The 141,580-nt window shown below is 43.8% G+C and overlaps 8 protein-coding genes and 1 long non-coding RNA gene across 20 annotated transcripts in view; 3 read left to right on the plus strand and 6 right to left on the minus strand.

Moving 5' to 3' along the window:
- Positions 1-403: 403 nt before the first annotated feature.
- On the minus strand, positions 404-1,716 carry LOC115252219 (uncharacterized). The gene is made up of 3 exons (XR_003890634.1): positions 1,510-1,716; positions 589-649; positions 404-498 (listed from the first exon to the last, which is right to left on the minus strand). It is a non-coding gene; the product is annotated as an uncharacterized lncRNA (long non-coding RNA).
- Positions 1,717-12,934: 11,218 nt separating this feature from the next.
- Positions 12,935-30,914, minus strand: parp6a (poly (ADP-ribose) polymerase family, member 6a). 3 transcript variants are annotated; one of them, XM_029845768.1, is made up of 23 exons: positions 30,891-30,914; positions 26,366-26,461; positions 24,525-24,602; positions 23,391-23,485; positions 23,191-23,251; positions 22,919-23,009; positions 22,757-22,823; positions 22,542-22,691; positions 22,018-22,168; positions 21,290-21,421; positions 20,999-21,094; positions 19,971-20,063; positions 19,648-19,773; positions 19,452-19,517; positions 19,267-19,334; positions 19,115-19,163; positions 18,885-18,997; positions 18,100-18,172; positions 16,751-16,820; positions 16,143-16,222; positions 15,808-15,871; positions 15,446-15,530; positions 12,935-14,892 (listed from the first exon to the last, which is right to left on the minus strand). In XM_029845768.1, the coding sequence occupies exons 1-23, from the start codon at positions 30,897-30,899 to the stop codon at positions 14,790-14,792; spliced, it is 2,016 nt and encodes a 671-aa protein (XP_029701628.1). In that variant the 5' UTR covers positions 30,900-30,914; the 3' UTR covers positions 12,935-14,789. The 3 variants fall into 3 exon arrangements, with proteins under 3 accessions (XP_029701628.1, XP_029701629.1, XP_029701630.1); XM_029845769.1 differs by lacking the exon at positions 30,891-30,914 and adding an exon at positions 25,033-25,102 and having other exon boundaries at positions 26,366-26,619; XM_029845770.1 differs by lacking the exon at positions 30,891-30,914 and adding an exon at positions 25,033-25,161 and having other exon boundaries at positions 26,366-26,619.
- pkma (pyruvate kinase M1/2a) lies at positions 28,462-38,703 on the plus strand. 4 transcript variants are annotated; one of them, XM_011609668.2, is made up of 11 exons: positions 28,462-28,611; positions 31,696-31,874; positions 32,105-32,196; positions 33,427-33,558; positions 33,652-33,838; positions 33,956-34,226; positions 34,307-34,457; positions 34,574-34,726; positions 35,875-36,041; positions 37,374-37,555; positions 37,666-38,703. In XM_011609668.2, the coding sequence occupies exons 2-11, from the start codon at positions 31,721-31,723 to the stop codon at positions 37,770-37,772; spliced, it is 1,596 nt and encodes a 531-aa protein (XP_011607970.1). In that variant the 5' UTR covers positions 28,462-28,611; positions 31,696-31,720; the 3' UTR covers positions 37,773-38,703.
- A 3-nt stretch (positions 38,704-38,706) lies between these two features.
- dhdh.2 (dihydrodiol dehydrogenase, tandem duplicate 2) lies at positions 38,707-41,423 on the minus strand. The gene is made up of 7 exons (XM_003969536.3): positions 41,281-41,423; positions 40,305-40,416; positions 40,003-40,166; positions 39,621-39,873; positions 39,410-39,534; positions 39,160-39,310; positions 38,707-39,014 (listed from the first exon to the last, which is right to left on the minus strand). Exons 1-7 carry the CDS (start codon positions 41,368-41,370, stop codon positions 38,905-38,907), a joined length of 1,005 nt encoding a protein of 334 aa, XP_003969585.1. The 5' UTR covers positions 41,371-41,423; the 3' UTR covers positions 38,707-38,904.
- A 1,625-nt stretch (positions 41,424-43,048) lies between these two features.
- On the minus strand, positions 43,049-46,236 carry LOC101068704 (trans-1,2-dihydrobenzene-1,2-diol dehydrogenase-like). 3 transcript variants are annotated; one of them, XM_029846802.1, is made up of 7 exons: positions 45,899-46,230; positions 45,701-45,758; positions 45,464-45,627; positions 44,499-44,751; positions 43,931-44,055; positions 43,584-43,734; positions 43,049-43,284 (listed from the first exon to the last, which is right to left on the minus strand). In XM_029846802.1, exons 1-7 carry the CDS (start codon positions 45,986-45,988, stop codon positions 43,175-43,177), a joined length of 951 nt encoding a protein of 316 aa, XP_029702662.1. In that variant the 5' UTR covers positions 45,989-46,230; the 3' UTR covers positions 43,049-43,174. The 3 variants fall into 3 exon arrangements, 2 of the variants coding, with proteins under 2 accessions (XP_029702662.1, XP_029702661.1); XM_029846801.1 differs by having other exon boundaries at positions 45,701-45,812; positions 45,899-46,229; XR_003890641.1 differs by having other exon boundaries at positions 43,147-43,284; positions 43,441-43,734; positions 45,701-45,812; positions 45,899-46,236.
- A 17,947-nt stretch (positions 46,237-64,183) lies between these two features.
- On the minus strand, positions 64,184-110,832 carry hcn4 (hyperpolarization activated cyclic nucleotide-gated potassium channel 4). Its single transcript, XM_029846663.1, has 8 exons — positions 109,371-110,832; positions 97,437-97,860; positions 88,364-88,525; positions 85,154-85,372; positions 77,203-77,349; positions 76,861-77,101; positions 68,421-68,585; positions 64,184-66,739 (listed from the first exon to the last, which is right to left on the minus strand). Exons 1-8 carry the CDS (start codon positions 110,048-110,050, stop codon positions 64,455-64,457), a joined length of 4,323 nt encoding a protein of 1,440 aa, XP_029702523.1. The 5' UTR covers positions 110,051-110,832; the 3' UTR covers positions 64,184-64,454.
- Positions 110,833-113,784: 2,952 nt separating this feature from the next.
- On the plus strand, positions 113,785-133,033 carry rec114 (REC114 meiotic recombination protein). 3 transcript variants are annotated; one of them, XM_029846172.1, is made up of 7 exons: positions 113,805-114,172; positions 114,751-114,840; positions 116,604-116,687; positions 116,914-117,084; positions 117,773-117,847; positions 117,982-118,176; positions 132,922-133,033. In XM_029846172.1, exons 1-6 carry the CDS (start codon positions 114,089-114,091, stop codon positions 118,144-118,146), a joined length of 669 nt encoding a protein of 222 aa, XP_029702032.1. In that variant the 5' UTR covers positions 113,805-114,088; the 3' UTR covers positions 118,147-118,176; positions 132,922-133,033. The 3 variants fall into 3 exon arrangements, with proteins under 3 accessions (XP_029702033.1, XP_029702032.1, XP_029702031.1); XM_029846171.1 differs by lacking the exon at positions 132,922-133,033 and having other exon boundaries at positions 113,807-114,172; positions 117,982-118,312; XM_029846173.1 differs by lacking the exons at positions 117,773-117,847; positions 132,922-133,033 and having other exon boundaries at positions 113,785-114,172; positions 117,982-118,312.
- On the minus strand, positions 118,340-139,238 carry nptnb (neuroplastin b). Of its 3 annotated transcripts, none has more exons than XM_029846169.1 (9): positions 138,612-139,238; positions 130,342-130,689; positions 126,524-126,695; positions 125,375-125,469; positions 123,099-123,232; positions 122,711-122,984; positions 119,711-119,732; positions 119,535-119,591; positions 118,340-119,431 (listed from the first exon to the last, which is right to left on the minus strand). In XM_029846169.1, exons 1-9 carry the CDS (start codon positions 138,685-138,687, stop codon positions 119,428-119,430), a joined length of 1,182 nt encoding a protein of 393 aa, XP_029702029.1. In that variant the 5' UTR covers positions 138,688-139,238; the 3' UTR covers positions 118,340-119,427. The 3 variants fall into 3 exon arrangements, with proteins under 3 accessions (XP_029702029.1, XP_011616676.1, XP_029702030.1); XM_011618374.2 differs by having other exon boundaries at positions 119,518-119,591; positions 138,612-139,235; XM_029846170.1 differs by lacking the exon at positions 138,612-139,238 and adding an exon at positions 135,850-136,180 and having other exon boundaries at positions 119,518-119,591.
- An 869-nt stretch (positions 139,239-140,107) lies between these two features.
- Positions 140,108-141,580, plus strand: part of LOC115252009 (calcium homeostasis modulator protein 6-like) — a 1,839-nt gene continuing 366 nt past the window's right edge. Inside the window, exons 1-3 of the mRNA XM_029846174.1 lie at positions 140,108-140,786; positions 140,884-141,088; positions 141,175-141,580. The exon at positions 141,175-141,580 is cut by the window's right edge and continues 366 nt beyond it. Of these exons, the coding sequence (XP_029702034.1) occupies positions 140,322-140,786; positions 140,884-141,036 (618 nt within the window). The 5' untranslated portion in view covers positions 140,108-140,321 and the 3' untranslated portion in view covers positions 141,037-141,088; positions 141,175-141,580. The remainder of the gene's footprint in view (positions 140,787-140,883; positions 141,089-141,174) is intronic.

Below are 141,580 nucleotides of genomic sequence, written 5' to 3' on the forward strand. Positions count from 1 at the left end.
TGTTAGCATGTTAACAGTAGTTTGTGAAAATCGATCTCCTTCCATGCTGATGTGTTCCTTCCTTTGTGTGACATTTTTCATAACAGGGGGCCCAGACATCAAGCCCAGACATCTGAAAGGCCCTTAGAGTAGCCTCACTGCTCCTCTACAGCAACAGGTGCCTTATAAAGGCATCTGGTGTGGAGCGCTTGCTACACATCTCTCCAGGAAAGTGATCCAGGTGAGTGGAGACCTGGAGGGTTCCATCTCCAAACCAAACCAGGTTTTTCTGGAGGAGCTGCAGGAAGTATCATTAATGCCACAATAAAGAGGACAGATACCCACGATAACACATCATGCATTGGACAACAGAGGATTTTCCACGAGCTGATCATTTATAAGGCCTTTTCTGTCTTTCACATCAGCCGTTTTAGGCAGAACTCTGCAATACGATTCAATCCGCCACTATCAGCAACCGAGCAAACACACATGCAGGAAGGAGAACAGTCGAAAAGCCACCTGAGGTCGATGAGGACAAACAGACACGCATTAAAACCAGGCATATAAACAAGATAAATTTGCACATGTACGCACACAAAGCACACTTACCTGTGCCAGTGAAATAGTTGAACATACTCCAGAGGATATTCCTGATCTAGAAAATGGCAATCTAAAACAAAAAAGGTAAAATTTTTCATTTCAATAGTGAAATTACATCTTATTTTGTTTATTTGGACATTACAATGGCGTCATATGAAAACACCAAGATCGCTAGATGAAATCATCACTTTCTACAGCCTGTAGTGTTGAATGTCATTGATGCACTTTAAGCACCGTAATTTGGCAGCGTTTCAGATGGATGAGATTACAGGTTATCAAGTTGCCACCATGAAAATTTAAGCAGCAACAAACCTTGCAGAACAATTCAGAGACTGTCGGAAAAAAATCGATGATAATGTGCAAAACAAAGTCGATCCCCAAAGTAAGTGTAGTCGTCGGCTAAGATTACCATTGATATCAACACAATAAGAGATTTATGGTAATTGCACAGTTTTGCTAATATGAAACCACAACTATTGTGTATTTGACTCTCTCTCCCTCTTCATAGCTGAAATACCACATTTGCATGGTGCATGTATTTATGCAGGCCAGCATTAGACATCAAAATGGTAGATGACAATTTGGACATCTGGAGGCAGGAAGGTAACAAGGAGGGTAAGTTAGGAGTTACAGTGACATCTGTTTGGCTTCCCTTCCTTTTCCAGCCTCTCAGAGCAGGATCTCTCCTGCTTTTTTTTCTGGCATCTTAGCCATGAGAGACAAATGGATTTTGCTTCTCCCTGGATAAACGCTCAATCAAACACATACTCTAATACCTGTGCATGCATGTATTAAACACACACACACACACAGACATATATATATATATATATATATATATATATATATATATATATACATATATATATATATATATATATATATATATATATATAAAGTGATACATGAACAAAAGCATAAGTAACTTACGGAGAGAAGGCTTGGTGCATTGGACAAACAACTAGGCTCCAGTGGCCACTCACACACTCAGCATTTGAGAGACGGACAGCTGCGTAAATATGCCCGGCCCTCATTTCCGGGATCTGTAAACACAACAGCAAATATTTCCCCTGCTGTCATCTTCTCTATTTTCTTTACCTTACTCATCTCAAACGTGCCGGAGGAAGAGGAGAGGGGGTTTGGAGCCGCATCAGAGTGCGTCCAGGAAGTGCCACGTCCCTCGTGTACCTTCAGGAGCCAAATGCTGATTGAGGGGAAATGCGGTGGCAGGGTGGGACGCTACCTGTCCCCTGGGGAAAATGAAATGTAAATTTTGCAACGTGGGCTCATTTGCTGCAGTCTGGAACTGTCTGATACGACTTGACTGGAGGCTTATTTGATTAGCTTAATTCCAGCCTCGTATGGACCACCATAGCAATATTCCTGGAACATTTGTTAGAGCATTAGGCCCACAGTTAATGAACAATTTGTTCCGTTGAGCAACGGACCACAAGAGCCATGGTGAGCCATCCACACACTGCGAATAGGTTTTCATAGTCTTGACACCTGCTTAAGAAATTAGACTGGAGAACTTTCCACTGTAGGAGCATGGCCTCATTCATTTTTCTGCATTCACTTAATGAGAAAAAATCTGATTTCATAAGTTGCCAGTGCTCGGGTGGTCCTAACGGGGACAGTTGAACCAAAAAATACCAAAATTATTTTTGTCTCTCATTTTAACTGTAAGGCTTTCCTAGTCATTTGTAACACATTACAGTAATACAACCAGATTACTTCTTCTACTTAAGAAGTATTTAAATTATGAGATATTTCCACGAGTTGGCATTTATCAGGTTGAATAAATGCAAATTGGGTGAAGTCAATGTTGAGATGAGTCCTCTGCAGCTATAGAGGATAGCTAGAGCCAGAAATGCTAATGCCAGAAATACATTAGTAACTCTCTATAGCACTGTTAATTCACAGATATTCACATGAACAGTTTTCTTTCCATATCACTGCACCAGTCTCTCATGGAAGAGATAACATTGCAGCACAGCCAGAGACAACACATTAGTGTTTGCATATTTCTCTGTGATGAGCCTCTCATCCATGGTGCACATTTTCCTCCATGACACATTGCTGTTAAAGAAAGAAAGAAAGAAATGAAAACATCGTCTGATTTCTGGAGAGAGGTTTTCAAATGTGGGAGGCATAAAATGTACATTTGACTTTGAGGTCATCTGTACCTTTAACGTAACGCTCTGTGTGGGTCCCATCTTATCTGGTGTCCACTGTGAATGTTGTTAACAAACTAGTGTCCGTGGAGCTGCTGTGACCTTACACACCTACTTTTAATGCCGTGTTGTTCACACTCTCTCCATATGTTGCACTCTAGCAAATCTTTCCTTGTGTTGAACAGCATGGTGTAAGCAGTGTCATGACACATATAGTTAAACGTAGACTAAATTAAATCACTGCGATATATAACACAGCGGTGTGTTGATTGCACACCTGACTGCTAAACGGTGTCTACCTGATCATCTGTAGATAAAGCAAATAAAGCTTTTCCTATGCTTAGATCAGGTAACTTCGTTCCAACTACAGACGACTAATGCAACTATTTGACCTCGATGCTTTTTTATTGCTATCAAATAGTTTAAACATTTCACAGTCACACCGTTAGCAAGACATGATGTAATCAGCACAAGTAATAAGCGGTGGGGCAAATCGGAACGTAAATGTCACCGTTGGTGTGTGTTGTTCTACGGCCACTCTCGATGTACAGGATTTGTTTTTATTTTTCTATGTTTATGCTGCTCGCTGTTTCCCTCCCCGTACTTCATCAGAGGAAGCAGCTTTATGATACCCTTACACCATTAAATAGGATGTATTTTTAACAATTTTATAGCTCATTTGAAGCGCTTCGTCTTATTTATCCTTCTTATATATTAACATAGGATGTAGTATTAAAAAGGCATTTTTTTCTCTCCCCTCCCTTCGACATCTTTTTTCTCTCCATCCCTCTGCCCTTCTTCCTCCAGCTTGCCACGCTCTCATTTGTCACATTTACAATGGAAACATCCAAATTTACAGATGCTATCAATTAATCACCTCCGCTCTAATTACAATCCAATTAACCCCTGTATCCACATGCCATGCTGCAGGACTCACCCCCCTCCCCCTCCCCACCCCCACTGTCATCAAGCCACTCTGAGAGAGAGAGATAGAGGGATGAAGGAGGAGGGGAAATGGGAAGCAGAGTCAGATTTAATAGAAGAAAACCTGGAAGGTAGAACGCTAGAAAGCATTCATTTTAATTAAGTGGGGTGTTCATACGTTACATCAATAACTGCTGTTTGGCAGCCGTTTAGGAAACCAGGCTGCAAAGTTGGACTGGATGAACATCGGTGGTGAGTTTCATAATCCTGCATGTGGGGGGAAAAAAACACAACATGATAGGTGAGCTCAGTCTCAGTGGAGGATCACAGGTGAGCCGAGCTGTGACAAAATAAGGAAAAGAGAGCGACAGAGTAAGACAGAAAGAAAGGGGAAGACGGGGTGGGCGAGGGCTGAAGGACTGGAGCTGCTGTTGTCACGAGGATTCAAGAAAGACGAGAGAATGTGCCCATAAATGACAAGAATGTTCTTTGTTTGGGAGAGTCTCACAGGTGTGTGCGTGTGTGTGTGTGTGTGTGTGTGTGCGTGTGTGTAGACGGTTATTCTCGCATATTTTGTTACCATGGCCTGTATTTGCATCTTTCTGATTGTTAACAACAAGACAGACAACAACTGACCTTGAGTTGAGGTTTTTACCATCTAAAAAGGAATTCCTTTCTTCAGCACTATGGCTCCTGAGGGAATGTTGGCTCTTCAGTGACCCAAAAAAATTGATAAATGTTTTCTACACCAACTCCACTTAAGTTTAATGAAACTTTGAAAGCAAACTGAAAAAAGCACACAATTCACAAAGACACTGCAAATGAATGTATTTTTTCTGATTCAGTCCAGGTTGTCATCCACAGTTTGCAAACCTGGATGAAATAAATAGATAAATACAGTTTCAAATCTAGTACTTAATCTCTTATTCAACATGCAGGAAAAACAAAGCAGGACATTAAAGATGTAGTTCACATGTGCAAATTAAGATTCACACCAGATAGGCAGCACCCATTTGTATTGTAGACGTGTGCACTTGAGAGAAAGCCCTCTCTCACACACATACACACACCAGCACAGATGGATATACCACCACTATTAGCAGCACTGGATTTACAGTGGCCCATAAGACTTCAGCCTTTAATGCCACGTGGGGCCTGTTTTACAGCGCTACCCTCGGGCCCCAATCGGCTTTCAATTAGCAGGTGAGCTGCAGCCATGTTCCCAATCAATAGCCCAGCACAGGCAGGCTACAGGCACCCTGGGGCCCAGGCCAGAAGGGAGGAGAGAATGGGGAGGGGTAGCTGGCAAGAGAAGCTGAGGCAGAAGCCTGCCATGCCACCATTGCAGGGGGTTGTTTGAAAGGGTTGGAGTTGACACTTTCTCTGCTTCTTTACACACTGCAAATGCCCTATTGTGCAATTTGTCTTGAAGTGAAGCCACATTTTTTTTCCTTTTATAAAAGTCTTGTAAAATTGAACTACCAAGAAGAAGAGTTAATGATCTGTTGGCAACCTTAGAGGCAGAAGCTGCTCTCATATCCAGCCAGGAAATAAAAGGTGTGCTGCTATAAACGAGGAAATTAGAATAAGAAAAAGAACACACAACTCAGGGCAATTTGCATAAAATTACTAATGTGTTCATTTAATACAACCATTTTCAGAAAATACCAGTTCAAAGATGAATGCAATTTACTGGGTTTTCGCGTCTGTATCTTGGGTCATTGGGATTAGAACTGTCGACCACAACACAACTCAATGTTCCATTTTAGCATTGGACCAGTTCTTTGGTTTTTTAACAGCCCATCTCACAGCTGGTGCAAACGTAGTGCATCTGAATAATAAATCCAACTGAAACAGAGACACAGATGGAGGTAAGGACAAAACAAAAGCATCGGCTCTGCGTATGTGTTAGGAGCCCAAATCATTTCAGTTTTAGAGTAACCTAATCCTGACCAACATCCAAACGTGTGTGGAGAAATAACAAACGTGCCAATGCAGGAGCAGAGCAAAACCTGTCAGTGTATCTTGGATTAGCGCTGTTGATGTTCGATCAGCTTTGGGTTGATCTGAAACACTTTTTCCAACTTTATACGCAATAGGGTGAAGCATGTCAAATTCCTGTGAATGGCATGCAGCCTGGCGATGGCGGTTCGAATGTTACAGCCACTGATAAGACGTAAGAAGCCATCATTAATAACATCTGAGTGTTTAGCTCTCCTCCCTGTTCCACAGAAACAAAGGTTAAAGACTCTTCTTTTCATGCTGCTCTAGTGCTTCCCAAGCTCTGCTGGTGGCGCATATAAAATGTTCCACCAGATGCCAACAGAGCTGTGTTTCCCATCACACATTATCTATCGCGGAAGACCAGATTGCCTCCTGAAATCGCACCACGGGACCACAATGTTGTCCACTGGTTTTTGCAATAGTGGTGGGGAGATCAGGACAGACTGAGCTTCCCAGCAGGATTGTACAATGTATTTCACTCCAAATTCAGACATTTTAAATTCATCGTCATGGTTTCTGGACTTTTTGATTTCAATCTTTTTTTCTTCCCAGTGCAAAAGACTTATTAAATAGGCTTTTACAATTGTGGTTGGATATATCTTTGCTCAAGAAAAAGCCTCATGCAGACAGGACCAAATGGCATGTCATAAGATAAAATAATGTGGCATTGATGTCCTTTCCATGAACATCAATGACAGGAGTCAAGTCAAATTCATCATTCAAACAGCCCGACATGAACACAAATGCTGCCCTTTGTGTTCAGGACATTTTAATGCTCCCGTACTGGAAGTTAAATAACTGACGCCTATAGGACTAACTGAAGATTAAGTGACTTATTAAAATAGCATACACACGCACACACGGGCCGATATGCATCCACATGCACTCACAGCTGTCAATTCTACAGCTCTCATCAAGGATAAGCTCAGTCCGACTCCACAGAGAGGACGAAGAGCACGAAACAAAATTTAGTGTTTCAATTCTCATCCACCTCTCGGAGACGCTGTTGCAAGGCAATATAGCCAACTCATTTTAATTAGACTCACAGAGCACCACATGCTTTGGTCTTTACCTCCAAAACATGAAAAAGAAAAATCCCTTTCCCCATAGTGACAGCAGAAAGAGGGGAGGGGGTGGGGGGGTCTGCCAAAGCAGGCAGTTTGGCACAGAACTGACGATCAGTAAAAAACAGAACAGAGTAGCACTTTTACATCACGTTATATTGACTGTCAGAATAGAAACACACTCCCATCAAGCAGTTTCCTGTCTCTGTGCCTTTTTTTCTTAATTTACCTCTGATTTTGTAACAAAGCATGCATGGAGGAGAGGTTATAAAAGATCGGAAGAAGTTGGGGAAAGAAAAGGAGAAGTGGAGCTCCAGGGTGACTAAAGTGGCATGGGTGTCTTTGAAGGCACCGCAGCAGGAGGAAGGTTGGCAAGAGAGGAGAGGGAAGAGGTGGGAAAGATAACCGGGCCACCTCCAACACCCTCTGTCTCCCTCCCAGCGCCAGTTTTATCAGAGGGGGTGCAATGAGGCTTTGAAGGCATTCCAGCAGGAGGTGCGTGATTGTGTGCATGCGCCTTTTAACATACGCACAGAGTCACGTGTGCAGAAATCCGGCGCAGATTCAAACGCAGGGTGTTCGCACGTTCCGTTCATGTATCCGTGCAAGTGATGGGAGAGCAGGCTGCTACATTACATCTCACTCTAAGTGGTGGAGACGCAGAGTTAGAGCTGCTGGAAGGCAGGGAGACAGGCAGCTCTTCCCTCCACACATCTCTGTTCAAAGGCACCATCAAAGTCTGGCAGAAATGTCAGTGCTGCAGGCAGGGGACCGGCCTCTGAATGTCAGTCCTTCTCAGGTCAACATCCAGACCCAGCCTGCCTCGCAGACAGAAATGGGTGGAGATGGGGGCAGGGAGTAGATGAAGATAATAAGAGAAAACATGGGGACAGTGATTAGGGGATGTGATAAAGTGATAGAGAAAGAGAAAGTTGTGAGAGGGGAAAAAAAGTGGGCGTGATAAGGACAGGGAGACAGATTGAAGGGCAAAATAACAACAGAGGGGAGAACAAAATGTTGGCTTTGGCTGCTTGTAGCAAGACTTTCATTCTGTCAGTGTGTGTTTCTGTGGGTGCAGCAGGATGTCAAGTGACTTCAGGCCAGAGATCAAGGAGAGAGAGGAGAGACTGAGTGAAAGAAGTAATAAGGGAGAAACGGAAAAGCAAAGCAGACAATACATAAAACACCCTCTGCTTCTGTGCACATCTGAAATGCAGTAGTACACTTGCAGATAATAATGTAATATAAACCAGAGAGACACAGAGCAAAGAAAAAAGATACACACACACATGCACAAAATGAAGCCTGTCAGATTAAAGGAGGGTATTGAATGGTGAGCGAGCAGACAACACATCTAGCAGGGCTGGACTCCAGAGGCAAGCACCACCATACCAAAGCTCAGGGGAAATTCAGAGTCCACTTAATAGTGAATTGGTGATGGGACATTGCGTGTGTCTGGGCACAAGTTCATGCATTAATGTTAGCAAGGTGTGCTGGACGAAGAAGAGCACCCATGATAGCTAAATAAGAAATAAATAAAGAGGGGGGGGGGGGAAGAAAAATACCGCACTTGATGTAGGAAGAAAACTCCAGAAAAACACCACCCCCCAAAAAAAAACCTAAAAAGAGTCACAAAGCTGAAACACAAAGATCAGGAAATGAAGAGAGATGTTCAAAGACAGCAAGAGTAGAGAAACAAGCGTATACGGCGGCAGGGATAAAGGCACAATGAGGCTGCTGAAGAGAGGGTATTGAAAAGCAGAGTTAGAAAATAACATGGAAATGGACAGAGGGACAGAGATGGCAACCAGGAGTGAGAAAGAGTGGTGAAATAGAAAGGAGCTATAAATAAGGGTGAAACAGGGCTGCTATACAATGAGCCTAAGAGTCCATCTGCCAGCAAACATCTCTAATGGCAGAGGAAATTGACGGGTGAGTGCTGTGAAGGAGCCAAAGAAAAGCACTGCAGAGCCCAACATAAAGCGGGGAAATACAAGTGACAAATTAATGTTTTGTTATTTTTTTTTCCTGTGGCCCCATAATGACTAAAAAAAGGCTGTCATTTTCTTCCCATTGATAACACAAAGGTCGTCACGTTGGCTCTAGAGAGCCTACCAGGCAGGATGTGCAGTTGGGCTGCACTGACTGTGTTCGGAGAGTCGCTTCATCAAAATAGGGACATATACGTGCACACGAAGTGCACGTGTGGAATTATAGTGACCAGAGTTTTTACACTGTAGCAGGAAACACACACCGATCAAGCGGACCAGTCACAGCTGTTACGGTCTTTGTCGTCATGGTCTGTAGTTACATTTTTGAAGAGGTGCCCGTCATGCTATGGAGTAGGGCTCCAGTTGTGTGTATGTGAGTGTGTGTGCGTATGTGTGTGTGAGTGTGTGTCTGTGTGTGCCAGCCAACGTCTGCCGGGTGCTTGCCTGCCTCTATAGATGGAGGCTCAGCTGGGCAGGAACTAACAAGTAACTTCAAGATGGAGTAAGGAGTGAAAGAAATGGAGAGCGAGAGAGAGAGAGAGAGAGAGACTGAGATGGTGTGTTTAAGGGAGAGTGAACGAGAGATGAGAGAGACAGGAAGCAAGAAGAGGAAACAAAAAGGTCTGCTGGGTGTAAAGTTTCCCCTGGATATGATATGTGGATATGGGGATGTCATGAAGTCTGTGAAGTGGAAATAATAAAGAATTAGGATTGTCTCTGTAGACAGGAGAATTAATCCAAAATGAATTATGGAGTGGGGGAAAGGAGGAGAGGAGAAAAAGAAAATCAACATCAGCTATTTCCTTTTCCTATGCTTCAAGGCAGATGGGGGTGGTTTGTGCAAGTACTGTGAACCCCATAAAAATTAAATTAATAACAAAGGGAAAACACACAAAGCGGGAGGGGGGGATTGATACGGGGGTGGGGAGCAATAGTCGTACGGAGAGCAAGGTTACAGATGAAAAAAAAAAGACAAGCGAGATTTGAGGGAACTGAGGGTGTGCCAGATTGCATTGCTCTTTTGTTCCCCCCTCGTCTCTCTGGAAAGGCTGCCGGTGTTAAAGAGGAGATGCCGCCGAGGCCATTGTAATAAATGCCAATTGTAAATTGCGGAGTGGAATTATACGGCGTGCAGATGGATCCATACGCCTGAGCAAAATGTGGCCAAAAAAACTGGAAGCGATAATTAAGACTTAGGGGGTGAATGACAGAGCCATTTGTGACGACAGAATATGGCGTCTCCGAGCTCTCTGGGAAACAGAAGGGCTCGGAGAGACTCGGTGTCACAAAACATTACCCACACAGCTGTTGGCTTTATGAGCAGCAATAGTGTTAAGTCCCTTCCTCCCTCCCTCTCATCCCCTATCTCCTTCTACCCACTTCTTCGACGACCCCCCCTCCTCCTCCTCCTCACCTCACCCGTCTCTCCTCGGTCACCACTCAGCACTGCTGTTCTTTTTCCCCCGTTTGTGCCGTTTCAAAAAACGACCACCTGCCTCCTCCCCCAAAAACACCGCCTCCCGTCGCCTTTGTGACCTCGCGCCACCATCCTTGCTACCACTGAGGGATGAGACAAGGGCTTGTGCTCCATCATTCATATCGTACTATTTTCATAGAGGAGGCACATAAATATAGAGGAACATTCAGGCTGAAAATTCAATAAAACGCTCTCACACCGACTGTGCTTGCTACTGCTTTGAATGGGAGTTTGGGCTCACTGGGCTCTCTGCGGACTGTAAAGTAGGAAAATCGAATTCTGATGTTTTTGCTTTTGCTTTGTCGGATAAAGAAAAGGGGGGAAAAATAGGTTTGTGTATGCCACACCTGTTCTCAGCATGTCCCCACGTCCATGCCTGATGCACTGCATGTAAGGATCAAGAACAATATGGGTGCTTTGTTCTGGCAAACTTTAAGTATTCCTTTCTTCTCCAAAAAATCACCTAAATATGGGTTCTTTCACCCGACACGTGGACTGACTGCAACTTTGATGTACCTAATGCTGCTTTTCCAGCTCGCGGTACCTTTGTTGTAGTGGCGATGTCGGGGGGGAACCGCTGTGATGAGACACCGTGTGCGACAAACACAACAATGGAGAATATGGTGGGGATTATGTTGTTGTTTGTTGGTCTGTGGTTGCTGCAGAAAAGAAAAACTTTGCTTTGAGAAAAGGCTGAACTGAGAGCGATAACAGCCTGCTGAAACAGGAGAGGGCGTGATAACTTCGCAATAGTTGCACAACGCTAGATAAATGTTTATTTGTCCCGCTAAAACAAACATGAAATGGTAGCCTGACTGAAATCACACTAAATTGAAATTGTCATAGTTGTAATGAGACTCCCACTGCAAGGGAAAGTGTAATCGAAGGGGATCTACAACACGCTAGTTAAAGAACCACACATTTTGGACCAATAAGGACATCCAATTTATGATGTGTCAGCTCGAGTTTCCGCTCAATATGCTACCGGTTTGCCACTGGCTAACTTCTTTGTTGGTTGTTAGTCGGTCTGTGACTTAAAAGGTCAATTAGGAAAGGTCCGATACTAACAAGCTGAAAGCAGGCATATGATGACCTATTCTAGTGGAGTCTGACATAATTCTGTCAATCAATTGATTCCAGAAGTCCAATTAAATGGCCATGTGGAGGAATAATAACACAACAGGGCATTGTAGCATTAATACAGCATTGTTGTTTTCTACAAACTACAAGCTGATGCTGCCAGCTAATGAAATTTGCGATGCCATTATGTGTGTATGATATATGTATTTGAAATTGCACACATGTAAATTCTGTCTGTCTGGTTGGCTTTCTCTCCTGGTCTCAACTTCCTCTTTGTCTCTGTCCCGGTGGCCTTTGTGGCGTACGGAGTACCCTGGAAAGTCTTAACTCAAATGAGACCCCCTTTCGCACCCTGTTAAACCACTGACCTTCTCTGTCACTCAGGTGCCCGCTGCTGCCGACGACAGGGGCCTGAGCTGCAAGCTAAGAGACTCTAAGCTCAATAAATGTGTGGGTGATTAAACAACTCGCTGTAATTGCTCCTTTTGTGAAGAAATCAAACGGTAACACTTATTATGGAGGCTGGGAGGAAGGGATGGGGAGAAGTCGCTTCCTCTGTGACCCTCTGCCCTTCCGTCACCACCAAACACCCATTGTGCATGTTTACCTGCGAGTGTGTGGTAATGTGCTTTGCAAATGTGCCACAGTGTGTGTGGTCACCAATGCAAACAAAGAAAGCAAATTAGAGCAACACCAGAGCTCCCCTCTGTGGTAGAGGGCTGAACTGCAGGGAAAAAATAGGCCGTTGTGTTGGGGGCCTGAGCCAAAAGAGGGGGTCGTGTCCAACATGAGGACTGGGTTTCAGGGAGCATGTGAACACTACACACCATTTGCTACTCTCTCTCACACAGATATGCAGATATTATTGTGAAGGTCCGGCCACTCGATCTCTCCCACTGGCCTGCTGACAACAGTCGGGGACTCGACTGGCAGAGAAGTGTCCAGTTTGCAGGGAAAGTGATTTCCGTGGTTAGAGGCCAAGCAGATTTTAGAGATGTTTTTCTCTTAGAGGCGAGCATACGGACTGCAATGTGTAACACGGCTAGAAAAAAATCAATGTAGGCAAAAGATGAAAGTGGTCTCATGTTTAGTATTGCACCCATCCACCCAGAAAGATGCATGTTACACACTAAATTATCATTCTATTACTGAATCTATTTCTAGTTTTGTTTTTCAGCTGGTAAGCCTACTTGCACACTGAACTGGAACACAGTATCTATTCATAAAATCTCCATTTGCCCAGTATTCCGAATGTACGCAGCAGTGTTGACATTTAGTTTGGTCAGCAATTTGTTTTCATTATTCACCCACTTCCACTGCAATATCAAATCATAAGCGTGTGTCAGAGCCGAGCAGATCTTTAGCACCCATTTCACAGCATGATTAAGTAAATGTTAAAAAATTAAAGGATGCATTGTGTTGTGAGCTGAAGTTCTGATGGTAGTTTCTCATTGTGTCTGCTTGAATATAAAAGCTGTGTTGAAAATGAAAACGGGAAAGAGTATCGAGGAGGTGGTCTTTGTGCCTGCTGGTGGAGTAACGGTGCCCCCTTCTGCTCAAATTTATCAAACAAAGTATCAGCAAAAAAGGAAGATTGTACTGTTATTTTTCGGTCTGGACATCAAAGAAAAGGAGACCGTGTAAAACTGTGCAAAATCAGGCTTTATTCTTTCCTCCTGCATCATCACCTTTCATCATCGTAATCACCATCATTGTCGTCAACATCATTGTTGAACACATTACTCACCAGAGACAGACGGCCAGAGAACAGATTTTCAAAGACACTCGCAGCTCAGATCTCAGAAAAACCAGACATCAGTTATCATAGTCCCGCCACATGGGGAAAAAGTAAGCTGTACACGACTGCAAAACTTTTCAACAAGGTCTCCAACGTCCTTATTTACATTTCCATCTCTTTTGGCGCCTCGAGTCCATTCGGTAGTCAGTATAATTTAGTTCTAGCTTCTGAGGACAGTGAAAGGCCGTCTCCGTGGTTACGATGTTGGATATTATAGTCTTGCTGACTCCATAAATTTTCTTTTTTTCCTTCTGCTCTACTCTGTCCAAAGCAGGCCCGAGGCGAGTCCTTTTCTCCAGGTCAGGCAAATGATGAATAAGTGCAATGTCTAATTTAATGTCAATAAAATACAAACTCACACGTACATACATAGATACATACATACATACATACGGTACATGAATAACCGATAAAAATTGATTCGCTGTACAAGGTTGGCATTCTCCAACGGGACGACGGAGGATGCGCCATATCGTAAGAGTTCAGCCCGACTTTTATCTGTACAGATGAAATCGTAGCTTCTGCAATGTAAATTCAAAAGATGGACTCCATAATGTGACGGACTTAAGAAAAAGCAACCATCACACATGAGGCTTTGTGGTTGTTGGGCACAGGAACAGATAGTGTGGCAGGAGTAGTGGCAGGATCGGCTTATATATACGTATATATATATATATATATATATTCTTATTAACAGTATATTGACATTCAGCGGTTGAGGCCTTTCTAATATATTCTCCATACAGCCGTTTTGGGATGTTTGCCTTTGACACAAATGTTGATGCCATCTTCTTCAAGCTGCGTAACCTCATGAAGGCCAGGGGGAAAAAAGCAGTTAATCTCCAAAAGCCTTTATAAAAGGGCACAAAGCTGCCGGACACCAGTGCTGTAATAATGCCAGTAAATATAATGTATGCTGCTGTAAGCTGCTCTCCTGCCACACTGATTAACTTTCTAGTCTGAGATGCAGAGTGCATTAAGACTCAAACTCACTTACTGTTGTTGTAAACAAATAACACGTAATCCTGTTAATGGCTGGTTTTAGATGCCATGCAAAAAAGAAAAAAAAGTGCTGACAGTATGCACCGAGCCCAGAACTGCTTTGGCTGCCCCTCATGTCCACATACCCTGATCCTCAATATACATAATTAATTAAAGACTATGAAGCAAACAGAAGACACGATGCCTTTGCAAAGACAAAAAAAGAACATGTTTAGGAATGTAAACTCATCACATTTTTGCAACAATGGGATCTGTGTCAGTAGGAATGTCTTTTCTTTATGGATATTCACATAAAGAAATTATATGGAGAGATAATTAGTACCGAGGATCAGCAAAAGTGCAACAGTAATTATCAAGGAGAAAAGCCCATTCAGCCCTCAGGTTTGAGCGTGTGCACACATTTCAATAGTGATATGCTTTTGATGGAAAGTGAGTGAGGAAAGTAGACAGACTTTAACTTAAAGGAAGGTTAAATGAACAATGTGCTGCTTAAGCATGCTGAGATGAAGGGGCGGAGAGAGAGAAAGGTGAGAAATGAGACAATCAGAGGAAAACGACTTCAGAAATAATGTGCTCAAGAGCTCCCCCGGCCTCCGCTACCTGGCCTGAGGTCAGCTCCACCAAACATTCACTGTCTGCCTGTCTGTGTACCTCCATGAGAGAGAGAGGGAGGGAAAGAGAGATGGAGAACCTCTATTAGCTGGAGTAGATCTGGGTCCCAATCACACGCATGATCTCCTTCTGCACTTTGGGCTCCTGGGTGTTGATGTTGGCATCTCCTACTTGGCCATCCTCGTACCTGCACGTACCCAAGAACGTGCCCACACTTGTTATATATTTCCTCATTAAAAGGCATCATAGCCATTTATATTTAAATGCGCCTCTATCAGCTGTTCCTGTCTCAGAGGGAAATCAATTACAACGTCTTTTGAGGTAGAACCCACTGATATTATTCCTTGTTTTTATTCTACCCACATCAATTCCTTCAAGGGGAAAAAAAACAATCCACGCAGCTCAAAAGGAGAACCGGAGCCCTGGTTTGAATTTGACACAGTGCCATCTCAAATTGAATTCCCAATCCAGGAAATAGCAGTGGATATAATAATAATAGACCTGCCATCTGGTAAATGTGTGCCTAAAATGTGGACTGACCATCAGGGGCCATGTTGTGTTTGTTCAACACTAAAATGCACAGTTTGAAACATGGATGCGGCCAGCAGCACCACAAAATCACTGCTGAGTTTAACTGAACAATTGAGGTCTATGTCTTTAGCCAAGTATTTAATGGCGGACGATGCCGTGCAAGACTTGTATTTCTATCGCAGTGACTCATCAATAGCAGCGCAACTTACACAAAAAAGAAGCGAGTGCAGACATGGTCGGAAACTGGACACACCCAGATGTTACCGTGTTTCTGTAAGTCCTTGGATGTTATCACTGTTTCAAAAAAAGAGAATAAAGAATTATTGTCAGGCACCCGGTGTCGTGACTCCAGAAATAGTAACTGTTAAAATACGTGTTGCGTAGTATGACTCACGTTACAAAGGCTTAAATTCAACTGTAGACAGTATGCTGCAGTAGAGCTATTCATGCTTCGATGTGTTCTTTTGACTGCACAGATATTTAGCTTTCCAAACAGAATAAAATCAAGGGATCGAATACTTCTCTCTTCTTATCATTTTCCCCCTGTACGCTACCTGCTGCTTGTTATTACCTTCGCACAGAGCGATGCAGTTCAGATTTCGGCTCTGAAGGAACCTCGATTGTATGGGACGGCTCTGTTAAAGGAAAGAGACAGGAGACAATGGTAATGTCCCACCAGCAGAGCTGATCAATATTTATGGAGATCTTTTCTAAATTCACTCACTGAAGCAAAACCCAAGGATTGTAGCAAACATACAGAGGTGATGTGCAATAGCATAAATAGGATAATATTTTGTATCCTCTAATGAATTAGCCCCATTTTATGAACAAGTCTTTCCTTTAAATGAGAACCAGTGAAGATTTCTTTTAAATGATTGTATTTATCCAGTGATTTTAGCAAAGCACCTGTGGTATGGTGTTCATTCGGTTGTAGCGCTGCACCAGCTCATCTTTGGTGGGCATACGGTGCTGTCCTTTCCCCATTCCTGCAAGATGCAACACACAGACAGTTGCCAGGAGTTAGAGTGTCCTCAACCAGAGTCACTTATGCTGCGTAAAACCTTCCGCTGGTGGTTTCATTGTTCAGACCAGTGATTACTTGCTAACTTTCACAAAGGTTTCGGCTATAACTGTCTCAAATTCCCACTTAACGTTTCAATGATATTTGATATTGATATTTTCTTCTGCATATCTTAAGAAAATCATAACAAACAACTCTCGATAACTGGAGCTGATGATGAAGGTCCACCCTTGCACAGTCAAGACTGTGATTAAACACAAACAAAAGAATAAACACACACAAAGTTGCCTTGACAATCGCGTTCATTATAAAACCACAACATGATTTATGGATGGTACAGGAGGTGATACTCAACAGGAAGTGAGACATTAGGGTAGCATGGAAAATCTCCCACATGTAAAAGTGTCCCGGGACAACCAGGACATAGACTGCACTCAGTGAATATGGTGAGACCAGAGGGATGCAGGGTGATGGAGCGATGAGCTGTTCCTACCTGAGTATCCAAAAGATATGCTGGAGATGGGGCTCAGATAGATGCCCTTTCCATACGCTGCCCCATGCAGCTTGGGTTTAAAAGAAAGCAGGAAGGAAGGAGGAATCATTGAGCTGTTGCAGCAACACACACCTGCACACACACGCTCATACACACATAACTACCGCAGGTTCCTCAAGTTTTCCTGTGACAGGAGTAATTACCTACAGTATCCTATAGATCAACAATTCGGAATTACACAAAGATCACACGAAGATCCAGTGGTAGTGGAGAGTAAATCACCAAACAAATGTGAGCGGCTGGTTAGAGAAAACTGAAAACATTGGCACTGTTTCTCCTTTATGCACTGATGACAAGTGGTGATGATGTCCACCCAAACAGGGCTGTCCACTTTAGGACAACAAAGGGATTCATGGAGGTTGATGTGCTCTAAATAACAGTGAAACCAGAGAAGAAGCAAACGGAAGAACAAAAATGGACTTTGAAAAGTTGTAGGTCAGGCCGGGGAACATCTGGAGGAAATCAAAAAGGAGAAAAAGACAAGAGTTTTCTAATGGAGGCCACTCTGCCATCCAATGACTGTGAAGCCCAATGACAGTGGAGGACGGCAAGCATGTGTGTGAGTGTGTGCGTGTATGTGTGTTCGGGGGGGAGGTGGGGGGGGGGGGTCAATGCTCAAGGTGAAGATGAGAGGACAGAAAGAGGAGGCAGACGAGTGCCGAGGCGAGATCAGAGATGGCAGAGTTCAAAAAGCTTGAGAACAAAGACGGCATAAATGAGACAGGCAGACATGATGGAGCACTCATGGGTGGGATGACACTTTCAAAGATCCTTCAGATTTCTTTTCTTTTTTTTTAATTGCATCTAATCTACTTTCCAGACGTGTGTGTAGTGCAAAGCAGGCAAAGTCACTGTCTGGCTTTCTTGGTGGTCCGGCATTCACAGTTTTGTCATTTATCCTTGAATAGAACGTAAGCATCTTTGTGAGAACGCTTACTACCAAAAACAGATATATAAGTAAAAGATGAATATTAAATATTTGATATTTATACTCTATACTCAGGTCTACACTCTTGATCTAAACTGCTCTGTGGTCTAGGGGGTTAACCCTCACAGCCAGCCTCCTGACAGCTGACATCACAGCCCCACCCACCTTCCTCCTTAACAGGAGGAGACATGTCCGGCCTCAAAAAAAAAAATCTCTCTACGTGCACAGCTCTGTGAAATGCCAAGAGCAAGGCTGACAAGAGCGAAGCTGTCGTCCATTCACTGCAAAAAATGATTCGGCCAGGAGCGAGCGCGCACTCTCTTTTGCAGCAGGTTCACCGTCCGTGGCTGAAACTACGTACCTGCAGCTTGGTATAAGAGGCATTGACGAGTCCATTTCTCAGAACGGAGTGCCAGTTCTCAATGTGGGAACCACTGAGAGAAGAAAAAAGAATAAAGATCTGATGCTATCCCAGTTGTTTCATCCACCTATACAAAGTGTATGGATGTAAATTTTGTTGGATTGGCCATTTCTTTTTAAAATGAATATAATGTAATGCTGAAAGATAAAATGAATTATAATATCCTATTGTAGGTATGTGGGCTGTCTTGAAAATTGGATCTTTCCATTTACAGGAGTAAGGTACATACTGTACATATGGGCATTTTCCTATCCTGCATTGAGCGTAATTTAGCGGTCTATCTGAAATATTCATCCAAGCTCCATTTGCTCCATCTGACAGTAGGAGCTGGCTCCATGTGCTGGCTCTCAATCCAAAATAATTCTGTCCTTTTTGTTGTTACGACAAAAATCTGCTCAAATGGTTCCGACATTCAAATCATAAAGACCAGGTGTTACAAGGAGACACTTTAGTGTTTGCCAGGGTGTGCTGCAGTAATGCTAAATTATGCATGCATTTTAGCCACAGTGCTTGATTTGAGAGTAATTACCCGCATAATATTTACCCGACAGCAATAAGGGCGGAAATGTTTTATATAATATCACATATGCAGCATGAATTATTTCCCAAAACATTTTTACCTGCCTGAATGATTTGAAGCACTTGAAGTTACAGGATGCAAAAGTAGCCCTTAAACAAACACCAAAAAACGTTGGACGTCTCCCGAGTAAACAAATCTGACTCACTGGAAGGCGAAGGTGCTACCGTACAGCTTCTTGGCAGTGCGAAAACGGGCCTCTTTGGCTGGGGGGCTGCTGAGCAGCAGGAACTGGTGGGAGGTGTGCATGAATTTGAGTTGCTGTGATAATCATTGGGGAGGGGCGAGAGAGACACAGACAGAGAATAAGTTCATGCCACCTAAATGCACAATGAAACATTCATGAAGTGATGTATGAGTGATGTCAGGCATCCTCACCCTGCTCAGAGGCAGCTTAACGATATGTGATCTGTTGCTGGAAATGATCCTGCAGGGAGGCAGAAACATGAATGTGATACAACTGCTTTATTTCCCAAATTAAAATTACCCCTAGTTAACACACGTGGGGAACAAACACATGTATTACTCACCACTGCAGTAGGGGATGGGCCAGAGGGTCCAGCTTGTCCATCTGTTTCTTGATTTCTAAATACGAACCCTGGAAAAATACCGGGTTGAAGAGCAGCCAAGTGTCAACCATGACAGGATAAAGAACACAGAGGCTACTCCTTTAATATCCCCCTTCCCTCATCTCCCTTCCTCCTCATTCTTGTACCTGAGTCATCTCCCGAATGGACATGACACTGTCCAACGCTTTCTGCAGTCTCTCATAATTCTTCTTCTGTAGTTGAGCCGCACAGCCATCACAGGTAAGAGAGACAGAGCATGCTGACATCTTTAATCATATTCGTAAGTATGAACTGCATGCATTGACTTTATTATCTTATTACATTGCTGGAGAGAGTGCTGACCTTTGGGTTGAAGGCCAGTGTCTTAGGATCATTGGGGTCAACAACTGATGGGTAAGGCTCAAAGATGATGCTCTTACGAGGAGACTCAAGAGCAGCTCGACACATAGCCACAAGCAGGTCCACCACCTGAGAAGACGTGGATTACATGTTTTATTTCATTCTTTCATCATTGTTACAATATGTATGTATGTATTTTGTACTTTATGTATGCTGCTTTTCTTGCACACTGTACACATTGTATCCTATCTGGCCTAAAGAAATTATAACCAGGAGAAAATACAAAACTTGTAAATAGCATTTTATATGATTTATTGCATCGTTACCTCAGCCCCAGTGGCCACTTCCTCTGCAGCTCCGGACATCACACCCAGTGTGTAGAAGGAGAACACGCACAGCTCCCTGGTGCACACAGCCGGCTGTATAAAAGATTATACACGTAGATGATGAGGGATTAACGCTCTCAGTTCAGTTTGTTTGGTCATCGACTGTTTTCATCATGCCCCTTCACACCAGTTAACCCATCTGATGCTTCATTTTTTAAAAAAATAAATCTTTATTTGGGAATAAGACACAAGAATGAGTTGCTACTTCATAAACGATTCCTTGATATTGGCAACACAAAAAAAGATGTTAATAATAATCTAAACAACTGCATTAGGTTCATTTTTGCTCTGTTTTAGATTTCATTGAAGGCATTATTGGTTGATTTTGGCAGCACTAGATGAGTAATTGTGAGGCTCAGCTTATCTTTTAGGTGCCAGAACTTCTGTCAGGGTTTCTTTGGCTCTCTCTCTCTTTCTCTCTCTCCTGACAGGAGCTGCATGATGACTTGCGGTGCAGAGCTGTACGCCTGGACCTCGTCATCGCTCACCAACTCGGCTGCTTTAAAGGAGTGATCATGCCTCCAGTTGTTGCCAGATGAGTGTGAACCACTGGTACCCGGTAGCAAATCATTTCTCTGTTCATTCCTTTTGTGAATTTCTGCCTCTCCTTGCTTTTCCTCTCTCGCGCTTAACCCTCGCTTGGTTGCTGCTCCCTCTGCCGCCCTTTCCTGTGATTTCCTCTGTTTGGACTCGGAAATTGCGGTTTTGTGAATTGTGCTTTCTCTTTTTTTCCCCAGTGGAGGAATAAAGACCTCCGTGAGTAATTTTTACCAGCATTTTGGGGTTTCACTAAAGTCACAATTTCAATATCAATCAGCACATAAATGCTGCTAGACTTTTAGGAAATTACTGTAGCTGGCGATAGTATCATCATTTTGTATATAACTATGAAAAACATCTAACATGTGCTGCTGTCTAATATGCTGTCATATAGTGTAATATGCCGATTCACTCATCTTTCTCATTACCTTCAACATGGATCCATTTTGAAAGACGTGCTGCTCGTCACAGACCACGCAGTACTCATTTAGTGTGGGGATCCTCTGCTCTGAGTACTTCATTATCTGTTAGAAGGAAATCGCAGCGGTGTTTCTGGTTAACACTCCTCCATGACAGGAAGGAGGTAGAATTGCGATAAAACCTGATTCACGCTGTGATTACATACAGCTGTGTCATGTTTTGGACAACACAAGAGGCTCTCGCTGGGTCTGGTGCGTAAGTGCAGCAGTAATTACTCTCATAAGTCACTGATGTCTGACCTGTACTAGAAAGCCATACTCCAGTGTTGGGATGTTCTTGCAGTGACCACCCGCCTGGGACGAGAAAAACAATTCAATCAGCTGCCTCGTGGTAATCTGCGCTGGGGCCCTTGCCGCTGGGACAGCCACAGTCTGATGGGTCAAGTGAAGACAAAGGATTATGGGAAACAGCACAACGGCCATGGCATGATAGGGGTAAGTAACACACTCAGGTAGAAACAGTTCATGCGTCGGATATCCGAGAAGAACAAATCCCAGAAGATAGAGTACAATGCCTTGGAAATCATGTGCTTTGGCACTGAGAACGATTATAGTTTAATTTGCCCAAATATGTCTGCAAACTGCCAGTGGTTCTATGGCAATCAGTGGAGTCAGATTCAAATAAATAAAGAAATAGAGCATCTATGTGTTGTACCTCTGCTGCAGCATTCAAATCCTTTTATAAATATTCATGGAAACGATCATAACACAGACAGAAAAGCTTTTATCACCCAAGCAAGCATCTTGTTCTGTGTGATCGACCTCTGACAACGACTCGTGCCGATTAAACAGCGTGTCAGCAATTCGCTGCTACGAACAAACACTGCTGCATGTACAGATGATGGCCACTACTTGGCCAGTCTCTCAGGCCAATTGATAAGTGGGGCGGTTGAGTAATTAATCACACTAATTGGAATTTAATCAAAAGGATCTGACTCTGGAGGGTGATTTTCCAGAATGGCACTGACCTGGCTATTTGGAGGATAGCTGAAGAGCTCTCCTTTAGGGTTTTTCATTGTGCATGAAATAGAGCGATTCATCAGGCGGGTCACCCTCAGTTCAGGGACACTCAGCTTCCCTTTTAAAACTGTGTCTTGGATCAAAGGAAGACTTGGTGACCTAAAATGAAAGAACAGCAATTCTCAGCTGATTGCATGATTCATTAGTATGTAAAACTGCAATGTTTTAGGTTGTAACTATGTTGGTAATTTTGAAGCAAGACTGACAGAATAAATACCAACTCTGCTCTATTTCAACTTCAACCAACATACTCCAGCACAAGTGACTAAACTTAAACCAAAGATTTGTGCTCAAACAGTGTTGCCAGGATACAAGTTGTGCAGAGGTTAGGACCTCTGTTGAGTATGCTAGGTTTAAATCTCCGGATTAAGAATGTCAGAGATTCAGAAATAAACACTTATTTATCACAGATGATGACCAGTCTCTAAAAGTGCACTCACAGGAGGATATTTAAAATATACAATAAGCCTACTTGGGTATGGGGGAAAAGATGCTAAGTCCAGCACGAAACTTCTTGATGGTTCCTCCGGCTTTAAACCAGCTGTGCCTCTTCTCCTGCTGGGCCTTGAGGAACTCATTACTGAGATGTTTCCACTGCTGCGAGGTGAACGTGCTCAGGATCCTGCCACGTTGGAGAATCAGATTTAGATGAAATCTATCCATCTAAATCTAACAAATATTTCTTACTTTTTAAGCTGCAGGCCCAGGCTAAAGCCTTCTTTATTGGATGGCTGGAACACTTCCACTGATGGTTCTGTGTAAGGAGGACAAACAATATTACAAAGTGCTCAGCTACTGGCACAAAGACCTAAAGCCCCTCTCAGGACGCCATCCCCCACACTGACTCACCAGGTCCGTCGAGGTACTGAGACAGAGAAAAGCGCAGTCTCACAATAATGGGCTCTGTTCTGATAACTTTCCAAGCTGTCGCAACCTCCTCCTGAGACGCACGCACGCAAACACAGTTATCATCCTAATTAGTGCCATTCCTCACCATGTAAATAAGTTATGAGCACACAATGCATTATAAATGGTGTATTACTTTGTAAAATGTCAACCTTAGAATGCTGAATGTAATGACGAGGAGGTGTGAGCAGAAATAGGAAGGACTGCTGACTCACGTCTAAGAAACCAATGTTAATGTGAAGATCAATGTCCACATCGTCGATGGTTCCATATTCCCTGTGCAGACGCACACATCAATTGCAGTTAACGACTAAGGTGAAGCAGATTATATCCTAAAGCTTTTAATGGAGGATAAGCTTTACACACAAATCATGCAGTGACTAAAATTAAATAAATTAAAAAACACATGCTGTACCTAACAGACACGGCACTGTCCGTGTAGATGTCTTTTACTGCCTCGATATCTGCATCGAGTTGCGGGTGGCGGTACAGGTCAGCAGCGCAACTCCCCTGTAATGACACGTATGTTAGAGCTGGCTACACATACACACACGCGGCTTGACATGATTGTGGATCGATGGCAGCGCAGTGAGATGATTACTGCATTGACAAATGCTAACTGAATTGTACTGTCTTTGTCCTCGATGTGTTATTTGCTTTTATATGTGGACGGACATCGAGAAAGACACAGTGTGGTGTTGAGTTACTGCATATGTCTGAGGTGGAGTCAGTTAGTTCCTTATATGACACTTCTTACATCTTTATACATGATGTTGGGTGTATTAATTTCATTTATCTGTGAAACAATCTTCCTTCAGATGCCGTGTTGTGTCATATTGATACAGTTTTAGACATGAAGGTGTCATATGGGATAGGCTCAGGCTCACACACACACCTTCCATGAATATCATTTAAGGCGTTAAGATTTTAGCTCAAGTTTGGGCATTTGGCTGGTGTCTAGACTTTTAGTTGAACTGCCATCCCCTCCTCGCTGCCTGAGTAGAACAGATCCCCCTCTTTCATCCTTATCCGCACTATGCTGCTTTCATGCTCCCCCGTCTGCATAGAAATGAGCTTTAAGTCCCAAACTGGATTTACATTTCAATCACAAGACTTGGAAGATAACAGCAAGGGAAAAAAGGATAACTAACAGATTAAGATCTCACGAAGCGCTGAACTTTACCAGATGAGATGCTGCGCGAAACAGCTGCCACAGAAATGGAGTAGCCCAGGATTAATGGAGCTGAGTCTGTCATATTTACTCTCATCACATTTGCACAAAACATTTTTACAGGAAGTTCTGTTTCACTTCAACCTGGAACTATCAGGCAGTCTGATCTTTCTCTTCTGCACTCACTGCTGATGATAAAACATTCATATTTACTAAAGACTGACTCCAAATCATTTCAGATTGTGCCAGAATTGCTCTTAAACAACGCTTTGCATCAAATTCATCTGCAGGAAACTCTGCTCACATGATTGGACGCCATTATTGAGACAACAATAATAAAAAAATATATAATTAGAAATTATAAAACAGCCGGTTTACCTGGATACCATACAGGAACTGTTCTGACTCATTCTCCCCATCTGACTCCTCGTCAGTCCAACACTGGCCTTTGATGTCCTGTGGGTGAAAGCATTGTAAAAAAAAAAAAGAAAAAAGGCCATTATAGTGGAGATGTGCTACCTCTTTCTGTCATCCCTTCATTTCTCATCCTTTCTCACATCTCCCTATTTAGAACCCTCCTAAGGCTTCAAAACACAGCTTAATATAGCATCTCAAAGCATTATTCTTTGCAAGAGAAAGGGCTCGCTGTGATTCAACCCTCAGATGTGTACTCGATGCATTTGTAAAAATATCCATGGTTTTGACAAAAATAACCCTTTTTTTTTTTCTTATTTTATTTTTACCAGCAAGGCTTAAATTCTGGAGATCTTGTGACATCATAGAAGCTGATAATTGAGTTGAGCATTCAAAGCAACACTGAGGATTAAATAAAAATTATACAATGCACAAATTATTGCATTACACTATGGAAACACATCTGTCTCACCATTAGATCTGATGTTCATAAGGCTCACTCAAACAGGTCTAGTCCTTTGGATAGAGTCAAACATTGCAGCCTGTTTCCAGGAAGGAAGGACAAGAGAAAACTGCAGAAGTTGGTCTGATCACCTCAGAACTGCAACAACAGTACAGATAGCAAAAAGAAGTCGAGCAGAAGGAAAACATGGAACAAAGAGATGATCTCCAGTGATGCCATGCTTTGTAAGTGGTGCCCTCCTCCCCTTTTCTTTAAATGGTCCGCACTTCACCTTGCCATGTAACCTAGCAACAGCCATCTCTGCCTCTTTTCAGAGTGGCATTAATCACTGTGGAGAGAATGTGTGGGAGATGCTGTATGCGCTGTGGTACACTGAGTACCAGAATGGCTCCGTTTCTTTTGTTTGCTTTCCCAAGACCTTCATCTCTTAATATCATAGTGAATGCTGACGCATGTTTACACACGTGTGCGCGCACGCACACATGCGCTTCTTCATCCAGCTTTTCTGATTTTCCAGGATATATTTGTTTTTAAATATCATGACAATTTTGTGTTTCAGCATAACCCGTATACATTGATACTGTCAATGATACAGAACATTGTGAAAACATTACACATTACATGGCTGTCTTTGGATAGGCAGTGAAAATGCATAAAACAGACTTGTTTTTAAAAATGCGCGAATTAACAGCATCACTGACATTAAAGGGCGTTTATAGCAACCTATTAATTTATTTTACATTGTATCTTTGGAAAGACATACTCTGCAGATGCAAATATGCATATTTCAAACTTGAGCATCAGAATAAAGATTATAAAGATTTTTTTGCGTTCATCCTGAGACTGGAACCAAAAAAAAAAAAAAATCCTCAGGCATGAATGCCTCCATGTTGTTTCTAGGTCAGTAAAATTAAAAGAACCCATTATTAATTTCCTTTGTTTGCGGTCTTCATATTAGACCCGCCTTGGACTGGTAGAGAGGCCCATTGACTTAATGTGTACATAAAATGATCATGATATTTCATTAATATGTTTCTAATTATGGAATTCTACTATTTATCTCTTTCTAATAAACCTTCCAGACATCATCTGCACCAGATTTTGCAAGGCTCCTTTGTTAAATAGCATGTATTCGGCTCCCTTTGCTTTTCTTTATGTCTCTTCTACCCGGTTCTGTCCTCAAGACCCCCACCAGCACCAACCTCGACGACTCACATACCAACACAAACATGCCCCCCCTCCCAACCCCACCACAGCACAAACACAGATGCAATCAGACGAATTTGTCTCCATTTTCCGTCCGTCCTTTCTCCCATCCAACAATCCATCCATCCAGACTTACCTCCGAAGAGGATGGAGCCTCGGATGCTGCCCTTGCCTCAGCTGCTCCCCCTCTTAAAGGGCACACCTGCTCCCTTCCTTGGGCGGCTGTTTTCCACTGAAACGACAGATGACATTAAAATAAAATAATAGAAAAGAGACGACAGAACTGTCGTCCTGCCAGTGCGCTCGACTGTGTGTTTATCTATTGCAGATCTCCGCTCCTGCTGCCGTCTATATATTTTGCCTGACAACACTGAGTCCCGCGCGCATGCGCAGTGACAGCGAACGGTCTGTCACGTGACCCGCAGCTGACTGCACTGCTGCTGACTGAGAAGACAAGAAAATAGAAATAATATGGCTCTGACAGTTTGAACGCCTCAGTCTCTCTGTGTTTGTGTGTCTGTTGAGTGCAGTGGTGTACAGTCAGTCAGTTCTCATGCTTCAAAATATTCTCTTGCAATTTTGTTACAAGGGAATTGTAATCCTGAAGCATACTCCAAAAAAGTAAACCTTCAGCCTCTCAGGGTTAAAAAAGGAAATATATCACATCTGCGTGAATCTGTGGTAATGTCTTTAGAGCTCATCATTCTTTAACCCAATTATTTCAATTATCTCTTTTAGGAGTTTACCTTAAGAATGGAGATGACTGGATAATGTGTGGGCTTAAAGGAACTAATTACTTAAAACAATGTTACACACCTAAGATGAATGCATAATACATTCAAGTGTCTTCATGTTTTGCATGCCAAGCTCAGGCATTACACTGCATTTGCAGTGGAATTTCATCTCCAGTCTGAACATGTAAATTTTTTTTTTTTCATCTGACATGCAACATTAATCAACTTGTAATCCTTCACACCCTCCATTCCAAAACATGTGAATTCATTTTACAGAGAGATGATGCAGCAATTGTGCCTTCTTTTGACATTTGATTTCAAATATTTCTATCCACTTTTACTGTATGTGATTGGGGGGGGGGTTGGACAGATGGTTGTTGAGGATTTCTGTATGTATCTTGGCTTTATCAAGCTGCTCCTTAAATCCTATGGTGGGATTTGGTGAGCAGTTCCAGTGCAGTGGTAGTAGTGATACACTCAGAAGCATTAGGCTGTCTCATTTGTCCTGTATTATCACAGTGTCTTAATGTGCCTCGTGGCCCAGGTGTCAGCAGGCATTAATACTGACTGACAGCCACAGACTTTTGCAGGCTGACAGGACAGCAGAACTGTCCCTTACCTGCGCAGGTGTGTTTCTGTTTGCCTGAGGTGGTTGTGTGGATCACTGAAAGAGTAACATGGGCAGTGGAAGCAGCAGTGCTGATGTCACACCTATAAACAGGTCAGTGCGAACAAAAAGGATTAAATGTTAAAATGAATTTCATAACATAAGCTCTCTTGCAAGGATTTATTGTCTTCTGCATGTCAGAGCTGATTATCATAATTAAGCACCTTGTAGGAAGGTCTGTGGAACATTGTGACATGCATGCAGGCATAGACGAAAAAGTTCATCATGGCAATATATAATTGAGAATAGTTTTAACATAACAATTGTATACCTTGACACAGCAACATTTGTTCTTTACTTATGCAGCCGCTATAGTTCTACCGAACCGTGATATCATGTGTCACCATTAGGTGGCGGTATTGCACGACAAACCATGCTTAGCAGCGATCAGTGGTCACGTTACATTTGTTACTTTAACATTCGTTTTGACTGCCTATAGGTCAATTGTATTGCCTGCTAAAATCACTTAACCTTAAAGGCACAATTACTGTACGTTGGTCAAACATTACGATAATAGAATAACGATTACTAGTTTCAAACGTACTGGACAAGCACGATGACTGTACATTTGCGTTATTCAGGAAACTCCACTAACTACGCCATCCCCAGTCACATGGTCACGTGGTCAGACACCGCCGTTCTCCAATATATTCAAGCATTCCTATTGGCTCAGCAGCTATACCAAGCACTTCCACCGCCTTATTCTGTAACCTTCCGCTTTCTGATGTTATAAGCATCTAATCGAAATGATATATTATTTTAAACAATAAAACACACGAGAGAGTGACGTGTGATGCTTTTAGTTGATATTGCCGAGTCAAAACGGCGCATCCACTGTACATTTAGTGTTATAACCTCGGATTGATACGTCTCAGCATCCCTGTAAAGTAGTACGGTAGCGTATAGGAGCACAGAGATCACCTTGGGCTGGCCACAGTCGCGGTGGTTGCATCTGTGCAGACGGTCGCCTAGCGTGTTAAGGTGTGTATTTGCAACATGGAAGGAGATTAAAACTTTAGCGACACTCGTTCTGTCACGTTTCTATCTTTTACTTGACGCTTAGGTCACATCTTGCGAGCTGACAAGTCCTCTAACATATAAGCTGCTAGCTGCTACCGGTCGTTTAATATTTATCACGTTGTTACTCAGAGTATTCAAGAGCCAGCACGTGTGAGCGGTCTTACGCTTAGCTAAAAACTGCGTTTTACCTGCGTAGGCGGTGTTTAGCGGGCAACGTTTATGAAAGTTCATATCATAGAAGATGGAAATCGAGGACATTTTTCTGTTGTTTCACGCCTTTTATGATGATGCTTTTACGCGATATCGTTCAACGAAATCTTAGCACTAAAAATTATATTTTCGAATGTGATGTTTGAGGAAAACGAATGTCAAAAGAATCGCTTCCTGTTGCCTCCTGAAGTGGGTGTGGCCGTGTGGTATTGTGGCCTTTCATTGGCTGGCTGCTCACGTCTACTCAGGAAAATGTGACGCAGGATGAGAACGTGGCCTGCAGCGCATCGCCTCTGCAGCAATCCACTATAGTTCACTTCACCGTGTATTTTCAGAAAAAAAATCACTCATTTTAGATTTATTAAATCGACATGCTGGTTCAGCCACTTCTTCTTTCGAGAGAGCGGCCCATCAGGAGAAGATTTCAACATTTCGTTATACACGTCAATTAACAGTCACGGTGTATATGTTCGTCCCGTTATGTAATATTGTCATGGAAATCGGGCTCTTGTTTTAGAGGTAAATTAGCTGAAGTCGATACCCTTGTGTGGCGAGTGTCGGTGCAGCTTTACTGCAGTAGCTGCTGCAGCGGTGCCTTGTTGACACAAAATACGTTGAGAGGAACGATTTTGTCCCCATTCCACAGGATTTGACATTTAGTCGTTTGTCAACCGATCCTTCATATCGGTGAGGAATTAATGATTTTAATTGAAACACCCTGACTAGATAAGCCTCAAAATGTACATTTTTGTGCCATGGCAGGGTAGATGTTGCATCAGCACATGCTGCAGGATGTACCTCTGCAGACACCATGATTTCTAAAACCTTGGCTACTGGGTTTCCGTGATTCACGTGATTCTTTGGGTAATGACTGGTACAGTAGCCATAAAGTAGCAGTTGCAGCTGAGCTAGGCCTTAAAGTGATTAAAGCAGGTGCTTTACAGCTGCCACAGTGTTGTTTGTATCTTGGATGTGGGCACTTTGTTCCTTTGGCATTACAGATGCATATCATATGTCAACGCCGATATTAAATTGTTTCAATATGTGCCATTAACAAACTGAATCCCAGTTGTGTTTTGGGATTGACATAGTGGAAGTGCCATAGTACATTCTGAGTATTGGATGTCTAAACAGACATGTCCCATACTATTAATAGTCCAGGGTATCTTGTGACCTAAACAGTTTAGGTCAGACCAATATTCACCACGGTGGTGGCTCACAGGCTATACATGTGTGGTGCTGGAAGTCTCCTCTTATGTATGGCCGCTACATCGGGTCATGGCGAATGCTTTGTCACAGCAGGTATTCTCTGCAGCCTTTATCCCTTTGGAAGGGATTTACTCCTGAGCTGCTGAAAGTGTTGTGCGTTGGCGCACACACGGCACCGGGCCAGTCTGCCAGTAGTTCTGTTGGAGGGAGAAAATGGCTCCTTGACATTGGAAGCTCCCGCGCCCTGGGTTTGTTGCAGAGGTCATTGGCTGTAACAGTCCTCTTTGTGTCAAGGAGGAACAGAAGAATCTACCGGGGGTATGCCTTTCAGCCTTCCTGTGCTCGACTGATTACTTGTTTTAGCCAATTTAGATTAGCCAGTTGCTATGTCAGGTCCATAAATGGATGACGCTAAATGCTAAGTCACCTGATAGCAGCTTGTTTTGCTGATAAGGATCATACAGGTGAGTTTTATGCTATACTACAATAGGAGTAGGGTAGACAGAGGAGAGAGGGATTGGAGGAGATTAGCATTGGCAGCCAACTCTAAACTTAGCCTTGCATTTGGTTGAAGGTTACTGTGGCTGCTGTTGGCCTTTGGTTGCTCACTGGCTGTTTGGGGATCAGAAAACCTGAACAACAGTTACTCCACTTATTCCTAATCAGGTTCACAGTGAGTGCAGGGTAGGTTAGAAGAGGCAGGATGTAACCAGCAAATGTCACGTTTTTCAAATGCATTGCATTGCGTTGTCTTGACTTTAGAATGAGCATTGTCGAGAGGCTGCTTTATGTAATTGTTTGCCGTGTGAAAACGGTCTCACCTCTGCCATATTTCTTTGCCTTCGTGCTTTACATGTCTGCCTCCAGCCCTTGTGTGTGTTGGATCTGTGAGATGTGACTGTGCGCACGTACAGCGCTGGTCTGGTCTGCCCCACACTTCTTATGTCATCAGCAGACATGAATGTGTCGGTGGGGCTCTGGCCCCCATCCTAAACGTCCATTGGAACATAACAAATAAGAGGAAATTGCCAACTCATGATTGCTGTTTTTAGAGACTAGCCCACCGTAAATGTTGCTTTTATGTTCTTGAGTTTCTCTTGTTCAGTTTCAAGGCAGCACATTGCAAGACAATGAATCTAGTATTATGATGAAAGTTGAGCACTTCCTGTACTGTGTATTCATGGCAGTGTCGTTGCCACAGTGACTCACTGGGAACCTAAAGAGGAACAGTATAAAGTAGCATCGTAGGAAAGTTTTAGTCCTACTTCTGAATTGAATCAATGATTGTTCTTTTAGTTCTGAGCTACGGTGAATTGTATCAACAATGGAATCATACATTCACCACTTTGTGGCAAATGGTTGCACAATCTGTTTTGTGCCAAGTGGCTTACAAAGGTCTTTATTTAAATAGGATGTTTTTGGGAACATTTCTGAAGCCTAATGTTTAGAATATTTCTTTTAATAAAATGAATTGATTTAATAAAGGCTATCTATTCAATAAAACATGTAGTTTATGGTTTTAATACAATAAAATTCAAGCTTGCTGCTTAATAAATATGATCAGCTGTAGAAATCTCTCCTCTGCCCATTATAGATCTCTTCTTATTTTTATTTTTTATTTTGCAGGACTAATAAGGTATCATCCAACACAATGCCCCAGCCAAAGTCTGACATGGGCTCTGCCTTCATCCAGACGCAGCAGCTCAATGCTGCCATGGCCGACACCTTCCTGGAGCACATGTGTCTGCTGGACATCGACTCAGTGCCCACTACTGCTCGCAACACTGGCATCATCTGTACCATTGGTTAGTCAAAACTACAATTTAATACCAACTGTTGAATCACATTTGATCTTGTTACTTGGAACAGTTGCACATTTATGGCTAAATTGTTAAAAGTATTTTTTTTTAACCAGTTCTTGAGTTTTTGTAATCAGAAAGCAGCCTGATTTTGATAAGAGGCAAATGTAACTAATCATGTTTTACTTACTTGAAATACTTTGTCATAAAGGGATGTATTCACACATTTTGTGCAGGACCGGCCTCCCGTTCTGTGGAGATGCTGAAGGAGATGATCAAGTCTGGAATGAACATTGCTCGCTTGAACTTCTCCCATGGCACACACGAGGTAGGTATTGCACAACTGTATCCGGAGGTCACTTTTAAAAGTCACGTCTTTATTGTTTATCTCTTGTGAAACATGGTTATGTGCTTTATCGCAGATTTGTAGGTTTGGGGATGTCACGTCCTAATCTTATTCAAGGTTATTTTAAGAAACCCTGAAAAGGTTTTTGCTCAATAAAGATGTCTGGAACGGCCAAGATAGTATTAAGAATGAACTACTTTTAGCTGAGAAAGATAAAGAGCAGGTTAGACATTTGTGACCTGAGAAATAAGCAGGGCACCTTACTTTGTGTTTAAATTGTAGTAGCATCCAAAAGAGGCAGATTAAAGTGTTGAGAGTAAATAGGCAGCGACAGAAGAGCTGAGACTCATGGGAAGTTGATTTTATACATTTAATTCTCTCTAGAATTACACTTAACGCTAAGCTCTCAATTTATTTAAATCTCTAGTAAATGGGGAAAAAAGTAACCTAAACAACACATTTTAACATTGCCAAGTGTAATATCTTGGAAGTCCTTCACAATTAATGGCAGCAATGAAAAAAGGTTCATTATTGTGGAATTGGAGAACTGCAAAGAGAAAGCTTTGTCGATACTAAAGTGCACCACGTGTAGCTTCTTTGCCGTCATGTCCCAGGGTGTGAGGGCAGGTGCAACGCAACAAGGTCAGGTCTACTGTCAACAGCAGAGTCAAAATATGTTAGCGAATGCTATTTATTTCGTTTTGATTTCACATTAATCGCTTTTACATTTTACTCAAGGCGGGTTGAGTTAAAGGAGATTTAATTTAAAATGACCAGGCCAAGATAAAGGTACATATTTTGGTTGAAATTTTAGTTGTTTTTTTCCATGAAGCTTCGTTTACGGCGTTGATGAAACTCATTATTCAGCAACATGCAGTTGCTAACGTGACACTTCTGATTGCACTGTCAAACACACCTTAGGTCAGTTTTACCTTTTATAAAGCTATAAATCTGAATCAGCTTCCACTTTCTTTCCATTTGAATGTACTTTACAGTTATAGTATATACTTTATAGCAGACAACTACGTTTAAATTTACTATATGTATAATTTAAAAAAAATCCCTGATTATTCTGGCATTAAGTAAGTATAATATTGGCATTCCTAGCTGACTGAAATCAGGAAAGATTTAGTCTGACTTTTGATGTGAAAAGATTGTTATCTTTTTGTGTGTGTGTGTATTATACCAGGTGTTTCTGTTTCTCCTCTGTAGTACCATGCAGAGACAATCAAGAATGTACGTGAGGCATGCGAAAGCTTTGAGCCTGGAAGTATCCAATACCGTCCTATTGGCATCGCCTTGGACACCAAGGGCCCAGAGATCAGGACTGGCCTCATCCGCGGAGTGAGTTTAGCACCACTCATTCCAAGATTTTACACGCAAGCCAAAAAAAAAAGAAATTAAATGGAAAAAAAACTTGATGCAATACTATGACAGAGCGGTACAGCTGAAGTGGAACTGAAGAAGGGCAACATGATTAAGATCACCTTGGACGATGCGTACATTGAGAAATGCAGTGAGGAGATCCTCTGGCTTGATTACAAGAACATCACCAAAGTGGTGGACGTAGGAAGCAAGATCTACATCGATGATGGACTCATATCCCTGCAGGTCAAAGAAATAGGTAAATGTAGGAGGGGCTTATGAAGAATCAAGTTGGCCCCAAAAACCGCCTTTGATCTGAAGTGTCAATCATAGAGCCCTTCTCTCTTTGCTCCTCTATATTTTCTTATATCTTCAGGTTCTGATTACTTGATGTGTGAAATTGAGAATGGTGGCACCCTGGGCAGCAAGAAAGGCGTAAACCTCCCTGGTGCTGCTGTAGACCTGCCTGCTGTTTCAGACAAAGATGTGGAGGACCTTCAGTTTGGTGTGGAGCACGGAGTCGACATGGTGTTCGCCTCCTTCATCCGCAAAGCTGCAGATGTCCACGCCGTCAGAGCAGTGCTGGGAGAAAAGGGCAAAGATATTAAGATCATCAGTAAACTTGAAAACCACGAGGGTGTGCGCAGGTGTGCTTTACTCTGCTTTCTTTAATGTCCAGTCTCAAGTAAAACAGATGGTTGTTACTCTGATTTTATACTCTGCTTAGATTTGATGAAATCATGGAGGCCAGCGACGGCATCATGGTCGCCCGCGGTGATCTGGGTATTGAGATCCCCACAGAAAAGGTCTTCCTCGCCCAGAAGATGATGATTGGACGCTGCAACAGAGCTGGCAAGCCCATCACATGTGCCACACAGGTTAGGATGCAGCAAACGTTATCTAGTTAATGTCTGATTCCTCTATGCCGCGTGTTTGTTTTTGTCATTTGGAGGCCTCTTAAGCTCTGATAGTTAGCCGCTTCATTTGAATTCAGATGTTGGAGAGCATGATCAAGAAACCCAGACCCACCCGCGCCGAGGGCAGCGACGTCGCCAACGCTGTGTTGGATGGTGCTGACTGCATTATGCTGAGTGGTGAGACCGCTAAAGGAGACTATCCTCTTGAGGCAGTCCGCACGCAGCATATGGTGAGTTATTATACTTCAAATGTAGCAGTGGAAATGAATAATGATCAGCTGTGTGTGTATACTATTTTCCATTTAAATAACACTTAATGTGAGCACGTCTTGCATGTTATTCAGTTGCAACACTGCATGTTTTCCTCCTTGGCCAAAAAGCTGCTTAACTGCTTAACTGATTTGAGTTTAGTCAGAGCTAATTCTGTGGAAAACAAAAAAAATAACCAACTGCATATTTACAAATATGTGGAAAATGTTAGCAAAATTGCAACAAAGCCTTAAAAATATTGCCATCCTTACAGATGAGACAGTTGAGACAAAGTGACACGGTTAAAAAGAATACCTTCCTAAACCGAGCTTCTGTTGGAAAACTGTATTCCTGTAATGGTCTTTTATTTGTAGCAGTTTTTCAAGTCAGGGACAGACTATAAAAACACCTAATAAAGGCTGTAACTGAAGCCTCACCTTCACATCACATGGAATATGATGTGGTTGCTTCCTGCTTGTCTTTCTCTGGTCAGACCCAGCCTGGTTCATTCCCTCTGTATGACACGGATAACCTGCATGTGTTCAGCTAGAATCTTTTTTGCATTGCTGTGCAGAAGCAAGAGCCACTGAGCAGTGCTGCAGCTCCATAGCCCCCCACCCCATTTTGAGGTTGCATGTCTTGCAAGTCTAGGCTCTAACCTGTGTTTAACATACTCTTTCTGTCTCACTGATCTATTGTCTCGTACTTTTTCCCCTTAACCATGCCTTCATAACCTTGCCTGTACTACAGCACTATCACATCTCAAGCTCTCATTTTACAATTTTAATTAACACTTAAGCTGCGTCTACTGTTTTATGATAGCATTTTATAGTCTTAAAATGACATTGTGTCTGGGTGTTGTTGGGTTATCTAACATGAGATATCTCATTCATTGTGAAGACTTAACTTTGTATCCTCGCACTAAATCCACACAAATTCTTCTACTTTGTCCTTCTGCCTTTTTCTTATGTGTCTTTGTATTCTATTTTCTTTTGTCCTTGTAATACGTCTGTCCATTCCTGTGTTCTTGTTCCTTTTTTCCATCTCACCCATTTTCCTCTCTTAACATCTGCATCTGCCTGGTGTGGGATTGGCCTGGCTTCATGTGTATTGCCCTCACCTACGCCAGATTGCCCGGGAAGCCGAGGCAGCCATGTTCCACCGGCAGGTGTTTGAGGACCTGCGCCGCTCCACGCCGCACTGCAAAGACCCAACTGAGGCTATTGCAATCGGCGCCGTCGAGGCCTCCTTTAAGAGTTTAGCCTCTGGCATCATTGTGCTCACTGGCTCTGGAAGGTAGGCAGGTTCCCTGTTCCTGCCAACTCGAGGCATAAAACACCTCAGCCCCTCAGATTCCTAAACCAGAGAGAGCAGGGTCAGTCAGGGACAGACTGGAGAAGTCACTGGGAGAGGCTGACACGTACCTGACATGGCTGCCTTTTACTCAAATACAGTAATATATTCACCATATAGTGGTCCACATGAGTAATATCTTCCCATTGCTCAATTTGTGTATTTGTTAAATGTGTCAGGGATTATTCCTCTGTTATAAATTCAGTTGCTTTGTGTAACCAGGGGACTAGCTGCTCAGTTGTGTCAGCCTCTCCTAGCAGAGTGAATGGATGTGTAGAAGCACTTGCTGGGTGTGACTGAAAGTAAAGCCCTACCCTTCCCCTCATGGTCACTCCGGACTCAGATAGCACGAGAGGCCGAGGCGGCTACCTTCCACAGGCAGCTGTTTGAGGGGCTGAGAAGACACACGCAACTGACTAGAGACCCTTCAGAGGCGGTAGCTGTCGGTGCAGTGGAAGCATCCTTCAAATGCTGCGCTAGCGCCATCATTGTCCTCACCAAAACTGGGAGGTAAGAAAGAGAAAGACATGATGCCAGCGCAGGAGGTAAGACCAACTCGGTTCTCCCTCTACCGACTGTGTAACAAAAGCCCTCCCCTTTTGATTTGTGTGTGTGTGCTTGTGTCGAGTGTGCTGCAGAGGGTATTTTTTGAGCCACAAATAGAATAATAAATGCAATTTATTGGTCTAATTCCAAAGTCTTTTTTCCAGACTTTATTAAATCTAATCTGAATACCGTAATGAATGCTTCCACCCAAAACATTCACATAGTGAGAACTTAATTTAGTCATTTTTTATTATTCTGAGTTTTAGTATTTTATTGTCAGTCAGTCAGAAGGCGACAACGCGCTGAAGTCTGGAAGGGGACGTTTGGATTCTGCCACTGTTTGTGTCTTTGCCTGTAATGAGTAATTTTGGGTGATTAGACTTCTAATTGGATTAGGGTTCAACTCCGGTCAACTCGATAAACAAGTTTGGTTTTTGGGAGAGGGGGGTTGTTTTTTAATTTAGTGATATTTAATTCGGTGGTAATACAAATGTGACTATGTAAAGTGCTAGGTTTAGGAAGCATTTTAACTAACAAGTTTAATTACATTAATGTTTTGCCATTTGTTTTGTCTAATTAATTTTTGTCAGCTATATTAAGATTTGGAAATACTCACACCGAAATGGTCAATCCTGCCTGCATTTACAAGCACGACCCATTTTTGCAATAAGCTAGAGATAATTTTAAATATTTTTTCTTTTCCATTCACTGCTGTTTGTATATCTGCAGGTCCGCACACCTGATCTCCAGGTACAGGCCCCGTGCTCCCATCCTCGCCGTGACCCGCAACGCCCAGACGGCACGCCAGGCCCACCTGTACCGCGGCATCTTTCCGGTCCTGTACACCAAACCATCCAATGACGTGTGGGCAGAGGACGTTGACATGCGCGTTAACTTTGCCATGGAAATGGGTACGTGTGTGGCCAGGTTCTTGTGCGGCTGTAACTGGATCAGTGCAGGATGTTTCTACACTAGATATCAGATTGAATGTTTCTAAAAATGTTTTTGGTTTCATTTCCAGGCAAGGTCAGAGGCTTCTTCAAGGAGGGCGATGTTGTCATCATCTTGACTGGCTGGCGTCCCGGCTCCGGTTACACCAACACCATGCGTGTGGTTCTGGTGGCTTGAACCGCCACAGGGGCTGATTTCTCCCTTCACTTTCATTTATCTTTCATAGGTCTCCACTCCACAGTCCCCTGAAGCTCGCAGTGCTCACCTGACACCAGACATACAGTCAGCCCACTGAACAATAGTGCAGATCAATGACATATGTCACTTTTAAGCTGAAGAGCTGCCCTGGGATCGAGCGGAGGCCTGTTCCTTTTCACGTCCTCATTCCTATCACAGTTTTCTTTTCTCAGTTACGCCAGTTAGCAGGGCCGCCGATTTAGTACCCACTGAGCAGCAACTATGGTATTTATTCACTGAAATGATCAACTGATATTGAGAACCTTCATTTTAAAATACAAAGCAAAAAGCTTACCAACTACACTCCTGCTGATATGACGAACAAAATAAACATTTCATTCTCCATTACGGGCCCCGAAAGCCCAGCCTTCGCTCCTCCATTCCACCCAAGCAGCTCCCACTGTAGTGCTGTGTGTAAAGTGTCTTTCATGCCAGCTTCCATTGTGATTGAAGTTTCCAAGTGTTGCACTCCAGATCTCCTCTGTTACATTCAATATTATACTTGACTTTTGTGAATGGTAAAGTTTTGTCTTGGGGACATCCAATACTACTTATATTTTGTCTGACCATAGAGAAATGTTAGTTTTGGATGTCTACTACAAGTGTTTGCCCTAGTTAATGTATCGTTAGATGTATCACACAGCCTTTGGATCATGTCTAAGTTGCCTCTTGACAGTAAAGAATAAGCACTTTGAGGGTGGTTTTCAGAGGTGATGAACTTTGTTTTTCTCCATTTAGTGACTCACTATAGCTGGCTTCTCATGTCTAACAAGCTTTGATTGTTACAAAGTGTAAGTACTAACTAATTAAAGTTTAACTGGTGTGCTTAGATGTACTTTAAGGCTGGATTTCCACCATTAAAGAGGAGCACTTATTCTGTGTGGCAATTCTTTTAATTTCTTTTCAGTCATTTTCATTTTGCAGTCTAATCACATGAAACAAAATACTTGGTATAATTGTACATATGAGTGAATACTGATTCAAATACTAAGGGTGTAATCAAATTAAACAATACTAATTAACACTCAAAGGTGCTGTGAAATTATAACGGTGAAAGAAGGTATTTCTTCATTTACTGGGAGTCCTGGCTGTACACCACCCCCACCTGCCTGCGGACTTCATCCTCCAGCTCTGCCAGCAGCAGAGAATCAGCATGGCTCATAGTTGTACTCTCCTTCAGCCCTAAAGTAAGAGAGAGAGCCATACTATAAGAAAACAGTAGCTTTTCTAATTAAATCTATGCTCGTTTAGCCAGCGCCAGCATCTCTGGCGCCACCTAGCGGGGTGTTTATATACACCCACCTCCATAGTCAGAGGTTTCAAGTACCTTTGAGGAGACACTGTCGGACCTCCTCTGCTTCATAACGCATCCCTGTGCTGTTCGGGAAGTTAAGAGGTAAATAAGGTTCTGGCAGAGGGTATTCGGTCACCTTGCCATTCACCTCTAAGGCTGTTGGGCACCACATGTGTTCTGGAATCTGTTTGAAAAAGCATACATGTTACATCCATGATACATAAAGCTCAGTCAATTCCTCCTAGCGTAGCTGTACCGATCGCAAGATGGCGTGATGACCTACCCTGATGACACCCTTTGTACCCACGACGATGGCCTCGTTGGTCAGTTTTAAAGCTGAAGAGAAAGTCAGCACAGCCATCCTGTTGTTGGAGAACTTTAGAGTGACGACTGTGGTTTCATCGGCTCCTGTGGTGGCAAAAGCAGTATTTTAGTGCAGCGTAGAGCTCCAGACAACAGTTCCGCTCTTTTTAAAAAATGAATCGTTTTGTCACCTGTCTCATAACACGTCCCCATGGCCTGGATGCACTCTGGCTTCTCTCCATTAAACACCATGCACATGAACTGCAGGCAGTAGATGCCAAGATCGAGGGTCGCTCCTCCACCCAGGGTCTTGTCCACTGATCTCCTCACATTGACCACCGGAACACAAAAGTCTGCCCTCACCATCTTCACCTCACCCACTTCCCCCTGGGCCAATAGTCGTCTTATCTCCACTGAAGCCGGGAAGAATCTGGACCAGACAGCCTTTTAAAAGTGGACAGGATGGCCATTTCATATTAAGCTGCAGCTCAACAAGGATCGCTAATTACAGGCTATCCCTAGTTTTGATCCATTTGAATTGTAATGTAATGTTTTTGGTGGGACCATCCTCACCTCCATTAAAAAGACGTCATTCTTCTTTGCAGATTCCAGGATCTCCCGCACCTCCTTGGTGTTCATGGCCAGTGGTTTCTCACAGAGGACATTTTTCTTGGCATTGGTGAAGAGTAGACTAGTGCTCAGATGGTAGGGGTGGATAACTCCAATATACACCACGTCTGCACAAATAAATAAACAATGGAGCAGTTTTCTACATCGCATCCCAGGATCAAATAGTGGAAACTTTAGGGAATACTAGAAATCAGAGGATTGTTTGCTCATTTTTCTTCAAATAAAACACTCTCACAAAATCTCACCAATGTCCGGATCCCTTGCCAGCTCCTCATAACTGCCATAAGCTTGTGGAATGTTGTGCCTTTTGGCAAACTCTTGTGCATCTTCCAATTTACGAGCAGCTACAGCCACAACCTGACAACACAATTTCAAAGTTTGAATTAGTTCAATTTATTTTTTGTTTTTAAAAACTGTTACAATTAATTAAGATTTGCCAGGAGCTACCAGTAAAAAAAGGATTTGTTGTTGTAGAAGTCACTACTACCACAAACTACAAATGACTACATTACCCACAATGACAGCGAGGCCTCTGATTAGTTGAGACTACTCACAAGATTACCACCACCTGACCACTCTATTGCTGATATTAATCCAACTTTTCTATTTATTGCGTAAAATATTTTTTTTTCTTTTCAATGAACTCCGTTTGTATTAATGACAAGTGTGTTTCTGGTTAAATGCTGAACTTGTCGTATACTTCAAGGCACTGGTTTCGCGAACAGCTTGTTTATATAAGCTATGAATTGTGGGAGACGTAGTTCATTCACTCCCGGAAATAATAAAGTATTGGTTTTCCAGTGAATACTCCTTTTATATAGCCGTATGAAACATTTTAAGGTCACAAGTATTTGCTAAGCCTGCTGTCCTAATCCCAGACTTAATAAGTATTTTCTTCAACACTAATGCAGGTTTTAAATTAAGAAATACAGCAACGATATTAAGCTTCTATTTTACCAACACGTTTCCGAATGGGTGTTATCCATTAAAATTTGTTTGAGTGCAACGACTGAAAACATATCACATTTACTGGCATTCAATACGATTAAACGTAGCTCGCAGAAACGTTCGATAGTCAATTTATAACATTTTCGAGACGGCGTGAACTTCTAAATCAACAGTTCGTTTCTAACGCTCACAGCACTTGACCCATCACGCAGCAGTATAAATCAAGCAGAGCCAAGACTTGCTTGATTTATGAGTTTATGTCATATTTAATACCTGGTGGTCTTCTGGGAGAAGAGTTTTCAGGGCCACTGTGAAGTCATGACTGATTTTTCCTGCGCTGCAGATTCCCCACTTGGTTGCCATGTTGAAGAGTAGGACGTTTCTCGGTGGCTGCAGTTCAAAAGGAGCACCACCAGGGGGAGACACGGGATCTATCTATCTATCTATCTATCTATCTATCTATCTATCTATCTATCTATCTATCTATCTATCTATCTATCTATCTATCTATCTATCTATCTATCTATCTATCATATAATCATGTTTTGTCCTAATTAATGAAATTATATAATTTTGTCTGAATTATGTTTTTTTTTCTTTTCATTGGGGAATGACAACATACACTTATGTTAACCTGAACATGTACTATTTATATTTGTATGTATTTTATATGCTTTTTAAATCATACTTTGGGCTGCTGTGTGCTTGATTGACTTTTAATCCGGAACATAAATCTGTAATTTCGTGTGGGCTAGCATGACCATAAAAGTCCTTGAATCTTGAGAATAACTGACAATAGGCGGATACAGTGACATCTCAGGGGTGTGTTTTTTTTTTTGTCTTAATTTGGTCTTAAGGGCTGTTTTTAAACTGAATTCTTGTTACTGGAAAGGGAAAGGTTTTTCCAAGAAACAACATAGATTACATTTTTAAAAAATAAAGATTTTTTTTAACCTTTTAGCAGTATTCAATACAAACTAGTCCTACAGTAATTGAATATGCACAAAATGTTCACACTTTTATCCAACAGTCACAATGTACATACAGATATATGTAAAATAGACTGATCAAATGAACTCCGACCTCTAAAAATTCATTCTTTAGATGTTTTCATTTGTGTCTGTTAAAAGCTCACAACTCCGTCACAGGCAAGCTTGAGATATCATGAATGAACAACAGGACAGACTTTATTGTGTTATCCCCTTAATATGTTCTTGAAATTATTGAAATGGTTGATTGATTCAAGCTCATGGTTTCAGGAGAGTTCTGGGATGAACGTGCTTTCCAGGTGAGACGGTAACCCTAACCCTGCAGAAGCAACAAAAAAACATCCACCTTGGAAGTGGTTTTCAAAGTTTTGCTCCACAACAAATCAGTAACTAACGCTGAGAGGAGGCGCGCGTTAATGACTCACTGGGCCGTGGACTTGATCAGAAAATCCTGTTGGAAGTGCTCAGGCGTGAGCCTCATTTTCAAAAGTGAAGAGTAAAAAACAGACTCACGTACACATTCGTGCATCTCTCGTCACCATCCTCATCCTCATCACCTCTGCTGTGTTCTTTTGTTCTCAACACACCTCTAGAGAAGTGGGATACATTCAGGGTGTTTTTTTTCTGCACTTCACACTGTGTCTGCAGCATGTTTTGAAAGTGGCTCACCCTAAACTGTTCAAAGAAATTACATAATAAAGAGTTTCACACTTCATGAGCCTCAATCTGAACAGATTCCCCATTTATGGCAAAAAAATGAAATAAAAATCAATGTGCAAATAAAGGAAATATGCTTTGGATCAAGAAACTCTTCCTTTTGTTGTATTTAGGGCTTCTGTTGTTGTCATTCTCTTAAGTGGCGGACATTTTAAATGCAATGGGGCCTCTTTTCAAAGCAGATCTTTACCAGATTCATCAATCACATCGACGGCTGCGCTCGTCTTCAAAGAGCAAAGACTTAATGGTTACACGTGGTCGCTCTGTTGCGCGCTGCCTTATCTGGTTAAGGATGTGGAAGGAGAAACACTAATAAACGGGAGACAAGGGTTCCGATAATGTGCAGAGCTTTATTTAAATGCTGCCGGAGCAGCAAACACACGACGCCTGCCCTCAGCGCCTGCCCCTGCTCCATCTAAGCGGGTTTGGCTTAGGCGACGCAGACCAGCTTTGGAGTGATGTCACTGGCTGTCCTGGCTGAAGGCGACTCCCACCTGCTTCCTGATTTCATCCATGATCTCCATCAGTAGGACAGACTGAGCCAGAGGCATCCGTTGGCTTTCCTTAAGTCCTGAGAATGCAGAAGAGTTTCATGGAGGACCCATCCCGACTGACAAGACAGGTTTGTTTACCAGCAGATAATTCACACTCATTTCCACAATAGGGCATAAATTATTTATACGCAAGCCGGGATGTAAAGATTATGTAAATGAATTGCAAAACCAACCGGAGTGAGAAGCTCTGAAAGCTAGAGGACGACTCAAGGACTTTCATCCTGATGAGCGTTCGCACACTCCTCACGAGGCTGCGGACAAGCGTCTCTCTCCCTGAACGCTGCTTTTGGGCCGCCTCGATCTCATGGCGACCTACCTTTGAGCAGGCACTGCCTCACTTCCTCTGCCTCGTAGCGAAGCCCGGTGCTGTTGGTGAAATTCAGGGGCAGACTGGGTTCAGGAAGGGGGTACTTCATCTCCTTGTCATTCACCACCAGCGTGGTGGGGCAGTGCATGTGGTCAAGGACCTGGAGGGCGAGGAAGAAACACACACACACACACACACACACACACAAAGAGTCGCTCTGCTCCTAAATCACCTGACGCAGCAGTTCTTTGTCTGAACGCTTCATTTTAATTTGGGAATTAGCTCTCTACGTGGTTTTGCACGTCTCGGTTTTAATTAAGGTAAACCTGCTCTTGCAGCAACCCGACACCACGTACTTTAATGCAGCCGCCGGTGCCGCAGATTACAGCATCGTTTGGGAGCCGGGTGGCGATCGAAAAGGCACAGAGGGCCACCCGGTTCCTGGAGAACTTCATTGCCACGACCACGGACTCATCTACCCCTGGAAAACACATTGAAAAAGGAGGCATCCAGTGAAAACTGATGATCATATAATCAATAATTAAACTTTAAAAGCATAGCTTTTCTTTCCCAAAAGGCTTTGTTCAGTTAAATGTGCTCAATGATGTGATGGCGTTTATTAAAGTTTCTGGCTGTAAGACACCCAGTTACATAGTCCCCTGTCACATTTTTACTGTATTACTGTATTCTCCGGGGATTTGGATTAGTCTGACATTTTTAAGATAAGTCTGGGATTTTCAGTGTGAATAATTCCCTCCTGAGGTGTTTACTTTGGACAGTTTATGAAAAAAGAAAAAAGGTTCCCCCTCCTCCTTTTCTGATTTATGATCATAGCAGCTGTTTTACTAGCTGGTTTATAAGCTCCAGTTCACTCTCTGTGTTTAATGATTCGACTCTGCGTCCGGCACCTGTGCTGAATCCCACCTGAGTCTAGCAGTGCCCCTGTGGCCTGAATGGATGCTGGTTTTTCCCCGTCGAACACCATCAGGACAAACTGCAGGCAGTACACCCCGATGTCCAGCAGTGCGCCTCCTCCCAGCTCCTTCCTCACCGAACGGGGGATGTGGAGCTGAGGGGAGCCGAAGTAGGCCTTGACAAGTTTCACCTCCCCAACGGCCTCCTCCGCGAGCAGCCTGCGCACCTCAGCGTACACGGGGAAGCAGCGAGACCAGATGGCCTGAGAGGGGAAGAGCAGAGCGCCCACTGCAACACAACCTCCAATATTTGATGGTGGAGTTCCACCCGAGCAGCCCTTCAGGTCCAGATCCCCCTGGTTCTGCATGTTCCATCAAATTCAGCTGCCTGATTCCAAATGTTCCTCATATTTTACCATCTATTTAAGGATTCATTTAGCTTGATGAATTTGTAAGGCTGCTGCTGCTTCTTTAGGACCCACGTTACACATGATTCTGACCAAATTTCCAATTACTCATACAGGAGCAACGTGTGTTTCGGAATAAGCCAGCTGTTGTAGTGGGACGTACACCGGAATACAGGTAAATCGGGTGTACTGACAGTGGCCCTAGACTTTGAATAAAGTCAAATGTACTCAATCCTCAGCAGAAACAACCGCACCAACTGGAATGTAGATATGAAAGCATTTAAAAGAGGGAGAAGTATTGTTAATAAGCTGATCTGGAATAAATATCCGCAGATTGATATAATATCCAGATGTCATAGCATAGACATATGTTTAAACAGATTCTAAAACTGGGGTATTTTAATGCCAGGAATAAAGGAGAACTGATATTTTAAGTGTCTCTGTCATAGGCAGGTTTTGGTTTTTGAGTAGCTGCATTGATTTTAAACTATTGAAGTTTGAGTTCCCCTAAAATGACGTTGAACAGCAGGTAAGGTTCACCCAAAGGGCTGCATCCCTTCATCTTTACCTCCATCAGGAAGACATTGTTCTTCTTGGCGGCGGCCACGAGTTCCTTCACTTGTCTGGAGTTCATTGCGAACAGTTTCTCACACAACACATTCTTCCCCGCCTCGAGAAACAGCAGACCGACTTTCCAGTGCTCTGTGTGGAGCACCCCCAGGTACACCACGTCTGTCGGAAAACCGAGAGCTCAGCCAGCTTCGGTCGTCGTGCCGCTCGCACCCAAGACGCTCGTGGGCCTTACCAACGTCCGGGTTGCCGGCCAGCTCTGCATAGCTGCCATAAGCTGTAGGAATGCCGTGCTTCTTGGCGAAGTCCTTGGCGCGCTCCAAGCTCTGTGATGCGATGGCTGCTATCTGTACATAGAGGAGGACAGGAATCGACGTGCGCTCGTCACAGAGCTGCTCGGTTGGTGGCAGCGAGAACGTGCCTATTTGAGTACCTGGTGATGTTCGGGCGCCAGGGTCTTCATGGCCACGCTGAAATCATGGCTGATCTTTCCAGCCCCGCAGAGGCCCCACCTGGTCGCCATGTTCAGCTGGATGGTCGGTGACAAATGAGACAGTTGGTGCTTTAGTAATGATCCAAGCTGCTGGTGAGTCGCGACCTTGAAAAAGGTCGCACGCGCCGCTGGAGAAAAGTACTACTGTCCAGCCGTACAGCCGGTGTCGCTCGACTGAGGAGAGTCTTGCATTTATATTCTGAGGATGCAGGAAGTGTCACCTTCCTCTCCGCTCCCACCCTGAGGTACAGGCTGCAGCATACACAGAAATCACGCGCACACCTGCCTTGCTGTCCTGCTGACGGAGGCCTTTCTGGGCTGAGGTGGTTTGTACTGGTCGGTTCTAATAATTGGAGACGAGGTCTTTAATGACAGGGCAGAAATCACTTTGCGCCTTTGAGAAAGTGCCGTTGCACAGCTGAACAGCTGAACCAGGGACTGCTGAGAAAGACAGTGGCTAATGATTAAAGAGGACGCTTGTAGTCGCTCTGATATTCACTAACCAGTTCACAGCAGGTCGGTTTAATGACCGGCAAGCTGAGCCGAGACCGGCTGAGGAAAAGTATCAACTCTGTTGCCCTTGAGCTAAATATTATCCATTTGTTGTTAGTGTGGACTTTCTGCCACATGCTGCCAGTAGAGGACACTGTGTTGTCAGCACAGTTTGCTCGGTCACAGTCCGGGAATCAGCCGCGGCTCCTGGGGAGGCGTGAGAGGGGTTGGATAAAATCCCGATGCAGGACGATGGTTGGATTTTCCAAAGTACAGTACGTGGGTATGGCACAAGAAGTTGTTGATCACTTGTAAAAAAAACAAAACAAAACTTTGCACTAAAACATGATTAATAACAATCGGATTGTGAAATCAATGTGGCTTGTATTTAAAATCAATGTCTAAAATAGAGGTTAGAGCAAAGTAACATAGAAAAACTTTATCGACAACTCTTCATCCTATTGTATTTTACTTCCAAATGAATTCTGGGAGCCGTGTGCCGTCGTCATAACAACAAGGTGCCAGCTGGGCAATTTGTATGCAAATGGAATTGGGCTTGGCCCCAATGTCCCAGCCTATACCACAGGACCTGGTTGCCATGGAAATGACCAACTCTTCTTCAAATAATTTTTCCCTTTTTCTACGACGGGGCTAAAGGGCGACACCGCCACATGTGTTAAGAAAAGAGCTAAAATTGCCGAAGAGGAGGAGGTGACACCTGAGAGAGAAAGCGGGGCTGGAGTTCTGGAACTGGCGCGAGGTGAAGATTGTCTTCTGCGCAGGTTCCAGCAGGGGTGGACGTCGCAGAGGCTCAGGTGGTGAGAGGAGTGGTGAGACAGGACCTGGACCCAGTTACCTGACAGCCGTGCAGGGGGATCTCTCCTCCCTCCTCTGGACGTCCCTCTTCCAGTGGAGGCTGAATTTTGCTGCCCTGTCCTTCATGAGCTGAGCGTGTAATGCAAATTTGGGTCGCAGTGGTGTTTATTATTCATGTCTTGCCTTTTGTGACAGCTTGAATGAGGTTGGGTCGGTCCCCACGTGTTTGGGCCCTTTGATTCAGACCCTGGTCTTTGCTTTGCTCCTCCACTCATTTGTTGCTCTTAGTGTCAACTTTTATCTCACAATTATCTTTTGAAGTGAATTGAATTGAATTGAATCAGGTTTATTGCCATTGTTCATGTAATACACAGTATTACACAAGCTAGGAATTTGTCTTGGTGTGACGCTGCGACATTCAACATAAAGAACACAACACTAGAATAAGATAAATAAAATAAAATAAGACATATATACAGTATATACATAAATGGTAAGAAATAGTGCAGGTCAATGCAGGAGTAATGTGATGTTCATGAGTCCGACTGGCTGCTGTACATGGTGCTTAAGTGATAAGTCACTTGGTGTTCAGCAGCCTGATGGCAGAGGGGAAGAAGCTGTTCATGTAGCGGGAGGTTTTGGTCCGAATGGACCGTAGTCTCCTGCCTGAGGGGAGGGGGGAAAACAGTCCGTGACCAGGGTGGGAAGGGTCGGCCGTGATCCGACCTGCACGCCTCCGGGTCCTGGAGATATACAGGTCCTGGATGGATGGAAGCCTGCAGCCGATCACCTTCTCGGCAGCGCGCTTGACGCGCTGCAGCCTGACACAACATACTGCAGCAACCTTTTATTAATCATTCTTCTAGTCTTAGACAGATTCCAAACCTCAAATAAGACATCATACAAGACTGAATAGGGGGAGCTGAATGACATTTTATCACTTAATAAATGATAAAATAATGAGAAAAAACCATCCACCATTTAAATACACTATTCCAAGTTTCAGAGATGGATGTTAACTTGTGCCCTCTCTGCATTTACCCACCAAAATCCCCCTCTCTGAAATGTTGCCCCATCATTCACCAGTCTCTGCCCACTGGTATTTTCAAAAGGACACCACTGCTCCTTGTTTAAAGCAGCCTGCTGAATTTTAATCCGCCTTGACCTCCCCTCAGCTTTTGACAGGGTGAACTGTGCTGTTTGAATTACTGCCTGAAACATCTGAAAACTAGAGCTGCTATCTTTTTTCCCCCCTCTGTGGTCTTGGAGAAGATGTCATCCTCATCAACAGCCCTTTCTTTTGAGGTCACCTAGGGGTCAATTCCGGGTCCTCACTTTTTGACAGTATTGTGCCCTTTGGTTTCCATCTTCTGAGACCAGTTGACCACAGTGTTACAGTCTTTCAGTGCTACAGTTCTCTTGTACAAGCTAACAAAAAAAATCTCAGAATTCAAGTCATTCGTTACTCTAGGTTGAAGGAAAAAGTATGTCCTTTCAATTGCCGCAGGTTTGATTTAATTCTTGTTTTAAATAAACAACAAAACGCCAGAATTCACGTGAGTTTCAGGCGGGGGTGCTGCTTCCTTTGAAACCTCTTTTGAAAATTTGACACGTGACCTTCTGTGCAGGTTTAATTTTTCGTTTCAACTTCCATGATGGTTGCTGTTTTTGTATCCGCCCCTCCCAGATTTCTATAAAGAGGCTCTTTCTAGTTTTATCTCAGATTTGAACTTGAAATCTGGGAGGTTATCATAGCTCTAAAATCAATGGTTTTCCGTGAAGTCACCCTAAAATATACTGCACTACATCAGACCCTGACTTTTCCAGCATGGCCAGGAGGATTTCCCCTTGTCTTTATAATAATCCATGCATCATCTCTGCACCCACTGCCTTCCAGGATGTGGATGTATGGCATTAGATGAGTCATGTGACTGGTCATTTTTGCAGAGGGGTGGATAATTTTAGTAGTCTGATCAAAGCAGACAGTTTTTTCCACACACTGTCACGCCCTGTCATGTGTGCATCTTGCTGTCAGCGGGACTCTAACTCCAACGACACCCACCTAGCCCACCCCCCCAGCTGTCTTCCGCATGGGATGCAGTTGCAATAACACTTCCAGATCTCGATTGTGAATGACACCTTTACAAAAACATGACACCTGAGAGTTACAGCATGCAATGCTGCGAAGGTTTTACCCTATTTGTTGTAAATAGATTGTCTTTTAGCAAAGGAATCACAGAAGATCGAAAGAGTCCTTTATTTACCAGTTTTGCATTTTATCTGCAGCCTCAAGTTAATGGGAAATAGAAGGGACCAGTGAGAGACACTCTAATCCCATTTTGATTGATGTGGATAAGCAGAGCCCGCCTTCCCGCCCCAGCCCCCTGACTGTCAGTGTTAATGAGAGCCGTCTCGCCACTTTTTTATTTTTATTTTGTGGGGGTAGAGGAACTATATTGCGGCAGTTATTGAGGCACAATCGCTCCTTCATCTTTGTCTCAAGGTCACTGCAGAGGAAGGGTGTCAGGCTCGACAAGCGCCAGGAGGTGCCAGCCATTTTGAGGGAGGCTGGGGGAGCTCGATGCATCTAGGGAAGGGGAAGAAAGAGTGCTTCGAGGAGCAAAATGTCATTTTGTCAAAGCTGCCTCATGTTCTGATGTGAGGACTTTTTTTCTTTCCCAGTGATTGAGAATAAGTGCGACTGAAGGAGAGTAAGAGGAGCCTTTGAGCTTCCCAGCATTATGCCGGCCCTGTGAGAGTCCTATCTTAGTCTGCAGCTCACACACAGAATGCCTGAGCCATAGAGCACAAGCAAGTTCGACCGGAACTGTCAGAGCACCCCTCATCTGGATGTTAGCGCTGATGTGGGGGGTAGCTCATGTAGAGACAATATGGCCACATATAGTTCCATTACATCATATTGTTTAGATTCTATGGACACTTATTAAATCAAATATTTTGGGATATTTCTGTAAATTAGATTTTTTTTTTTTTAAACATTTCTCATGGAGGTCAGGATGACTGCTTATCAATTGTGTAATAACAAACACACTTTAATTAGGATGTATGATGGTAGAATGTTTAACCCTTTCCATTTTATTAATGCTTAAGCCTGATCAGGGTCGTGGTAGGTCTGTACCAGCAGTTCCTGGGTGAGTGGCAGAAATTCTCCCTGGAGAGGTCACGAGTCCATCGCATGACACACACCACCCGCTCACACACTTCAGTGTTGGAGACCTGTGAAAGGCCCCGTGGCCGAGGCTCCAGCCAACACTGCAAGCATCGTGGGGTCAAAGGTCAGAAGGGCTATGCCATCACAAGTACAGTGGGACTGTCTTACGAACGTCTCTACATGCAAAATTTTCAGTTTACGAAATGTCGCATCGGGAAAATATTTCCTCTTGTTATGAAAGAAATTTCAGGATACGAAAGGCAAAAATACGCTACCGCTGCTACTCGCAGCTCGCGGAGTTTAGCGAACGCAAAAATGCTTGTAGTTGTTCTGCCATTGGCTATCGCCTAGCATCTTCCTGTAATCCCATTGGCTAGGAGCTACGTCAATATGTACAAGTTTGTGTGTATCCCAGCGTCCTCTTCGGGATTTATTGTGGGTGTTCCTATGTTTGTCCTTAAGATGGCGGTGTTTCCACAAGTGTTAACGTTCATTGCTAGTAATTACGGCTAATGTAAGATTAGCCTGTAATAAAGTTCATTTTGTTCCTGGAGAAGCCCTGCACTGAATTCCTACATTTATTGTGCAGTAATCTTATTGTAACATGTATTTGTTACATGTTTTGATGCATTTTTATGAGTTCCAAGGTAGTTTTCTCTGTCAACTGGACTGGGTTTCTTCTCTTGAAGACGTTTCGCCTTCTATCCAGAAGGCTTCTTCAGTTCTGAGAAAACTACCTTGGATACAATGACCTGGATGACTGAGAATTTACACAGACATTTTTATGAGTTATTAAAAAAATTATGTCCGAATTTTTGGGGGTTTGGAACGGATTAGGGCATTTATATGGAAAACGCCTCTCTACTTACGTAATTTTCAGGTTATGAAACAACTTCCGGAACCAATTAATTTTGTAAGTAGATGTCCCACTTTAAAAGGATCTCTTTTATCTCTTAAAGTATAGCAAAGAACATCAGTTACGATGCAGAAGAAAAGTAGATGTGAGCTTTAGATGAAAATATGAAAGGACACATCGCTACAGATTTTTTTTTTAATTGCCATTCAAGACATTATTTGCATTGGGATACCCTTCTAGACCCAAATCGTCCCTAAAAACATAGTTCAAAGGTCATTGGGGCCCTCATTCCAGGGAGGAGAGTCAAATAATTGTTGCGGATAAGAGGGAATGTGAGAAAAGACTCCCAAAGTGGGGACAGATGGTTAATCTGGAATACTTTCTGCTGGTTGTCTTGTTTACCTGAAGGTAAAAAGTTCATGTGGTGGGTGCAGACTATGTGCAGGAGAATGTTTTTCAGCCGGGCAGATAAATCCCTGTGGTGAGTGTTTATTTTTGTTGAGTGTTAAACAAGGAGTGTGCTGCTGTTCCACTGGAGTAAGAACTATCTGTCTCCATTAACAGCAGCTTCAATCCTGGTATCACGGGACGGACAACATCACTTCTTTTTGTGCCCGTATCGCTCACGCACACTGAAACAAAGCCATAAAAAGCAATTGTTTCCCTCTAAGCCCGCGCCGGCGCCGCCTTGTATCGCTTCAATGAGATTGTGTGCGGCGATATGGAGACATCACAGAGCCCTTCGTTGAGGTGACAGTGACACGCCAGGAGCCAAGACGTGGACCGACACCACCAAATAACTATCAGCCAGCTGATAATCTGCCTTGGTTGTGCGAGGAGTGTCCATTAAAGGGTGAGGTCCCGAGCAGCTGTGGCGTTATGACATCCATGTGCACCAGGAATGCAGCTGACGTCTGTCCTCTCTGTGATGGTACGCGTCATGACCTAGCCTGAGCATCATTGTCAACACACATCGTCAAGGCGACCTGTCAACCTCCGCAGAACCACAAGAGCAGGAAAAAGGAAAAAGACCCAGAAGAGAAGTAACTGAGGTGGAACAGGAGCTAAACGGCAGACAGTCATTGAAAAAGCTCCAGAATGCATTTCAGTGGATCAAAAGCTTGTTTGGCATAGCATTCAGGTGGTAGTTTATTTTTATTATCATTACTTGTTCTAAGATTGCACAGGCTTGTCGATACAGCAACGTAGCCGTCAGTACATTATTGATGAAGGAATTGTAATTGTAATTGTTGGTGCTTGTCCCCTCAGCTGACATCTTATCCATCCTTGTGTGGAGTGACTGTATTAAACAAGAGTGTAGACAAAGCCTTCATCTTACCAACGTTCGAACCGCTTCAATGTGTGTTTTGTCATAACTTATCTTGGTGCTGCATGTTTTGCTAACAGGCGACATCAGCTTGTTGACCCTTTTGGAATTAGATGACCAGATTTGTGCCATGGCTTGACAACCATGTGAATGATGGATAACTTGTTGCTTCAGGGTTCGGGCACAACGTGAGTTCGGCTGTTAGCGTCATCGATTTTAAACCTCTGTTTTTTCCATCCGCATCAAGCCGGCATTCCCTATGATTCAACTCTGGGACCGTCCCTGCAAACATTCCACCAGTGTATGCCGTGTGGTCTGCCTGTGCACCCATCCTGTTGCTGCTTCAACATCCCCCCTCCGTCTGGGGTCACCTTGGTTCCCCTGTGGGGGAGCTGAGGGTATTAAACAGACAACACATGCTGCCATGTAACTCCTTGTTTAATTGCCTTATAGGACTTTTTATTTTTATCAGCCGTCCAAATGCAGATAACAGCTAAGAGCGAATACGCGCGCGCGCGTGTGTCTTCACGTGTCATGCCTCGGTACGCCTCTGACGGGAGGACTGCCTGCTTCCTGCAGGAGTCCCTGCGCTTGTGTGCACCTGTATATCAAACTGTGACCTAGTCAGTCAGTCATAACAGGGCGCAGAGCATCCATACCTAAATTCAGCTTTGGCACTGGAGGCTCATCATCACTGCTCAGAGGATTATACAGACACACACGCACACACGCACGTGCACACACAAATGCGTACACTGACATGTTTGTCCATCTGCTTATCAGGGGCTGCTGGCTGTGAAGTACAGCGGATGAATGTATAACCAATAGCTGGTATTGTATCATTTATGGGGTTGTTCCGTGCAGCCAGACTGTAAGCTACAACATGCAGGTCACTCACACACACACACACACACACACACACACACACACACGCACACACACATACACACACACACACACACACACACACACACACACACACACACACACACAGGGCAACAGCAGCAGTTTCAGGTGCCTCCTGTTGGGTTTATTAACTGGATGCTTGTCCACCGTCAAAGTGATTTAGGGCTTTGGTGGGAGGTAAAGGGAGGAAGAGGTGTCAGTGGTGGGGCAGAGAGAGCGAGAGACAGAGAGAGAGAGTAGGATGCTTATTTGAGCTAACTGCCAACCAACACAAAACCAGGGGAAAACCAATTTCCTTTTCTTTTTTTGCTGGCTGAGTTTTTGGCAGGGGATTAGGAAGTGGATTTCACCTCTCTGAGATCGCTTTGAGTGCAAGCTCTGTTTTATGTTTGGAATTATTGAATTCGTTCAGCAACTCCCCGCGCGCAGTTTAAAACATTTCGCTGCAGTCCCTCCACGCACTGATTGGATCCAGCCAGTTAGTCACGCTGTCTCACCAAGCAAGCAAATCTCTCCCCAAAATAGGGTCTGTATAAACCCTGAACCCAGGAATAGAAATACAGCATTACATGTCCATGAACCATCGTTTTTAGGTCCTGATTTATGTTTTTGGGTGGAAATAATAACAAACACTCGCTCATATTTAATGTATCCCTTTTTTCTATTGAGTCTTCCAGATGGATAAAATATGGATCCTCATCGTGTCCCAAGTCTTCAGAAGAGGCGGCTGGTCTGAGTCGCCAGCAGCATCACTATTTTAATGGTGGACAAATGAGACTCAACATCTGAACAAAATTGCTCCATTAATATTTAAATTAACTGCTAGATCCATCCTCAATCCAATCAGCTCAGATGTGTAATCTGTTACTTTACGCTATGCAAATCTAGCCACTGTATCATAAATGAATTGCTGCCGGGCAAGAAATAAACACTTTGCTTTTTATGTCCAGCCCACTTTTGCTTCTGGGAGCCTTAAATGGGAGTACGCCAGCAATGTTGCATGAAGCATCGAAATTTTGAAAACTGTCCACGAGACGCTGAAATCATGAAACATTCAGACTTTGACTGTTTCCTTTAATCCCAGTGGCATGGCCCGGATTAGAGGGGGAATGACATCACCACCTCTTCGGCGTGGCTCTTCCTTCCTCACCGTGCTCTGAAACACAAGCGCAGCATGCGTTCCCGGCCACAGACACACTCCGCTGCTCACCCATCACCTCACAGGGCTTTTCCTCACACCCCCCTTCCCATTCCTACACTGTGCTGTGGGCTCCCTCCTTCAACCCTCCTCCCACACACTTTTACACCTCCTGACATACTTACAGCTTCACTCTTTCACGGACTCACACAAGATGCTGCTTTTTTCCTGCTCCTTCCTCTTGTTTCCCTTTCTCAGGTCTGCTCTGGGGCTCTTACTGTAATTGTCTGTGTGTTCCTTTGAGCTCCGTGGGTGCACATAGACAGTCACATGCACGATATAAATCTTGCGCATTTTGCAAATAAAAATATTCCCCGTGAAACACCTACGGAGGAAACATCAAAGATCCAAATGCTCAGAATTCCAGATCCACTAATGAAAGTGAGTCATCCTTTACTCAAACAATCTTCCTCTTCCTTCGTGTAATGTAAAAAGCCTGCAGCCGCAGTCAGCCCTGCTCCATATCAACAACTATAGAGACAGCCGACGTTCACAACTTTTGTGAGTAACAGATTCAGAAAAGAGCAAAACTCTTAAATGGAGTACGTCAGTGGGAGCACATTAGTCCCATTCTGGCCTACCTCCACTGGTTCTCATTTAAGATCCTTTTATTTGGTTTTTGAATCTTTAAAGGGTCTTGCTCCACTTTTCTGAGCTGCTCCGTCCCTCCGGTCAGCTGATCACCTGCTCCTGGAGGTCTAAGCTCAGAGGGGACGGAACCGTTGTCTGCTGCCGGTTCCAAACTCCACCTCCCGCTACACGCTGGTCAAACCCTTCCAGCACGAGACTCTACTCTTGTTTTATTGTTTGAACAATGTTTGTCTTCTATTGTTTTGATGTGTTTTGCCTTTCGCTCGATTCTTCTTTATGGACAGCACTTTGTTTTAGCAATGGCTGTTTCTAAAGCATTTTATAAATAACAGTGAAGATGATGCTGATGTAAACTCTAGTGAATTGGCCCGCATGTAGCGAGAATATAGAAAGTGACACAAACCAGAGGAAACACATCAATCGCTGCACATTGATACACAAATTTGGGGTTTTGGAGCCATATCTGAGCACGTTTATGCTCTGTGGCGTTTTGATTAAACTGGTAATGCGAATACTCTTTGGCCTCAGCTTTTCATGAAATTGCTGCGAACATTCCAATTTGTCTTCGGAGCATTTTGGTCATTTGCTCATGGAGCCATTTTTTAGTCTTTTTTGACTGTGTCTATTCAGACAAGAGATATATATAAAAAAAATCACTTTTACCAACAAATATTAGTTTCAAAGACCCTTAAAAATTGTTTTCTACATGGGATTGTGTGTCGATTCCTGTGCAGCAGTTGTTACTAAAAAAAGAAAACCTAAAGAAAGAAAATAAAATGTAATTATGTCGTCCTTTCTCCTTCTCCCGCCTCAGCCAGTTGAATTGTTCATATCTATTCAGATTTGGTCCTCAGTGTCTCAGTCTGAGATCAGTTTAGTGGCTCTAGATCACTTCAGGTGACAAAATGCTATGTTCATGTTCCTGATTCAGATCTCACTTGGCTTTTATATGAAATCTAATAAATATGTTACAAATAAGAGGAAATTTGAATTTAAGTTAAATGTATTTGAAATGGAAAGCTGATTTGGGTTAATGAACCAAAATATGATGAACAAAAATGATGAAAGAAAGAAGATTCCAGCTGTCCAACAATTGTCCAAGGTTTGTGTTATGTAGACTTGCACCATATTGATTTTTAAAAAAGAATTTTTTTAAAATACATTTTAATCATTTTCATGCACACATTAGTCACCTGAATTATTTTCTTTAAGAAATAAAGATGAAGACCACTTCATTCCTTTTAGATTGAAAACTTTCATTCATTTGACCTTGAACTGTCCTTCGTGTCTTTGGTTGAAACATACTGAAGATCTTTTTCATCCTCATGTAAAGATTTTACCAGATTTTTACTTTGGCAACAGCTGCTGTGGGCAGTTGTGAGTCTTTCCCACCTTCACGGTGAACATCAAGAAGGTGAAATTCATTTTCTTTTGAACCTTGGCTGACTGCAACCCCTCCCCCTCCCCAAAAAAACCCCAAAAAACAGCAAAAACTATGTAAATTGCTTGGCTGACTTGAAAATCGCTGCTTTTCTGCTCAACACTCTGGCTCCTCTGCAAGATTATCCCCGTGGCAGTGAGTAATGAAGAAAGATCCCGACGCTGTAATTAAGCCTCTCTCCATTCATCCAGTTGGTCATTCGTTCCGGGCTCCACTTTAAGCTCCATTTGCTATATTTTCATCATCAGTTTAATTTATTGACTCATTATTATTACAACCAATAAGAAAATAATGGAAAAGAAAGATGCTGTATTTGAAAACACGGCGAGCGTTCCGGGTCCAGGCCAGTTGACATCAACATGTACCTTCTGATTTATGAGTTGTGGTACACTGCCCTGTTTCCTTTCTCTCAGTTCAAAGGATGAGCCTGGGAGGAGAATGATGGGCTAATATGATCAGCAGTGGCTGCCGGCCTGGCTACGGGTGTGTGGCGTGGATTCTGTCCAACACAGTTAACCCACGCTTAGCAAAACGCGTGAGGGCTTCGACGTCTATGAGGTGGAGGCTGAGGGGACGGGGGAGGGGGAGGTCTGTTCCTCCATCAAGTCTCACTGGAGAGGAGGAGGAGGAGGAGGGAGGGGAAGCGGAGAGGGATGCTGTTGCAGGGATCACCTGTCACGGAGGATTATAATTGCTAAAAATCAGGAAATGGGTTTCAAATGAGTTCCTCTGGGTTTCTTTTTATCGTATTATTTTTAGAGGACAGAGCGCTTTTATGAAATATGCACCAATCACCCACTGATCTACATACTCTTACACGCTAGTATATTGAAATAGGTTGTGTGTTTGCTGAAAAGAAAACTACATCAGCTTACTGTCTGGCATTTTACTCAGAAGTATATGACCAGCCCCCCCCAAAAAAAACAATTCGAGCATCGTACTCTCATGTCAGCAAAGCAGGGTTCATATTTTAAAATAGCAGATCCAGCATTTAGAAATAATCTCTGTCAAGTCAATCAAATAAATGACCTTTAAGCATTTTGGGAGTGTTGCAAGACCTTTGAATCAGGCAGCTATGGACGCCACATCCAGCTTTCCAGGAGGGAGGATTGGCCGAGCTTCCAAATGGACATATGAGAGAGGCCGCTAACAGATGGCAGGGTTACAAGTTGAGCTGTCGGTCCTTGTGTTGATATATTACACTGCAAACCCTGAGAAACACCAAAAAGTGACCATGACACAAAATCTAAAGCCTCATTGATGGAGTTAGGGTCTAACCAGGAGGTCATGTGGAGGTCAGCAAGTACATTATGTGTAGCAATTACAGCTGTCAAGACAACACTCTAATTTACACTAATACATTACAGAGCCCATAATCCGGTGGAAAAAAAACAGCTTTCGGTTCCCTTTCCTCCTTCCTCCTTCTGGTAGCTTCAATGGTTGAATTTCTGCGACCCTGCAAAAATTTCAATTTTCTTTGCATCCTCCTTGGAAGGTTAGCACATTAGTCAATACTAAAAAATAGATATAATTGACATAAAGTCTTAGATTTATTGATGGTATCATTTTGGCATGTTACTTAACCTCATACTTTCATCCTATCTTTTATAGCATTAGCATCCTCTGAGCAGGGCACAAATGGTCATTTCTGACCAGGGTTTGTCAGCAAGAGAGAGAAGGAGCGTGTTGGTAGAGCTAAAAAGGTAGAATGGGGACATCAGGTTAGCAACCTGTGGCCATCTTTCTGATGTCATCCATGCGTATGCTTTCACAAACTAAATCCCAGGAGGCACATATGCAGAGCCAACACACGCACAAAAAAGAAAAATTTTCAGCCAAGCACGTCAAAAGCCAGAGCATCCCAAACTTGGCATTTGGACAATATTTTGCGAACAAACTGGCAGATGTCAGAAGGCTTTGACGGCAGGGTTTTAGGGGGGGGGGCGCTAATACGGATGTGCTGTAGTTACTGTGTGTTTTTGAGTGCTCTGAGCTCTGTGCTGCCAAAAACATATAAGCCAGGTCTGCAGACATGAAATAAAACAATGTTTCAAAACAGTGCAGCAGAAATTGAGCAGACCTGTAAATCACGAACACAGCAGCGACTGTTACATCGTAGTGATTGAAGATTAATGTTTTTTTTCCCCATGTCAATATGATACATTCAAATCTTCTACCGCCAACACTTACCAGCACCAACCAGAGTGGTTCCCATGAAAAAAAAAAGAAAAACTGAGATACATTGAGAGTGCGTATGGCGCATTGACAGCTCTTTACCCATGAGATCTGCAGGGTGATGGTAGGATTAATTACTGCTGAGATTGACCCAAGGAAAACCGGAGCAGATTAACATCGATGCTGCATAGGACGGCATCGGGGTTGGTCGTCCTTCTTCAGTGTCCAAGAGACAGCCACCTCAATCACAAGGATGCCGCTGTGACACCACTGATCTGGACCGGGGGGCACATGCAGCAGCAGCAGTCCCGGACCTTTTTTTTTTTTTTTTACGCTGTCCTGAGATGCAGATCAGCAAGCCAGCACCTCTCTTCTCTCAGCAGGCAGGCATCAGAGAAGGAGAATAATGTGTAATTACAATAGACAATCTAAAACAAAGCCCTTCACTTTCAATGAGCTCCACTTGGAGGGGAAGGGAAGGTTACCTCAAGGGGGAATTCTAATGAAGCAGATGGCTGAGTGCTCACAGGGGCCAACACTGCCTGTCCTCCTTTTTGCAGTCTGCCAACATTTCCAGCATTCTAAGGAGTTTCACCTGTCTCTTCACCGCTCTGTGTGTGTGGAGTGTGTGGGGGAACCATTCTGCCCATCAACCCGCTATAGAGGAAGCGATCAAGTAGCTGCACTCAGCTGACCTGTCGCCTCCAGAAGTGTCCCGTTTGCACTCCGCCATTTGCAACTTTGTGAAGCGCAATTAAGCATATGAGCAAAGAGAACAAACACTGCAGGCAGGTGTCCTGTATGTTTAATTCTATATTTTATTTCATCCAGTACGTGTGCTTATTGACAATGTAGTTTTTTTTGCCTTCCCCCATTCGTCACACACGCCACAAGCCACGACTCATGTGGGTCTGTCAGTGGTTGTCGAGTGGTTCGGTGTATTGTCCCGTGGGTACACATCCAGCCATACCTGTGCAGTTCCCTTATTGCTTTTCCCCCACCCCTCCCCCCTCCGCATTTCCTGTGTTCAATGCAGAAAAAATAGATATCCGTTGATCAATAGCAAAGTGGTCAAAATACTGTCCTCACCAAAAGGTTGTGAGTCCTCAGAAGAAGAGTTGAACCGGTCGTTGCCTCCGCGGAACATAAAGGTTGAGCCTTCAGGTAGAAAGTCAATAATAAAAAAACAAACAAAACAGGTGCTGCTTCTGCAACACCTTAAAGGTTACACACAGAGGTCACATGATGCAAATGACAACGTTTTCCTCAAAAGTCATGATCATGCTGGGAACTCTGTATATACACACAACTTGGTGAGCAGTGCTTAACATCCTGGTATGGACATGACATCACTTACTAAGAGAGTCAAAAATGATGACAGAAATATAAAGAGGTCCTAGGCAAATATATAAATCTATAACAGTAACAACCTCATGGACATTACAGTTAGTTCCATCATTCAAGCATCAGGTTGGACAGTGTTACAGTACATCCTTTCATAAATAAATGATTATTATGACACTGTTTTGCTTTTCTTTTCAATGCACAACTCATCTTTTGAAATGTAGTATGGACATGATCCGCCCTCACACACACACCCACACCCAGACTCAAGCACACTCTAATCCAGTGAAGAATAAGCCTCGCCTTTGGAGATAGCATTTTGATTAACTTCAATCCAGTAGAGAAGATGATTCAATCCTATCATTACGTTATTACATATTTCTTTAAAATGGCATCTGTCGGGGAAAAAACTACCGTCGGCCAGCTGCACAGTGCCGTTACCCTAAAGGTGATATAGACTCGGAGTAAACTCATATGCTCTCGGCAGTTCCTCTCCTGGTAAACTGGGTCACATCCTGGTTATAGCCAGATTAGACAGCAGTTCACTTAGTGGTCAAAATAACATTACTCTTGTGTTATTCCATCTCACTGAAGCATCAGCAAAAGAGGTCAGCTGTGTTAGATGCTACAGTAAACAGAACTTTTCAGCACATGAGGCGATCGTCATGTCATAGCAATTAACTTTGAGATACCGAACACCCGAATGTACAAGGATAATTGACGGTTAGGGGCATTTTTCCTCATGAATGGTTAATGAGGATCTTGGGAAAAACACCTTTATCTCCCAGGGAAAATTGCAGGTTTGATTCCACCATGGCTTCACCTAATCCTCAATCACAGCAAATGATTTCATTAGCGTGCGCCACTGATTCAGTATTGCTCACATTCATGAACGAATATAAGCCAAACGAAGCGAGAGGTTGGCTAAGAGTAGACACCAATGATGGAAGCACACCTACTGGAATCTGAGACTGCATCCTTACAGAACCACCAGTGGAAACTGGTAAAGGTGCAGGCCAATGTAGCACACACCCATGATTAATGACATGGCTGTACCGTCAGGACAAAATGTCAGTGTTGAATGTTTTTTTCTTTGCAGTGCGAAGCTAAAAGTCCGTTGATGGAATTTCTCTTAAAAAAATCTATTACATTTCCACCAAAAACGGTCATGAATCGTCTTTATTTAGGATATCTTTGCATAAAAAGTTGGCTAGGATGAAACACACGTGACTTGGTAAAAGACGCACCCTTAGTAGGAAAACATCAAGAGTCTAATAGTTCCATGGTTAAAACCTTGAAGGAACATTCATGACTGACACTGATCAATAGAAATGCAACAAAGAAGGGACAAACACATTGACTCTGTATTTACGGAGACATACACACACCTTACAAGGAAGACACAATAGGAAACAGGCACACATTGCTAGCAACATGGCTACACTCCAAGCCTTTTTCCTTTCCATCCAATCAATACTGCAATGAAAAACATCCACTAGCACTCAGGAACAATTGCGAGGTAGCAGGCGACATGTTGAAAGAAAGACACATGGACCCTGTCAGCATAAGTACCCATGGGGTGTCTTTCTGTCTGCTCCTGTGTCTGCTGCTGACTTCATCATTCAGGTGCTCTCTCTCTCTTCCACACACACATACACACCTTTGTGTCAGCAATGGGCTACAAGCTATTCTCCAACTCTGGGCATTTAGAAGGTCAGATTGACAGAAGAAATAAAAGGAACGGTGTAATTTTTGGAATACTCCTTTGTGAAAAGGATTCTGTCTCCAGTACCCATGTTGTCCATGTACCCATACACCTGTGTGCACTGGAGTCTGGATAGATTAGGTGTGACATTGTATGTAGCTTAGGGATATTGCTATTGGGAGAAGTGCACCTAATGGAGGAGCCAATAAACAAGTTCTCCAACCTCGACAGTCAAGTGTAGCTTATAAAAATAGACCCTTTTATCTACATTTGCAAAATACTAGTCTTTGTCATTGTTTGTGGATCTTGTTGGTGTATAATATTTATCTTACTGTATGTATTGTTACTACACTTTAACTATGAAAGTATAGTTTAAATAGCACATTTTAATACAATTTGAACAATCTGAATAATATGACGTTATCCAGAATGCACGATGAATGCTACCACTCGCAAAACACTACTCTCGTTGATAAGGTTGCCGTCTCGCTACAGATACTGTTGGTGCGATTGTAAACCAGTCAAAATGGAACCAGTTTCACAGCTATTTTTGTGTTGCAAGATATTTGTACTAATTTTGGACCAAAAACAACATATTTTATTTGTGTATGTGTATCGAGGCACAGTCTTATGTAAGGCTATACCTTATTATAGGGCTTCTGGGAACTGTAATGAGGGGAGGACATGGTACCGGTGCACCACTGTGTGCAAGTCTACGATAGTCTGTGAGGGTCAAGGGATTAGAGACATGTCTTGTTAAATTAGGCTGCGGCGGCTGAGTGCTGTGACTGAGTTAGGGACTCAGCTGTCTGAGTGGTACCTGCATCTGTCTTCCTGATGAGCTATAGACAGTCATGTTGTACGATATCATGCACTATTCCTCTGGGAGATAATCGACACGTTTCTCGCTTTCATTTCCGTGTAGGGAACTTTTACAAAGCCCGCTAATGCTAAATATGCAACAATGTATATTTTAGACCAATTGCCATCTTAATCTTGCTCCATGAAAATGTTCAGGGTATGTGTAAAATGAAGGATACAGTGGTATGCGCTACTGCTGTTTTGTTATGGGTGCTTGTTTGGATAAAGGACCTGGCAGAAATATTCACTTTAAAGAGAAAATAAACCTGACACACAATCAATGACCTTGTAGTTATGAAAGAATCTCTTGACCCCTTGGGGCACCATACTTTCAGCGCATATAAATAGGGTACAGCACTGTGACAGCAGATGTGCATACATTCAACACCTCAAACACCCAGGCCTTCAACAAAGAAACACCTCTACATTAACTGTACACAGCAGCTATGACAGTTGAATTACAAAAATTATCTGGCATATTTTTACTTCCAGCATTTGTCAGGTATTTCAGCATCTGTACTCTGCACGCTACGCCTTCAATATTCATGAAAGAACAGGGTTTTGATTTATTCTCAACGGCATTATTGCTACACAATGCAATACAGAATCTGCGGTGAATGGAAGTCCTAGGTTTTTTGTGTAGAAGGCAAATATCCTTTTAAACAGTCCAAGGTCAAGCCTTGCTTTGCATTCTGCTGTTCCACTGAGTCACGCACAATTTCTCACAACACTCACACTTTAACAGTTCCACACAGTCAGGAAGAAAAAGAAAGCCGGATTTCTATACAATAGCGCATGGGCTTGGAAGACAACGTGAGCTTGTTTGAACATGGTGGAGGACTGTGCAGACAGCTAGTCCCTCTCATACTGTTATGTCTCAATATTGTGATGGAGGGTAACTCGCTGATCCCCTCTCCCCCTGCTTCATATAACAGTATTATTAAGATAAATTGGTATAAAATAAGGGTTGACGGGCCAAGAGGAGGTGAATGATTACCTCACTGGAAAAGCCTTTTTGGTTTCCTAAAATCTCTTCTCCATCCCTCAGCAGAAGCCTATACAGAGAATAAATAAGTACAATCTAATAGATACATTTAAGGATCAACAATATGAGATCTTGTATGAGTCCGTAAAGAGACAGTGACTGCCTGTTTTCAAATATTATTTGGCTAAAAATGTAGATTTCTTTTTTGAAACACACAAAAAACATTTTACATGCAGGTATTAGTGCATAGGTTCCTGCTAAAAAAAGAGTATTTATTATAGCTGAATTGTCTTTCTAATCATCACCAGATGAATTTGGCATAGGTAGAGAAACAAACAAAATGACTGTTGTTTTTTTTTCACACCCTCCCACTGGGTTGATTAACTTAGTTAACTATATTTCTATCTGGAACAGTTTTCCAATAAAAAAGAAGACAAAGCGTAAAACATATCAAATACTCTAGAGCTCAGACATACCTGGTCAATGTCATTTAAATCACAGTAAATTTAAGATATAGATCAAATCAGAGGTGGAACACAGTGAAGTCTGAATAAATGAAGAAAGTAATGCCACACATGGAGATAATCTGTTTCAGTTTGGAGGAGCAGGGGAGGGTGTGATTAAACTTCACAAATTAGAAGGTAACTTAGAGCGGACAGTTTGTGTTTCTAGATCTGTTGAGTACGCAGAGGAGCCTCTCTGTAGAGGCAAGGCCGGTGAGACTCTAGGGGATTGAGTTTGCTGACGGTGCCCTGGAGATGTTTGGATCGGAGGAGTCATACGTCCTGGCATCGGGCTACAAGGTTTGGGTACAAGAGTGGGTGATGAGAAGGGTGAGGGGTAATATCCAGTTTCCACTGAAGAGCAAGGTGCATGGTGACCTAATGCTGGAACCACCTCCTGGGGTAGTGATGGGTGTGAGCTGGATAAAAGCTTTAGGTCCTCAGAAAAGCGGCCCAGAGGTGAATCTCTCCCTGTTTTTGGTGACTGGCTGGGGAGCTGTGAAGGAAAAGAAGAATGAGGCATTGGCAGGGAGCTGTTGGATCCTGTGATACTGGGGGGATCGCTGTAGTGGAAAGTCCTGCCTGCCACTGGACTTTGAATAGTAGGGCTGGGTGCCACAGGGGTAAGGCAGGGTGAGGCGTTTGTTGATCCATACTGGGCCAAAGAAGCCAGTGCAGACCTCTCGATGGACATTTGGTGAGGCAGAATTCCGGATGACAGGCCTGTCAGGTTAAAATGGCTGAGCGAAGAAGGGGAGCCTTCAGCAGGCTGCTGGCTATAAAATCTTCTACGAGTTGATGGTGATCCTTGTGGAGGGGAATGTAGGAGGCTTAAGTCACCTGTAGTCCTGCCTCCCCCAGCAAACTGTTGCAAAGGAGAGACTTGTGGAGGTTTAGCAGATGGCTGGCTATGGGGCACCTGACTGGGCGCAAAGCTGGATGAGCTTGTAAATATAGGACTTTGACAACGTGAAGAAGTAACATGTCCAGTGGTAACTCCACTAGAACTCACTCCCACCACACATGTAGAAAGTCCTATATGGCTCCCCCCTGCTGCTCTGCTGGGGTGTCCTAAAGGTACCCCTCCCCCAGAGCTACTTGACCCTACACTCATATGGCTAACTAATGTCCCTACAGAAGCTCTTCCAAATGGTCCTCCAGAAGTCAATCCCACAGAATCTCCCAAAACACTTCCATGTGATTCCCCAGTGCTCCCTATTGTCATTCCTCTTGAAAGCACACCTTTTGATCTACCTGAAACTCTTCCTAAAGACCCTTCGGCGGTCACCGCTGCCAGTGTCTCTCCAGAGGATCCTACTGATCCCCCAGAGGATGTCCCAGTTGATCCTCTATTGGTGCCTTGCAATGATCTGGCGACATCTCCTATCGGTCCACAGGTAGCCAACCCTGATGCACCTGATGCCCCACATCCTAATCTCCCAAATGCAGCACCCATTAATCCTTCAGATATTCTTCCTATTGATTCACCTGAGATCTCTCCAACTGACCCACGACTGCCTATTCCCATACCAAAGTGACTTCCAGGATTTAAATCTGCTGTTCCAATAGTAAAGTCATCCCCAGCCCAAGAAGTGTCCCCTCCAGTGGCTCCTTCCACAGCATCTCCAACTGCTCCACCTGAAGACCACCCTGTGGTGCCAAAAACTCCACCAGCCCCTCCACTTAATCCTGAACCTGTGCTTCCACCTGCAGATCCTTGATGGAAAAGGTTTGAAAGGGGGGGTGTCTCAGAGCGAAAAGGCTGTTGATGTTTCGGCTGTGGGTGTAGCTGGGCTGTGCTAGAAAAGGGGGAGCCAGAAGAGGAAAATTGTTCAAATGGAAAAGCTGAAAGCCCTCCTCCACCCAACCCAGAATTGGATGTATTCGGTTGCTGCTGGTCTTCACTACTAGAGCCCTGTTTGCTAGAACCAGTAATCAATGTACCAGATGGCATGTGCTGGGCCCGGAAAGAAGCTAACAATGGCATATCTACACCGGTATGTAATTTAGATGGAGTGCTAGCTGGAGAGTCCCCAGCAGACCCTGGGGCTGGTGATGGAGCAAAAGTATGCAACTTTTTCATTCGGCTGGAGGGGTCCTTTAGGGACCCCAAAACCGAAACAGGAGGCCTGAAGAGAGTGTGTGGAAGATGCGGATGGTGTGTCAGTGCAATGGCTACGGAGGTGGTTGCAGCCGCTGCCTGTAGAGGGGCCTGGATCAGAGGCGCCCAGATGACCGGGGTAGGTGATGGTGGTGTTTGGGGTGGGACATTTTGCATTAAGTGGGCACAGTGGGCCATGTCTCGATCGTGCTGTACAATCTGCTGGATGATCTCATTTTCCTGGTAGTTGAGTACACCAGAACTGAGGTCGTGCTGGACTTTGTGTTGCAGGATAGAGTTTTTCTTGCCTGAGAAACCACATAGACACACACACACACACACACATGGACAGACCCACAAAAAGAGACGATTGGGAGAGAAGAGATAAGCAGAGAATTAGCAGAGCAAGAGTAAGTCACCTCCCTAGAATGACACTGTGCCAGTTACATCCTGGATAAGAAAGATGTCACTTTTATTTTTTTCAAAACAATATATTATTACCGGTATATAACATATTGATATTCGAGTAATATATTGAATGAAAAATGTGATCGAAATTATGGCAGAGAAGAAAATATGATGTAGGGGGAAACAACCTCAAAGAAAAGGTTTTTGAGAGAGTAGAGACATAGCTATCTATAGACTATATAGGAGCTCTGAATACACAATAGCATGATGAGTGTAGATGGTATATGGTTGACCTGAATGTGATTCAATAGGGACCATAAAGTAAAAACTGCACAACCAATATTTGCCTGGAATAGAGTGTGAGCTAAACTGAGCTTTTGGGTCAAAAGGCCATTCAACAAACAGCCCTAATTTGGTGTAATATGTTCTTCTGGTTGAAGATTATCTCAAGAATTGAATTCTGATATCAGGAGAAAAAAATACCAAACTGTTCAACAATATATGAGCAGCAACCAATTAAATGACCCAAGGAAAGACGTCATAATGGTGCTCTAAGTCGCTTCTACAATTACAACATGGACTCTGAAACGACTGCGAGCTTTGCACAAGGTCAAAGAGTGAGAATCATGTTGCCCTGACAGACATAACTGCCGACCTTACCCCTGAAAGGAGTATGTTCAACTCACAAAAGCCATTAGTCATTGTTTAATGTTGCACCATCGGTGACATGGTTAATTCACAAAAGTGCCATTTTCAATTTAATGCTCAGAAAAGGCTATAAAATTAGCCTTGTGAAGGCAATTAGCCTAGAACTGCTCGTACCCTGTTCTGTTACGAATGGATGCAGATTCCTGGATTTGCTGCGTGTTGATCCACGTTGACCCAAGTGAGCCTTGGTCACTTGCAAATCCCAAATCAGATTGCAGTCATGACAGCAAATAATCTGAGGACTGTTTCTATTTCAGTGACTTTATAACAGGAAAGAAAAAAAGAAGGGGGGGGGGGGGGGGGGGGGGGGGGGGGGCTGCCAGAGAAAATCCAATGGGAACATTGCTATCAGCCTACCACATCTTTTAAAGCGCCCATTTTCTATGGAGATCCCTAAAGCAATTTCTCTATCTTCCCTTCTAAACATGGCTGAGGATAAAACAGAGCATGGAGTGATGGCTGAGCGGTGATGGCTGAGGCGTGCCATTCACTGTGAATTTTTCATCTGCTTGAACTGAACTGAGGAAATGTGATGATATGGGGGGAAATATTAATTGTGTGCACAGACGATAAAATGGAGGCATTTTGAAACCCTTCATCTGGTAGCAGAATGTAATTTCCCTCAGTCTCTTTCGGCTGTAATGTTTTATCTGGGAGCTTTTGGTTACACATGAAATATCTGTTTACCCTCTCATTATCAGTGCATGCATGTCCATGAGTTAATAAAAGCAGAAGTACAACTGGACTACAGTGATTCTCTTAAAGTCTCATTAATGTAGTCAACATATCAATGTGCTGGCTAAGTAAAATAGTTGCAACCCCCACCAAATATTAAAGTAGGACTCTGGTCTCGCTAGGCAACTGCTTTCTTACCGATGCGGTCCAGCCTGTCCAAAGCCACAGTTTCAAAGGCCCGTCTCATCATTGGATACTCTTCCAGCACCTCATTAAAGTTGTCTACAGACAGAGAGTAGAGACGACAGTATGTGTCCGCGCGGACGCTGGCCGTCCTTCTGCCTCGCGTCAGCAAACAAATCTCTGCAAGATAAAACGGGATAAATAATAAGAAAATCATTCATTGTTCTAGAGACAGATTTCTCCAAATCTTTACAACACAAAGTAAACACACCCTGGTCAACGCAATGTGCGAAGTACAGAGTTTTTCCATTAAATTACAAATGTAATCTTTCCATTTTATTACCAAAGGTTGTGCAAGTCCTTGTAAACACTCCACTTCTATTAGCAAATATAAACAGCTGCTATATAATAACTTGCTTTTTGTTATAACACATTTTCTAAAAAAAAAAAAAGGTTTAAGTAATTAGCAGAAGATTTTAAGAGAGCATATACAGGTTGAAACACACACGTGCGCGTTGTAAGTGCACACTCAAGTGTGTTAGAATGTACTATATTTGTGCTTGTGCAAGTATGTCAGTGTTTTATTCATGAGAGTAAAGCAGTATAACATACGGTACCATATACCCTCATCTCTGGTAAAAACACACAGCATATGTTCTGTATATACTAGAATGTCATTTGATCATATAGTACACATTTATACAACTTTAAAGTGATTCAATCTGGTAATTTTAACATTTTGCGTTGAGCTCCAGCTGGAATATCTGATATTATGCATGTCGTTTATATGACTATAAACGTATCTCATTAAAGAATTCCTAGGCCTTTAATCAAATAAAGGAGAAAGATGAAGGAGCCTACATTTACAAAAAGACTGATGGGGGTTACTGGTGGACTAAGTCAATCCTTCCTGCACATCACAGTGGGAGTTGGCTTTTCAGACAACCTTCTTTTTTCAGCAACACTTCCCTGTGACTCCCTGGGAATCTTAAGACATTCCCAGGCCAAATGGAATATATAATCCACGGTACATGTTTTTGAACTTCCACAGGATTTCTTTTCAAAGGGAACTACCCCTTAAGATTTCCTGTCCAGAGTTTCCAAGCCCCTCAACTTTCCTCTAAAGCCAAGCCCAGTCATCCTCCTGAAGAAACTCATTAGAGCTGCCTGCATGTGTGATCTCATTCTTTCAGTCATCACCCAAAACTCCCCGTGAATTGCCACCATAATATAGTTCAGGGGTATATATGTATGCATGAACCAGAAAGATGTGTTATGGCACCTGTTTGGTTCCCTTCATGGAGACACTTTGAGCATCTCCTGTACATGTATGGGCCTTGAATGGGGAAAACCATCACATAGAACTGGCCAGACATAAGAAAAAACCTCCAGAGCCCATGGGGTGACAACAAATGGTAAATGTCAAATATTTGGTGTAGTAGAGTCGGTTGAATCTTCTCCAGGAGTTAAGCAACGAAATGAAATTCAATGAGCAATCCAGTGCACAAGAATCTGATTGTGGACGGATGGCGATCACTGGGTTACCGCTACATTGTAGCAGGACGATACGGTGTAGTTGTGCTGGTCACCACTGAATTAAAAGAGAAAGTACTGAAATAGAAAAATTTCTGGTGTTGAATACTCAGTCAAGAGAGAGAATATGAGCAATGTTGCTTGCAAGTAATGATTCTTGATCAAACTGTCATTGTATTGCATTGCCTTAGCCTCCTCATCGTGTTTAGAAGCCTAGCAGAAGGGGTTGGAGGAAGGATAGAACGAAATGTAAACCATAACAAGCTGATCCTGTTGGCAGCGGTCTACGCGTGATAAGCACCTGATATTCAATTCGTAAACAATGTGAATGATTTGCTAGGGAAAGGCCAAAATCATCAAATAAAAAATGAGGGTTTTATAAGGGTTTGAGAGACTTTGACACCAGGTGCGGTTTCCTCACTGTGGGCAGGCAGATGACACTAAATGCTTTCACTGTTGACCTCACTGAAACACAACTGCACAATTTCACCATTCCCCTGGTACCAAATTATCCTCCATAACAGGAAAACAACACAGACACTGTGATCAACACAATTCCACCTGAAGTACAGAGTTTCCAAATGTGCGTGACAGTCGCAGTTGACAAACAGAGACCGGTGCTGGAAAATCCTTTCATGTTAAGATAAAACATTATTTAAAAAAACACCTCTGAATTACCATGGAGCAGACCGTGGTACGCTCCACGCACCGTGACTGCGTTGATGTGCATTTGAATGAGCGGGACTTGAAATTTCTCTGGTCACTGAGTGCAAATTAACTACTCAGCTGCGTGAATGTGTTTAAAGCAGAGCTGCGGGAAAAGGTAACAGAAGGTGTAATTTGACAGTAATGTGCACTTTCGATGAAGCGTAACAACACTGAGCTAACGACATTGTGTGCATGTGTAAATATACCATAGATAGATGATAGATGGATGGATGTTACTGGTGCATGCGCGTGTGTGTGTGGGGAGGGGGGGGGGATCAGCAGGCCATGTGTGAGTTTGCACACATGCTTGTGGCCTGTACATGTGCACTAAAAGGGCAGCCCTGCTCTAGATGTGCTGGGAGTCCATTTCCCAGAGCACTGCTCTGGTAATCCCCTCTGGAGAGGAGCATCACAGCTGTGTATTAAATCCTCTTGTGCAGTAGCTTTCTGGATGAAGCCAGCCCTGCCAAGACGAGGCAGCGAGCTGCAGTGAGCTCTCTGGCCTCAGCTCACTGTCTTTGCAGAGCAGCAAGTGAAGCCCAGACACTAAGCGTTGCCATCAGAACTACAAGTATCATTGACAAAAGAGGAAAGAGGGGGGAATCCATGGCATGGTTTCAGTTTCATACAACTCGCTTTGAGCTAAACAATAAGAGATTAGCAGGGAACTCTACATGCAGACGGCAGCTCTGGAGCTGTTCACGATCCAGAATACTGTATCAGAAACTCACATTAGAGGCTACATTAAATGTGGTGCCAAAATGGTGGGTAGCTGAATGTGGATTTATGGTATGTAAATATAGCTGATACTGGATTTTACACATAACTGTAAAGTGAAAGAGAAAGAAAAAATCTACTTTAATCTGAATGTACAGTGGTGCATTTATGTAAAATACATTTATTCCATTGATACTTCATTACAATTTTGCTGCTCTTTACACTAAATTATTTAATTAATTGAATATCTGCTTACCTTACATTTAAACGTAACCAATAATGTGTGTAATATTGACAATAATAGTAGTAGTAGCAGCATCACTAGTGGTAGTAATAGTGGTAGTATGATGATTATGTACAGTTCTGCCCAAATTTATCTGTGAATATGTAAAAAGGAGCTGCTATTTCAAGATGACAGTGAGAGGTCAAGGGTCACTTAGCTAATTTATTAAAAATTTTCGAATGAGTTTCCTCTAGAAATTTCCAAGAAATGTGTCCACATTTGCATGTAAATGGTTTAATTAATACCAGTTGAGAAGTGCTTTAAAGATAGCTGCATTCTAAACATAGGTTTTCCATGATGGCCTAGTGAGAGGTCAGGTGATGAAATAAAACAATGTCACAGCTACTGGAAATTAAGCAAATGTGTGTCAAGGTGGCAAAGACCAGTTAACTTAGTATTGTATAAGTATTTACTGTTGCAGTTTTGCCTTCTGAAGTTTTATAAAAGGCCTTTGAACGTATCAAACCAGGCAGCAACTCGACAGCCAAAACCATGGAGGCTACTGAAGACCATTAAACCACTTTCAAGAAACTTGATGGGAGATAAGCAGAGACGGACCCTCAAACCGTGCTGCAGATCAACACAAAGGACAAACTAAGGACAGTTTAATTAAGATGAGCTTCAGGACTGGTGCTCTCGAGCTTCTAAATGTTTGCTTACTCACATCTCCTGCAACTCATCGGCATTCCTGCATGAAATCAGACACCAGTCTTCTTTATGTTCCTCATTTACAACCAGAGGATTTACATTTTGATTAGTAAAGCATCAAGAATAATGTCCCTAAATGTCTTGTGGTGATTCTATTAAGATAGCCAGTACTTTTTTTTTTTTTTACATTTGCCTTAAATTTGTGCAACTTGTGAATACTGTCTTCATATTTTGGTGAAAAAGCACCCTTTAACAGAGCAAAGTCTGCAAGAGAGGCTGCAACTTTGTTCTGACTGTGACTTTTTTTTAATTTTACGCACTTAAGTGACAAAGCGCTCATCAAAAATGAAAGATGTCAATTAAAATTGAATGTTGCTCAGGGAAAGGAGACTATGACATCATGCGCCACGACCTTGGTGAAAACACACATGTGCTGTTGTGTTGGATGTAACAGCCCACGTGTCCCGAGCTTTTACTGGAGAGACGCTCCCCCTCGAGTCCTTACGCCCGCTCTCACAGCTCTTAGACATACAGGGCCAAGCCGCTCTTTACACATTCGTGACCGGCAACTCTATAGAGGAACTGAGTGACGTCATCTGTGGGTTTTTGCCGTCCTATATCGGAATTTGCATTGCTGCCTTCTTCTTTAACCCAAATTCGTTGCACTATTTAATTATACAGGCTATGAATAAATGTGCATGTTAATAAAAAAAAAAAACTTTGTGTGTATTTTGTGCCCCAACAAAAATCTAAATGCGAATAAGGCATATAATAATTCCTCTTATGCATTTTTGTACCGCTGTTGTCTTAAACTCAAGCAAAATGCAGCAAAATGTCAGATCATGCTATCCTGACCCAGCAATAGTATGTTATGTCAACCGTATGAACTATTTAGGTGAATACATTAAACACTACCTCATATGAAGGCACCATAATAGGTCATGATGTTCCCTCAGTGTGAGAAACCAGCTGGTTTCACACCATCAGCGACAGGGCTGCGAGGGAAAATTCCATTTTGCAGGACTGTGTGCAGCTTAGTTTGATGTCGACTAAATCGAGAAAATGAACAAGCATTTAAAGTGCAGATATGCGTGTACTTTTTCATTGTTGCTACTATCTGAGGCCTAGGTCATGAAGATCAATAGCTTATTAAACCTGTTCCTGCCAGTAGGCACCCAAAAGAACACCGATGATTAAAAAAGCAATATTTTCAGAGGTAATATCAAATCAGTAGAAATAATTTCACTGTGATTTGCCCAAGTGATTTCGTACCCTTCACAACAATATCACACCTAAATGCAATTATAATGCGCATAATGAATTTGGATTAAAGCTTCATCTGGGGCCTGGCTGGTCCTCCAAAAATGCTCTGTTTTTAGAAATATACAACGGTGTCCAAAGATTTTTTTACCATTTCAGTAAAAAATAGGAAAATAAAGTGCATGCTAAACAGAACCCAGCTGATGCAGCAAGCATGTTCCATGTTCACCACGCGTGTACACACACACACACACACCTGAGACAATGCAAATTCTGGCCTTTAGAGTTTGATTCTCCTTTTCCACATCTGCATTTCGTTTTGTGGACGCACTCGTCATCCTCTCAAAAGTATGCAAGGATATGAACTAATGTGTATGAGCAGGACTGCTTGGTCTGTGATAAAGTATCTGTGTCCTGCAGCCTGGTCTGGCAAAACTCACCTGGATCCTGAGTTTTGCTGTCAACTCTTATCTTCCTCCCCAACACAGCCCCCAGTCTACAAAGCCGACATTCCCTAACTCTTGAAATATCCATTTTGGACTCCCTGATTCCCCATGACAAGCTCTGCTTACTTCCTCACAGTATTAGCATAGCGTGGTAAACACCTCCCATTTGGCCGGCATGCAAACATAGGATATCTGATGCATGCCAGTGCTTTGCTGATGTCACATTCACAGCTGCTCAACTGTCCAATTGCAGGCAGCATTTATAGCTCAGGTGAGCTATAAACTCAGCAGCATAATTCTATTTAAGACGCTTACTGCTATATTATAATACATGGGAAAAAATAACAGTCACGGAAATGGATGCAGATTTATATCCAGCTTCACTGCACGATACAGAAAGTATGATTAGCACAATCTGACTTAGAATTTGCTGAAAAATGTATATCAACATGCTAGCTCATCTGTTGTTTGGCTGACAGGATGTAACTGTTCGCACCAGAAACTCCTCAAACAATCAATTCGAGGAGAGAACAGAGCGGAATTTGCAAGAAACTGGGAGGGACTAAGAGTGGCACAGCAGCTCCTTTCATTTTCACTTGAGGACATCGCATGTCGGGATGGAAACTGGCAAGCATTAGCATCCCATCAGAGTTTTGGAGAGGACTAAGTTATCACGACATGAAAATGAGCACGGGGACAAATCCAGTTGGGAATTTTACCCAACATTATCACAAATATACAAGAATTCATTCAAAGACAAATATGAAACAAGACATTCAGGCTGGGCCAAACATGTATAGTGAGTGAATGGAAGCTGCAACGTGAATTTTGTACACGTGAAGGACGGGATTTTAGCTGCCCAACTGGGACTGAGAGGACTACGGATTACAGTAATAGAAATTGAATAAAGCTGACACAGGAGAAAGTGGATTGTGCAGTCACCATCTCCAGCACCTCTCTTACCCAGAAGACAACAACAGGCCCCTCTCTTTAAGGTAGAATGAAACCATCTTAAGAGCGCGATCAGAGGCAGCATTTGATAAGCACCTCTGGCTGATACGCAAGCCCACCACAAGGTCACTGGGCTCCACTCCAAACAAGAGGCAGATGCAGCTTCCACTGGCAACACACCAACTACTGCAGGATGAACAAAGGATGAACTGTGGCAACACAAAAACCTTCTCTGTCTGGGCACCGATGGGGCAACGGAGGTGCTCTTTGGAGAAGTGTGTCCACTGAGCTACGAGGAAAGACAGAGTCAAGTGGAGGTGGGGGTGGTGGAGGGTTTTCTTGCCGAGCCCAGAGCATCCAGCGAGCGGACTTGGCAGTGATCCATGTGTCCCTTGGCGTTAGCGCTGCAGTCACATTACATTTCCCCTCTCCAGTGGATTGCCGTGTGCCCAGTCGACACTCCCATCCAGCACACGTCGCGTCCATTTTAGACTTCAGGTTTCCCAGCTCGAATCAATCCAAAGCTAACAGACTGGAGCACCCTGCTCAGTTCATACAAGTGCAAATAATTTAGCTTGTCAACTAATTAGCAAATTACACAGCGCTAAACTGTGGCAAGAATGGCGAAGAGCATCCTGCTGTCCTTCCGTACACTGGAGACAAAACTGGAAAGTCAGCATTGGCGATTCATTCTGATAATTTGCCCAATATAGAGGTAAAAAAATCCCGAGTGATGAAGTGTTCCCATCACTTAATGCATTCCTTTGGCGTTTCACGTCCTGCCCGCTGAACGTGACTATCAGACTGAGCTCCACATATGCTGCATACTTTACATGCTGATCTTGCACCAATTAATTTCATGAATGACTAAGCCGTGTTTGGTGACATACTCCCAGTGGCTTTAGGCCTACCTGACTGGCTCCCATCCTCAGCCTTGTGAGGAGTGGCCAGTGATGATGCCAGCAACAGTCAGAGTGCAATCAAATCCAAGCTTTTTGCTGATAATGTGTAAAAACAAACAAACAAAAAAACGACATTCGCGACGTAAACGAGCCAGAAACAATGAGGAGGAAGATCGCCGGAGCCAATCTATAAGGTCGCTGGCCGCTCCGGACGCTGAGCGAACACGTTGGGACAACATTTAAACTGCAAGGCCCCAGAGAGAACCGGGGCCACAACGTCTAATGTTGATTAGTTTTGGCGTGTCTAGCGATAGATTGCCTGCCATCTTTTCATTATTTCTTTTGGAACCCTCCCCCCCCCCCCCCCCCGGCGCCCTGGAGAGAGGGCACGGAAATAGACTTGAGCAGGCGAGGCATAATTAAACTTCCACTGCCGGGTCATGTGCTGTTAAATGCTTTGCCACAATTTCTCATTACTTAACAGTGTGGTCTAAACGATACACTGTCACTGGGCAAATTAATTGCTATTTAGTGAGGGCAGTTTGAGAGCATTGTCTCCTATACTGTGTCGCAGGCTCAGTGGGACGATGGGAGGACTGCATGATAAGAACCATAACATAAGTAAACTACATCATCAACGCTAGCTTCTTGCCTTCATATGCGGTGCAATTTCGCAGCTGTCTCACCCCTGACCCCTCAATGCTCAGTTCTTAATTTTGTGCTACAGCAACCACTATTTTCGTCACAGATTTCCTGTACATTTAACGGCATGCCTGACGAATGAAAAGCCCTGCAGGATTTTATACGAGGTGACAAACTCTGCAGAACACAGCATCGCATGACCACGGCGACGAAACAGCCTCATGCCACAGCGAATCAAAATTCAAATCCGGGCTGACCTCTTTAGGTGCTAAAGGACAGCGGTATTAATATTAAAGCGGTGCAGAAATGTGTGTTTATGTGACCTTTTGGGTTTGTCGTCCGGGTGCAGCAGCCGCCCATCTTACCTCCAAAGTACGAGCCGTCTGAAAGCTTAGTCTCTTTGTTGCCTTTGGTTAAAACGCTGACAACCCCGTGCTGGATGAAGTACATCTTCTTGCCGATCGTGCCCTCTCTGATGATGTAATCCCCCGGTTGAAACACTTCAAACCTCAGCTTGGTGAGCATGGAGGTGACAAAGTTCGGATCAGCGTTGGCGAACAAAGGCATGGACGCCACCAGCTTCCGACAGTTAAAATTGATGATTTCCTGTGGGAGGGTGACAACCGTCACACCCGTTAGAATAACAGCGGGGAAACGATCTGTGGGTTTTATTCTAAATGAATAAGAGATGGGACCGCGGATCCTACCTCTCGGAGCGGTTCGTTCAGCTCTCCCAGGATGCTCTCCTCGTCGAACATCTTTCCCTGGTAACGGTGCTCGTAGTAGTCGTGGATCCTCTGCCTCATGTCCGCCGGCAGCTTGTGAAAGGACATGTACTGCTCCACCTGTTTGTACTGCGGGGACACAGAGACGCACAACAATGAGGTTAGTCTCAGGCCATAAACCTGGAGACTGATACACAACCAGAGGGAGCAGCGGGAGCTGAGGTCAGACTCCCGACAACACGGAGATACTGTATGAACAGGCGACTCGTTTTTTTTTTTTTTTCCTTCACATTACTCTGATCTAAGTCTAATCACAAATTCACACAGCTCTTCATTATGAACCTTCCTGCACAACGGGAACCTCTCCATGCTCATCACTGGTCATACCCCCCTCTTGGCATCTTATTCAGAGCATCAAGTAGGAAAGCTTTTACAGGTTTTGAGGCCATGGCATAATTCAGTGACAGTCTAAGTGAAACCAACTCTGAAAACTTGCATCTCATCTTTAACATCCATAAATTAAAGTTATTGTAATTTTACATGGATTTATTGAAAAGTAATGTTTCAATTGGCTTGCATCTTAAGTGTATGAGGACGTGAATGTGTGTTGGTTCAAAGTGAAGTATGACATAATTACAAATTCAACCATAGCACTTTTAAGCTAGAGCCAACAGAGAAAAACATAAAAGAAGACAAGGTGACACCTCAGAGACACATTCATGTTTGGTTCATATATTGTATATGTATGTGTGTGTTCTTGCAAACATGGTTGAGATTAGAATAAAACATAATAAAATACAAAATGAAGTTAAAAAAAAGCCAGACAATAAAGCCATTGTATTTGTCTTTAAATAGTAAAAATAAATAAAAATAACAAAATCTGCATTGATTCTGGACCTCCTACAGCAGTGTTCTACATCAAAGGAGAGCAGGAGCACCTTGGGAATAATAACAGCAGAATCCTTGGCCCTCGGTGAGGGAAAACATAAAGAAAATGAAAATTAACCATTAACACTGCAATACTGCTCTTTGATCAGCATTTGCAGGCTGCCAGCAGTGCTGCAGCTCAATGACAGGGCTGACCTCAGATGTCTCCCTCTCCCCTGTCACTGCTAATCTTGGCGGGAGATCATAAGCGGAGGATCTATTAGAAATGTAACACAGTAAAGAAGTAATATGGATGTGGCAGATTAGAAGGGGGAAGCTGCTTTCAGAGATTCGTTGTTTGTGACTGTATGGGGAGACGGATGAGTCCTGCCCTGGGGTCAGGGTTGGAGTTTTTCTATCCCCGCCATCCCTGTAGCATAAATGAACCGTCGTCTCCTGCTGCAGCTTCATTGGCTGCCGAGTGTTGCATCCAAGATGGCGTGTCGGCCTGCGATGGCGGAGTGAAGAAGGTGTAACCCGTCTGTGTCTTCTCTAATCTCTTTATGTGGCTGGCATGAGGTGCACCATAGCGTGGCACTTTGTTTCAAAGGATTAAGATCACTTTCAGAAAGTCTCCCAAACACTATCAGGATGTTCTAAAGGACTCATTATTTACCACAATGACCTCAACCTCCCAGCATGAAAGGACATTAGCCAAGAAGAAAAATGCAAGATAAAGTTCCATTTGATGAGTGCTTCAACACAGTAGCTCCGTGTTGCATGTGGGCTAATCGTGCACGCTTTCTGAAGCGCAGCTGAGAGGGATGTAAAGACGAGGCTCGTGGGGGGCATGGGGGTCCCGCGTCCTCCTGGGGTTGTGATGTTCTCATAACTCCCCCCTGTGACAAGAAATTAACTCATTGCTGCTCAGCTGCCACCTGACTGCTGCCAGGAGCTGCAATACTCAGCTAAATCAACTCATGGTGAGCTTCAAAACGGTAATCATCCCGCTGTGACTGCAGGCTGCAGGGTGGATGCTCAAACTCTGCGTAGGTGAGCACACCAGATTGATCCTCTTTGAATTTCCATTGACATACAGGCCGGAGTCTCCATGTGTGTCCACCTCCTCACATCCTGCACTATGCCCACACTGCAGATCTTTATTGTACCGCTACTTTGTCTGCTTCTCCATATTTATTATCAGCTCTGATCACCTCCTATTCTTTCCATCTCTCTGCTCTTTTATGTGGCTTTTCATTTGTGTCCAATTCCCTTTACTCTCGTGCTGCTCTATGCAAATACTTTTACCATATAAAGATGAATAATTCACGTCCCATAAGAAATGTCAGCCGCTTAATTATACTTTCTAAACATTTATTTTCTACGATGCTCTCTGTCTCCATGTCTGCAACCTTGGACTGTGGCATAGAGTATAAAAGTATGAAAACATAGTGACTTGAATTTAGTATCACTTTGCACCAGATGTTCATATACGATTTTCAGTAATATGCTGGAGTCACAGGCCCCGATTCATGTTTTTGCCGTGGGGTGCCAAAATTAATTGACTGCCTGTGATGTCTGCCGCAGAATTACTTTAATTGACCTTACTGCAGGAGAACTAATTTAATGCAACCCTGCTCTGCTTGGAATTATAACTTGCTAACATTACATCACTTAAACACACAGCCTTAGGGTGACATTGTTATTAAACATTGATCAGTACAACCACACATGTGGGGTTACATATGTAAAATACCTGCACACATCAGCGCCTCCATGTTGCAGAGTGAAACTCTGCTATGGAAGTGTTTCAGAAAACCCTACCAGTCCTTATGTGGTTATAGTTAAAGCATCTAATGGTGAGGCACCACTTGGTCACACCCCCAGTCTAGTACGTGCACTTTTGCATGAGACACAGAGGAAATAGGGGTTTTATTTAATGTCCTCAGTCTTGTCTTATGAGAACAGCACCTATTATCAAGCAACATGAGAGTTCAACTTCTCAACATGTTGACGGCTCTACATGTGTTGATTCTATAGGAAAATGGCTGCTGAAAAGCTTTAGGAAGTCCTGTCTATGTCTGAAACCTCTTTGTTTACCATTGTACAGTAGGGTACAGTCTTTGTGCATGTTCCTCTTAATTATTACTAGTTTCCTCCTTTTATTCAGGTGCAAATTCAGTCCAAATGTATTTGCAAAAGGTCTTAACAGGGAGTTTGAGTGAGTGGACAAAAGAGCTCTGGAGCCTTTTTACTTGGAATAATTATTCCTGAGTGTTTTATGAACTATTCCCTCAAGAGAACTGTTTAATTGTAAAGTGTTAATTGGAGTTTTAAAGGGGAGGGGCTGCAACAGCTCAGCGCTGTTTCCTTATAAACCCATCTGGGGCTGGCTTGCCACAACACGCTTGACATGAACAAATCCCAAGAGCCGCCCCTGATTTCTTTAACAACAAAGAGAACTTTTCTCAGTAATCACAAATTATTAATAATGTGCATGAATCATGAGTGAAAAGGATCAGAGAGATTCTCTAAAATGAGACAAGACACACATTACCTACAAATGAATGAGATTATGGCTTTTGTTTGGCATCCCCATCCCCTTCTCTGCCTACTGTATGCATTCCCACTGTCAAGGACCATCGTGACAGATAATCGCCGGCTTACAGAGAGCCGGAGTGGAGGCTTCCCTGTATGCGCAGTCACATGTACAGCCATCTTGTGCCCCCAATCTGGAGATGTAATTCTCTTTGTGTGATAATGGGGGCTCATCATGCTTGAGACAAGAGGAAAAAAACCTCGTGGGACACTGTCAGATTCTTAACCCATCCTGGCTCACGCCGTTTCTAACTGCGCTGCAGCAGAACTGGGGGTGTGAGAAGCGACGGATCACCCTCCGTCTTTCACATGAAATCAGTGCGAACACAACATTACAATTGTGCGAGTAATTGCACTTACTTTGCATCTATAACGCCGAACCAGAGCCTGGCCTAATGCCACCGCAGTGAGCCATTTTAGATAGCCTGCAGCGTTCCAGAAGGAAGAGAGCCATGATGTGCATGACACGCACGGCATGAGCCCCATCAATTCTGCTCTGTTACCAGCTGCTGACAGAAAACCTGAAGAGATTCCCCCCAGAGTTTAAACAAGTCTATGCAAATGATGTAAATCACTGGTTTTGATGTGTAATGTTGATGATGTAATGTTCTGGCTGCTGCTGGTGAGAATCCTGATGAGATATGCATCAATGTTAAACCATCTAAAGTTGTTTCTTTTTCTCTCCATCGATGCAGCCCCCTGGCTTTATTACAAGAAAACTCTTATTATCAGGATGACTTCCCATTTTCAAATTGTGCTAAATAAACAGCCATCCCTGTATGTAAATGGAACATGAAAGCATGTAAGTTCCACAAAAATGTGCTTTTTAATAGCAGGCAAGGTGTAATCCCAGGTCTGTGATTCATGTGACATTACAGAGACCAGGGTGTGATGCAAACCTCTGTCCAAAGATCCATTTTAAAGAGAAAAAAAGGAAAAAATAATAACAGGATACAAATGCCGTCTGCCCGCTTTAACCTGAAAATATGGATGCTAGGACCAGCTGCTACATCATGTCCACTTTCAAATGTTCTCTTTTCAATTCGGATTGGATGTAAGGCCAATCTAACCCATGCTGTCAGATGCATCTGCTACAAATTGCATTGCAAAGAGGTAGACTATGAAGACATTTCATTATTCAGTTTCCCAGAGGCTGTGTTTACACGCAGCAAAAGCCCGCTATCAGGAATATATATTTAGCAGACTGAAAATGAGACTAATAAAGATATTTTTCATCTCAGCAGGAGCCGTACTCCAACTCCTGGTATTTAGTGTGATTGTTGCGCTCTCTGCTTTGTGTAATAGTTAACACGGGGACAGATTCCTTTCAAGAGCTTATTTGAGTCTGCTTGCAAGCTTCTGACAGCCCAGGCATTTATCACATGGTGCCACATTGTAAAAGAAATCTATTCAGGAAAGATTAAACCGAGGCTTTCTGATGATAATTTCCAACATCTTTGATGGCAAATCTCCCCTCCTTTCTTCTTCTCATTGGTGTACTTTGAAGACTTTCCCCATTACGCTCTCCCAGGGGCTTGTGGCAGTTGCTATTCACTGATTAGCTTCGTAACTACAGTGGCTGTCGAAGTCACCTCAACATGTGAACTGTACAGATGGTGTTTCATCGTGGCCACGCAGCACGTTTTCAACCTTACTGAAACATTTAGCACTTTTGTCACCAGTTTTGTTGAAACGAATCAAGTGGCACTTTCAATATTTACCCAGACAAAAATTGTTTATTTATTTCGATAAATGAAGCGAGATGGACTCCAGGAATATGCAATGAGGGAGCTGTACCAAGAATTTCTGTTGAGATTTTTCATTAAGGGAGGATGCTGTTAGCCCATCTCTAACTGAATTTAGCGCAACAATCATTCTTGACCACCTCTGCACTGAATCCAACCTCAAAACCTGACTCAGTTTTAAGGTATAAATCATTTATTGTACAATATATTTATGACACTGTAGAAACAAGAGTAGAATTTCTGCCTTGTGATTATTGATTATGTCATCAACAAATAAAATTATTATCAACAAATACAATTCTATTGTTATATACAGTATATCCAATGGTTTAACCATAAAATTATTTTCTATTTAACCAGAACAATTTTTTAAAATTAAAAATCACTGGATTTTCATATTTTCCATTCAAATACAGGAAAGAGAAGCAGGGTGAGAGCTCTGTAAGTTAAATGTTTCAAACACCTTTAATATATGCCACCTTTCCATAGATTAGTTAATATATAATGTATGTGTGTAACCTGTTTCCTGTTCTCAGCTATCTCACAACCCCAGTGAAGAGTACCAGGTGATGCAGCAGTTCTCTTGGTGCATGCTAGGGGGCACTAGTGGGCCCAGATGAGACCAGGTGAGGCCAGGTGACCCCTGACCTGCTCAGCTATGGCATTTGATTCCTCCTTGTACTTAATGTATTTGCATATATGCCTATTCTTTCCTCTGTCTGCCCCCCGCTCCTCCTTTACCCAGGTTTCCTCCTTTTAAAAACTGTTTTTTCTTGCCATTGTTGCTTGCTGGGGGTCAGGCTCTGGGTTTCTGTAAAGCTTCTGGAGACTATGTTGACTGTAACAGACACTAAAAATAAAGTTGATCTGAACTGATTCGAGTTCATGGTGATGTCAGTAGAGTCTATTCTTGAGTGACATTTGAAGTAAATATATATGAAAAATAATGTTCCTAAATCCCATTTTCAAAATATTTTAACAATACAGGAGGAGACTGCACTAATCTCAACTAAACTAATAATGCTTCCTGTTCTTTAAATGATGGACCCTGCAGCAAAATGGTAGATACTGTTATGGTTCCCATAGCAACCTTTCTTTTTTAAATTGATGACTGACTCAGAAGCACAGGGACAGGTACAGAAGACATTTTTATTAAGCTTGATGGTGCACTGGACTATATTGGATTTCCAAATTGTCCAGGCTAGTTTCCAGCAGACAGGAACAACAGTCCCTCTCATTGAAACCCAGTGACCATTTGAAATCAACCACCTGTCCCTTGAAAACTCTTGGGGGTGACCGTTAGACTGTCCACATCTTGAGTGGTTGGATTATGGAATCAGCCTGACATGGAAAAAGCAGCGTGAAATCTCAGGGGAAGCTGATTTGATTGTCACACAAATGACATGAGGGCCAATTATGGAGAAGGTTTAGGTCTTTGAAGGAGCTAGCTTTGATGAGACTAAAGCATTGCTGTGTACAGTACAGTAGAAATTACCACCATGTGGCTCCCAGAGCAAGAAAACCATTTACCGTGGTGAGTACCTAGAGAGAGCCTTATCACTGAGGCCTCCAGAAAGATAAATGAGAGAATCCACCTCTTAAAAATTCATCCTGGTCTGCAATAATAACCTCTCTGCTGGCAGCTGCTGCTGGAACACGGGGAAGCCCTTTTAACTGACTGTGGGGTTCTTAACACATTTTAAGGGGGAACCCCAAAATGGCAGCAAATCCTGACTGGTGTCCAGAAATTCCGGCTGTTAACTTGGCATCACAAATCCGACCAGTAGAGTACTGGTAGGATACTAGGATGGAAGAGTGACCCCTTCCATTTAACTGCCAGTGAGATTACTGCCATTAATCGGGACCCAACGTTGGTGAGAATTGGCCAGAACCTGGTGGAAAACAGCTCCTGGATGTTTGAGCACTTTGTTCTTCTTTGCTTTTCTTTTTTCCTACTCTTGCTTGGGCGTCTCTAGAGCCTTTGTCTCCTTGGATCATCCCCTCCCATCACTCCCTCACCACAGCCAGCTGTCAGGAACTCCTTGAGGTGACTAAACTCCACCGGCCAATGATGAAAGGCTGCTTTGTGGAATCCCGGGGGAGTGTGCAGGTAGTTGTCAGTGAAACAATTGACACGAAAAACTAAGTATTTTGGTTTTCCTGCTCATCATATTATATTTTTAAGATTTCTTATAGCAGCATAAGGGACCTCTAACAACTGAGCAAAAATACTTTTCTATCAAATTGCTTCAGCCCAGTTATTTTTATTGATTACACTTGGGGAAAAAAATCAATGTATAATTTTGCTCACCCTGCATTTGCTTTTTTTCCTGTCTCCCACCTGTAGCTGGTGCTTACCTGCTCTGTCATATGATAAGCTAGCCTAGATTTTCTTTTTTCCATATTCATGCCCAACTGCATAACCAGTCATAGACAATTAAGCCTACATTTTTCTCAAAAGAGCCTGAATTTTCACAAACGGCAGGAGAAAGGGGACTCATTTCCAGAGCATTTGATTCAATGGTGACTTATGTGTTGACATAGGAAACCCTAAGCAACATCTGCCACCTCCATTAGTTAGATTATAGGCTGCTCTCAAAGTTTCATTACAGTTGATACCCATGACTCCAATGGATGTTAATTAAATGACTACATTTCATTATATTCAAACAGCCATTTAGCCCTCAACTTCACCTTTCCTGTAACACAACATTGTGACTCACCTTTTCCTGGTATTGCCGTCGAGATGAGTCCAGGGACTGAATCAGCGCTGTGGCGTGGCCCACAAACATGGCGTAGCAGGTAGCACCCACGATCATGCTGAGGATGGTCAGCCACACGTCTGTCATGCCCACCGGTGGGTACATGCCATAGCCGATACACAGCATGTGGCTCATAGCTTTGAAAAGTGCGTAGGAGTACTGCTGTCCCCATGTGTCATTCTGGATGAAACAGAGGAGACAAGGTGAGTTAGGGTGAACGCATCGTCTATCTCTCGCGCCCTCTTACGTAGGGTGACGGCACATTAAAGGTCAATCAGCACCCGTGGAGACACACACACACACACACACACACACACACACACAATTATTTAAGCCAAAACTAATGGCAGCTGTCCACTTCACACTGTCTTGGTCCAAAAAGGAGCAGCTGGCAGAGTGAAACACACTTTTCAATATGCAAACAGTTGGAGCAAGCCGACATTTGGGCAAGAGCCTAAAACAGAGCCCTGAGAATGGAACGCGAGTGGAGGGTTGCATGACAGTAAGTAGGTCAGCTTTTTGGGAAAGAAAAAAAAAAGCGATTTATCTGTGAGCTTTCTCATTTGTAGATAAATTGGCCCCTTTCCTTTATATCCCGGTGGTAGTTCGTGGCAAATCAATATCAACTCTCTCCTGGGGGTGACATGTCCAAATTGCTTTCAAACTCATTTCCACAGTTGAGAGAGAGAGACATTTTATGCGGGCAGCCCCCCTCAAAAGGTAAGGAGCGATGACCCAGCAAGATAACGGCACAGCTACTGTAAAAGAAGATTCTTAATGATTCCAATCAGGAGCGGATCAGCCTCCACCGTGCAAAAATCACTGTCACTATCTGCCATTTCACATCAAACAAATGTGAGGGATCACATTTCCGGTCTGATCACTCTGCACGCGTTCAGAAAGAAAGAGTTGCTCCGCTGTCACAAAGATTCTTGAATGTATTGCATTTAATTAGTTAATTAGACGCCGTAAAACACAACAAACTCCGTTTTGATGTTAATGAGAGGATACATCCATCACACGGGATTTCAGAGCGAGTACACTGAGCGCTGCTGCCCGTGTCCCAGGGCCTCAGCATTGGCAGCGTCTGCCAGCGCCACTTTAGTGGGAATGTTGGGAACACAGCTGAGACGGAGGTTGGACAGAAAACGTCCAAATATAATCTCGTTACAAGTGCCTGGATTCGGGTCGCGACAAGGCAATTTGGCATGTGAGCCCCTATTCCTGAAACATTTAACGCAAGACATGCGTTTTCTTTGTTGGCACCATCAGGAAGTAGAGGTAAGTGCATTAGAATGTCGGTCTGAGCGAAACAAACAGCTTAGCCCTTAATTTCACTGCAACTGAAACAACAGACGTATCACATTAAATCTTAATCCTCCGCCTTAATCACGAGCCACAGTTTACATTATATTTCCTGACAGCTCAGCCTTGCGTAACTAAATATAATCCCTTTGCAACTTCCCTTTTAAACTAGTGATAAAACTGAGGAACAAGGGGATTGTAACAACAATTTATCTCCAAAATGATTTTCCTCACTCAAACTGTCACACCAGACGCCGTGCACCTCTGCACACGCAGGTATGGAAAACACAGAGAAATTAGATAACGTGTGAAACATCTCAGGGGACAGTGGTTTCCAACATCTGTCATTTCTTGTGATTAAATATAACAAGCCAGCATGTCAGGGAGGCAGCGAGGCATGATGAACCAAATACATCATACCTTGAGCGATGGAACAACTCATGTGACATCTGCTCTAGCACGCAGAGGCGAGCACGCGGCTGATTACAATCTGGTTTGGGCAATAATGAAAAGTTCCTTACAGTTGCTGTTTTATTCCCCCGCAGTTTAAAGAGTTACAACTATTCCAGTGCACATAATTAGATGTCTTTGTGTGTTTTAAGTGTCTGCTTTATTGGAGGAGGTTGGCTGTTTATTTATGCCCTAGACCTGTGTTTACATGCACCAATGAATGAACGAATGAGCGTGTTATTCATGTAATCCACAGCAGTGGCAATTTTTGATTCATGTAAAAATATAAAATTTATTTTAAAAAATTGAGTAGGAGCTCGCTCTGTAAGGGACTGGGTTAAGAAGCGGAGGGTTCTCAGTTCAAGCCCCGGTGAGGACAAAAGATGGGAGGTGCTCTAGTAGCATGGGAGGTGCCAGATTACCTTCACAGTACAGCCAAGGTACCCTTGGGCAAGGTAGCAAAACCCCAAAATGGTCACATAGGGCCCTGCGATGAGCTGGCGACTCATTTAGAGATATAGCAGCACCCTCCTAATGGGAGAGGGGGTCAAGAAATCATTACTCGCCGTGGAATCATTCAAATTAATTGTTAAATTAATACTAATAAACAGACCAATTATCACATAAACCAGGTCTGAGTTAAATGTTCCCAGAAAACCCACTGAAGGCAGAAGAGAACGAACCGGCAGCCTGGACTTTATCATGAATATGGGACCACAGGAAAGCTCTCCACTTACTATTTGACTCACAAATTGTCATGCACATTGATCATGCATCAGTTGGGAAATTAGCGGCCCCAGCTGCGTTCCAGAAGGGTTAAATACGTGTGGATTTATTGCTCCGCTTCGCTGGAGAGCGCAGCATCGCCGGTGCCCGATCAATCTCTGCTGAGGGCCCCTCGGATGACACGGCATCAAGTCTGCTTGCTTTGGAACCGCATTCTTTTACACGGTATTAACATGAGCTCAGGGTGAGTCACACACATGTCCAACACTTGTCTTACATAAGAGGAAGAATTTGAAAGCTGGCCGAGCTTTAAACGGCTTCTCCTCCTGCAGCTGCCTTGACAATACAGCAAAATTACAGCGCAGCATGAGTGCTCACTAGAAGCAGTCAATATTGGACCAATATTGACTGGAGGGCTCCCCATCCTACTGGGAAAATCAATATCCCCCCACACAGCCTCGGGGGCATTGCTGTAAGCTCTGAATAAATAAAAACAATCAGTAAATTGAATAAATGTGGCTAAATGTAGCAGATAGATTTATTTGATCTGGGACTTCAGACGACAGAGAGGTGAAGCGTTCTTTGCAAAAGGGTTTGAGACCAGTAATTACTGGAGCTGATGGATAAGATATGACAGGACATAATGTGATTCAAACAGGCAGGAGGAATCTGCCCAGGAGAGCCACTTACCACCATCTTATTTTTGGACACCCAGCAGTCGGCAGGGAAGTCCTGCAGCATCGGCACCAGGAACTGCAGGCAGCCGTCCCAGTGACACAGCAGCAGCATCATACCAATCAGGTTGACTATCCGCACCATGGCGCTGGCCAGGTCGTAGGTCATGTGGAAGATCTAAAAAGGGGTGGAGCCAAAGGAAGCAGGAAACAGAAAAGAAACAGGCATTCTGGGTAATTTTTAAAAAATAATAGACAGATTCTGTTAAATGTGTTTTTGATTATATTGTGTGTTTTTTGTTAAAATGATTTTATGGTTTTGGGAGGGGAAAAACATCACAGAATTAAATTAAATACCAAAAATAATAAATCAAGAGGGAAAAAGTACAATTGTGTTATAATGATAAGAATAAATAAAACAAAAACAAAGACATCACAGAACAAAAAATTACATTACATTTGTTTAACAGGTTTGAGGATAATAATTTATCATTATAATTTATAATATACAATTTGCTTCTCTAAAACATTTTTAATAGTCGTCTCTCTACCAAAAAGGTGAAGATTTGGCTTGAGAAATTGAACTTCATAAGTGACTTTTGTTAATACTTGTAAATACTTAGAGACATTTATTTCATTCAGAAACTTCTCATAAATAAATAAACAAACACACATCATGTATTTGACGTATACTGATGAATTATTCAATGTTATATTGAAACAATGTAGTTGAAGGAAGAGAGCCTCCAAACCTTGTTCTAGTTATTGATAAATTACAGGTGTGGATGAATTCGACGATAGAAGAAAATCAAAGGGGTCATTCAACAGTTTGCTTTATGTCACACACACCACACATCCAAGCTATAATTTGGGGGAAATGTAAATGCAAGAGAAGGCAAAGAGACTGGAATGAGAAGGGGATGCACTTTAAACCCTTGAGTCTTTAACCAGTTTAATTGTAGTGGATGCAGATGTGGCTGTAGTGAAAGTGGTCCACTGGGTTCAGACTGGAGCTTCACCTCCCCTGCTGCAGAATGGCTCTTTATCTGCAGCCACTTGCAAACACAATAATGGTACATGGGCAGCAGTGGCTGCCCTCCTGGGGTGAGGGTGTTCACAGGCTCGGTTTGTTAATCCTAATGTTAAATATACACAGAAGACGCTCCAGCTTCTCGGCTGATGTGGTTTTTAATGGCCTCCACCATTCAATTGCCTCTTAATCCCATTGAAGACCGTGTTGCGAGCCGTTAACCACTCCACTCCTTATTAATATCCACTCAGTGACTTTTAAGCTCTTTTGAGTGGGGGGGGGGGGGGGGGGATCTTTTATCAATGTCCTCCATTGGCAGTGGAGGAGAGCACGATGAAGACACGGCTGTCACTCATCTTGAATCCTTGTCATTAAAATGACTGGGAATGCTTGTTTTTTCCTCTTTTCATCTCAAAGAGTGCATCTGTGTATTTTTCAGTTCGTTGTGCTCGTTGAAGTGGAGGCTGGCAGCGACCGGTGAGCTGCAACAGTGCCGCGTCCATCAATTCGCATGAATTTACCTCCGTCAACAAGCAAGCACAGAGCGAGAGGAATGCCCAAGAAAATATGCCCAGGTGAGGAGTGGCACACGACGCTATCTCAGAGTGGATGCAAGCGTCCCTGCTCAGCAACATTACGCATTCCTCCTTCTCTCATCTTCTGCCTTTATCTTATTTTTTCAATACTGGGCCTTTTGTTCAAAATGTGTCGCCCTGGGCACTTTCACCCCACCTGCACTGATTCACTCACCTTGCAGGACCTGCTCTGTCTGCAACCACCACTTTTTCTCCAGGTGTAGGCAAACTACCATTTGTGTAATCACAGCAACAAATAAAGCCTCTTGTCTACATCACATCAGCTCATGGGCTGTAGTTAATAGCATAAGTGTGCTAAATTCACTCTCTGGCTGACTGAATAAATCATGAGGTACCTCTTCGCATTTGTGAAATGTGTTATATAAAAACAGGGACTAAACCCACATCTTTCCAACCTCAAACCCAACTTCTAGCAGCCACCTCACTGGGTTTGCTACAACATGGTTTGTGTTCACTTGCAATGATGAAGTATTAAAATTTAAAGAGCACCACACTGACTTTTAAGAGAAGCCGGCGTAGCTGCCATTAAAAAAACTGAAAACTGCTGTTTTGTGGAATCATGCTGATTCTCTTCACGTCATCTTTTCAAATGTGCTAAATCTTTGCACTGGTTCATCTGAGGAGGCGTCTCTCCTTATGAAGCATGAAATTTATTGTCTTCAGTGTGTCGCGGGTTGTTCTTGAACCTGTCAGTACACTGAACACTATCAGGCCCTCCACAGCATCAGTGCCTCTCTCAAGTAGGATAAATTCTCTCCGCTATCTTGGGGCGCAGCCCCAGTGACTCATTACTGTGCAACAATAACTTCTGCTATGTTCCTACAGTAGACATGCCCTCAAAGGACCTTGGGCACTTTAACCACTGTGAGGAGAATAGACGCTGCAGGAACTGTCATGAGTAATGCCATGCAAATCTTCAGTTTGTAACCCAAACTGTCAGGGAAGAAGGTGATGCCCCTATCTCCTTTTACAGCTGCAATCATTTCAAATACTTCCACACTGGGCAGAAAGTTAAAAATTAAATAGCTCCAGAGATGGGTTCTTTTAGAGGGTTTAAACTTTATCAAAGAATCAATGTTTTGAGGCAAACCTCAAATCCCTTTCATTTCATTTGAAGGACATTAGAAAGCAGCTACATGTTTAACAAAGAAACATGGACTGCACAGTAGCAAGGATGCATATGAAACGCTAAATGAACATTTTGCATACAATCAACTTTAGCAACACGGTGTGTTACACCCAGAATGATGGATTGCCCAGCACTTTGTTTTAATTGATAGGGACACGCCGAGAGCTTGGCTGTATTAGCATCAGCATAAACAAGAGCGTTTTGATTGATGAGGGTACACAACACTTCCTCAAGGGGGGGCCTATTGGTTCCCTTGTACAGGAGGCCTTTTTAGAGCAGAACCATGGGTCAAACCACTTTGACCTTGACTGCAATGTAGTTGTTCCATAAATGTAACTCATAAAACAACATGACAAGGCAGTAAATAAGCAACAGTCATCCTGTGGGTAAAGCCACATTATCCACCGTGAGGAAAACAGTCAAAGGATGCTAATGAAATGATAGTGATAGGTTTCGCGTTGTCAGCAGTAGTAGCTCGTCTAAAATCACAGTCAGTCCATCTGATCATCATGGAAGCAACGCTAAAGGTAAGTACAAAAAGAAAGCCATAAAAACGAATCTTTGGGAACTTTGCGAGGCAGCGATCAGGCCCAGGAGGCAGCTGCCGAGTCATCTCCAGCAGATGGATGGAGAACAGTGCGATCCAGGTGAAAGAAAATAGATGCATATGTCCCACGGTGCTGATGGTGGCTGCCCAGACACAGTTGATGTAGCACTCGTCTGAGGCATCTGGTGTTTGCAGCTCGTGCTGCTAATGATGATGAATGCTTGGCACGAAAGAGAAAAGAGGAATACTTCAGCTACCCCCCCCCTTTTGTTTTTTTCATTGTGTGACCTCAAAAGATGACCTTTACCGACATTTGCTTTTGGGTTTGACTGCACTTTGCTATGTGGCATGCTAATGAGAGAAAAAGAATAAATAAATGGGCTTTTCATTTAGGAGCATCTTTTCAACCGACTGCACAACTTTACAATTTAATCACGTAATATTGTTAAATATTGCAATACAGTTTCACACTTTGACGCAGCGACTTTGAAGTCATCTATCAACTTAAACAGCGTTTAAGTCTGAACACGTATTATCAAATCCAGTCCATAGAGCAACATGCTGCACCATCCTGTAATCACTAATGAGTAACTAAACTAAATCAATCTGTGCATGTCTCAGTTTTAATCGTACGCGATGACGTTGGCAGGGGTTTGATTTCTCACTTTAAATGCCCCCGACGAAAATGTCACGCTCGCGCTGCCGTGGTAAACGTGGAGAATGAGAAGGAGGCCTGGGAGTGGACCGCTGGGATAGCCCTTCCATCATCTGTCTAAACAGGCCTGGAGGGCTTGGATCACAAAAAAACCCTTTCACAGCGCTTCCTACCAAGCTGTGCCACTGGGTTTGGGCAGAATTACACGTTTTTTTTGTATTCTAGTTTTTAAGCAAATCCTCCGCGAGTATTGATATCACACCAGGCGTATTCAGAGTTTTGAGGACCTGTCACCACTGCTGGCGAGCCTCATTGTGTGCTCAATAATAGCCCATTAAATCTATTCTTCCAGCTCTTCTTATCACAGATAGAGCAGTCCTTGGCCAAGGTAATGGGTCAGTGAGCAGGGGGCTGATTAGCTGATTTCGCTCATTTCAATATTTTTGCAAAGATGTACTGAGCGGAAACGAAAGGCGCCTCACTCCTTCTCCTGAGTCGCAGAGCAGAAACATGCAAACTTTTACCCAGTGCCCCATCCTTTCACTGACCTCTAACTGTGGCGTTTTGACAGGGGAACCATAAATATTCATAGAAATAGATGTTCTGCCACCTTTAATGAACAAACACTGGCTCCGTGGCACAAGTTTCTCGAGTCATTGTCCCCTTTTCTGCAAAGGCCACATAAATTCTCCTCTGGCCACCCTAAAAACGATGGTTCGCCGCTCCAGATGTTCATGTTGTAGACAGGGAGGAAGCCCTCAGAGCGTAGACATTAGCGTGCTGCTTTGAATCTGATTTAACGGGATGACTCATCTCATCCAAGTCACCGATTCGTCAAAAGGAGACGACTCAAATGAGGGGAATATCCGGCCACAGTCTTATTTTTATCCAGATAAAAGCTGACAAGAGGAAACTGACAGAAGGAGACGGAGGAAACGTGCATGTGTGTGGGGGATGTGCACACACACATGTAATGCCATTATGTGCAGTATATTACTGTAATCGCTGGCATATAGTCACCGCCACCAGAAAACACCCTGTGTTTGCAAACAGCATTCAGCAGCCTGAAATCTGGAGTGTTTAGAAAAGGAAATGGAAGTAATCAGAGCTCATTTATGATAGCTGCAATAAAAAAGGACATCGAAGATCCTGAGCTGCCGGGGAGTATTTGCTTTACTTATGTCACAATCTCCTCTCTGGATATGGATTAGAGTGTTTGAGGAGATGAGCATGACGTGATTGTACAGACGTCACGTTAGCTGCTGAAATATTTGAGGACCATTCCAGCTTTTAGATTTAGATGTTCTCTTGAATGTCCCAATTGACGAGGACGTTCATCCGGATCCTGAATAGCACATTAGGAGTGGTATTGTCTTGTTTATACAGTTTTCACTGTAAGGATTGTGTAGATAGACGTGTAGACAGAGAAGAGATGTAGGTTTGCAGTCATCCGCGCCATCCATTTGGTTGACCTGGAGCATTATTAGACACCTTTATTCAGATTCAAGGTTTGGGTGAAGATCACGCTCAAGGACACAAACACAGCTGTGTCTTTCAAAAGAGCGCGCTCCCCCAGAGAATACGACATTGATCAGGAACAACATAAAACTCTTCATTGTAATAACAGGCGACTCTCAGTCTCATGCTCATGATTGCTGTCAGTGAGGATAAGATCGCTCTCTTGATACGTTCTGCAAAAGAAAATGCAACAATGGCGCAGAACATTTGCATCCTATCCCATTTAAAATAGACGATACACCAACGCCCACCCAGAACAACCCCCTGATATTTCTTCTCTTCCTGACAGTCCAACGGGGTTTTGGTGCCACAATAAAGGTCTATGACATTCTGCCACAGACATCCAGGTCGGCTCCTCAACGGTGACCTCTCCTTGACCTGTCAACTAAGCCAATTTTTGAGAACCTTGAGGACGGTCTTTTCCTGGTTCCCTTTAAGAGACTTGAGCAAATTCAGTGCTTTGACATCCACTGGACTGATTCTCATTTCACTCATGAAATGACCAAGGACGCTGCTGCGTGGGATTTAGCAAACTGTCCCTGATGGATTATGAAAGATTTGCAGTGTGTCGGACTGGCCCATAAAGCTGCAATAGGCTGTACTAAGCAATGTAACACATTTCTCTGAGTGAGGCAGCCAATAATTACCACAGTCAGCTTTTGACAAGGCCTTTAGAGGTCTTGATGGGGCACTAATTCTCCAGCTGTTTTGTTTTATGCCCTTATTTGTACTGGCTCTGAACAGTGTCCATCTCCCCAGTCTCTAATTGCGATGCATCTGATGATGGTTTCGTCCCTGTTTTCGGTTTGTCCTGCCTCCCAGGCTGATGATACATGCGGCCGTATTGTAATGAAATCTTAAAGAGCTTTATTCACAGCAGCGGCTGTGTGACGAACAGATTCTAATTTAAAAGTTGCTCCCAATAGTATCACTTCGTGAAGCATGAAACCACGCAGTGTTGCGCACCGAGCCGCATTTGACGCTTCCTGGAAGAAGTGTCCTCTGTGTGACTTCTCACTGCGGAAATGAAGCCCCCACTCACTCGAACAAAAAGGCCAAATGAATTTGTGCAGGGCTATTTATAGCTTGGAGATATTTTGTGAATTAAGATAAATATAAATCAGCTTTTCATGCACTGTTAGGATAACAGGGGTCTGCAGCTTTTTATGAGAAAGATTAGCATCCGCTATAACAAGAAATCCGCTGGCTCTTTTAAAATCTTTTTTTTTTACTTTAAATGGAAAATAATCACCTTCATGGATGTGTGCTCACAATAACACAGACATGATCGCTGAATCCTCAAAGTCTCCTGTGGGTGTACAGCACCCATGGAAATTGTAAAGACACCTCCTTGTTTCCAGCGGTGAAAACGCAACCATGCACAACATAAACAAAATTAATTTAATTGTCTAAAGCAACTGGATGGACCCGTGCTGTGACTGCAACATCATCAACCTTCAGATTGAGAGTAGACTGGGACCTGAGGGACAGGACCACTGAGGGACAGGACCTGAGGGACAGGACCACTGAGGGACAGGACCTGAGGGACAGGACCACTGACGGACAGGACCTGAGGGACAGGACCACTGAGGGACAGGACCTCCCACTTGCTGGACTGTTGGTACACCATCTAAACAAACATGTAATAGCCATTAAATCAGGGTCGTATATGCTTTAATAGTGCAGTTTTTATTGGAACGGCTCTAACAAAAACTGCTGCAAATCAAGTCACAACATCCTCTGAGACCCTCATGCAAAAAAAAAAAAGTATCAAGAGATTACGACACCTCGTCTGAGCTGCAGGTGTCAATAGGAAAGGTCCAAAAGTCAGTCGGGAGATGAGACCCCGGCACCAAGTTATTCATCACTGACAGATGACATTTCTGTGAGGTTGCCTTTGGAGGACTCTGGTGCTGGAGCTAAGCTGGCCTTTCACTTTATCTGCCCTGCTAGCGTTCATCAACAAAACATGCACACTCTCTCTCACACACACACATAAAACCTGTAAATGGCAGCTCGCTAAAGGAGCTGCCGCTGCTTCAGAAGGTGAAGGAAAAGCTGGGCTGAAGCAATACGATACCTGTGATATGTGGTTAAAATGTGTGAAAATGTCACTTTTAAAATGAAGCTTCTTAAAGGAAGCATGTTTTGTTCACGCCCGAGCAACGATGACGTCATCCCTACCCAAAAAACCAGAAATGAATTCAAGATAATGCCTACTTCTCATAGATCACATCAGAATAATTTATGTCAGTAGTCACAATTTGCCTCCTCCTGATCCCCGCTGCTGTAGCGCTCCCCAATGCTTCATCTGAACTTTTCCCATCTTTGAAATGGCGTGACAGAGGTCGTGCGTGATCAGTGTCACCGCTCTCGCACGGTTCTACCCACAGCGACGACGGAATACTTGAAAGAGAGGAAACTTTTAAAGCCTGCGGGCAGGTCTGCGGCTGTTTGATTGGCAATCAACCTGCTATTCAACCTCCCCAATTGTCCCTGTGATGTCAGGCACTCAGGTGAACAAACCCGCCGACTATCCGAGAGCTGCTGTGCGCAAACAAGCTAATTATTGGATATCAATACAGCATTGTTAACATATGAATGTGACATTAGGCCCAAAAGAAAAATCCCAGTTAAGTGGTCTGTTGTGCATTTTAAAAGGCGATACCAAAAACAAATTAGAAAATATGTGACATACTCTGTGTCTTAATAATTTCTTTTTTTTTAAAAAGAACCTCTTTTATTATCCAGCTCTACTGTGCAGCTGTTTATTAGCTTCTGCGGACAGGAAGAAAAGGATAAAATCTCCACTGCGGTAGGTGGAGATGCTAACTAACCCCTGACCAATAGAACCCATGCATATCTATAGGCTGTCATCTATCTTGTATCTACGGGAAGGGCAAGGCTCAGAGTCAGAATAAAGAACAGCACAGTTTGAACTATTCCAATGGCACAGGTCGTGTAGCACGACTGCGCCTGATCGAGCTTTTTGCTAAGATGTGTTTATCTTCCAGTCATCTCTCATATTGCCCTCCAGGCCTGACTGGCCGTATTATCCTCATAGTGAAGAATATGTTGATTGACTCCATGCTGGCGCTCTAATTCTTCACTTTGCACCTTTTACCTCGGAGTCTTGGCAACAACGCCAATCATGTGACAGCAGAGGAAACTTCTATAATTACTGCTGTAATTATAATCATGCTCGCTGTAGCAGCGGTGCCTCTGGCGTTTGCGGTCCCACTGCTAGCTGGATGGGCTCACAGAGGGAAAAATGCTAATCAGCATCCCAGCATTCATCAACTTATTGGTGACTTGGGTACAGCAAAAGAGCCTCTTCACTGCTTTCACGGCTGGGTGTAATCAGAAGCAGCAGCCATCTCTGAGACATAGGGGGAAGCGTTCTGCAACCATCCACGCAGCAGCGCCTCAGCATGGCGACACATTCGGATGATAATTGGTTGCAATAATTGTGCAGAGCTAACTTAAATGAATGAATCTGTCAATTTGTCAGAAAATCAAAGTGTTTTCTCTGTTCACGTTAACCCAGATCTCAAAATCTGGTTGCCTTATATAATATGTCAAACAAAAGCGGCATCGTAACAACACGTTCGTACCTCTTCCCACTGGTGGATGTAGCGAATGAGCCTGGAGAGCCGCAGCAGTCGCAGCAAGCTGAGAATCTTTGTAAACCGGACAATCCGCAAGGCGCGCGCCGTTTTATAGAAGTCCGAGTCGATGCGCGTCTCCACGATGAGGAAGATGTAGTCCACGGGGATAGAAGAGATGAAGTCCACCACGAACCAACTCCGCAGGTACTTGATCTTGATCTGTTGCGGATCCAGGATGATCTCCGTGTTGTCCTCCTTGACAATGCCCGTCCTGAAATTGAGGACCAGGTCCATGAGGAAGAAAGTGTCCGAGACCACGTTGAACACGATCCAGGGGGGCGTGTGCTCGTCCTTGAAGAATGTGATGCCCACAGGTATGATGATGAGATTACCCACCATCAGCAGCAACATGGTCAAATCCCAATAAAACCTGCATGAACAGCCAAATGGAGAAAGACGGGTCACAAAATGGTGCTACAGCAGATTATTTCGCAATATTAATAATACATCATATTCATATAATTTAAGATCTTAATATCAATAATCAAAGGATGATATACATATATCTGTTTACTTGGTATAACAATTTAAAAAAAAGATTTTTATGGTTCTGGCTTCTGTTTTTTCAAGCCAACTTGATCCGATTGGGCAGAAACCCACCCAGTCTAGCAACATTGATGTTAGCTAGCTGCACAGTGGACAACATAACAACATATTGTGTTTGTGTCTGCTCACCAGATACCAGATGATGTTCAAGCCATTTGTGGAACAGTATATCAGAGCTTTAAGGTCAGCAGGGGTTAATCATTAATCACAAAGTGTGCGGTGGCCTCATTTATCTTTTGAGATGGTAACTTTGGATATAAATTGCACTGCTGGCTTAGTAATGAGATCTGTTGTTCCCGTCAAGTCTACCTGCAACGTTAACCATTATCGCGCACTTTATTGGTGCAGCCAGTAAGGCTAGCAACGCTACAACAATCTGGTCATGTGCTCAAACTAAGCGCAAAAGTCAAAATCAAATTTTAATAAATGTTTAGAAGACAGAGTGAAGATCATATGAACACAAGATGGTGCGGTCCAGGTCTTTCAACAAAGATTTGTCCAGGATGTTTATTTTTTCTTCTTGAAGTTCTGCTTTTTGGATGGATGGACGGATGGATGGATGGATGGATGGATGGATGGATGGATGGAACGTTCAGAGACAAAGACAGGGAACGTCTCTCTCTAACAGGTGTAGACTCAGCCACAGATAATACTTTGAGTCTTTATTTGTTTTCTCTGAGCGTGACGATCCCAGAAGGCATTATGAAAACTAAAGGCACAGCAGACGACATCACCGATGTTTTATTTTGTCCCAGTTGGTTGAATTTAGAGGTCAAATAATCTGTGAACACAGGCGTTTCCCACGTTTGCCCGCGTACGCATGCACGCATCATTGCGGCGCGTCTCCGCTTCGTGGCAGCTCACACAGGCACAAGCACACAGAGGAAACAGCAATTGGAATTCTTCAAAGTAAAACAGCATCGACCTCCAACTTTTTGTCAAGTGGAGTTATCTTCACACAGATATCGCTTCCGTCGCATTTGCCTACGTTAAGCCCATGAAGACAAGGAAAACAGCGGAAACACAAACGCCGTGGCTCCTCACGGCGTGATCTTGATGTTTCAAATGCTGGCCGGACCGAGAGCCCGTTCAAAGCACACATCCTTTCGTGTGGATGCCACTTAACATTGTTGGTTGTTTAAATACAGACAAATCCAGACACAGGAGTCAAGCACAAAAGCCACACAGACGCAATTACAGTTAGCGCCATTATCAGCCCGAATGGAATCATTATTACTTCTGGCCGCTGCTACTTGAACAAAAGCATTTCCACATAGAATCTATTGCTTAAAAACATGTTTTTTTCTCATATTAGAACCTTGCTCAATCACCTCAAACAAACGATTGCACCTAACTGATCGACTTCACGTGTCTGGACCACATCATTATTTTATGGTAGCAGTCAGCTCCCGAGAAATGCAGACAAATCTCTACAAACAAATAAGCGATATGGGAAAATAGAGTGAAATAAAGAATAAAGGAGTGCTAAAGGGTCCACAGCATTATCCTAGAAAGCCAGAATGCTGTTTAACACCCCTGAATGTCACTCTCTCAGAACAGAGCCGCTGCTGATGCCACCTGTTTGAGTAAGCCTCGTTTGTCATACGGGGAGTGGGGATTGATAAGATTAAGGGCAGCTGCTGTTGACTCATTGAAAATGCATCTTAATATGCATGTGTAATAGACAATTCACTAAAATAGTGGATGAAATGAGTGGGGAAGGAGTGGAGTTCTTGAGGGCCTGCAGGAGGATCTGTGTGCTCTGTGATTTTACATGCATGTATTTATGCACGTGTGCGCGTGTATGTGCATGTCTTCTTCTTTTCACTCTTCACTCTTGTGGTTGCCTCCTAATGGCGACCTAAAGATAGCAGGGATCCATTTACTGTGTTTTATTATGCACAGGGACCCCAACATAGCAGAAGATTGTTCTATAAATACAGATTTATTTATTTCTTTTTTTATTTCCTAAATCTCAATGTAATGTATCTCATAACTCCACTTTCATAGAAAAAAAATTACCATTCTACTCGATCAGATGCCAGTTTGCAAGTATGATTTTGTTTATTTCGTGTGAAACAAAACTGTTACACTTATGTATTTAACTCTGTAAAAAAAAAAAAAAAGATTTATTCCTCCTATAGAAGCTCTGTTTTTAATCTGGGAATTTATCATCTGAATGTAGGGTCAGTATTAGGTAATAACTGGGTTGGTTTACCCTCCGTTTCCCACCACTGAACCATTAAACGATTAAACTAAAGGGTGTCCTGCCAGGCAAAGCCAAAGAATTCCTTTTTTTTTTTTTTTTAAAAAACAGATCGTCATCTAACGTCATCTGTTAGCAAAAATCTGTTAGCCTTTTTAATGCCAATCTCTTAGTTTTGCAAGCAGATATTAATCAAGCTTACATAGAAGGCAGAAGTAATACAGCACATACACAAGTGACACAGGAGCAAAGAAACTGTACAATAAATCACACCCAATCTATTCTGCTCCTATAGCAGGTTGTGATGAAGGAAACCTTGACATTTTCCTGACTGTAGACTGACAAATCCACAGTCCATTCTGCTCTCCAGTGGGACGACCAGGGGCAGGAGGAACATGTTCTCACACTCAGAGTGTTTCAGACTACATGATAAGCCTCTTTCATTCTCCTCACCCTGCCAGCCGGGCTACCTGAAAAGGACTGCAGGAGCTAGCACAAAGGCCCAAGATGGGCTCACATTTAAATTTCAGGGTATTAAAATTAAGGAGGCTCAGAGGACAAAAGAATGGACCCCATTGGTGCTGGAGTGCACGTGCGTATTTGCTTGCACGTGCGTGCAGGTGTTTCCATCCCTCCTGCAGACGTGTCTGCTTGCTACCATGCTGGGAGAGTGATGGCCTAGCACGAGAACAGATCACCTGTCATGTCAGGTACAAGTGACACAGAACATTTCCTACTGGCCCCTTGATTCTGACTGAATGGGAACAGCAGGACAACAGTCGGTGTTTCCTCTCTGCAGTTCGGGGACGGCCCGTCCGAGCATAATGTGGGTACAAGTCGAGTCGGCCCGGCGATGAAGGATAAATGCTTCTATATGATTAGAACCATGAATAAACTTGACAAAAACAACAAGTACAAGCACAGCGAAGCCGCTCACATATTCATGGATCTCTGCTTTCTTAAAAAAAAAGGACTGATGTGCAATAGGAGTGCAGTAAAGTGATTTTAAAACAAAGGAGTGTGATTGAGGGTTAAAAAACATCAGGTTAAAGGGGTTAATCCTATTTTTGTTGTCACTTGCTCTGGTGAACTGTCGTGATGTTGCTGTCTTTGCCGAGCGCAGCCAGCAGGCACACTGCGAGCACATCACTGACACTAGGGCTGTGCAGTCGAAGGCGGCTATATTTAGGCGAGATGCGCCGTTTTATCAAACCTAGGCTAAGAAGATTTCAGCGGAGGGAGAGGCAAATCTCCACAACCTCAGGCTACGGGGAAACAGGGGGATTTGCTAAATATCTGCAGAGGGTAGAGTAGACAAAATAAAACACAACTGAAAGGCGCTAACCTTACTGAACAGTGCTAAAAGAGATCTATAAATAAGATTACAACTATTATTATGGTAGGACATGGTTCTTTTTTCCCCAATTTACCTTTAAAGCTGTCTATATCAGCTGATGGGTCATAAACACGTACAGGTCTGAGTCCATAAGATCAATGCGCCTAAAAGAGCAATCAAAGCTTATATTTTTTACTGACCATATATCAGAAATGATTAATGTCAGTAATTTTTCATCACATCCTGTCTGAGAAAATTGTGGGTCATTTAATATTAGGAGTATTTTCTTGCCCATCATATAATGCAGAGGAGGCTTTGGATCTAGAGGAGAGTTTTTTTTTCATGTCCTCTCCATCTGCCAGATGATACTATAAAAAGTGATGCGTTCTTATAATCACGGTTATCTCTGATTTATCTAAAAATAATTTGGCCAATGAGACATGAAAATCTCTGCTGCGCCAGTCTCAAAATGATGGAGATTTTGTCCCAGACCTCCTCGTTCATGTAAGCCCAGTCTGGATATCTCAGAAGTGCGCGCTGAAGAGCGCGCGCTGAAACCATCTGATGCCACTTTGCAGACTGTCCAGAGCTAATCAAAGGAACCAATTGAGAAGAAAGATTTGAAGCCACTTACAGTGTTTTGTCCTGATGCTGTCGCCATTCTATCACTAGTGGCTACATACCCTTGGTCACGATAGCCCTGCTGAGAATCCTGTACAAGCGCTACCGGCTAGCAGTGCTCTTAGAGCAATGGCATACATATAGACGCAAACAAAATATCTCCCCAGTTGGAAAATCATGGAAAGACGACAACCTGGACATGTAGAGGACAGAGAGCTCTGCAGCCAGTGCCAGCAACATGCACTTGTTCTGCAACGTGCCAAGATCTGCACTCCAGTGTTGCTCACTGTCATCCTGCCACTAATTGCATCTGTGTTTTATCATGATGCCTTGTTATCTCCTGCACGGTCCTCAGGGTCATGTCAGAAGGGTCTCCTGTCAGCCGGTGGCAGAGCGTGGTGGAACGAACACGGTCCAGCGTCTCTCTCGGCCGGACGCTGCTCTGATGGACAAGACAGCCAAAGATAGACAGAAAGAGAGAAAGAGAGAGAGAGAGAGAGAGAGAGAGGCACAGTGGCCTTACTCTCTCTCTACTGTCCATAACACCAGACGCTGGTCGCACACGGTGCCATCACCTCCTGCCCTTGCGCTGGGCTGCATCAGCCATTATCTTCACCACTTCAGGTGCTGCAATCAGTAAATGGAGCAGCTACAACGAAATTCTCTCGCGTTGTCTCTCTCGCTCTGTCTCTCTGTCATCAAACCAATCCAAGGTCAAGGGGCAACAAAAGACAAAATGAGGGGATAGAAAGAAGAACCTCTCATGCCTGGTATGATCATGTTTGGGCAGAAAAGAGGACCAGCACCATCTAATATTTTGAGAAATAAAATACAATGAAGTTCAATTAATGCAGAATTAAAACCAAAGAAATCCACTCACGCCCGGATCAAGAGGAGAGATGCAGCTTATCTGATTGTTTTTCCCTTTCTCGTGATAGAGCTTCATGCCTTTTTGTTTGCACGCTACGTGAGGTCGGCATCAGATTAACGCACACGAGATCGTGGCGCCTGAATGCCGACGTGAACGCGGGCCACGAAAAGGACACGTTATGGCAATGGTAAAAATAAATCAGGAGCCCCCCCTCCAGCGCCAACACCCTTTTGACAGCAGAGAAGCGGGAACAGTCTCAGCCATTCTGCGACTCATAATCCAGCCATTTCTCTGAGTCTTCTAGACACCCAGCATGTGGCAGGGCCAGGCCAAACACATTGATCCAGGGAAGTATTTCCTGTGAATCAGGCCAGACACACACAGAGTTCCTTATTCAGCGCACTTATCTCTGGTGCTCTAAGTGGAAACCCCACCGTCCTGAGCTTCTGCACAACCATACAGTGTGAACCCCGGTGCTCAGTGGCACCATTAAAGACAAATAACATGTTGTTAACTAAAGAACTAACTACATATTATGACATGAGGAGTAATAGTAGTAATAGTGGCAGGTGTGAGATGTCGCTCCTGTGGATTTCTTCCAGATCAAAATGACACATTCCTGCGTTGTAAATGCTGAACCATGTGCTTGAGCAGCAGGGGGAAAAGACCATGAGATGCATCTGTCATTCAGAAAAAAGGAAACACAGAACACACATTGAAACAAACCAAATACATTACCAAGAAATGACCAAATCTAAGGTTTTTGTCTCCCATTACTGCAAATGCATTTCCTGAAATGTTTTGAAAATCATGTAAAAAGGTTTCAGGTTTTGTAAAATATTATTTTATTGGGCTGTACGTTCATGTTGTTGGTTAAATTATGCAGAGAAATTACTATCAGATATAAAATCCTTTTACTTAATGTCTTTAATCCACCTCTGCCGTTGCTAGCCAAGTCACCTGAAAGTGCGCAACTCACGCATTTGACTGATTGACTGTACATTTTATAGGATTGACATTCATTGTAACAGCCAGTCCCCTTTATTGCGGTTAAAGTGCTATTTAATCTGGTGTTTCTCACATCGTGCGGCAGCATATCAGCGCCGGTTTGACATCTTGGTCATTTTATCTAGGCTGATGGGAAAAAAAGAAAAAAGAAAAAAACCAATCCAATTTCAGTGAGACAGGAGGTGTAAGAATCCACCTGGGACGCGCGCAGGGCTGGAAAGGTCAACCTGTACCAGACACAGCAGAACATGGGGATGGAGGAATGAACAGCCTTGAGAGGTCAACCTGGGGGATCTTAAATTTGGTTACTATATTAAACAAATTGTGATTGAGACGTCATTTCAGGGGCAAAACATGAAATAAAATATCCTCAGCAAAATGCTTTTGGTCGGCCCAAGGACGGACGGTGGCCACAACGTGGTTTCCAATTAATACTGGGATCTGTTTTGACCTTCGCCAGGCGCACGGGGACAGAGCTTCAGGATGTCCGAGTTTCATTTTTCCCAGGTCAAAACAATGATGCTGCCACGAGCCTCCTAATGTGAGCGTGTCGTTTAAATGATCCCAGCTCTCCCTCCGCCGTCTAATAAGGCAAAAACAAACTGAGGAACAAACATGTAAGCATAAGCATGAGAAGAGTGTGCGTGGACGCTGACTGATCAAAGACAACGCCTTGAAAATAGGAGTTGATTTTACAGTCTTGATTGTTAATTCGTATCATCATAAAATTCCCATTAAATCAAGCCAGATGTGCTTGCTTGAATACCCCCAGGAAAAATGTTTCTTGTGTTCATTTTTTTCCTTTTTATTTAATAATTCACCCATGACACTGCAGTTATTGAAAATAAGGAATAAGAAATGTGCTCTTCAGTCAGGTTATGAGAAGGCTGAATCACCCAGGATCAGCTTTAGGAATGCCCACTTGGGTGATTACGCCTACATAACTTGAGTTGATGTTAATTGTTGTGGACCAGCGGTGATTACATGTGAAATGTCAGGCTGGAATTAAAGCTAAAACTATCATATTAAGATTTATAGCAGGCACAACCACCCTGGCTAAAAGACGCATGGCAGCGGTTTCAGTTCTTCCCAGTTCATTATCTGCTTTAGCTCCGTAGTGTGCATCCCTGTCCTTCTCCACTTTCAATTCAAACGTGTGCGTCACAAATCCTCATGTGACCTGCGAGCCTGCGTCAGCTTCTGCAAGCGGACAGATGAAGATCGCGATGGATCGGACTGTTGCACTGAACGTACAGAGCAGGTAAACAACGTGGAACCATCAGAAGGTGAAACATGGAAGGGTCTCAGTAAAGCAGAGAGCCCTTCAAACGTGACCGGGCTCTAATCATTTTCAGATTAACCGGATCTCTCTCCAAACGACCCTGCTGCATTCTGAGGCATATTAAACACGCTGGTCTTTTGGGACAACAGCATCCGTCCAGCGGAAACATAAATAAACGTGACACTCGGAAGTGTTAAAGGAGAGAGAGAAAATGGGAGATGGTTCTCGGTTGACTGGCGCTGTGCATCCGCCTGCAGAGATCACAGATTGATGTTGCGGAGCATGTGACGGCAGAGCCGGAAGGGAAGCAGTACATTTGTCAGGTGACCAAAATTCATCAAACATCTCCAGCTGGGGGGGAGGCATCCCTTAACAACAACAACAACAACAACACTGCTGCCAGGAACGTCCCATTACTAAAATGGATATAATGTCCACTTGATAAAGATGACCACTGCGTTACCATGGGGAAACTCCGCTCTGGTGCTGTAGTACATGCTTTAAAAAAGCCTGTTGTTTTACAGTTGGACTCACGTGTACCATCTACACACTCCCACCTATTTGTGAGGTCACATGGCGCTGTTCAATCATTCCCCGACGATGACAGTCAACCTTCCACCCAGCAGCCACGCACGTCCCCCCCGGGCTCCCTCCATTAAATAAATTGTACTGTAATAATCTCTTGGCTCCTCATATTCGTGGATGAGTGCAGCAGTCTATTTTGATTACCTCACTTCCAGGCCTGGCCAGAACCATCTGTAATCCCCGTGTTTTACCCTCTCTAAATTAAAGGGGGAATTATTTAACGCAGGCGGATAGCAGCAGAGTGTCGTTCATCCTATTTAGTGTCAAAACTACTATCACATAAAATCAAACGTGTTTTATTGAGATTCACGGCAATAAAGCGTGTTTACTCAGACTTTACATTCCCTCAGCAATCTCACCTTCACTCTTTCAAAAGGACCGAGCTCGCCCTCGTTGCAGATGCGCATGATTCTTCATCTGATTTTTCAACAAATCCTGCGACCGAGAGTCCGACCCCCCGCAGGGCCCAAGCAAATCAATAAGACAGTGTTGTCCCAAATCAACTATAATCCACCTGACTGAAACAAAGCGTGGACGGAGGACAAAGAGTCAAGAAATCAGAGCTTCTGAAGCTGGAAGGTTTCCCTGTTGAACACGCTTTGCGTCGTCAAAACCATTACCCCACTTGAAACTACGCGCGCTCTACTTTTCTTTAATGTGTTTCCAGCGAAAGGAAAATGTCAAAATCGCAAGATGCCTTTTTGGTGGTTTATTTTTGCCTCCGTGTTCATAAGTGTCTTGCGAGGGGAAAAAAACAGAACAAGCTGTGCTGTGAGGAATAAAGGGCTCCTGGAGAAAAAGTGAGCTTTGCAGCCGGAATGGAAGGATTCACCTTTGTGTCGCAAAGGGATTTAACTGATTGACAGAAACTAGTGGACAGCCGACCCCCCCCCCCTCTCTGATAGTGTTGCTAACAAAATTCAGAAGGAGAAAGGAGGGATTAATAGACCCTTCACGTCAAAGTTTTAATGTGTGAAATTTCCTTTTCTATTCCGCCAGGGAAATGTGGAAGCCTTTCCAACAGATGTGTCCTCTGGGCTTTGAATCACAAGATAATTAAAAGGCACTTGACGATCAGAGGGCTGCATTCTAATATTGCTGCGCGACGCTTGCTAGGATTCCGCACAATGCTGATAGAATATACACAAAGGCAACGGTGCCCGTTGTCTACATAGGAATTGAGATATTTCCCATCTATTTGGCCATCGGGAGCATAATACAATGTTCAGGAGTGCAGAAAAAAAACGGCATGTTTGGGTCTCGGAACGGCTTAAAAGGTGAAATGTCACATTTCCAGGATGGAGCGCTCGCGAAAAAGTAAGCTAGCGACGCAGCTGTCCGACGGGGGCAGGACAAAGCAAGGCGGGGTGGTCAGGAAAGTAAGCATCAATTGTATTTTTCACCAATCCCTTCCCAAAGGCCTGCAGATATTCCGTGGTCAGAGACAGCAATAACCACCATCTTATTTAAAAGTCGGTGGGGGAAGGGGAGGGGGGGGGGGGGACGCTTGTAGATTTCACTCCCCAGTTAAGTGACCACATCTGCTCACGGACAGAGCTGCTCGGTCTGAATCAAAGGAGATCGTTCGGCTTTGGATCTGGAAACGAGGCAGCAGATTGGATTATGATGCCGTTTTTAATCCGTCTTTTCCCCTTGCAAGATATTGCTCCTCCCTTGCTTCTTAGCATTATACAATACTTGACAAGGGCAGATTTCACTGAATTCCGGCGCAGTGATGAGTATGTGATTTCTTGTGACACTCTAATTTGAGCTTATGGCGCCGAAGCTTTGATGCAGCCATGGGATGGGGACATCTCGTCAGAGACCCTTCTCCTCTTCATGGCCCAATAAAAGGTCCTGTTCATCTCTCTGAGGGCTTTAATTCCAGTCACCTTGTCCTGACTCTCATCTTTGGTATTTCTCTGCCCTTTTTCATTAATAATGGTGTTTGTTCCTTAATTTTGGTTAGAATTAGTGTCCCGTCTCAGACCGAACAAGTAGGTCTGACCTCATTTCCTCACGTATTTTGTTCCCTGTGACTTTTTACGTGAGTGCACTCGCCTTGAGTGTGAGTCCCTGCTTCAGTGCCTTGCTCAAAGCCAACTCTCTGACTTTTTAGCACCAGAACGAAGCCCCAACTCTCCTTTGGTGTCAACATGTAAAACCAGTGAGTAAGCGGGAGGAGGGAGGGTCAAAGAAAATAGAACCAGCTGGGAGCAGCAGAACAAAAATGGAAAACGTCCCACTAATAATAATAATTTAATAATCATTTAGGTTGGTTCCTCATTCAATTGTTTCCTCAAAAACATGACAGTTGCTGGTAGTTGATCTAAACGTCTTGAGTAAAAAGCATAAAATGATGAATGGGTTGTTTTTCTGATGCAAAAAAGACCCCGATTAACCTTTTCCATCTGGGCCTTTGACTCATAACATCAGTTACATGACAGGAAATAGTTAAAAGAACCAATTTGAACTGGATGTGATTGTGTTCATTCCTCCTTTTTGTTTCGGTTAATATAACGATAGTTTATGTGGCCAAACTAGAAACATGTCCACACACTTATTTCTCACGCTCAAGCTGTCCCTGTTTCTTTATCTCTTTGGCCTTCCTGACGTGTGTCATGTGCGTGAGGTGTCATTTGCATTCGCTGATTGGTTTAATTCAACTAATGAGAAATGTAGAAGGAGCCTCCCAATTTGCCTAAAGCCAAAAGGACAAGGCCTTTAATTCAAATCTTGTTTGTGTGAGACGGGAGCATCCATTTGGCTGATTCGCAGAAATATGTTCAATTACAAACTCAAGGACATGAACAAAGACAGGAATATGAACCGGCGCTGGCACTCACTTTGTGTATTCAGCGTTACATGCAAAGTTTGACAGAAGGCCTGGCAACACTATTAAAGGCACACATCAGACAGCAGCTGTTAGAAGGAGAACTCCAGCTTTTAATCAGAGTCAATGATTATTTATGCCACAAGATATTTTGTATTAAAGGAGAGTGAGTGCACATTGTGGATTGCTCCACTAAATGACAGAAAAATCATCTCCATTGCACAGTCTCTCAAGGAAAAGCACAGATTGGTTTCTGAAGCATATTCATGCAAAGGAACAGCATTTAGGAGAATAACAAATTTGGAAATCTGGCCTATTTACGAGGGTAGTTCATGACAAGACAGAGAATCTAATGTAAAAGCTTTTAACTGATCCGTGACACTAAATACACTTGGTTTACCTGTGTATGACTGTTAAGCAGAATAGAGTTTATTACAATTAAAGTTTTGGGTTTGACGCCATTTCATTCAGGAGAGGAAATACGTGAGCAAAGTGCCAGATGAAAACATCTGGGCCTGTGACGTTAACGTGACGCGTCCCACGGACCCGTTCGTTGATCGGAGCGCGTGCGGTGTGAGGTGTCTGCATTTACCTGAAATCACTGTACGGGTGAATTATCCAAAACCCCGCCGATTTAACCCGTTCTTGCTCCCGCTCGACCGCCTTCTCGCTCCCAAACATCCTCAGGGAGAACTTGTTGACCCCCGGTTGCAGCATCGCTCCAAACTGTCTGTGCATGAAGCCAGCCTGATATAATCTCTCGTCGTCCGGGAGAATTTGATCGATGCCATCCAACTTTACAAACCCCGGCTGCTGGTCCGGGGAGTCTTTTTGGGTGCCGCCGCCACCGCCGGCCCCTTGCGCGCCTTGTTCGGGCGGCCCGTCGCCGATGGCACCCAGGGGGCTCTCCTCGCTGGGGGTGACGTCCCCCTCGGTGATGAGACGCCTCTCCTCCGCCGAGTCCGACTCGTGCACATGCCGACTGGTGATGGACGAGAGGCTGCCTCGAAATCTCCGACAATCCCCGTTCGAACTGGTCTTCATCGGTCTCCCTATATCCGTCTCCATGATCCCAGACTCGCCACTTTTGGTCTCCCCAATGCCTTTGCAGCTCCCAGCAGAGGTCGGCGACGGCAGAGGCTTCATCCTGATACTCTTCCTCCTGGTGTCCTTGTCTGCGTCTTCTCCTTCGCTCATGATGGATGCTTTGTGCCCGATGTGCTGTGGCAAACTGTAGAGCCTTTTACGCATGGACGAGTGCAGCCTGTCCATTGTGACACTGAGACACGGTGATGAAAATTCAACACATGAAATTGTGAAGCTGAATTGTCGCGGGTGCCGCCACCAGCCCCGCGCTCCCTATCTGCCTGTGAGTGTGATCAGTCTGGAGCTAATCTGAATCCCTGGAATCCTTCTGCACATGACACGGACCGCCGTGGCTCTCCTCAGACAGATGAGCGAGCGGAGTACCTGACAGTTCGCATGTGTCCTCACGCACAGCCCGCATGGCTACCGCGTTCCCGGCGTTTGCCTTTGTGCCGCTCCGTCATCGTGCGCAAAAGTGGGAGGAAAAAAAAAAACTGCCTGAAAGTCACCTTAGCGTGACATGTGAGAGACGTGCAGAAGAACTGTCGTGCAGGGACGAGGGAAAGGTCGCGAACGACGAGGGATGCGCGTTTATTGGGGAGGTCTTGCCGGTCGCCTGCAGACAACGCAAAAACACAGTGGAGCGTTCCACGCACCGCTGGCATCAGTGAACCACAGTCACGGTGCGTTTTGGCAAATTCTGAATATTCATGATGATGAGCTATTGGGTTGCCATAGGAGCGAGAACTGCAAATAAGCTCGGCCCACCTTGTTTAAAGGGAAATGCTCTCCCCATTCTTAAAACGCTCCCCTGTTTTCTTGAGTTGAGGCTACAGGTAAACGATGGGAAAACCTGGGTTACCTTCGCGGCAGGGCTCCCCCCCCACTGAAACCTGCTGAAGTCACCTCCATTATCGATTTGATCCACTGCGTAATTTGCGCACGCAGGTCGAAGCGAAGAAGCTCCCGGGCGCCAAATGTTTACGCTCCGATTTAGTGGTTTATAATTCACAATCACATTTTGAAGTGTGTCCTATCGGAAAAGGGCACATTCTCCTCATCTGTGTGAACAATGTTTAAGAGTTAGTGATTCATTCATTTTATAAAATTAGTTTTTTATTTTTTGAGCCTGTCCTTGTCTTTGTATAAACTGTGATGCACATTTAATTCAAATTGATCTTTAAAATTCACTGACCTTTGAGAATAACAGTTTTTCCATAAGGACCGAGCCCAGCCATTACCCATCTGTGCTTTTAGAACCACTAATCTTCCACAGGAATCCTTCGCTCTCACATGTGGCACTATTTGGGTGCGCTGGAAATTGTCTTTATTTAAAGTCTATTTATACAGGCAGCATATTTTCCAGTATAACCAGTTTAACCTTCAGATGTCTTTCACTTTTTAAAAAAATAGGATAGTTGTGCATTCAGTTATTTCCAAGTAAGCTGCATGTTGAAGATGATCACAGATGCTTAAACGTCTTATGAAAAAGAAGAAAGAAAGATCTTTGTGATTAGCCTGAGGGAGTCGATTCATGCGTCGGCTCAGGAACCCAAGTCCTTGAGGGGGGTTGGATACTCTTCTATGCTGGAGTTGCTCAGGGTGAGAGACGGAGAGCGGAGGTGGGCTTTTTGCTTGCCTCCAGACTCTCTACGTTGGGGTTCTCGCGTTCGAGCGAAAGGGTTGCTTCCCTGCGCCTTCGGGTCGGGGAACGGGTTTTAACGGTTGTTTGTGCGTATGCACCAAACAATATCTCAGAGTACCCGCCCTTTTTGGAGGATCTAGGATGGATGCTGGACAGTGTCCCAACTGGGGACTCCATCGTGCTGCTGGGAGACTTCAACGCTTACGTGGGCAACGACATCATGACCTGGAAAGGCGTGATTGAGAGGAACGGTCTGCCCGATCAGAACCAGAGTGGTGTTCAGTTATTGGACGTCTGTGCTAGTCGCAGTTTGGCTATAACTAACACCATGTTCGAACATAAGGTTGTTCATCGGTGCTCTTGGCACCATGACAGCCTGGGCCGTAGGTCAACGATTGAATTTATAGTCGTGTCAGCTGATCTGCGGCCATATGTTTTGGACACTCGGGTGAAGAGAGGAGCAGAGCTGTCAACTGATCACTACCTGGTGGTAAGTTGGATCAGGTGGGAGGGGCACCGCACGGACCTGGCAGGCCCAAACACTTAGTGAGGGTCTGTTGGGAACGCTTGGTGGAGGAACCCGTCAGGCTGGTCTTCAACTCCCACCTCCGACAGAGCTTTGATCGTGTTCCGAGGGCGGTAGGGGACATTGAGTCTGAATGGGCCATGTTCTGCTCCGCCATTGTCGAGGCGGCTGTCGCGAGCTGTGGCTGCAAGGCCGCTGGTGCTGGTCGTGGCGGTAATCCCCGTACCCGATGGTGGACACCAGAGGTGAGGGGAGCCGTCAAGCTGAAGAAAGAGGCCTACAGGTCATGGCTGGTCTGTGGGTCTCCGGAAGCAGCTGACCGGTACAGGTTGGCTAAGCGGGTTGCGGCCGCAACAGTTGCAGAGGCAAAAACTCGGGCATGGGAGGAGTTCGGTGAGGCTATGGAGGAAGACTTTCGGTCTGCTCCGAGAAGATTCTGGCAAACTGTCCGGCGCCTTAGGGGCAGCAGGCGGCAACTCGCCCACACCGTGTTAGGTGTGCGTGGGGAGCTGCTGACGTCTCCTGGGGCAATTATCCGGCGGTGGAAGGAATACTTCCAGGAGCTCCTCAATCCTACCAACACGTATCCTCAAGGTGGAACAGAGTCGGATGACCAGGAGGTGGACCATCCAATTTCCGGAGCGGAAGTTGCCGAGGTAGTGAAACAGCTGCCCTGTGGCGGAGCTCTGCAACATTGCGTGGACATCAGGGGCAGTGCCCTTGGACTGGCAGACCAAGGTGGTGGTCCCTATTTTTAAGAGTGGGGACCAGAGGGTGTGTTCCAACTATAGGGGGATCACACTCCTCAGCCTCCTTGGGAAAGTCTATGCCAGGGTGCTGGAAAAGAGGATTAGACTGATAGTCGAACCTCTGATCGAGGAGGAACAATGAGGGTTTCGCCCCGGTCGTGGAACCACGGATCACCTTTTGCTGGGGTGCTTGAGGGGAGTTGGGAGTTTGCCCAACCAGTCCACATGTGTTTTGTGGATTTGGAAAAGGCTTATGACCGGCTCCCCAGGAGCATCCTGTGGGGGGTGCTCCGGGAGTATGGGGTGGAAGGTCCCTTGATAAGGGCCGTCCAGTCCACGTACCAAAGGAGCAGGACTTTGGTCCGGATAGCCGGTTGTAAGTCGGACTCATTCCCAGTGAGGGTTGGACTCCGCCAGGGCTCCCCTTTGTCACCGGTTCTGTTCATAACTTTTATAGACAGAATTTCTAGGTGCAGCCGGGGAGTGGAGGGTGTCGAGTTCGGTGGGCGGAAGATTGTCGCTGCTTTTTGCGCATGACATAGTTCTTCTGGCACCATCGAACAGGGACCTCCAACAAATGCTGGGACGGTTCGCGACCGAGTGTGAAGCGGCAGGGATGCGGATCAGCACCTCCAAGTCAGAGTCCATGGTCCTCGCTCGGAAAAAGGTAGAGTGCCTTGTCCGGGTTGGGGAGGAGGTCCTGCCCCAGGTGGAGGAGTTCAAGTATCTCGGGATCGTGGCCGGCCCAGGACTAGGTGGAGAGATTACATCTCTCGCCTGGCTTGGGAGCGACTGGGGATTCCCCGGAAGAGCTGATGGAAGTGTCTGGGCATCCCTCCTAAAGCTGCTGCCCCCGCGACCCGGATCCGCGGCAGAAAACGAAACGAAACAAGTCGATTCATGATTTAAGTAGCAGAACATGTATAATGTGGGCAAATAAAGATGAACCACATCTACATACATATCTGGAAGAGCAATACTAGTACTCCGAAATAGACACTTTTAACAATTTTATGAAAATATGACATGTATGATCCAGATTAAATGATCCAACTATCGCAACGCTGGCGAATACATAATAAATAAAAGTTGTCTGCGATGATGCAGAAACAACTTTATCTTTGACTCTAATAATTTAAATAGACATCTTATTTGAATTTTGCAACCTACTTTTTGAATGTTGTTGTACAGTATTGCGGATAATCAGGAATCCCTCCATCAAAAACAGCCTAAAACCAGATAGGTGTCTCAATCCTTGAGTTCCCGCATAATCTGTGTCTAGAGAAGCTTCCAAGTAAATAGAAATGACCACCAAGAATACTTGGAAACTCAAACGTTATGGCCGATTCATTCCAGACTCGGACGTGAAAGGATCGACGTCCTGGAAGGTATGAACACACACACACACACTCACACGCACAGGCACACGCACAGGCACACGCACACGCTAGCTAGCATTAGCATGCTAGCAGCCGCCATCGTTTTGATAATTATTTAATAGATGAGAAAAGTTCTGTAAGTAGCCCATAAGCATTATATTATAGCTCAACAGGCGACTTATAACAAGTTCCCATGTATAATTATATATATTTAAGTAGCGTAAACTAGGACAAACTTGCTAATTGCTCACACTTGTGTGTATGTGTCTGCTTCGAGTATGTCATAACTGTATTTTGGATAATTAATATTAAGTACAATTTAAGTACTAGTAATCCAATCCATAACAACATTGACATGACAGCAGCTTTCAATATTCACTTTTCATTTTATAAGGTGCATTAATGGTTTTAACTCCCTTACAAGTACAAATGAACTGTAGAATAAGCTAACCAATACATACATACATACATACATACATACATACATACATACATTTAGTAAATAAATGAATTTCCAACCTCAGCGCAGTTTAACCAGTGTATTAGACACACTGTAAAGTGTATTAATGATCTACTTTCTTTAACAGGTTTATGAGAAACATGAGAAAAAGCCAGAACTTCTTATCACTATTGTTGAAGCTGGATACTTGTTGGTATTGCAAGGAAAGGAATGCTTGGTAAGGAAACTGAGTTATTCTCCTTTAAAAATTATTATTATTATTATTATTATTATTATTATTATTCGTATTATTATTGTTCTCCCTGATCATTAAGAAGAAACTATTGTGAAGAGACAGAGAGAGATGTGATGATACAGTTATTTGCATTAAATTGTTTAAATACCAAAAGGTATTGCAGTGTTGCTTCTGCCAGTCACTCTATATTGCTGCAAAATTTTCAATTAATGCTTCAGTTTAACAGATATATAATGGGCCTACATTTGCATGAATTAGCAGAAAATGTAAGGATTTAATCATGGTGGAAAATTTAGTGGGTTTTGCTAAATGTATTTTTCCATTTATGAACCTTTTGAGTTCAATTTAAATATCATTTTAAGAAAATTATTGGCAAATACTCTTTAGACAATTTAAATTGGTTTTGACCATCCATTTAAATGCTTTGACTTAATTTGTATTCTTTATAAATGGGCCAAGATGAACTTCAAATATATTTTACTTTTCATAATTCAGTTAGTTGCTAATGTTGGCACAGCACACTGAAACATCTTAATTAATAAAAGTGGGCCGTGGGTTGCAAAGTAAGTACTTCTTCTTGTCAACTTCAGCAAAGAGCATTTTTCATGCTGGTGCTCTTGTCCGTAGGAGTTCAGCAGTGCAGAAGCCTCGATTAGACGGCGAAAGTACAACAAAATGTTCACCCCCTGCATTAAACGCAACATCAAATTTTAGGGTCTACTCAGTGTGTCATTGAGTTGTAGAGGGTGACATGGCTGCAGCATCGCGCCGAGCCAGGCAGGTATTCAGGTCAGACCGCAGTGAGCTTTCACACAGGATGACAGACTGCTCCATTAAAGACTGCTGCAGAGGCATGGAGGGGCCAGGATGTTCTGGAGGAAAGTTTTACATTTGTTTTGTGCTGTGGGAAGACAGTTGAGGTGTTATTTAGGAGGTTCCTTTAAAAATGTCAATTTAACAAGTCCTACAGCGTCTCTTACAGTCAAGATTGTCTCTGGGACATTAATAGAAACCCAGAGCATGACCAGGAAGAACTCTTGAGCTGGTCCAGGATCATATGGGGGGGTGGATCTGCCTGTATCCATCCTGTAAAAGGGGGGATAAGGAGAGGGGAAGGGCAGAAAGGGGAGAGAAAGAAACAAATATAAATGCCACGTGATTGTACGTGAAGTCTTTGACCACAACCCATCAGAGCTCCTCTAGTGTTGGTCGCCATCTCAGGGATTCATTAATCGGCGTTATTCTTTCACCCTTTGGTCCAGAGCGCTGGTCTAAAATCTCTCTGACATTTTTTAAAATGCTTAGGGGGCCTCCAGTATGAGGCAATATATATTTTCAAGGCACTTTTTAACTATTGTATTTCAAAAAGCACATTTGTTCACTTGAACGAATCTGCCAAAGGTGTCTGTGATCAATATTTAAGCTAGAGTTGAACTGGGAACACCTCCTGTTACTGGCTCAGTGCAGGTGATGTATCAGAAGCGGTGAGTCTGAAGCACTTTCTATAACCTAGCTAGATTAAACTGTTACATTTGTGACGTTTAATCACAGCAAAGATTATCACAAACTTTAAAGCTGAGGTAACTGAGTAAACAGAGACCCCTGCAGACATTTGAAGGTAATTGTTTCTCAAGTTTGATATAAACTGTAATCATCTTTGCTATTTTTAAAAACATTTTCCATGGGTTAAATCGTAACAGTGCTGTGTTCTTGCTGCTCACATCCCAGTCTGGTTCTTCTCTCAGGATACCATACCTCTGCTCTGTGTCGCCGATGCTCTCAAAGTCCACCAGAAATTGGATAACCTGATGTTTCGTTTCACCCTGAAGGTGAGTATTTTTCTCCAAAAGCATTGTAAAAGTGCTGGGAAATAACAGTAACCATATTAACGGCCGACTTTATATGTTTCTGGTAGTGGAGCTCGACGCATTTAACATATTTAACATAATCAAATAAGGGCGTTATTTTAATTGATGTGTTCAGAACAATCAGACGGGTTTCATTGACACAAATGGGCCATTAAAAGAGAATTAATGCGCGTGCGGTTTCCTGCAGGGAGAGGGACGCATGGTGAGGATGCAGTTTGATGGACGCAGCAGGGCAGAGGCTCTACAGGAGTGCTCGTCTGCTGTGGAAAAACTGAGGGAGTACACAACTGTCAGTCAGGACGACGCTCTGCAGGCTGCAAATCAATCTCCTGCTGATGCACCGGCTCCAGCGACACAGGTTGGCCAATTTTGCAGTTTATTATATAAAAAATGAGAACCCAACAGCAAACATTGTGTTCTAATCAGAGTGCGCTGATTGTTTTTAGGAAAAATAAGCAGTGTGACGTATATAAATGGGAAGAATTCTGCACAAAAATATGCGCATTGATGTTTTTTTTTAAAGTCTGATTACTGCTTGATTAAATAACAGTATTGAGATGAGTCTTTGACCTGAGTGGCTTCAGGCTTTTCACTAGATGGTGCTATTCACAGTCTGTGTGACTGGAAGCAGGACGAAAGTAGATTAAAACGTTCAACCACACAACAGAAAATAGGACAGAAAAACTGTAAAGCTGCAAAATAAATTCAACCATACATGCTGACTTGCTTTTAAATGCATAGAAAACCTAATATTACACCTATACTGCTAAATAGAGTACTCATAGAGGATTGGTGCATATTTATATGCACTCGTACATGAGCAAAAATGAATAAACAATTGTGTTTGACCAGAAGCGCTGAAAGAGGGTTTAGTGAGAGAGGGGGGACAGTGAAGGGATTCATAGTGAGGAAGATGAAGGGGCTTTGATTGGTGGATGCCATTCAATTAGTAATGAAGACGCCACTGACTGGCTGCATAACCCCTTTGTGCCGTGGCGTGTTTCTGATCTCTCCTTTATTGTTTATATATTACAACTGCTCTGCAGACGAGGCAGAAACAGGAAGTTAGGGCTGACCCCCAAGCTGTCCAAGGGAAAATAACCATGGAGCAGCTAACCCAGGTATCAGTCTTCATAAGGGAATAAATACCCATGCCAGGGTTGTTTTCACTACAGAGTATGATGTAGCGCTGCAGTATAGCATCTCATATGACAGCAGAGGTTCACTCTGGCTTATATCCACCTTCCCTTCACAGCATTTTTTAGGAGAGACTGTTGTGAGGCTGCCTGAAGTGTACCGCCATAGTTATTTCACTCAAGGTGACTTGGAGCTCATTCTGCGCATCTGCCTGCTAGATCCCAGCTTCCCCGCCTTTGTGGAGAAAGTGGAGACTGAGCTGAGGAAACTGCTGGAGGAGTGAGAGAACAACAGCTGAAGGCAGAAAAGCCAAGTCAGTTGCTAAGCTTTACTCTTTTTTTTTTCTTTTTACTTAAACATTTCCCGTGGGCCGTGCCTGGCGGTGGTGGGAGAGCGTTTCTTTTTGCGCCGCGTGTTCTCTGAAATGTTGTTGGTAAATGTTCCGCGGTTTGTCAAAGGATTTCAAAGACGCTTTCAAAGTTTCAAAGTTTTTATTCAGAAAAGAAAAATATCGGTCTCACTCAAATGTTTGATCGTGGATATATACTCTGGTCCCTCTGCTCCCACCTTAACGCAGGGCCATTGCCACCGCAGCACACAGGGATACGTTTGTATTGAAACGGGAGTCATGCAGCTACAGCAGTGAAATTTGCTATGCCAGTTTCCAAGTGATCCCACATTATTAAAGCTTCACTCATTAAAACAAACTGTTCTCCATATATCTATTTAAGAATACATATTGCATAGGATTATAGCCATGCTATCCATTTAAACAGAGAGATTAGAAAATAAAAATCAACAAATAAAATTGGGAAATATAAAAAAAATATTATTTTTTTAACATATTTCCTATCATTTGAACACTCATACTTCAACATATACAAGACTCCTAAGTTACTCTGGAAAGAAATGAAAATAATACACATATACTTTTTTTTCCCTTAGATAGTTAAACACACACAGTAGTCTTTTTTTAAATGTAATCACTCTCAGATTTTAATACTGCCAGATACCGAAGCCCTTGCTTCACATTTAGCTTCTGTTAAAAGTGGATTTCTCGTCACAAAATCAACCATAGTTAAATGACCATGATATGCTGTACAAATCTTCAAGAATAAAACTAACTATAAGGATGACTCCATAAAAAACATAGGTCATTTTTAGATGCAAAAAAAGCCACACGAGGGATAACCACAGAAATTGTCTATTCTGAGTATCCTATTGCGTAATTATCTTGCATGCATTGTACATGATATGTAATACAAAAGGGATCGCCTCATTTGAGGGTATGATGAAATCAATAAAGGAGACACCAACAGTACATTAAAAATGTTTACACCTTTGAGGGTGGATTTAGTCGATATTCTTCATCCTGGAATCTCCGTGTAAGACTGAATAAGGCATGCTTAAGACAGCCATTATGTTCTTTTTGTTGCCAGTGTTACGCTGATATTGTTTCTCATCAAATGAGACAAGATGTGCTTTTTTGTCGTTGCCCCATACTGCCCAGTCCCGCATCCACCTCTGACACCGTTACGTAATCGTGAAAATCAGTTCAGTCATCTCATCTGTGAAGAGACGAAAATCAAGAGAAGGCGTGACTACGGATAATCCGCACAGTAAGCTCTATATTTGGCCGCCCGTCCCGTCTTACCTGAGTGAATTGCTTACTTTGTATTCCTCTGGCGAATGTTTTTGTCCTTGTGGTTGTTTGTTGAATTTGTTTTCCTTGAAAAGAAGCAGGTACGACTTAGTGACCTTAAGGTAACTGCATTTATAATAATTGCGGTTTCCAGCGCTGCGGTACGAACGGCAGGTCCAAACCGAAGAAATATTCGGGTACTTACATTTGTCCAACTGGTTCATCGTCTTTAAAATGGGAAGAAAGGAGGAGAAAAGAAAACAGAGTCAATCAGGAGACAATGAAGATGCGGGAACAGTGACATTTACTGACGACGCAGCCAAGAGCTCAAGAAAAGTCGTGCACGGGCGTTGTGTTGAGAAGCTTTGTGTCCCGTTGATTCACAGGAGATCCAGGTACAATTAAAGCCTCAGGACCTGGCTCTGTGGGCCTCTAGTCATGATAGGCTGTCTCAAACATTAACGTCTTTGACTCTGAGGATTGCAGCCTCAACCTGGAAGGCCAGCGGAACCTCCTGGGGTTTCTGCTCATTTCAGACTGCGTATATGATATGTGCAGGAGGGTTACAGACGGCTCACTTGAAGTCATCTTTTCATTACACTTGCAATTTCATAGCAATTGTGAAAGAGCTCGGTACCCGGGTGGGAGAGTGTGACTGACTTGGCAGGGCTCCCCCTCCCCCCCAGTATCGACAGTTTTGTTTGGTTATTTTTAATCAGTTCCCGGTGATTAAAGCCAGTAGTCACATCTGAGAGCAATGGCTGTAAACAGTTGCTTTTATGTGATATTACAGTAATTCTTTTGGGGGTGAAATGGTGGTTCGGTGTTACACAGATAGAAATGTGTCAACAGGTAAGGAGCTTGTCACAGCGAGATATGGTTCATGCAGCTTTAAGTCAGAGATAAGCAGCATTAGCAGCATTCCATGGCATTAATGTGGAGCAGATTATTCCCAAAAATGTGCTTCTGGAGTCAGTTGGAGGATGTCTGCGTATACATTCCACTCCTCACGCCATAAAAACTATGTTTACTACAACAGTTGTTACAAGCTATGTCCCCGAATTGATACTATTTCAATTGAATCTACTGTTTCTTTTATGTGATCATAATATTGGGTTGGAATTTTAAAATTCCCTTCGTTAAAATGCCTCTGTAAAACCTAGAATACTGGCAACTTGTTTTGAGTGGTGGCAGAAAGGGCAGATCCCGCCTGTCGAAATAGAAAAGTGTTCAAAATGCAGCTAAGCCATCAGGAGAGCAGAATTCATAATGCAGGCAGGCAGAGGCCAAAACCTTTGGGAATACAGGATGCTAAAAGGAGATTTGAGCGAGGCTGTGCATCACGAGCCTGGAGTCCTAGTTCCTGATTTGAATGGCATAAACACGGAGTATTTAATCCACCTTAATCGCTTCATTTTTCTGGTAGATGAAACTAAACTAGAGGACATGAACAGAGCTTACTTGAGCTGTGCTTCGTGTGTGTGTGTGTGGGGTGGGGGGGTTGCATCACGGGTAGCTACACAGTTATTTAACAGGTACTAAAGACATCTTAAACAACTGTAAATATAGAAAAAGATTTACTACACGCACTGAATGTCATTCACAGCTTCGGTTAAAAGAGAAGCAGCAGGCTAACTGACGAATCGTTTCTTGAGGAGGAGGCCGCTTCGATGTTGTGAGGTAGCTACAAATGGCATATTTTCGGCAATATAGACCATTAGGATAGGTTCAGATCGATTAAAAATAGGTGAAAGGGATGGAAAAATGTCAGCGTCTTGAGGGGGCGACAGCTGAGCAGTGTTGCGGCCCTCAGTGCACGTCTTCATCACAATTTAATTGATTCATTTTTGTATTTTTCCCTCCTTTTCCCTATAAACATACAGTGTGTCTGTCCAGAAATGCCTCAGCTGGATCTTCTAAAAGACTCAGTAACTGAGCATATATAGTCCAACAGAAATTATATAGTTTTCTTTTCCCGTATTAAATCAAACAAATTTCATTTCAAAATTAAAGCACAAGAATATTGTTTGGTCATTATAGAAAAAGTTAAAATTTTAAAAAAACCATTACTGCAAATGAAAACTTTGTGAACAGTTTTATGTCTGTTTTTCACATCATGAACACCAGTGGATTGATTTGGTATTTGTTCCCATATCCAATCCCCCATCGTGATGTTCTGTAGACAGGAGATGCTTGGCTGAACATTTAGTGGGTTTTATTGACTATTAGCTGGGGTCATATTCAAGCACTGGAGAGTTTATCCTCCAGTATTGATTAAGCTTTTCGCTCTGCTGCTTTCCTGTTCTCATATTTTACCTCCTGTGGCCTTCTGCATAGACCTTAGCCCCCGCTCCCTTTTCTAAAACCATCCTTTCAGGTGATCTGTCTTTATAACATTCAGAACTGTGGGAACAGTTTTGAAGACTTAAGTGGTGCGTTCAAATTCTCTTTATTATTGCGTGCAGGTTAATGTCAAAAGTGCTGAGAAGTTACATGATGACGACAGAACGTGCGCAAAGGCATGCTTTGGATTTATACACATGGTTAAAGCACATCCACAACCTTCAAATAACGCCGTGAAAATAAACCTTTTGAGTCTATTTTTCCTTGGAAAGTAGAATGAACGCGGAGTTGAGTGAAAGTACACAGTTTACTTTGATATGTTACAGCTACGTGCTGCTAACAGCCCTAAACTTACCTCTCCCATAAGTACAGTCAACTCTTAATGAGGCCACACTGTTGTTCACATCATGTGTAAAGGTCAGATTTGCATGCTTCGCCGAAGTCAACGCGCTGTTTGAGGTCCTAAAAGACACGTACGTCCTTTGGCAGTCAGCCACTCCAGATCAACTCAGAGTGAACACAACCTTCTGCTTTAATAGTGAAGCAGCATGGGTAAAATTTTGTGTACCCTTGGATGGCACGCGCTCTTCTGCTGATGCTATTTGACCTTACAGGCTGTCCTTTTGAAAAGGGTATTCTCTGCACTTTCTAAAATGCCTTGTGACAGTTCAAAGCAACCTTTACTGATTTAATATCATCAAAAGTGAAGATTGCTCTGCACCCAGGCCCATCATGTAGGTAAGAAATTATTGCAGTATAGTTCATAGATCAGAATAATTTGTCAGTTTCTGGAGGTTTTCTATCAACTGGTTTCATCTTTGTTAGATATTGATATTTGGCAAGAGAAGGAAGCTTTTCTTACCATCAATGATGTCATCCGGCGTCTTGCGTTTCTCGTACACAACGATGATAACGACTAGGATTATAACCTCTGCAAGCACACCCAGGAAAGGCCAGAGTGGCGCCAGGTGGCTCCGCACTCGAAGTATAGTGATCACCGCGGTGTTTCCTATGGCGTTGGTGGCGTTGCATTCATATTTCCCCGGATCGGTGGTTATATCCAGGTTGATGATGTTGAGCTCTGTGTAGTTTTCTCTGCTGGAGATGAAGAAGCGTCCGGTGGAATTGTCGATGTCCTGCAACACAACGACCATTTCTCAATGTTAATAGCGTCAAAGGCGGCCGACGCGGAGCAGCTGCGCGGCCTACTCTCGGTCGTACTGTAGCTGCGGGTCTGCTTCCGCATGTACCGTGTAGGAGGTGCCGTCCACCTTGCGCCAGGTCCAGGTAGGGTGCGGGTAACCCACAGACTTGCAGTAGAGCATTGCATTTTCCCCCTCGTTTTTGTTCTCGCTCCGCTTGTGGCCGGTGACGTCCGGCTTTGCTGCGAAGGTAAAAACAAAACAGAAAGACTCGTCGGCCGTGTTGTTGGGGGAAGGCGTTCAAAAATGGTTTTACTCCTCCCAGGAGGCTTGATGAAGAGAAGCACAATTATCTCTTTGCTGGAAGATGACAATGCTTTTGTCTCAAACTGTTGTCTCATATGCAGCTGCATGGGTGCCTGTAGAACTGCAGTGGACAAATAAATCGAATAGAACAAAGAGCAGGAAAGCATAGGAATGTGGCATAGAGAATTGTTCTGAAAAGATCCAAATATTTCAATAGAACATAAGGAGGTCATGGAGGCGGAGGGACGGTATTATTCGAGAGCCAGATGTTCCCATTCAAAACAATTCCACAGTGAATTAACATCACTTTTGATTTTGAGCCAAACGGGTGTGAATCAGCTGCAGCGGATGAGACGACGCTAACGCTGCTACATCGTTATGATGATGAAGAATTCCCACACACACTGTCAAACACTTAAGAGCAGAAGAGAGCTTTCCCAGAGGTGAGAACGCGCCATGCAGGAAGATGCGTTCCCTGCTTTCCCGCTAAGCATCAAATTCACAATAAATCCTTCCCTGCAATTAAGCAGGATAAGGGAGAAGCCTGGTGTGAGCATTTTTCAGCTGCACACGGATAACCGGGCAGGAGGGCTCCAAGCTCTTTGGTGACATCACCCCCGCTCTAATTATGGCGCGCACGTGCTCGCTGATCGGGGGAGTGGCCAATCTCTTCAGCGTCTAGCCCCGACCGTATTATGTCGGCGACTGTCGAGACAGAGACAACCCTCGGAGTGGCGCTAAGCAGGCAGAAATATCTACTTCACACCCCTGTGTAAGAAGTCTGTGACTTGTAATCTGTGTACTAGTGAGAAGTGAAGTGGCACATTTATGTGAGAAGGCAAAGCTGCCAAAGAATAGTTAAAAAAAGACCCAGCTAATTATTATCTCATGAGATGACAAAGACCTGCTGAATGTTTTCCTTAGTTAGGTTTTGTGTTCTGCCATCATGTCACTAATTTACATTTTAGGGTTAGCAGAGGTTGTCAGTTAGCCTGTTAGTGTTCTGACATGGAGTCGAGCTCAGCGCAGCGTTTCTCAAATTTCCGCACAAGGTAGCAAAAATTTGTCCGTGGCGTGCTTAGCAGCACAGACAATAAACCGCACTGCTGCCACAGAGAGATGGCTGCGACCGGATTCAGAGCCTTAATCCTACAACATCACAGAAGCCTCCATCTGTTGCCTCTGAGCCCAGTCCTGCAAGGATGAGTCTGCCAAGGACACTGTAGGCGAGGGATCTCGTTGAACTGCTGCCAGAATGTTGGCTAGCATAACAGTGTTACCTGGGTCACGAAAGACCTCCCAACACCTCCAGAACGCAATTAAAGATGAGATCATTTAGAAGCAGCAAATATACCTGCTCTTAAAACTGAATCATTTCCTTTTTTTCCCCCAAGTCCTCATTTCTTTGTTCAGTCCTCTTTAAAGAACAATAGCAGATCACCAAATCAGGAAAAAGACTCTCTGTCCAGGGGACACATGGCGAGCTTCACAGGCCTGCAGTCTTGTGATGGCGGAGACACTTCACTTTGAAAGGCGATGAGTCCCATCATCTCACAATCGGTGAAAGCAGAAGACAGGCAGTCGTCACCCATTACGCAATCAGGCCGCGCTTTAAGACAGCTGCGGCATAAGAGACGGGGCGTGCTCAGTATGTGCCACAGCCGCGCCGCGGTAAATTGGCTTTAACACTGCACACAGGCGAGCTTCTCTACAACAGCCTTCCACTTGCCCTTTCTCAGAGGAGAATCCTTATTTGAGTTGATGGCTCTACTACACGCAGCATTCCCTCGGTCGGCCAGCTGTTCTCCGCCTTTTTTTCCCTCACATCGCGCCGTCCCTGCGTCATGACCAACGCTAACAGTCACGTTTTCATTTCAAACCTGTCCCAGGGGTTGTGTTCGCATGTGCGCGCTCTGTCCATTTTGTTAGGCCAAGAGTGACAGCAGCCTCCGGATTCCACCCCGTCATCAGCGCCACTCAGGATGAATTTAAACAGCCGACCAGGAGGGTCTTCACGCGGCTTTAGGGGTACACGTGCGTAACAAAGGTCCAGTTGTGACGCATCAGGCTGAACTTACCTTTTACTTCTATTGTGGCATTTCCATTCGGCGCCATGTCAAACGTGTACACGCACATGTACTCCCCAGAGTCATCCGCCCGCGGTTTATTGATTCTGCAACAAAAAGAAAAGAAATACACTCCCGTATATCGTCAACTTTAACTTACTGGTCAGTTGACTCATGAGCAGTCAAGAAAATAAAGTCGTCTGTTTTGGGTTTGCAGTCATTAGTTTGGACTGCAACTGTGAAAGCTTGGGGGGGGGGCTGACTAAGCCAGGGGAGGGACACATTTTGGCATTATGCTGTTAGATTAGAGAAGAGCAGCCCTGGATTCTGCAGGGGAGGGCATTTTAGCTAATCTCCACAGTATCACTGATGTAATGTGACAAGGAAGTGACCAATTGGTCTTATCTTGTGGCTAGGAAGAGTCAGTGGGATGTCTACGGGGGCGACATTAGCTTTGTGCTCCAGTGGTCATACTGTCTGACAGCAGGAACTAACAGCCAGTTGGTTGTTTGGGCTCAGATGTTTATTCCTGTTAAATAAGCATAGGTCGTGTTCAGCACTTAGGTTAGGAGACACTTTAATCCAGAGAAATTTGCATGAATTTGCTTTAGCGTTGTTTTTAAATGAGGGCATCTATATTGATTTCCCAAGTTCCAAACAGATGTCATTTTGAAATGTGATGTGAATGTGCAAGTACAGCTGGATGCCGCTTCTGTCAAAAATAGATCCTCCTCCGTGGTTCTAGAACTAACCCCATACATATGGAAATAAAATTGCAGGAAAGTTGCCCATCAGCCCCCAGCCTCCACAGCCTAAGTGCCCCTGGTAAAACTTTGGGTCGATATTGGTGCTCCGAGCACCATCAAACTGGTGCAGTATCGCCCTTATTTTACATTAGAAAGGGCAAAAGGAGAGCTGCAGCCAGGGATCCTCACAGCAAATAGTTCACTGTTGATGCAATCTGCTCCTCTGAGTCTGTGCAAATGTGCACAAAGCTTCAGCACTGGTCTGACCCATTTATGATCAGCACAATACCTCCCTCTCAGAACACATCCTGCTCCTCACCATGTGTTATTTTCTCTACGTCCGCATGATCAAACTAGGAATTGTATTCACTCTGTGCTGCTGGAAGCGTGCATTGTTCTGGGAGCTGCTGGTCACCTGTACGACGTGTTCCTCAGCTCCGTCCGTGTGTTGGAGATCTCCCGTCCGTTTTTCATCCAGAAGCTCTCTCTGTGAGGAGTTTGGGATGCGGCGAGGTCACACAGAAGAGTGACGGGTTTTAGAGCGCCATCAGCCAGGATGATCTGATCGGACGGATTGATCTTTGGCTCTGCAAGACAGAGACAGTCAAACCTCATCACAGAACCGGGGCTCACAACGACTTAAATGCTTCCACCCATGTTTGAGTAGCTGTAGGCTGTATGCTGTTTTTACATCATCCGTGTGGGAGTATAAAGTGGAGATGTGCTCACAAACAAATCAACAATGAAACAAAACATGAAGCGCATTTATATTTCCACTGCAATGGGGCTTAAATGCTGTTTATTGAATGTTGAACGTCTCCTTGCATACTGAATGTAGCTGTAGCACTAGATGTAGCATCTTGGGACAGTAGCTAATGATGAGGCTGTCAGAAATGCCCCCCCCCCTCTGCAAGCTTTGTTACAGCTGCGACTAATGTTACCCAAGCAAAAATTCATACGGATGCTTTGCCATTTTTCACTCGTCTCTGCATTAGCCGCGTCTTAACCGCTAATCACACTGGTTGCTAAACAGTGTCAGGGTCGATTTCTCAAGGACGTTCAGGGAAGCTGGAGATGTCATTCGAGAGGAGATGAGGAAGCCTCCTCTGCTGTGCCCCTCCTCCATCCCCTCCTCTTCCTCTAGGGCGGGCCAACCATGGCAACGACAGAGCCCCCCCCCCGAGGGGAGGAGCAGAAAGGAGAGGCGTCATAATCCTACCACTGGCTTCTGCAAGACCAGTCAAAAAAAGAGGGACGACAGGGCAAAGGAGGACAAACGGAGACTAGCAAGCGACTTGCAATTCAGTATAGTCAATAGCTGAGGGGATATCTCTCCCCTCCCCCCACATTCCCGACTCTTCCTCCCTCTCTCTCTCTATCTCTCTCTCTCTCTTCGCTGTCACAGACGACCACATGTGCTATTAATAGTATCTTAGAGACATGCACACACAACATGAGGTATATAAATTAACATTTTGAAAATATGCCATGGTGGTCCACAGGCAATTTAACCAGAAGGTTGTTTGTAGGACACCTCATCCAAATGTCTGTTTAAAACAAAAATCTGGTAAACGCTGGTGGTCGTCTCATTGAGCAAATGTTGCTAGGACCAAGTAAATATGTGGTCTGGTCTTTCTACAGGCCGTTTTAAAATGGTGTAAAGGATAGTGGGGATGCTTTTAAGTGAATGTCAGGTGGGACTAATGAATAATGCATTCAGATTGGCTGCAGGGTGGTAAGGGGCCGTGCATGGTCTGGGGATTTAGGGGACCGCTGTATTATTGTTGAAAAATGGCCTCATTTCATGTCACAAAACACAGTCAAAATCTACAAACACCCTTTCTTAAACTTAAAGTTACACATATGGACCAGGATGCGCCACAGGAGCAGAGGCTGTCTGTCAACACTAAGCCAGCGGAGGGTGATTGACGTGCCATATTTGCCATCAATTTTCCATTAACTGCCAGTTATTCCTAAGGAAGGTTACAGCTGCCTCATGGCAAGAAGGCTCTAGGTTTCCTTTCTAGGTGGAGTTTATGTGCTCTCCCTGCTCCTGTGTGGGTTTTGCATGGAATTATTCCATTAATCCTAAAACAAGCACATCAATTTAAGACTCAGGAAGTTGCCTGCAGGTGTAAATCAAAGTTTTTATTTTGAGGAGCACCTATGTCGCGCATCTTTATATGTGGAATGATGTTGTTCTAATGAAATTGCGTCAGTGGGGTGAAATATTAACTTATTCATTCTGTATGCTAGGCTGCTAAGCTAATTTCTTAGAATTCCTGACAATTTTCTTTAAAAAAAAATACAATTCCCTGGAAAAGAAAACACTGATTTGTTGCGTTTCATGCTTAACGCTTTGGCCGCAGCGTTGCTTTATCTGCATACAGGAAGCACATAACATAGATGTAGCTTCGGTCGAGTTTATGAACGCATGCATGCTTATTGGATCATTCAACACATGTTTAAAAGTAGTGCAAGTAGACAGATTAGCGGGTGACATTCACAAAATAAACAAAGCAAAAGATCAAACCAGACCACTTCTGCCTGGTCCTCAACTACAAACTATACATTTATATGACAGAGCTTCATGTACAGTGATCCCTCGTTTATCGCGGGAGTTGCGTTCCAAAAATAACACGCGAAAAGTGAAATCCGTGAAGTAGTTTATCTTTATTTTATTTTTTTATTTTACAATGCAATACTGAACTATAGAATGAAACCAAAAATCAGAACCTGTTTTAAAGCCCAAAATTAGTTTAAAACAATAATTTTAATATAGTAATACAAGGTTGGAAACATTGTCACTGGCGTATTTCCCAGTCCCAGCTGTGCCTCTTCGTCCTGACTCCGCTCCGCTGTAGCGTCTGTTTCTACTGAAGGCGCAGGAGTCTTTCTCCGAGAGAAGAACATTGTTATGGGTAGTTGTTGGCGCTCTTTCTTTTTCTGAGCAAGAAGATTTTTATAAACGGATATGCTACCTTCGATTATATTTGAGAACTGCAATGAACGACTCGCAAAAGAAATCCGTGAAGCAGCGAAGCCGTGAAAGATGAAACGCGATATAGCGAGGGATCACTGTATAGCCAGTAATATACATGTAAAAAGACATTACATGCATATGCGGAGAACATAAACGTCTCAGTAATGACAGAATATATTTATTGACGACTTAAGTTTCCCAAAGGAACAGGAAACTAGGAAATGTGACAATTGCACAGCTGCTGCCCTCCACACTGCCTTTAATTGTTTAAACTGCATCAGCCTTCCACCTAATCAAATAATCCTCTCAGAGAAATCAAAATGTATTAGTCCAATCAGAGGAGCCACTATGGCTCGCGCTCTCCCCAGAAAGCGCCGCTGCGACTAATAAACATTCCACATCTCCTCCTGCTTCAGTGGTCAAAGCAGCGAAGCATGCTGGGAGTGGAAGAGTCTGCTCCAAACGCAGTTTCTTTTGTCTTTCTAGTGCAGATAGTTTACGGATATAATGTCATTACTGATTCACAGTCCCACACCTAAAGGTTACAGAGCGCACATGCAAGTCTGGTTTGTGGAGAAGGGGGAGATCTTTGTCTCATGAAGAATGAGACACTCAAGGCTCTCACTTACTCTCCTCTTTACTGGGTTAAAGCATAAAATTTGAAAGTTCGCCTTGATCAGGAGGACGTCAGCTGCAGGAATCATCCTTGAAAAGAAGATTCAGATCCCTCCTTTTTCCCATTTGCACTGTGCCCGGTCAAATCAAAGCGCAATTACTTCAAAGTGCGATGGGCTTCCCCTGCATTTGACAGGAAGGCTTTGAAGTAAATTGTCGGGTGCGTGAAGTTAGAGTAGAAACGAAGGAAATTAAGAGACGTGATGGTTAGAATTTGGTAAATGGAACGTAAGTTAGTGAAAACCAAAGTTGTGGTGTAGGAAAAGGATGGAAATGTGGACCAGGACAGGGCAGCGCTTGGGAAGAGGCGGGCAGTTGACCAAGTTCTCTTTAAGAATTATCGACATCCATCCAACAAGCACACAAAATGCAAATACCAGCATGAACGGCTCAAAAAAAAACAAAAAAACAATCAATTCTTCTTAAAAGTTAATATTAATATCAGTCTAGATTACACGGTTGATTTTCATTTTTCCTGACCAGCAGTAAGTGAGAGGTCTTGAGGGGAATTGGAGTGGCTGGGACGGGTAACTGGTGCTTCACCACCTAGGTACGACAGGACATAGATCACTCACTCTGTAGGACCGAAATGGTGGCCTGGGCACGGATCCAGGTGATGGCGGGGTTTTGTCGGAGGTCATTGCGTCTGGGGTCGTTGCTGGCCCGACACTCATAGGTCCCAGAGTCCTCCAGCGTGAGCAGCTTGATGCCCAGCACACTGACCCCATTGGAGGCGTAGGCTGTAGTGATGGATACCCGGCGCTTGCGGGCTCCTTCCCATAGCTGCTTGAAAGAGTCAGCCCGGTTGATCTCGGCGTACCACCACTGGATCTCCGGAGTTGGGTTGCCCACCACGTCGCAGTACAGCTCAAAGGTGTCCCCCGTGAGCTTAGTCTCAGACATCGGCGACTTCACAAACCCAGCTGGAGAAGAAGAGGGAGCAGGAGAGAGAAAGGTAGAAAGGTATGAAGAAGGTAATCAAACAGGATCAGACTACAAGAGAAGATGATTAAAACCAAATCAGTGAGAGGAAACCTGTCACATCATTGCTAGGTGAAAAAAAGGAGCGTAGCCTCAGCTCAGGCTAACATCTGTCAGGCAAGCTAACATTCACTGTCTCTGATTACTAGTGGACTATTAGAATACTGGATTTTTGCTTTTCCTTAAGTCTTTATTTCACAATAACCTTCAATCAGTCAATCATTATTTAAATAGCGTCTGTTACAATCATTATTGTCTTCAGGCGCTTTCCAGAATCCCAGGACCTGACCCCCAACAAGCCACAGTGGTAAGGAAAAACTGCCCTTTAACAGGAAGAAACCTGGAGCAGGACCAGGCTCACCTTGAATGTATCTTCTCTGTTTATGATCATGTGCCACTGTAAACTTTAGTTACAGTTTATGTGATGCAGATTTTACTTGAAAATATGATTTAAAAACTCTGCGGTTTCACCACTGAACTCATTTTCATTTTCCCAGTATTTTGGAGACATTTCCTCTGAGGTTTGATCCTCCTTTCTGAGCATTTGAGTCATCCCCGTTTCCAGATGGTTTGATTTTAAAGTCAAACAGATGGTTTGATTTTAAAGTCAAACTTTATTCATTCATTTGACAGAGGCTAAGCTCTGTGGAAATTCCAGCAGAACCTACATACTTTTTACAGTGTGAGGACTTGGGAAGCTGAGCTAATATCATGTTATACATCTGTCCCTACATAAAATTAATGTAGGGGTCAACAGTGTCATATACGGCTTAGCAATGTTAACAATAAATGACTTTGGCTTATCTTGTGGCCTTTGTGTCTTTTCCCACTGAGAATCAAATGTTGGAATGAGAAGTCTTTGTTTTTTTTTTACATTTTGATCAACAAAGGTTGTCAAAGTAGATTCATTCTAGAGCCATTTCCAACGCACATAAATTAACAGGTAGCCCTGCTGTCAGTGTTTCACATTGTTAACACGTTGACACTCTCAGTCACACCTCCAGACAATGTAGAGTCAACTGTTCCAATAACCCGCATGTGGCACCGCTGCGGCAGAAATCTACAAGATCCCTGCGCAGAAGAATCAGATTTACCTACAGATGCATGGAAATATCAATAGCTTTGGATCAACATAGCATATGCAGACAAGATCAGCGATTGTTCAGAATGTTCCAATGCGCAACGATACCTTAATGTTACAATGATTTTAAAGTACATTTGCAAAGACCGATATACTTTAATGAATCAATATGTGTTGTATATGCAGTATATTTGTACGTATGGATCCAAACCAGATCATAAGTTAGTTCAGCCAGCTTCCATGTCAGATATAACTGTCAATTAATTGACATACTGGAGTCAAATGTTAAAGATACAATAGAAGTACATAATTGTGTTTTGTAACTAACCTACCACCCGAGCATCCACCCACAGCACTGATACATCCCACGAAAGCACTTTCATTTTGCAGTCGCAGATATGCTACTCTCTATTTAGTCCCTGATTGGACAGGAAGGAAAGCAAACTTGCGGAGGAACTCATAAATATAAGGCCTGTATCAACATCATTAGCACAGCTGCACATGATGCTGATACCTTGTACCTGATGCATTACCCCCGTTTCACATCAGTAGTTAGCCCGCGATGCAATTTCAGCCATAATGAAACTCATCCGATGACAAATCACCTGAAGCACAGACCCAGCCCAACGGGGTGGGGGTGGGGGGGTGGGGGCTGTTTTAACGCTGCCCTCAATGGTTGGAGAGGAAATGAAGGAAGAGCCTGTGGTCTCCGGAGCGTTGGAATCTGTGTTGTGGCTAAACACAGCCGTTTACAGGCCTGCTGCAGTCTTTAGAAGCACCACCAGCACGGGAACAGATGATGGAACACTAAGTAGGAGGTATGAATGGATGTAGCGGGGGAGGGGGATACATTATCAGAATCCCAGGTTTTGATTTTTTCTTCTTTAATTTCAATAAGCAAATTAAGGCACAGCATGATATTTGGTGCTGCTTCTTTTGTCTGTGATAATAATGAGCGTGCGTTTCTTTTCTGGTGGAAACATCTGGGCAGCGGAAGCAGATCATCCACACCCAGAGGCTGAATGGAGTAATGACTAGACTGTTGCAGCCACATTCTCATCTGACTGAAGATCCACTTGTGTTTGCTTCACAGAAGCTGCCATCGACCCAGAAGTCTTATCAATTTTGGAGGAGGATGAAATTTGAATCAGCCGACCTCTCGTTAAAATCAGGGTCACTAAGAAGGAGGAATAAATACTCGGACAAAAAGGGGATTAGCCTTTGTGTCATTCAAGCACGAATCCTTAAGTAGCAGCGAAAACAAAACCAGGCCCTGTCGTGTCACGTTTGTGGGCTTTAAACAGCGGAGCAGGAAACTTCTGAATCAAAATTAACCATGTTTGGGCAAGATGACGGTCTGGAAGAGAGAGGTCGACCCGAGGAAAAACCAGAAACAGTCCCTGCCCTCAAACAAACCACCGGCGTTTTAAGAGAACAATGTAACAAAGGAGACATTATTCGGGTTAATAACTAGTTCACTGGGGTAATAACGTGAGCGGTGGATCATTTTCTCATCATCTGGCGTCCATGAGAAGATAATACAGGTTAAAGGCAAATTTCACTGGCTTAATTTTTCACAGCCGGAGGCTACGTCCACTTCTTTTACACAGTCTGAACAAAACACAAAGCGGCTGTCAGTAGTAATTCATTTCAAAGACATGCTGGGAGAAGAGAACTGACAACCGGAGGAGCAATAGATGGCACTATCTCAGCAGCTTACTGACCAATGCCTCATCTTTATGCATGACCACATCTATGAATGTACATCTATATAATATTGACTGATGTGGACCCGAGGAGCCTTTCAATTCTCAGCGCGTCCTGTGTTTTGTAGCTTTTCCAGGAAATTAGCAAAAAATAAAATAAAATGAATCACTACGTTTATAACTGGAACAGGATTCAATTTTCCCGGTCACGATTCAGTAAGATTTCAATTTGAACTTTTCGGCTTTTTGTTCCTTTTCGGCTTTTGTCTGTTCTGCTGCGATATCGCGCCAGGCGTGGTGACGAATCAAAATCGTGACACCCCAGCTTTTGACTGATTCTTCCCACGAGCTGCACTTGTGCGTGTCAAGGTCACGTGACGTCACGAAGAGGCCAAGCCAAAATCTCTGGTCCAACAATTGCAGCCTGCTGCACATATTGTAAAGGCTTAAATCTGCCCTCTTGAGCAGGTAAATGTCAAATAACAAGGAGTCCAACATCTGAGGCATGCCAAATATGCCAGGGTTCTGTAAGTAGCTCTGTGCCAGGCTACATGGATGTCATGGTCATTACAGCCTACATGCCGCACTGATGTAGATAGGGAAGATTTCTCCCCTGAGGATCAGCAACAAGCCACATTCCACCGCCATGCTGCCTGAGAGTGAGTCAGCTGCCTTCCTACAACGCATCAACAACCCACAACAGACTGTGTTCAGCGCCCTCCCGCCCTCCGGGTCAGCGGTGTGTTTGTCTGTGCTTACAGTTTTGTTGTACCTGCGAGAGAGAGACGGATACGACAGAGTAAGTGAGGATTGTTTTAACGCTAGCACGCCGTTGACATGGGAAGGAGAGGGGAACTAGCTATCAGTGGGTAGCGCCAAAAATAATCATATAATAATCATGAGGGAGGAACTCATCGATTTTTAATGGTGTAAAAATAGACATACACACCCCGTGCACTGCTGACATAAATGAAATTAGGATTATGTGGACATCGGTGCATTCACATTCTGTCTGTTCTTGGTGACACTTGCACCGTATGAGTGCCATCCACGTGCACGTCCTGTCTGTTATATTTCATTTAATGCTGTAAGGCTCCATCCAAGCAGGCATGTATCGTTTGGATGTCGGCTTATTACCGAAGCACGCGGCATGTTCGACACAGCGCCGATGCTTTCACGGGCTTTTGACACTTTTCGTTCTGTACACACAACAGGTAAACAGCGAGCCTCGTTCCTGAAAAATCAATCTTAGAGGTCAAATGGTATTTCTGCAACAAGCCTGGAGAACGCTGAGATAAAAACGCTGTTTGGCAGCAGAAAAACAGCCAGTTTGCGGCTGAATTTTTAAGCCAGTTTGACGAGTAAATCGGTCTAAACACTTCTTTGGGTCGACTGTATCAGCTAAGGACCGAGGTTACGCAGATGCACCACATGTTTAACCCATGCAGGTGTTTTGGTTGTGGTCCTACATGGCAGCTTAGCAGCTAACGCTTCTACAATCTCTTAAAGTTAATGTCTAGTTTGTAAGGAAATAATAATTCCTAGAGCGTTTAGTGCAATTTGTATCTTTGTGTGAAACATTGCATGCGGCTGTATTATTCTGAGAACAGCTGTGATGAGGTACAGCCCTCGCGTTGTTGTCTTCACCTACTCAATCACATCAGTCATTAGCTCCATTAAAGTCACTGCTGCGCAGCAGAAATGCTGCCACTATTTGCAAAAGCTGAATGGGCCAAACTGTTTCCATATTATCGCAACACTGGAGCCCGTCTTTCAGATCACAGCAAAGAGGCAACGGTTTAATGAGATTTAAATCCCAATAACCCCTCTGCTGGGTAGAAATGTTCTAATCCCTTCCTCTAATCACCACCAAAGAGCGCTTCCCGTTTCTTTTTCCGAGGTCAGAACAAGTGAAATCAAATGAAGTGACGTAAAACCACAAAACTGAGTGGAGAGGTGCATCATGGGGCAGAAGGTAGAGCTTCAGCGGTTCTAAAAATAGAACAACCACATCTCTGGGAGAGTCTTTGCCACGCTAATTGTTTTCTGTCGGGGTGATGATGAATCCTATCCCCCGCCCTCCCACGTATACATAGCAATGGCCACGCCGTCAGGTATGAATGAAGATAATAGAGTATTCTCTGTCTCTGCAGCACATTTAGCCACAGTGGGTTCACCAGAGCAGCCAGTATAGCAGGGCTGAGGCTAAATTGGGAAACTTCCAGCTGTGAGTGTGTGCAGCAACACGCAGCATGCACGCTCAGCAAAAGCCTTTCCTGCACAAATGACTATTAAAGGATAATTGCTCAACTTACGGTGCATCAGTGTACAGTCTACCTGCGGTGGACTTTATACTTCCACAATCAGTGCAGTCCGGATCAAATTTCACAGGAATGACTCAGTGGAAGCGCTGGCTTCGGTCCTCCGGCATATTTTTCCCGACTCACCGGTGCACCTTTGTCCAGGGCCTGGGAGAAATGCGATCCCGGGCGCAGTGCTGCATGACGTCGGCTTATTGATCGAACTGTGCAAAGCTGTAAAATTTCAAAATCCGATACCGCTGCGGGTTGAATGACCGTGCAGAAGGAACATGAAAACATCACACGTGGTAATCCAATCACATGCAATATAAGGCACACGCCTTCGCACTGCAATAGTAAGAGAGTGATCTGGACTCCAACCGTCCTCCCCTAAAGGAAATCGCACCCAGCAGCATCCCAAATACGCAAAACGGATTCTGATTCTGGATTTAGCCCATAAATAATAGATGGAATTTGAGCTGCATTTACTCTGTGTGGCTGCGTCCAAATTTAGCCCTGAAATAGTAACTGAAAATAGGCCAGTGTCCAGATTTCCCCCCCAAAAAATGGACACGGCTTCACTTTAAGGCCCGTTATAATGAAGGCATCAGCTCATATTTATACATTGTAGGCAGGACACAGAGTTGTGGCAACACAAGCCGGCTATACGATTCAAACGGGTGGGTTATATAAGCACAGATTTCCTCGGGTCAGCCCCTGCTACCTTTTCAGAAGATTTTTTTTTTTCGTGCATAATCACATCGCCGCTTAAACAGTTCGCAGCCGCCTTGCAAGTCTCAGGAAAGGCTGTAACAGCTGTGCACGAGGCGGCCGTCCATTAACAGTTAATGAATTCACTTTCACAAAAGGACCTTAAAGCCACAGTTCTCGGCGCTGCATCTCGCTGGTAAAAATAGAAACAAGGCAGAACGGACGGATGCTATTTACAGCGCTCGGAATATCTGTCGCAGAAAGTGGCCACCTATGGTGGGCCTGCTTCCCCTTCCATGTGAGGGAATAATGACGCGAATTCCCTCGGCCTGGCAGATCCAGTGATTACATCTCTCGCACTTATAATTATTATTCCCCCCACGCTACTGCATGAACTGTTTGAAATGAGGAGAAAATCTGGGATTGCGTAAGAAGCCGCGCATCGATTGCCCTTAATCTGAACTGTGAAAGAAAAATGAAATGGCTTTTCAGTGCAGCCGATGCCAGCAAATACCCAGATCTGGCCTAAGGAGTTGGGCATTTCCTCACCTAGCAAAGCTTTTATGAATGATGTCTCCGTTTTGGATAAGAATGAGAAGTCCCAGATGTTTGGAATAACTGAGGGAGCAGCGGTCCGTCTCACCACTGACCCCGGGCAGTAGTTCCGCCTTGCTAGGCCTCAGCTATTGTGCGCACATGCACACAGGAAGTGAATGGTACACCTTTGTTGTGGCTTTATGATACAGTCGGATTATTTTCTATTTGGCTTTTCCAGCTAGTAAGATCAGAGAAGAGTTGACTGTGCACACATCCGTCAAGCACCTCTGAGAAATAAATCAAAAGATTTTTTTGGGGGGGGGGTTCTTATTACATTGTATATTGCTTCCTTAGTTGCACAGTGTTTGTTTGCATGTGGCACAAAACTATCAAGCGATGTCCCAGTTTTCCTACAACACCTTTGATTATTGCTGAAATCATTCTGACCGATAAAAAAAGAAATCATTACCAACCGCGATTGGAGTGACTATAACCCCTCCAATCACCAAATTATCCTAACTTTAGCCGAGCAGGCGTCCAGGTACACCACGGAAAGGACAAAGTGGACATTAAAATGATGAGTATTCTCCACTTATCTCTGCCGTTGGTGATATTGATTTGTCGGCAACGGGGCCTTGACGCGCCTTGGTCTTAAATGATGTAATAAAGGCAGCGGTCATATTGTCAGCAAGTGTGGTTCTGTGCACATACTGAAGGTCTTCACAGTCATGCCAGATTTTCCTACTGAGGTCACGTCCCAAATAATGACAATCCATCAGAATTTGAAACCAGACGTGAACTTTGAATTCCTCTTTTTTTCCCCTCAGAATATTTATAGAAATATGCATTTGATGCCCGGACGGGCACAAAGGAGACACTATCATATTTTAGGAGATTTTATTTTGCAGGAAACTGCAGTCTGATCCAGTTGGCCAGGAGAGAAAGATCCAGTTAAGCTGGCAGGAAATGTGGTAGAATAGTGGAGTAGAACTGGATGCAGAGAGCCAGCCGCTGTGATACAGATGGAGCCAGTGTTTGTTGTGTTTACGGCACAGCACACGCACCGGGAGAGACTTCAGACTTTGTTTGCCTTGATAACATGAGATCATTGTGCGGGTTAATCTTGCCGGGCACATTCTGGCGGCCAGTCCCTTCTGCTGGAGCAGTGCGCGATTGCATTTCTATGCACACCTTCTCACACCTCATTCCATGATGGCACAACCTCAGCAACACCACTTAATGTGTTTTTGTTCTGCAGCTTTTACTGCACGGTTAGTGGCAGCCCATAACCACGACAGACGCACCTTAAATGACATTAAATAACCTTGTAAATGTGTCCCCGTCACGCGTGTGAGGTCAGATATTGAGTCGGAGCTGGAAGACCTCTAACTCTGGCCTTGCTGAGATGGCTGAAACTGCAGGAGCATTAAGACAGAAATCCTCTCTAAGAACATTTCACTCGGCTGCCTTCACACAAGCCGGGTCACTTTTACCGCGGTGTTTACAAACGCTCACATCTGCTTTCTTACCGTTTTGCGCCCAGATGAAAGGCAGCATCAAGTTCCCCAGGAGGACCGTCGCCAGCATCACTGCGTTCGGATGCATCGTCGGGGATTGATGAAGAGTACCAGGGTCTCGGTCGGACGAATGTGGGAGGAGAGATCGTGTTTTAATCACGAGATCTAGATAGATGGGCCCAGCATAGCACCTGGCTCTTAAAGCCAACAGACAGTCGCGGACGAAAGACGAAAAATGCTGACAGACGTCTCTCCCGATCTAAAGACCTTTCGGGAACATCGACGGGTGAAGGGTCTGGGACGAGGCCAGCGGCTCAGGGATGCCGATGAGCGGCCATAGGCGGCGGAGAAGCCTCGCTGGATTGCGGATGGGAACTCTGTAGATGTCAGGAAGATTGTCCACGGTGGAGTTGGGAAGATTCAAAGATGCGCAGACCGATGCGCATTTGCGCTCCTTCGCGATCTCGCTCCGGCGATTAAAATAAATAAAAAAGTATTGGTCAAATTAAAATCCTCCTGCGGCGACACAACACAAGTACGGACCGGAAAAAAAGAGGGACAGATGCTGGCAGAACTCCAGCAGCAACGACAAGCTGCGCGTTCCCTGTGCGCTCACGACCGTGGATGTACGCACACGGGCGCGGGGGCGTGCACACACGCACGGTGTTGATGTTAGTTGTGGATTAATGTGTCTCCACGAGACTCCATAATGCAAACATTTTATTGAATTTATATGTATGGCGTGTATTTGAACGTTTTTAAGAAATTTCGAATAAAAGCAGCTGCTCTCTCTCCACAGCTGCACAGTCACTATTACGCGTAAACTGCTGACACCCAGCCCTTTAGAGTGTTTTTTTTCGGTTCTAACTTGCCGGGGTTAAATGACAACCGACTCTAAAAGGAGTTTTAAACGCAGCCACATCTTTCTCGGCGGCTCTAAACGCACTTGTCGGGTTTTACCGTGAGGAGCTTATGGTGATGCTCTTGAACCTCCCTAGGTCATTTCTGAATTATGTCATCACATCAGTGGCCTGGCTGGATGTACCTGATCCCCTTGAACGTCCAACATGGCCTCCTGTGCGTGTAATCCCCTTTACCCACGCCTGTACTGCGACGTGAGCGCCATCGTGCGGCCCAATGAAGTAAACAGGAGCGTCACCGTGAGGCTTATCGACTAATACTGGAGACTCAGAAAAATAAAGCAAAGGACATGGGACACTGGGAACTACCTTTGTGGGGTCAGACGTGGTTATGTTTATGTTCATAACAAGTAAATGCAATATTTGGCCTTTTGTGTCGATTTCTCAACAACCTCGCCTGCGTCGTTGCAATTTCCCGTGGGAAAAGTTTGCTTTTTTGATAGACATGTGCACCGCGCTCCTATGGTTCTATTGCAAATGAGTGATAAGTGCTGAGCTGCAGAACAAACTTCCCTCCACTTTACAGCCCTCCCTCCAGTTTGTCCAAGGGAAAACACGTTTAAAATGTAACCCCACCTGAATCCCAGCAAGCACCAATCGGCTCAGGCGATGTCAGAGCAGACGACACACCCTCCTTTGTTCAAAACCAATCAGAGTGGAAGTGTGGCATTTGGCCCGGGGGCAGAACTTACCCCTGGATGCGTTAATTACGCATCACTTAGCTGTTGCCAATGTGTTCACAACGGTGGACCCTCTTTTGGGCTTGTTACAACGACTGCCTTCATTCCTCGGTCAGTCTAGTATGGAAAGTAGACAACAATGGCTTACCAGGCTGAAAAATGAACTTAGCAACAGTCCTCTTGTGTCAAATGTGGCTTTTGGGTTTATCCTCATGGGACTAGAGAAGCTGGTGGAGCTGGAGTTTGAGTGTCCTTGCAGTCCTACATGGAACGGACTGTTTTCCTCAGCATTCTTCATCATTCCCGCCGTCATGGCCTTCACCTTGATGTTGATCATTCAAGGATGCAGATGTGATGAGTGGTGCAGGAAGACTGTGTCCCTGTCCAGTTTCGTGCCTGCTATCGTGTGGCTGATCTTGTTGTTCCTCGACGGCCAGTACTTCGCCTGTGCTATGACAGACTGGGAGGGTAGATTTGTACTCGTTGACAAGGCAGCTCCACAGAAGTGGTGTGAGCCAATTAGTGAAGGAGATGTCACCCCACAAGAGCTGATGCTCCGCTCACAACAGCTGTTTGTTTTTTCTCAGGTGAGTTAAACCCTTTTTTTAACATGATCAAGGAGAAACAAGATATTTCATTGTTTAAAAATACATGGTGTGTGTCTGTACTTTCCCCACACCCCAGGTTATAGGCATAATCCTCCTCATCTTCATCTGTGTGGGTCTCATAGTGTATGTAATCAGAGAAAGTTGCCAACAGGAGGTGGAGATGGAGGATGCAGATGTAGCAGAGCTCACCGTGCTCAGGATGAGCTCTCTACGGACCAGGACCTCCTGAGAGAGACCACGTACACCGCCCACCACACCTACTGTGCTGAAACGCACACTTTGTAAATATCTCTCTGAGACTTTTCAGCGAGTATGTGATCAGTATCATGGGCTCGTTTCTCATTATATGGCTTCACTTTTCTTTCAGAATCAGTTTATTTTGTTGAGCAGAATCCTGTTGACATCAGCAACATCCCACTAAAAACAAGAGATCACCAGAAATCTTCATCCCATCAATCAAAAAGGACACATTTAATTGTTTAATTTGTTTTTTATTTAACTTTCCATGATTTTCCTCTTCCTTAGTTTTAGCTTAACTGACACAGGTGGTAATGACCAGGCAGCTAATATCAATCTGATGTATAATGTTGATTCACTTATATTTGTTTGAGTGGTTGTTAATGACTAAATGTGTAATTTCACTTTAAATATCTTTGTTTTTCCACATGACCGCGTTATCAGACTGATATCCAGCCAGTCCCACCCTGCTGATCAACAGTAACTCAGATCAAACCAGATTAATGATTCATCATCAGGATCAACACGTTGTAGAT

This window comes from Takifugu rubripes, chromosome 13 (genome assembly GCF_901000725.2).
Source record: "Takifugu rubripes chromosome 13, fTakRub1.2, whole genome shotgun sequence".
NCBI lineage: Eukaryota > Metazoa > Chordata > Actinopteri > Tetraodontiformes > Tetraodontidae > Takifugu > Takifugu rubripes.

Excerpts from the sequence above, each read along its gene's own strand:
- LOC101068704 (XM_029846801.1), bottom strand. The coding sequence starts at position 45,988 with ATGGCGACCAGGTGGGGCCTCTGCGGGGCTGGAAAGATCAGCCATGAT. Across the intron at positions 44,752-45,463 it reads ACAATGTCTTCCTGATGGAG|GCCATCTGGTCTCGCTGCTT; the intron begins GTAAAGATGAAG and ends TTCCCCTCTCAG. Across the intron at positions 43,735-43,930 it reads GCACCGGCGGCTGCATTAAA|GTCCTTGACCACATGCACTG; the intron begins GTACGTGGTGTC and ends CTCGCCCTCCAG.
- parp6a (XM_029845768.1), bottom strand. Across the intron at positions 23,252-23,390 it reads GACAGTGCCGTGTCTGTTAG|GGAATATGGAACCATCGACG; the intron begins GTACAGCATGTG and ends GCGTCTGCACAG. Across the intron at positions 18,998-19,114 it reads TTAAGCTGCCTCTGAGCAGG|CAACTCAAATTCATGCACAC; the intron begins GTGAGGATGCCT and ends TGATTATCACAG.
- rec114 (XM_029846172.1), top strand. The coding sequence starts at position 114,089 with ATGACCACCAAGAATACTTGGAAACTCAAACGTTATGGCCGATTCATT. Across the intron at positions 114,173-114,750 it reads AAGGATCGACGTCCTGGAAG|GTTTATGAGAAACATGAGAA; the intron begins GTATGAACACAC and ends TTTCTTTAACAG. Across the intron at positions 117,848-117,981 it reads CCATGGAGCAGCTAACCCAG|CATTTTTTAGGAGAGACTGT; the intron begins GTATCAGTCTTC and ends TTCCCTTCACAG.
- hcn4 (XM_029846663.1), bottom strand. The coding sequence starts at position 110,050 with ATGGACAGGCTGCACTCGTCCATGCGTAAAAGGCTCTACAGTTTGCCA. Across the intron at positions 88,526-97,436 it reads ACATCCACCAGTGGGAAGAG|ATCTTCCACATGACCTACGA; the intron begins GTACGAACGTGT and ends ACCCCTTTTTAG. Across the intron at positions 66,740-68,420 it reads GGACAGGCTGGACCGCATCG|GCAAGAAAAACTCTATCCTG; the intron begins GTAAGAAAGCAG and ends GTGGTTTCTCAG.
- pkma (XM_029845632.1), top strand. The coding sequence starts at position 30,116 with ATGTATGGCCGCTACATCGGGTCATGGCGAATGCTTTGTCACAGCAGG. Across the intron at positions 33,839-33,955 it reads CCTGCAGGTCAAAGAAATAG|GTTCTGATTACTTGATGTGT; the intron begins GTAAATGTAGGA and ends TTATATCTTCAG. Across the intron at positions 34,727-35,874 it reads CAGTCCGCACGCAGCATATG|ATTGCCCGGGAAGCCGAGGC; the intron begins GTGAGTTATTAT and ends CACCTACGCCAG.
- nptnb (XM_029846169.1), bottom strand. The coding sequence starts at position 138,687 with ATGCATCCGAACGCAGTGATGCTGGCGACGGTCCTCCTGGGGAACTTG. Across the intron at positions 122,985-123,098 it reads TGGACGGCACCTCCTACACG|GACATCGACAATTCCACCGG; the intron begins GTACATGCGGAA and ends GTTGTGTTGCAG. Across the intron at positions 119,592-119,710 it reads GATGAACCAGTTGGACAAAT|GAAAACAAATTCAACAAACA; the intron begins GTAAGTACCCGA and ends CTTCTTTTCAAG.
- dhdh.2 (XM_003969536.3), bottom strand. The coding sequence starts at position 41,370 with ATGGCAACCAAGTGGGGAATCTGCAGCGCAGGAAAAATCAGTCATGAC. Across the intron at positions 40,417-41,280 it reads TTCTCCCAGAAGACCACCAG|GTTGTGGCTGTAGCTGCTCG; the intron begins GTATTAAATATG and ends TTGTGTTGTCAG. Across the intron at positions 39,311-39,409 it reads GTACAAAGGGTGTCATCAGG|ATTCCAGAACACATGTGGTG; the intron begins GTAGGTCATCAC and ends TTTTTCAAACAG.